Genomic DNA, 144,179 nt, shown 5'->3' on the forward strand with positions numbered 1-144,179 from the left:
CCCTGTCACCCATGGAGTGTAGATTAGTGACGGGCACAACAAGATTACCAGAATCAGAGGACCTTAGTGGGCGGGCAGGCACATAGTGATGGAGAAGGTCACTGATGTAGTTTGGCGCGAGGTTATTTAAAGCTTTGTAGGTTATTAGTAGGATTTTATATTCGATTCTGTAAGACACAGGGAGCCAGTGAAGACGGAGCAGGATGGGTGTGATGTGCTCGCTGCTGCTGGTTCGAGTAAGGACTCTTGCAGCTGAGTTTTGAATAAGCTGGAGCTGTGATATAAGATTAGAAGGGGCACCTGCCAGTAGGGAATTACAATAATCGATGCGGGATGTGATAAAAGCATGGACAAGTTTCTCAGCATTAGAGAAGGAGAGGAAGGAGCGAACACGGGATATGTTACGGAGGTGAAAGTAAGAAAGTTTCTTAATGTGATTTATGTGGGCGGAATAAGAGAGGGAGGAATCAAAAATGACACCAAGATTTTTTATAGTAGAGGCAGGTCTGATGAGATCACTGCCAAGATGGACTGGGAAGGAGCTCATTTTATTAAGTTGCATTTTAGTCCCAATTTGCAGGAGTTCAGTTTTATTGCAATTTAATTTTAAAGAGTTCTGCTCCATCCAGGTTTTAATTTCACTAAGGCAGGTTGTGAGCTGAGAAAGCTCTGATGAAGTTCCACTTTTAACATTGAAGTAGAGCTGAGTATCATCTGCATAAAAATGATAACCCAATCCATAACTACGGATAATATGGCCAAGGGGAAGCATATAAATACAGAAAAGTTAATTATGATCATCCAGTTGATTCTGACATCATTTAAACGAATTGGTGACCCAATAGGTTCACTCCATGAAGATGCACATCTCAATACTGTACACCACCATCCTGATAAGAAGTCGAGTGACTGAGTAAAGGGGTTCGGGTGTTATGTATCCAGAAGTTGCAAATGATGGTTAAACGTCACAACAGCTGTCTGGCACTTACCTCATCGCTCTGACACAGGGGCATCCTGGCTTGTTTGAAGCTCCATATACTGAGGAGCACGTTGCACGTTGTTTCATTCAGTTTGCTTTGTCTTAGCGAGAGATATTACAGAATATTTAGGGCCTCTTTCGAGTGAATCTCCCTGTATAAGCAAACTGAAAAAAGTTCACGTTAAAGTAAATTTTTAGGCACTGATATTTATTGATAAATCAAGATGGACTTTTCCTGTATAATTGGTCATGTTAGACATAACACAAGTCTAGATGGCTAAAGAAACAATACCAAGTTGTACCACTACCCCAGGAGTCGGACTAGCTGCAATACTTAATAGAAAGTTGTGCCCCATGCTTTTACAATGTCATATTTGAATTACTGCCTTTTCATTTTAAGCAATTTTCTCACACATCATATGAACATTTTATAAAAGGCCCAGAATGCAGCTGGCAGAGTCTCAACATAAACTACAAATTGCAACCACGCCATCTTCAGTTGTTTCATGTTCATTAGCTCACTGTCTGTCATGAAATCATCTCCAACACCAATCAACTAACTGGCATCTTGTTTGGCACAACATCTGACCACACTGCTTCTACAATTTAAACTGAGCTGCGATCCTTTAAAGCTGTCACGTTGCTCTCTGGAAATGCTCATTCAGCATGATATTCTGTAACCATATCTGTTTGTGAATCTTAATCTCTCTTAACAATCAAATCAAGCTTGAAAACCTGCCTGCTCCTATTTGAATATTAATTGCTGTTAACCTTTTTTAAGAAATGTGTTCACAATGACATATGTTCTTTATTGTGATAATATTTGCTGCTCAGATTGGTCACTTGCAAAGTTCTGAAGTTTCTGCTGTAAATAAAAGTTTATGTTATAAAAAAGTGGCTTCTCTCTTTATTATTTCTTTGTTTTTGTCAACTTTGTTATTTTAAAATTAATTCAGTTAAATATATTGCCATTGCACAATATAAAATAAAGTCTGAAAAGCTTGCTTATGTTATTACAAGGGGGCTCCGCCCCCTGCTCGCTTCGCTCGCCTACCCCCGGCGTTTTGAACCCGTGCCCGCTGGGCAGCTACGTGTCCGGATGACGCACGTTTAATACGGAGCGTTTGCCCGTGTCATTCTGGAGTCTCCCACTGGTAATACAGAGCTTCGTCCGTACTATTACGCGGTGCATTTTGGACTACTGCGGACCCCGTAGTTTTTCTCGTTTCAGTTTGTATCTTTGGTCAGTTGAGCTCATGTTTTTCAAGCTTTTGAATTCCGGTCTTCATTATCTGTAACCTGCTGTCCATGTGCGTGGCCCCCTTGTTCAACCTGTTTATGACGTTTTACTTTGCTTTCTACTCTGTCTTTAATTTCTGACCTAGCTTTATTCCGGTTTTGTTTCAATGACACTGGGTCCGTGGTGATTATATGTAAAGGAGGCAGTCTAATTTTACCCTTTTGACAACTACGTGTAAATTCATTATTTGTATTGCCAGTTGTTTCTTCTGGGAAGTTAAGTGAATGATAATGATTGCAAATGACATTCATTAATCCCAATGAATTTTCCTCAATAGTGGACTCATTATTGAAGGCGTTGTCAGCCAACTGGCGTAAGCATTTAGCAGGTGTCTGGCGTTGATGTCCGCGACGGGCATGTTTTGCTTGTGGCGTTTGACTGACGCGTTGTTGCATGTACATTATTTGTGACGCGCTATTTTGTAGTTTTAATTGATTTGCCACCGCTTTGCGAAATAAGGAGGATCGCACTCACTGTTAATATGTATCCTTTTCTGCAGTTGAACGGTTAATAGTGCTTTATTGTAAGGAGATACACCTATGCTCACACCTATGCTGCCTAGTGTGAAGGTGTTCAGATGACGTATGTTTAATATGGACGTTTACTTTAGAAATGTGGTTTTGGGTGTCACTTCTTATTGGGGGGGGGGGGGTTGAGGATTGTTGTTACGCGAGCGTCTTCTTTCTTTTTGTGTCCCATGGGCTTGACACCTACGCCGACACCCATGCTGCCTAGTGTGAAGGTGTCGACGTTCACTTTAGAATATGTGGCTTTGGGTGTCACTTCTTATGGATGTGTGGGGGGGATTGTTGTTGCGCGAGCGTCTTGTTTCTTTTTGTGTTCCTGTGTCTTGTTTGAATCCCCCTCTTTGTGTGTGTCCCGTCCCTTGCTTGTAGGGTCTGTGGGGTGGTTTTGTGTTCTTTTTTATTGTCTTCCATGGGCTTGTTGAATCCCCCTCTTGGTGTGTGTCCCGTCCTGTCCCGTGCCTGTAGGGAGGGGGGGGGGGGGGGTCGTGCCTTGCCGTTGTGCGCTCGTCTGTTCTTTTTTTTTGTTGTGTTTAGTTTCGTGTGCAATGTGTTTTGTGCTTTGCCCGCGGTTGAGTACTTTTTTATGTGCCTTTTCCTTTTTTCGGTGCTTGTGTGACTCCTTTTTGTATGTGCTCACTCCTTTTTTCTGTGGTCTTGTCCGCCACTCGCGGCCCCTCATCCGCCTTTGTCGCCCTCTTTTGTCCGCCTTTCTCCGACTCTCGCGGACTCTTTTTGCGCCTAGCACCAACTCTGTAATTGTGTTATGCTGAATTGATTTTTTTAAAATAATTCTTGAATTATTGTACCTTTATCATTTTATTTCTCACATTTCTAATATTTTGAAGCATATAAACCTCCAAGAATTTACTTGGAAGGATGCTACAATTTTTAAAGAAAAATTTATTTTACATTGTGTCAAACAATTTGAGGCCTGAAGGGAGAAATACTATTGAATCAAGATTAGTATTGTGATAAATATATATATATTTCTCTATGGTATAAAAAAAAATCCTGCGACGAGATGAGACTTTTTTGAAGATTTTTTCAAGTCCTGTGAGACTTTGGCCCTCTTCTCAACTATTTTCAACCATGCCCACGGTACTTACTCTCACCTCTCATTTGTGTGAACACAGTTCCTGTTCTCTCAGCTCTTATAAATTTTGTTTTCCTCACTTTAAGTTCTCAATTAAAGAAGACTTATTATGTCCAAATCTTAATGAAGAAATTCATCACGAAGGACTATCAACAGAAAAAAATGAGTACACGGGCAATCTTAGCACCGAGAAACGATGAAGTCATACGAATTAACACTAAAAATGTTGATCGTTTACATGGCAAATTGGTTAAAAGCAAATCAATAGACTATGCTGAAACAGTTGGTGGTGATTGTGCAGAACATGAAAACATCAACTTATAATATCCCAAAGAATATCTACAACCATTAACACTTCCACCGCATGAATTACTGTAGAAAGAAGTATGTATCCAAGAAAGGTAATGTAGTACATCTTTCACGGATAACATTACACACAAAAGGAGATCTTGCTATTCCATTCGTATTAAAATGTGTACCGTTTATACCGTTAGAGTAGCTTTTGCATAGATAATTAACAAATCTCAGAGCGAAACATTCGAAAAAGTCATATTATTTAATAGACAGAAAGAAATGAAATTCAATCACAGGCAGTTATACGTTGAGTTGTCACGATGAAAGTCCAAACACAGAATCAAAATTCAATGCGATATTGATGAAAATTTAATTCCAAATATTGTTTTTACTGAAGTTTTACAGTAAAAGTGTAAGTTTAAAAAGTATCTGCGTGTTAATTTCAACGAATAACTCTAACGTAACATGAAACATAATTTTCTTTCAAATTATTATGTTTTACTATTTTTTAATATGGTTAATTACGCGCTGTAATGTAAAATAGTTAGTTCTACTATGCATATGTAACAAATCCTATAAAAATAATAATCTGTTTAAATTGTACATCCGCATTCCCATATGCAAGCAGCAGAACCGCAAAGAGGTTAGTGCGTAGCAGGTTGGTGAGCAAAGCGAGCAGGGGGGCAAAGCCCCCTAGTATATATAAACCCTCAGTGATGTAGCTAGGGGTGGGCGGAGGGTGCGGCCTGCCCCGGGCGGCACATTTTTGGGGGACAGCATTATTGGCCAAAAGGCTCAGAACGCTTCACGTGTAAGCAGCAGGGTTCGGAAAAATATCACTCATGAATGAAAAAAGTAAAATTCTCTGATTTTCATCCACAAATGCTTCAAAAATCATTTTCAGACGGTCCTTCTGTGACGGCATCAGACACGGCAGTTGATATTTATGAGGCAATAACAAAAATAAACATTACACCAATAAAAATTTCAAGGAAGATAAACAACTAATTCCCAATGTATAATTTCGTTTCGTTAACAATCCGAATGCGTTCTTGCTCATCCCCACCTATCGCTTGTACACTATACCGGTTCTGGTTTTCGCAGCGTAATTATATTAAACTAATAATCAGAACACGACTTATCAATGCGTCTGTACTATATTCTTGTCTTGTTGATGCTTATAAATAATTATATGTGAAAAAATATTGTTATTTCTCTATATATAAATAAATATATGCAAAATGTATCTTAATTTTTCTCCATACGTCATTTTAATTTTCTATTTAAATAGGTTAACATATTCAGATACGTAGGAGGGCGGCAAATTGAAGCCTCGCCCGCCCCGAGTGGCGTGAACTCGAGCTATGCCACTGTAAACACTACCCATTGACTGGACAAAATGAATCCAGCTTTTGGATTGTGGCAAAATGAGTCATCAACGGTAATATGCACAATTTTGAAATAAACCGAGTCTGATGCGTTCATTTCTGCCAATGCTATTTCATATCACCAGGGTGAAGCTTTACTCCATGATTGTCTGAATGCTTTGTGAATTTGCACTTTTCTCCTGTATTAATGTGAAGTTTCTTCAGAGGCTCCAGTTCCCATACCTATTGAACTGTCCAGATAATTGTGAATTTTCTTCTTTAGTGTTGCCCATTCCTCTTTCTTTGACTCAATACTGCTGGGATTGTGATGTGGAGTGTCTCCAGTCCTGTCAGTTCTGCATATATGATGGATCACAATTCTCACAGTTCAGCTGTTTTAGGTTATCAGTTGTCAGCCTTACTTGAAAGATCCTGTGTAAAGTGACTGGTAAATATTCAATGACAAAAGGCTGATTATTCTCCCCTAATGCAGACAAACTGAAGCTCATCAGCCAAATAAAGTTGACTGTACAATAATGTTAAAGGACTCCCCAGTCCACAGAGACACACAACAATGGCAGCAAGCTGACCCAGTATTTTCCTTTTATTACAATGACTCAAGAGACATATTTCATTCAAAGTCTGTTACATTTCTGAATCTAAAAAATTAACCAAGATCTGCGCAATAAAGATATATTTGTATATTACAAAGGTTTTAATAACAAGATTAGTGTATTTTATATTCATGACAAATAAACCAAATCTGTGAACATTTGAAATAACTATCTGAACAAATGTTACATAAGCAAAAATCAGTGTCAGGCATTAACAGATTACCAGGTCATTTCAAATCTTTCATCTTTTCCCCCAATATCTCACATGATCATGTGCCATCTCGTGACTCCACCAGACTGATTTACAGTTAAGCTGAAAAAAATGAAAGGCATCAGCTCTCCGCTCCCCACTCATTTCTCCATGAATCACATACCCTAGCCCCCTGTTATTAGTTCCACAGATGTCTCATACATCATCAGCATTTTTGAGAAGGAGATGAAAAAGTCAGTCATTTCAAAGATGATTCCGCTTTCTGATTTTTAACATATTTTAATAATTTCTCCTTATTTTGCCTTCTCCAAAGGGAGAATAGAGACGGGATCTGTCTGCACCTCAGCATCAGACATCCTTTTTGATCCCTGTGAACAGAAAATATCATTTAAATTGCTGTTTCATTCGCAAAACTGACAGTGATATTATTAGTTATAATTTCCCAAGATTATACCCCACTTAAAGAACTGAAAGGCTAATTCATTCTATGATTAATAGTATGCAATTCCCAACTTGCTTTATCCATTGGAATGTTATGATGAACTGGGACCAATCTGGACAGCATTAGAAGTGAGGCAAAAGGAGATTTTGGCCAGGATGCCAGTCCATTTCAGGACACACACATCCACACCAGCCTGACCTAGTTAACCTAATATTTGCATCAATGAGATGTGTGAATGTTGTGAGATTACAGGAAGGAAATGAACAGTCAGCACAGACCTTGATGGAGCTGCAAATCAAAGTGAAATGCCTGGAGCTGTGAGGTTTGCACACTGTCTGTGTAAAGTCAACATGTTCTACCTGTGGGCTTTCTTCATGGCAAAGATAAGCATGCAACATTGAATGGAGATTCCAATCATTTCAGAGTAACCCTTAGACTGTGTCATTAATTCTAGCACCCAGCAAATCTAAATTTGGTTTAAGCAAGGAACAGTGATTCACGTCACATACATCTGATTTAATTTGTGCTTCCAAATTTAAAGTTTAGTGTAGCCCTTTGAAACACGTGGACATTACATTATTTTCCCCATGATATTTAGCGTTTCATTATTGGCATGTACCAATATTTCAGTCCCTTTATGTTCCCACAGTGTCATTGCTGCTAAAACAATGTAAAATATAAGACATATACAGTGTCTGAAAAAAGTGTTCACCTCATTGAACTTTCACATTTTATGGTCAAGCAACATTGAATCACAATGAAATTAATCCGGCTTTTTTGACATTGATCAACAGAAAAAGACTGTTTAATGTCAAAGTGAAAACAGGAGTCTGCCAAGAGGTCTAAATGAATTTTCACATATTAAATGCAAAATAATTGAGTGTGTAAGGATTCCCCCCTTCATATCAGTATATGCTGGATGCACCTTTGATGGCCATAGCAAGCCTGAGTTTTTTTACACAGGTCTCTCTCAGCTATCTGCGTAACTGTCAGGTTGCACGGGGATCATGAGTGAACAGTCTTTTTCAATTCCATCCACACATTCTCAATTGGATTGAGATTTGCACTCTGACTCGACCACTCCAGGACATTAACATTGTTTTGACGCTTTGTGCTTGGGGTTGTTGTCTTTCTGGAAAACAAACCTTCTCCCAAGGGGCAGTTTTTTTTGCAAACTCCATCAGTTTTTCTTCCCAGTGTTTTGCTGTATTCATTTAATCCTCCATCCCCACAAGCCTTCCAAGGTCTGCTGCAGAGGAGCATCCCCAACAGCACGATGCTTCCTCCACCATGATTCACAGTGTGTGTCTTTGATAATGTGCAGTGTTCCTACATGGTGTTTAGTTTAATTGCCAAAAAGCTCAATTTTGATTTCACCCGATCACAGCTGACTTTGGTCTCCCATGTGTCTTCTGGTAAACTCTGAGAAGTCATGTGTAGTTATATTTAACAGCGGCTTTCTCTTTGCCACTCTTCCATAAAGCTGTGACTAGTGAAGCACACAGACAATGTTTCTCACTGTAGCTTGTTGCTCCTTCAGAGCTCTTATAAGTCTCTTGGTGGCCCCTGTCACTAAGTCTTGTTCTTGCAAGATCACTCAGTTTTTGTGGACCACCTGCTCTAGGCAGATTCAAAGCTACACCATACTCTTTTCATGTCTTAATGACTGTTTTAACTGGACTCTAAAGGATATTTGCTGAGTTGAATGTTTTCATGTCTCCATCCTCTGACGTGTTCTTTTCACAGAGTTGCTTAGAATATTTTTTTGTCTTCATTGTGTAGGTTAGGCGACCATACTGACTTGTCACAAGTTGGATCTTCCAGGTAAGGTGCATTTATACCACAATCATCTGAGATCCCAGACAGATTATCTCAATTAAACTACTTCTGTAACTTCTAAAACCAACTGGTTGGACCAAGTGACAATTTAGGTGTGTTATATTAAAGGGACTGAAATACATATGCAATCAGTTATTTTATATTTCATATTTTCAGTTAATTTAGGCCAATTTCAGTCTCACACCTCCAGAGCCCTGAATTCAAATATTACAAACATTGCCTGTGTTTTTCCAGTCTCCGCCATCTAAGTGTGTTCTTCCCTGGATTTTCAGTTCCTTTGTAATTATTATGTATATTTAAGGTTGACTAGTGGTGCTAAACGTGCCTGATGTGAGTGAGTGTGGAGGTGTGCATGTGTGTGTTCAGTTCACAGCCCTCCTTCTCCCTAATGTTGATATAACTTCAGAAAGTTATAAGTTCAGAAAAATATTGATTAGATTCACCACCTCCTGACATTTTGTTTCAAACTCAGCCATACCGCACATATCACACAGTTTTTGTAATATTGCCATGTATTGCATATCATATAATTTTTGCTTTTGAAGGCACATACCAGGCCTTTGAAGAAGCCTCCAATCGAGGGTCTCTTCTCTAGTCTTTTTGGTGTTTCCTTCATGACTTCTTCAGTCGGTGAGGGAGCCTCAAGTACGTCCTCTTTTCTGCCATTCTTCTTCTTCATTTCTTGCAGAGACTTGTCCTCTTCTTTTACAGTAGACAGTGGAGCAGGCATTTCTTTTGCTTCACTTTTATTTTTGGGATCTAAGGTCTGCAGCATGATTTAAAGAGAAGTTAAAACCACTTCCACCCTTGTCCTTTGCACCAAAAGAACTCAAACACCTGTCTTTCTTACCCCTCCTTTCTATTCTGGGTGTGTATACACTTTTACAGCACTGTGTGTGCAGCTACAGAGCTTTTCTCTTCTAATTTCTACTGTCTCCAACAAGGCTGCTCCTTTAACTGATTCTCTTTAGTTTACCTGTCTGCAATGCTTGAGGTGTGACTTGGAGATGTTCTTTCTACTATTTATTGCCATTATGCTGACTGATGTTCACTTGTAGGCGCTTTCTCTGATACTTCATGGAGTTTAAACTATTTGGTCTGCTTAAGGTTCATTTGGGAGGTAATTCCATCTTCTTTTCCTCATTATACTCTATCACATTAGTCAGTTTGCCATACGACTGGAAAACTTTTCACGTTATTTGACCTTCACGGCATGCTTAAAGAATGATTTTGAGGTGCTCCTTCTCTTGTTTTTCAGTATGCTTGACCAGCCTGGCCTGATAATTTTCATTATTCTTCACATTCTTCATGGTATTTAGCCTTTTTGTTCTGCCTGAGCACAATTTTAGAGCTGTCTCTTTTGTGTGTTCTCTGCCTGCTTTACCTACAGTAGAGAGTTGACCCTTTTGTTCTTTCATACTGTCTGATTTAGCCAGTCAAGCTGAGATGTAGTAATGTAATTCTCTCTCATTTGCATCTTGAACAAACTTGTGGGCCTACACAGGCTAACTATATTGGTTGGGTTAACTTCAAATTCTACTGCCTCCATGGCTCTGCTGGCATGTATAGTTGATGTGTACCTGAGTTGCGATTACTCCTATTTTCCACCATTACTGAGGACACTGATTGCAGAAATTGATTCGCTAAAGATGATTGATCAAAACATCTTTCAGGTATGTTTAGCTCATTTTTCTTCTTCTTCTCTAACACTGTCCCTCTGTTAGTGGTTGGCTGCTTTGATGAATCTCCTCTATCTTTGCCTCTCCTATACTTCCCACTTCCTCATCCCTCTCTCCCTCGTATCTCTCCCCACACATCTCCCTGTCATCTGAGCCTCTGCCCCTCCTCATCATTTTCTACCTGTTACAGGCCTTCTCCAGATTCTCTCAGTTAACTCTCTGTTATTTCTCCAACCCTCTGCCCTCACCATCTAAATCTAGCTTCTCTAATTTTCTCGCTGGTTTTTACCACATTTACCCACCCTTTTAACCTCTTTATTAACCAATCTCTCCTTCAGAGAGATGCATAAAAACTGTGACCACTTCAGGATTCTCACTGCAGTTCTTTCAAGTTTCTCTTCTTCTCCTTCCTCTCTTTCTTAAATGACCTGCCTCCATACATCATCACTGCCCTTATAAATGCTAAATAGACCTTTACCAGCCTTTATAAATTTTCAGAGCTTTCCTCTTCTTAGACCCCAAAACACCACATCCCTTTGGACTCTGTCATATGCCTTTTCCAGATGTGCAAATACATAATACAGATTTTCCTTTCATCTAAACTCTTCACCTGTGGTTGTCACACAAAAAAATATCACATTTATAATTCAATGTCTTTTAATCCATGCTGTTTATCACCTATTCTTATGTGTTCTCTTAATCTGTCTGCCATTAAGTTTACCCCACGATAGTTACCACATCTGCTTTGTTTTGAAACAAATGGACCAATTCACTTATACTTCCATCATCTGGGATCTTTTCTTCATTCTACACCAGTTTCATCAATTCCAGCAGTCAGTTCTTCCTCACTACCCTGTGCTTTTGACATTTTGGTCTGTAACCATGAGGATCCAGGTGATTTTTCCTGCCTTCATGTTACTTAATTTACAATTTTTGTATTTTCACCAATGTTCCTTCAATCTCCCCCACTATTTCAAGATGCCCGTATCATTTTCTGCATTTAACAGTTGCCTCTAGAACTCCCTCTGTCTTCTTTTAATATCCCTCTCTATCTTATTTTATATGTAGGATATTTCCAATTTCGCTGACATTTTCCTTATCTTGTGTTTGTTGTTTTCTGCTATTTGTTATCTTACGCAGAAATTTTTCCCCTTCTTTTTCCAAATTCCAATACCTATGCTGCCCTTGCTAATTTCATCTGCTCACTTTGCGTTCTTGTTTAACTCCCTGTATCATTCATGTTTTGGAAATATGTAGCACTTTCTTATAAAGACATCTGATGTTTGTCAGTAGAGTTTGCGCCATTCAGCTTTCTTTGTGTCTATTTGCTTCAAACAGCTACATACTAGAAAAACTGCATACACACCACATTGCAGAAGTTATAATACATGTACAGTATATATCAGCCTTTGGCTCATAGCAGAGCTTTCTGAAGAATTCTTGCCATCTTTTCAGTACAAGCGTAAAGTTACATAAGAGAAGCTAAGAAAACCAAAGCTAAGAAAGCACCTGAAAGTCCCAGCCACTGGACCCAGAAACCAAGAGAAATTAAAGGAAGGTTTATATTAATAGCACCAGTGACAGATTCTTGAAATTCCACTGTAATAAAATGAAGGTGGGAACCAACACCTCTGCATTATCAGGAAAACACACTTACGGTCACGGGTGAATCTTTCTCATTTGCTTGCAAAGAATTTGCAACTGGCTCTTCCTCTTTGACAGTCTAATATATTAAAAAAAATATCAAGAACTCCTCATTCATTGGCTGTAACTGGTGACCCCTAGGTAAATCATGGAATGGCAAAACCTGCATACAATCAATCTAGGGCTGAACTATGTTGTAAACAGGGCCATTCCGGTGAACTTTGAGAAAACTAAATTAAGGGAGACACATTCATGAGTTTGTAGCAAATACTGGTAGAGTAACATATGTTTCTGTTCCCTCCCAATCTGGAATTCGCCAACATGGATAAAGATAAATGATCCAGACCTGGTCCTCCAGGTTCATTTTACCAGTATGATTGGATGGAAATGACTCCTCCATTTGACTTGTTGGAAAATTATCACTGGTGGCGTGCTCATGCATCATTCCAGACTTTCCACCTACACCTTCTATAATAAAAGGGGATAATCCCTTTTGTTTTTTTGCCGCAACTCTTTTTAGATACCTTTCCTTTCTGTTTACAGGCCTTACAAGTCTCCAGATAGCAGCAGTGGCCAAATCAGTGATGAAGTTACTAGGAATAAATACTCAGAAATCTTAGTCAGATGCATTCTTTTGAAATTGTTTTCTTTTTTTTTTGTTTAAGGCATTTCTGAAATAAATGATAACTCCAAACATATCAAATATGTAATATTTTTATATTGTATTAAAATTCAACTGATGGATTAAAAAAGAAATCCTGTTTCTGTTGACTAGGACAATGCCTCCTGGTCTCCTAAAGAGGACACAGAGAACTAACAAAGACATCAAGCCATGGAGGTTCATTTTCTTTGGACTGCGGTTTTAGTTTTAAATTATTCCCAGTGCTCCTCTTGGTTTATTCACAGTACAGTAAGATGTTTTTTACCATTTCATTCACAGGGAAGAGTTTGTACGTCTGATTTGAAAAGGACAACAGGACCTTAATGACAATGAAGTATCTGACAGTAACTCACCAGCTGTTTGAAGAAGGACACGAATGTTGACTTTGCAGGCTTTGTCTCTTCTGCTGGTTTTGCTTCCGGGGTTTTAGATTCTACAGGCTGGCTCAAAATAGACGGGATCTGTACCTCAACCTGGGAAGAATAAAAAAGTATATAAAAATAGACTAAAACTCTGAAGTGAGCAACAATTCCATCCTAAGGCTGTGACTGCTGTAACAGTGGGAAACACACAGAACTGAGCACACTGAATATCTGTACATAGAGGCATGCATAAATACAGATTTGTTCTTCAGTAGTGTAATAGAGAAACATCCTATGACCCAAGGAAAAGAAATAAATATTATTAACTAAAAACATGGTATTACTCTTTCCCCAAAGCATGTTAATGCAAGATTTTCTCCAAAGATCAACCTGTACTGGAGGTAAGGAACGTCAACACCAATAAACATACACCATTTGTCATTTAAAAAAACTTGTCAGAAACTTCAATCACAACATATGATGTAAACGGGAATACTGATGCAAGCTGCAAACACCACCGGGGGTTTTTGATGGTGCTGGATCACTTGTCAGTAGAGCACAGCTGTATATTGGCTAGTGAAAGCAAAATTAAGATTACCTTCTTCAAACTGTTCATGATTGTTTAAAGAAATTTCATCTACAATTTGATTTCTCCACAAAATATAGGTTTCCACCCTTTATCATTATAGTAGCACTTTAGATCATTCCGCACCAAAGATCTAAACCTGATGATGAGCAATTCCATTGTTGTTGCAAAAAGGTGTCTGATGATGCTACGCTGCTAACTTAGGAGTTATCTTCTCACACATGCAATAATGATGTAGTTACTTAACATTCCTTGGAGGAAAACTGTTAAAGTGTACCCAAATTTATGACTGGTACTCTCAGTAAATGCACATCATGCCCTGTTTCCCCCAAAAATCTCTAAAAACCACTTGTGCAGCACACCCATCATTGTCATTATAGGCATGACTACACTGAACACAGACCCCAGAAAAGTTTACACACAAAATCTCAAGAGAAACTCTTTAGAAATCTCACACCAGTGTGGACAGAATGAAAGAGGTCCCGCATTGAAAGTGATGAGCAGAAGTATGAAGAGGCAGTATTAACCTATTCCACCACCAGAGAGGTGAATATGAAATGGCAGGCTAGATAGAGCGCATGTCCATTTCAAGCCACAAGCACTAAATCTGTTTGAATTGTTCCTACCTGTGGACTGTCAACTTGGTCCTGTTGGAAAAGTAAAAAGAAACACATGGCATATGGAATCAGTGATAAAGGTGTGCTGTGGTATTTCTCACAAAGTACTAAAACTCCACACATAGGAAAATATTTTTGCTTTCATTTTTATTTAATCAATCAATATTTTCAGAGCATCTTTATTTTATAGGATATTTTTGTAACATTTTTCCAAGTATAATACAATTGAAAAGGAAACATAACATAACTTGACAGATGTCGGCTAGCCAAAGTCAAATCAATCAGTCAATCAAGCAATTGCAGTAGACATTGTAGTGTAGGGACTGAACATTAAACAACTAGGTCGCCAACTCAGTCACTGACATTGAGAAAGACATAATCTGCATGAGCTCCATTTTTTGAAAACTTGAGCAAAGGAATTTCTAAAATACAACTGTTCTATCTTCTTGAAGACAAAAGCTTTTTTTTCCACCAAATATTTTGTATGCTACAATTTGATAAACAGAGGCAGTCTCTCGATGTAACTGTACAAAGTGCTGATATGTATTTTGTGTAAGAATATGAGAGTATAGCAGTTGTTAATTTAAGATTATACCATCCCAAAATCCAAAGTGTAAACAGTATTTCACTGAAATTTTCAAATATTAATATTGCTCATTAGGACTATTCTTCATATTTACATTTAAACTGTTAGATAAAGAGTAGTAATGACAGAAACAGGCAGGTTTTGTGAAACTGACACTAAAACTCTATTTGCAGGTGATATTGTAATTGCAAAACAAAAGGCTCAATAAAGACTTTTTTGAAGTTTTAAAGTTTTGTATTTTTTCAGTAGAAACAGGGAATACTGCTCCCTAAAGCCTCATTCACACTCCCATGTTTATCTGTGTCCTTTTCTCCTGCCGAGAAAGCCATGTAATTTGTACCATGTTGGTAAAATCAATTCTACTTAGGCCTATCATTCACATAATAATAATAATAATAATAATAATAATAAATTTTCTTTATAGAGCACATTACTGTGCTTTCACCACACAGAAAGTTGCCAGTGTAAATCACCTTCCCCCATGCCATTATCTAGCAATTTCCCTAATCTAGCCCACTTCTGGTGATTGTTATTTCACTGGTTATCTTTATTTAAATACTAAATGACAGGCAGATGCATGAAGAATTAGTGCATGACATTTCCAAACGGCACTACTCATAAATGATTTTCTTTTTGTGTGAATGGAAGTGAAACACAACTTCTATCATAATTTATTTATGAAGCAAAATACTAGTTTTCACTGCAATTCAATTTTATGAAATAATTTTTGATCATCATGAATAAAGAGCTTGCACTGCTCAAATGTGGCTTAAAGTGTTACATTTCGGAGCCATATGCATTATATGAGCTTAAGATGTTTTGATCCCATCCTATTCCTTTTGCAGGGAATGGCATATTTAGTTTTTCAACCTGACAGTAGGTGGGTATAGAACCCTTGACATGCTAGGCAGTGCACATATTATGGATATATTACCAAAAAGTAGAAACCGGGGGTTGTAACAAACAACCCTTTTTCTACAGACAGGTTAAATGACTTGCTCAGGGTCATTAATGAGTTAATGTTAAAGAATGAACTGACATCCTTGTGGCTTACAGACCAGGGGCCTCATGCATAACACCGTGCGTAGAATTCACACTAAAACATGGCGTAGGGAGAAAAGCGGAAATGTTCGTACACACAAAAAAATCCATAAATCTGTGCGTTCGCCAACTTCCACGTTCTTCCGCTCCATAAATCCCAGTCAGCATGAAAAGTAACGCACGTGCATGCGCCTGCTGCCACTACCAAACTCCTTCTAGAATTATGCCTCCTTAAATATGCAAATCAATATAAATAGCCCTTAAGATCAGCGTTCTGTAAAAAGGCAATGGCAAAAGCACGGGGGGAAATAAAAGAATTTCAGCGAATATCAAGTGGAGGCAAGGAAAAACATACTATTTGTTGGTTTAAACAGTGTTTTAAACAAAAGGAAGTTGATTGAGTAACATAGAGTGTCGGAGAAACTTGAAAGCTGAAGTTCACAAAGTCGCACAGTGCTCAAAACAAAAAAGTTGTCAGACATCAAAGTCGCCGTGAAAAGGCGAGTCTTAGCCCACCGTCTGAATGTCATATGAAAGCTTATTAGGGTACAGAGAAAAGAAAAAAAAATAGGAACACAGTGGAGAACAAAGCTCTAAATGTCAACTTTAATCTCGAAATTTCCACATTAATCATGTAATTTATTTTGTCATTAAAGTAGAACATACTAAACTTCATCTTAAAATTATTTAATTTACTAGCTTCTCAAATCCCATTGTAACTAAAGTAGTATGTTAAATGCTTTGTTTTGTATTTGTTCTTCTATGTGCTCTATGTGTGTGAATTCTCTTCCTCTGACTGGATATAGAATCCATTACATTCGTGATATTACAACTCTCTGAATAATTAAAATACTGAGATGTATACTTGATATCATTTTCATGATGATAGGAGTTAAAGCACGTTATTAAACATGGAAACACGGTTGCGCAGTGAAAGTGATGAGCTGGCGCCCTGTTCAGAGATTGTTCCTGCCCCAACCTCCCCACCCTCGCAAAATGCTTGCTGTGCCATGCACGACCTTCAATGAAATAATTAATTGCAGCAGTACTGTCTCTTTCAAACATACTAACCCCCAATTCCTGTCCTTCCTGTTCTTTCTCCAAATATCCAATTGCCACACAATCAGCTCTGTAATAGATGTTAAGCCATCTGTAAGCTGAGAACGCAGATTCTTCAAAACTTTTAAGGAACATCGAAATATCTTCATAGTACATGTTTAATTATTCTATCCATCTATACTTCCAGTTTCACACCAGCCCCAGCAAGAATACAGCGCGAGGCAGGAACAATCCGTGAATGGAGCGCTAGCACCGTGTCCTCACATGTTTAATTATTAACAATATAGTTTATTTAAATGAAGTTAAAGTTTTATCTGTATAATATAATAAACATATTTTTCTGCATTTCATCTTAAAAATAATATTGTTATCATATGTAAATACGCACTTTATAAAGTGGCTCAGGTTGTGCAATATTATAACTGTATCGCAAGTTTACAGTGAGGTAATTGTACTTATAAGTACAAACAGTTCTACAAGGAGCATTTGATGGACTGAATAATGGCATTTATAGTTCTTGAGATGAAACTGTTTCTGAACCACGAGGTCCATACAGAAAAGACTCTGAAGCATTAGCCGTATGAGAGCAGTTCAAATAGGCAACATGGCTGAGGCAGCGTGTGCTTGAGGCTGTATACTGATAATTCTCTTTCTGATCAGCTGCTGTAGATGTGTGATTCCACACTCAGATACAGTGACATAAATATTCCTAGTGGTGCAGTGAGAGTAATATGGAAAAAGATGATCCGCTGTGGCAACCGCTAACTGGAGCAGCTAAAAGAAGAAGAAGGTGCAGCGACAGTAACAACGCTAAAGCAGCTATTGTTTTTGGATTAGTTTGGCTATTCCATGGACCATTATATTGTTAGAAGTTAATTACAATCAGTGTAAACTAATAAATAATGTTCGGTTAATTTCAGTGTATATGATAAAGCTGCGTCAGGGATGTGGATCTAAAAAAGAAAGGGAAACCACACTGGAACAAAAGCACTGCTTTGACTCTGGTTGCCGCCAGTTTGCAAAACCGAGTGGAGAACTTGTGTACGCCAGGGTTTGAGCTACCGTGGAAATGTGTGTGGCTTTACGGCAAGTTTATGTATTATATATCGCAATTTGAGCGTGAAAGCAGGAGTACGCAACATTTTTGTGCGTACGCACTGTTTATACATGAGGCCCCAGGTCTTCACTGCTAGGCTATACTACCTTATTTGTGTAAGGTGTTACAGTGATTGCAGTCCTTTCTCCTAACACTGAAAATATGTATTGATAATGCAGGAGACACACATATAACCATTTAAATGGTTACACAACACCCAGCACTGAATTTGCTTTTTCCAGTGATAAGCAGCCTTTCTGGTAAATGCATCAGTAACACAGAAACACGCAGATAAAAGCTGAGCTCACAATGATTACCAGCTGTTAGGAATAAGAGTTGCAAATATTGTCTTTGGATTTGTGAGCATGTAGAGTGCTATTTTGATCATTTGCCATGATGACTCCTGATTAGCTAATCAGTAGCAATGGGAAGTTAGGCATCACTACATTATTCAGTTACTTATTTAAATGCGTTTTAAATTATTGTTCACATATAATTCTGTGTACTAAGCCTGTCTTAAGCCTGGGAATGTGTGGCTCATAGCAATGCAAACATGAATTAAAATTTTTCAAGTACAAGAACACCTATATTCTGAAAACTACCCTTGGGATCAATAAAATAAACAAGTAAGTAAGTATGTATGTACTGTATGTATGTATGTACAGTATGCATGTACCTACTGTATCTATCCAAAGCTACAATGCATGAGCTGACCTGACGCAATTTAGTATTCCCTTGACTTTAATAAGTGGGCTTTCCAAAACTCACCATACTCTGATTCTTCCATTGGGATTAATAAAGTATCTATCTATCTATCTATCTATCTATCTATCTATCTATCTATCTATCTATCTATCTATCTATCTATCTATCTATCTATCTATCTATCTATCTATCTATCTATCTATCTATCTTCTCTTCAGTATATCAACTAGACTACTGTACTCTAACAGTTAAGGTGAGTGGTTGTGAGCAGATGATGTAGAAATTAGGATAAAACTTAATTTTGGAAAAAGTAATGGAGATCATTGTTACATTTTTGTCTGATGCGTTTATCAAAGGATTCAAGATTAGGATACATTTCAATTGCTTACCCCTGGGCCAGCACTACACACTAGCCTCCTTGCAGTCCTGCTGCTCGCGTATGGGGATGCAAATGTACAATTTAAACATATTTTAATATTTTCATTTGAAGAACACTTTGCATCAACATGCCATATAACTGCCCGTGACTGAATTTCATTTCTTTCTCTCTATTAAATTAAATTACTTTTTCGAATGTTTGGCTCTGAGATTTGTTAATTGTCTTTGCAAAAGCTATTCTAACAGGAAACTGTTAAATTTTGAATGCAAAATGGCATATCAAGATCTCCTTTGTTGTCTAATGTTATCCCCTGAAGATGTACTACATCTCAGATGTACTACACTCTCCACCTTGCACTTTTAAACTTGCACTGTGTTTTTATCACTCTTTAATTAATATTGTTTTTATCAGTATGCTGCTGCTGGAGTATGTGAATTTCCCCTTGGGGATTAATAAAATATCTATCTATCTATCTATCTATCTATCTATCTATCTATCTATCTATCTATCTATCTATCTATCTATCTATCTATCTATCTATCTATCTATCTATCTATCTATCTATCTATCTATCTATCTACATTACTTTCTTGGATACATCCTTCTTTCTACAGTAATTTGTGCGGTGGAAGACTGGACGGTGTTAATGGTTGGAGATATTCTTTGTGATATTGTAAGTTGTTGTTTTAATCTTCCACACCATCACCACCAACTGTTCCAGCATAGTCTGATGATACTCATTTAACCATTTTACCGTGTTACCGATTGAGATTTTTGGGGTAAATTCGTTTGACTTCCTCATTCCTAGGTGCTAGGATTGCCTGTGTACTCATTTTTTCTGTTGATAACCCTTCGTGATGAAATTCTTCAATAAGATTTAGACATAATACGTCTTCTTTAATTGGGAACTTAAAGTGAGGAAAACGATAAAACTTATAAGAGCTGAGAGTGCAGGAAGTGTGTCTGACAAAAGCATTTTAGAAGACTGAGATGTGAGAGTACCGTGGTCTTATTAGAAAATGGTTGATAGGAGGGTGTGACTTGAAAGAATTTCATGGCAATATTCTCGTCTCGCGGGACTTGAAAAAATCTTTTCCAAAAAGTCTTGTCTCCTAAAAAGTCAAGTCGTGTCGAAAGATTTTTTTATATAATAGAGAGATATTTTTTACACAAATGGAGTTCAGGCAGATTACATGAATTACTCAGGGTCAGAAAGTAATTAGCAGTTAGCTTCTGAGCTGGTAGCTTCTGTGCTTTCCAGTTCAGTGTCTTAGCCACTACACCTCCCCATTGTGCCATTCAGGATTGAATGAGTAGAATGAGTTGCAGGCACTTGAAACCTTTCAGTTTGATTTGCTTCAAAACAGGCAAACCTAGACTCTCCCAAAGCTCCATGAGACTAGCTAAACAACTTTTAAAATTCATCCTCCTGATCCCAAAATGCTTTGGCTACACCCAAGACTTGTCACCCATTCAGACATGTGTTTAATGAGTCACCCATGCAAAGCACACCATCCCCAAAGCAAGCTCAGAGATGTTCTCAACTTTCTTGTACCTTTGTATCTTGAGTCTCTGATACTTCCTGCATTGTCTGGAGAGAAGCAGACAACAAAAGCATTTGAATTGATTGCATTGCTTGAAAATCCAGTAAAGCCACATTACTTCTCTGTTACTTTCCCAATGGCATTTTGGTTCTGTGGGTTCTAATAATCATATGTATATATCATTCAGTGATTCAGAATCACCCAGGGTGTACCATCATGTCAGAAGAAACACATTATTAAGCAATACAACAAATGAGTAAAGCCAAGGATATTTATAAATGAATGTGTTTAAATTAAATGTGTTTAATAATTGTAGCCCAAAGGTTTTTTCATTCAATCTTTAATTTACTTAAATTTAATTTATTATAAAATTAGATTTTATTAACCATCATGCAACACTTAATACACCAGATATCAAACATAACCACACACACAGCATCCTTCTCTCCTGTTTACCCTCGTGGTTTGTAATCAATAATGTGGCAGTACTGTTCTCAGCTAAAAGTAATGAAAAATGTTAATCAGCAGCTCAGCAACAAATGAATATGAAAAACTGTCATCATTTTATAGCACTTTTATGAGCACAAAGCTTTTCTAATTCATGGTGAACCAGCAAAATGATTATTCTCATTTGTTTGTTCACCTTGGGAGAATTTAACTGGCAGTCATGAATAAGCCATCTTGTGTTCCTCTTTGGTGAGACAGGCTGTTCCTCTGTGATCATTTGCTGTGTACTTAATATAAAATGCTTGCACTTTACTAAGGATGAGACAAACCTTTTGTTTGAAGAGTTTACTGAAGGGATTTGGAGAGCTCTCTTTAGCTGGCTTCTGCTTCACCGGGCTTTCCAGCTCGTTGGGTGTCTCCTTCGGTGGGTCCACTAGGGTACCTTTCTGCTTGGGTAGGACTTCAACATTTTTGTTTTCCACCTTACTCGCTTCTTGTACAGAAGAGGGAGCTGCATCAACTTCTTGAGTCCCCTATTGGAAACTCCAGTGAATTTCACAGCAATATTGATTTGACAAAAACATTAAGGAGTATTACAGGTCAGGGCAGTTTTCTTGGTGAGCAATTGTATTCTTGACAAAAACATGTAAAGTCAATAAACACATTGTTATAGTTTCAAAATAAAGATGTTTATCTGGGGAATAAACATTTTTAGTCCAAAAAAGACACTGCAATTAATTTAAAGCGACCGAGCACTACAAATTTAAAGAAACATCATGGAGGAACTCAAACTCACACTTATACTTGACAGAAGGGAACAGAACTGAACTTTAAATTATGCTATTCTGACTTAGATTTATCATCCACGCCACACTAATTTGCAGTGTACACCAAAATGAGAGATAAATTACAGGAACAGCAAACAGTGGATGTCGCTGAAAATAGTAATACTGAAAATATTCTGTCTAATTTTTACCTCTACTAATATCTGTTATTTGCTCTACAAAGCTAATTCTTGTGAGGCCCATGACAAAACTAAATAGTTTAATTTTAAAACTGCCCACAGATCCAGGTTGCTGCCTAATCCCTGTCTGCATGAATTCTGTAGGTTCTCCTTGTGTTCATTTGATTTTTTTTTTTTTTACAAGTAATCAGGTAACTTCCACATTCTAAAAGATATATAAATTAAATTTATGATTCTGAATTGAGCTTGACTATGTGTATTGACAGTTTTTCAGCCTGTCTAGAGCCTTGTGTTTTGTGATTTGCTTGATGCTTCAAGGACAAAAATCGAAGGGTTTAGGAAGTGATGGACACATTTGAATTCTGTCACAGTCACTGTCTGTATGCTGTTTGCATGGCTGCATTATGTTTGTATAATATTTATTACCAGTAACGGCGCACTGCATGATAACATGCAGTGAATATACTTGACTTGAGCATTCCTAGTTTTCATACTCTTTCTTTCTCTGTACATTTAGCATTGGTTTTGCTCAGAGATTGATGCGCTTGCTGATTCCTGAGCAGCTCTTCTTTTCCACTCTAGTGGCCCTCTTCTTGTCTTTCGTTGGCATCTTTTCGCATTAAAACTGATTAAGTCAGTGTTTGTGGTGCAATTACTTAGTACATTTTCTTTAATTTTTCACTTAAGCTGGCACTTAAGTCTTCAATCTACCTCAAGAATGATTTAAGATATGAAGAGGTAGGGGACGTGCCGGCGAAGGTGGTAGGGATGAGAACGGCGCCCGCACTCATGTGGCGCACGGCCGCCCTGATGCCCGCTGCTGAGAGTTGATTTTACAATAAAATAAAATAAAAATAAAAAGAGGAATAACCTTGGAAGTCAATCATCACCCCGAAAGCGGATAGTAGACATCACGTAGTATATGTGTGCCAAAATTTAGGTCAGTAGTTCAAACGGTTTATGAGCTACAGGTGATTTAAAATCCTGGACAGATAAACGGACAGCCATGGTAGCATATTATATATAATGATGGGTCCTGTTTCTTTCCACCCACATCCCTAAGATGTGCATATTAGGTTGTGAAACCGCAAGAGGCAGTGTGACCATTACTGGACACTACAATAGACTGGTATTACATAGGCTCCAGTTCAATTAAATCCTGAAGAGAAGTCAGAAAATAGATCTATTGGTTAATATACCCATTCTTCCAAAAGAGTTTTTGCTCACCAAAGTAGTTTCCTGAAGCAGTGTACACAAAGCAAGAGCCTTAAAGGAGACAGAATCTCAGTAGAAAAGAAAAGGAAGCACTCCAGTCCAAGAGAATCACACAGTTTATCATATTAGATAATGTGAACTTTATCCTCACAGATGAGATTAGGATGAGATTGTTCTGATATACAGTAATCCCTCACTACTTCACGGTTCACTTTTCGTGGATTCACGACTTCGCGGGTTTTTAAATACAAGTGATTGCCCGCCTATCGCGGAAGTTATGTTCCAGACCCATCAGCAACAGGAGAAAATCCGCGATATAGAAAGACCATATAAATAAACATTTTTATAGTTTAAGCCTTAAAATACCCATCCCACATGCTTTAAACACATGTAAACTTATAAAACACACTTTGTTAACACATATGATATGTGGATGTCGGGCTAAGGATATGAGTAACATCTCACTATTATTAAACATTTTAACTTCACGCAAGACAAGACAGTGAGACAGGAAAATTGGTGATGTACAGGCTTAAAATTATTGACACGCAGAGCGACAAGCAGCACAAAGCCAGCACAAAGTCCACTTCTCCTTAGCGTTCATTCAGCTCCCCACCCCCTTGACAATGCGAAGTGGCAGGAGCATACTGCGCCTCCGGGGAGGGGGGTTTGAGCGAACGTGCGTTCAGCCCTCACACACCCACACTCCTCCTCCTCCTTCCGAACGCGCAGAGCGACAAGCAGGCATTTTGGCAGAAGCAGCACAAAGTCCATTTCTGCTCTGCTCAGAGTTCAGCCGCCCCCCTTCACAAAGTGAGTACAGACACATTGACGTCTGATCGCTGCATGCAGTGTGCAGTGTTGGTCTGCGGTGTTTAAGAATGCAGAAAGTGTTTAAGAGCATAGGAAGTGTTTATAAGAGTGTGGGAAAGGGTAACAAGAGAGTGAGAAAGGTTTATAAGAGTGTGGGAAGGGTTTATAAAGCCTTAAAATATATATAAATAATAAAATAAATATAGGTCGCTACTTCGCGGATTTTCACCTATCACGGGGGGCTCTGGAACGTAACCCCGCGATAGGTGAGGGATTACTGTATCTATTACATTTTCAACTTGATATGTTATTCCACACTTAATTATTAGTGAGAAATTGTGATGAATAACAAGTAGAACTACTCCAGGCTAGAGTGAAGTTTTGTATCAAGCATCCTAAGTTTGTGTTTTCTTTAAATCACACACTGTATGTGTACACTGTATTTTGAATCTTTTTAATACATATTAGTTCAGTTCTGTTTTGGAGCCATACACACACTCACAACCAGAAGATGGCTAATCTGAAAAACAATTTTACTTACATTTGATCTTGTATCATCGGTTTGTGACCCATCCTTTGATGACTGTAAAACATGATAGAAGACTGTCGTTATTTTTTAATTCTTGGTATCAGAAAATACAAAGATAAACTAGTTAAAGGCCTAGTATTCCAGCAAACATGTGCAGCGTCCGTCTTTAGAAATGACCCTTTTCATGGGATAAAATAGGCTATATGCACAACCTCTTCTAGAGACTGCATCGGTCAGCTTCATCACTTCAGGAGCTGATATCAAAATGGTCTAGCTGTAGCGTTTTTCACCCAATCGCTTCAGGACGTGCCAAGACTTAACAGTAAATGATGTTAGTCGCATTATTCCAACATTGTGCCAAACATCAGGAGCTAAAAAGGAGAAGGGCTTCAAGCTACATGCCTCAAGCTACATCCCCAATTACGAAGGTAAGATCTGGATGTATTAAAAGCTTGAACTGACATGGGACAGATATGTGATTACATTAAGCTTCTTAAAAAAAACAGAATTTCAGGTATTAGTTATTAAACTTTATTCAGTGACAGGTGAATATGTATGTAAGCTTAATACTGCAATGGCACAAGACATACTATATTAGCCAGGGATGAATCACTAAAAGAATGAGCTGGCATTACATCTTCAATTGCAGGAGCACCAATAAAAACGGCAATTCTGCACAATCACACATGCTTTTCCAAGTAGTGCAGCAAAAGGTAACTAGTCTTTTTAAGGATAGCGAGTCACCTCAAAGAGCCATGTAAAGAGCAGAGAATCTATCAATTGGGGTGTCGATGCTACAGTACATATTAATATGAATGTGCTGGACATCTTTCCTCATAAAAAAGCAAATGAGAAAACAAAACGATGATTTCTAAACCACTGCTTCTTTCTAAGGGTCTCGATTTGTTTACTCAGCTGGAGGATCTCCTCTCTGAGAGACATATTTTCATCAAGCATTAGGTGGACAACTGCAGGAGCCAAAGCATAGTCATGGACCTCGTGGATTTTATCATCCTCCTCCTCGCCTAGTGTGTCATCCTCTTTCGGTCGCTTTCTACTGTCCTAAACCCCTGGGGTTGAAAGTGAAATGGAGCAATTCTTCCACAAAAACAATGCAGGACCTTCTCCCTTTTTCAACAGTTGCTGCCCCATCTCAGACCCTGGCTAACGAAAATCAATTTTTTTAAAATGCCGGCCACAAACTTGAATATGGGGACTAAAATGTAAAGCTCTCTCTGTGGATAGCAACAATACATCGCTTTGGATGGATGTATGAAAACTAAGTACCTTGTTGTCCTTACTGAAAGCTGAAAAGGTACACAAAAATGTTCATCTGTAGAACTATCTGTATACTGTAACTTAAACTTCTTTTTCTTTGACATTTTCACCACTGAACAAAAATCACAACTGCAATATGGACAATGAAAGTGAGTGAGCTGGCTGAGATTTCACTGGAAGTACGTCAGCAGTACGGTGTGCATATAGCCTATATAACCTATTGGTACCTGGCATGGCAAGTATACATCGTTAACTGACTGGTATCTGCACAATTGCCTGATAGGCATTAGTGTGGGAGCGTATGCATGAGTGAACAGTGTGATGACACGATATCCCACACAAGTTTGGTCTTGATGTCGCCTGGCTGGTTTCTTTTCTACCCATGACCTTTTATTGGCCTACAATATTTTGGGAAAAGAACATAGGAATGAAATTATTGAAAATATACAGAATAGGGAGAAATACTTACAAATAGACACACAGAGTCAGAAATTAATAAATGAAAGATTTTTTTAAAATGTTTTATATTGTGTTTCTATCTTGTAATGTGCATTATGATGGCAGAGTGTGCTGTACTGGAATGTAACCTGTTGTCACGTGTGAGCACATAAGCTTTTCCAAACTCATTAGTGGTAAACAATTCCACACTGGGACACAAGGGTACGCTGTCGCTGACAGGATCATCTCTTCTTTCTCTCACAGTACTGAGACACTACCCAAGGAGGGCAACTGACTAACTACCTAACTAACTGGCAAGTGACTCTGCCTCCTCCAACATTAAGTCGAGGAATTCCCGGCAGGAGTCGTCTTATTCCAGAGAGAGCAGACAACAGAATGAAGCTCCCAAACGAATTACGACCGTTCTACAGAACATTGCACCATCCTGAGTTTTGCCTTATTTTGACCTGCTTTTTATATCTTGTTGTACTTTTACACTCCATCGAGCACCTGTTTATTTTGGCATTTTGAAAATATTTAAAGGGGTGACCCAGTTGGTATCCCATCATTTCTTTGTGGACAGTGTGTTCCCATAGTTGACGACACCATTTAAGTTCAAGTTTAAATTCAGGTTTGCACCCAGTACTGACACTACTGACTTTGATCTACTTTGACTCACTTCTTGAATAAGCAAGCTTAGTAAACAGATGAATGAATAATTGAATGTAATACAAGCCCCTCAGTAGCAAGAATAGGGGCTTTGTTTCAAGTTACAGTGACTAATGTATATGGAAGAAGAATGCTATTGTGATAGTGATGCTTATCTTTTCAATCAGCCATACACATGCAGAAGGAAGGAGAATTTTCCTGCTTATCTATGTAGTGAATGCTCCCTCCTGCTAGACCAAGTAATATAATAAACATGATATACAGTATCTACTAGCCCCATGAGGGCACAGTGATGCAGGGTTCACTCTGATCTTGATGTAGTGTACTAAATGAGAATCTTTGAAAACTGGGCTAAAAACTCGCATGCATTGGTTCCACTCAATAAGCTGTCTGTAAAGTACTTGATTAGGGAAGGTATATCATGAAAGTACAGACAGAGACAAATGTACCCCAATGCAGTAGGTAACAGAAGGGAAACCCATTATGTTACTTTTTGGCAGCTTAATGCCAGTAAAATTGGACAAGTGACATATAATCCAAAGACTATAACCAAGAATTACAGGTTTTAATTAAGCCATGTGGAGGAGTCCTAAAAGCATAGCCTTGGGAGATTTTTATGCCTCTCCTGACCCCAGAAGTGATTCCTGGAGTTTCTCATGCAAGTACTTCCTGGCTGAGCTTAAAAGTAACTTCTGGCCATTAGGTCATTGAGTGCGGAGTAAGAAGGAAGGATTTGATGAGAGAAAGTGAGAAAAAAATAGTAGTGGAGGCTAAATCAATAAATAGTTATAAAATAAAAATCTATACTCCTGCAGTATATAAGCAATAAATCACAATTTAAACATCAGGAAATAAATATATATTTCAAAAAATGTTTTTCAATTAAATATATGAATAAATGGAACACCTAAGGCAGAAGTGAAAACAAGACATGACATTCAGACATTATGGCTCTGTTCACACTACCATGACATTTTTAACCCCCAGAAATGGAGACTTTTCAAAACACACTCCAGAGCCATATACTTCTGAAAATGCCAGCTTAACGTTGCAATGTAGACTAGTGAAAATGTAGACTTTTGAAAATGCACACTCTTATCACACTTATTATTTAGTCCTTCCATGATTGGATCCTGCTCATGACAACGTCCCATTCCTTGATTAGTCACCCTTTATGGAAGAAAAACATGTTTCGTTATAGCAGACAGAAGTGTTACATTCCATGGTACTTTCATGGTTGTGTTGCTTATCTGTATGCATCAAAATGATGTTTTGTCCAGCTTGAATGCTGCATACATGCTGCATACATGCACAAAAGGTAAATCATTTACTGGTCGCTGCAGTTTTTCAATAATCCCCTGGATGGCAGTGTTGTCATCCCTTTCAAGGAATTTTCTACTGGTGCACACAGTACATGTGACCTTCTACATCATATGTGTTTTCAGCTGTTTTAGAATATATGAAGGTACTTCAAAAGCGATTTGAAATTGCCATTTTAATTTAAAAACTAAAAAAAATTAAAACATAGTAATATGGACGGAGTCTAAGTGCACTGAAGACAAGCAAAATCATAGGCTTCTTTAGATTTTATCTTTGAGATGAGATAAATAAAAAGAAAAAGAAAGCTACAATATCCTAGCAATTGCAGAGCAATAAGCCTAATGTCAAATATGTCAAATAGGTTCAGTGGTTATTGTTACTTTTAGTTTTTTAGAGTTAAGTCCTGTACCCAGTCAATGTCTGTATGGGCTTATTCTCAGGGTATTTGGGTTTTGCTTGGGAAAATTAATAAGTATACACTGGCATTGTGCAAGTGTGGGTACAAGTGTGAGTATGTCCTGTGTTAGATTGCCTTCCATTCTAGGCCAATTCCTCCCTTTTATCCAATGTTGCTGTAGCTGGTGTGGTTCTGGCCCCCCTACAATCCTAAACTGGATTAAGTGTATTTGAGAATGTTATATCAAAAAGAAAATATAACAACTTTCTGATCAACTTCATCCTGTATAAGATTATGCAAATTATCACACGTAACAATATTATAATTTAGGAAAATATTGCCTAGACACTTTTGAACAATCAACTAGTGTGCTAGACAAAAGAAAGTCATATGACTTTGAATGCAGTATTTCAAGCTTGCGGTCAGTGTGTAGAAGCGAATAAAGGGCAAGTAAAATGTTCAGTTATATTTCTAAAAATTCTGAATATTAATCATGTGACATTATGCTCATAGTATACAATGGGCTTGTTAGACCACATCAGAAAGGAAGTATTATGTGCAGTTCTGGATACAACAGACTTGGCAGAACTAGACATTGAACAGATAAGAGCAATCAGGAGAATCTCTACATTAATAACACTACACAACAAAGTTTTTGCTTCTTGAACACTGTTGAGTGTTTCTTATAGATTTTTAGGTGCTGATCACGAATATCACATCAAAATTTACCCATCACGTACCGTTTCAGTTTTGTCATGATTTTTTTCTTATATTTGTATCACTCCCATAAGTGACTTATCAACAACGGTTTGTGCAGCTCGGGCATGTCCAGGCATGGAATCAGGTCAGGTTGGAAGCTGTTCTGTGGAAGTTGACATCCTGGGCAGGTCTGAACGAGCTTGACGCTGTCTCAGAATGCTATAAAGGTGGCTTGCATACACCAATCCTGCTCATTTGGTTAATATAGATAGTCAGTGTGTATGTATAGTATCAGTATAGTAAAGTATAGTATCTGTAGCAATATAACAGTAAGTAAGCTTGATGCTATAGACGTTTTGGTGTCGGGCGATATGTCTCGCCAATGTCGTAACAGCCGCGATACATTCTGATATATCTGTGGCGAATATACACGTGCGCCTCAGAGATGTTGGGTGACTGCTCTTGTGAAGAAAGCTTATCATCTGTATTTTGGCTGCAAAATTGGTGATCAAGACAAGGAATGGGCACCTCATATTAGCTGTGCGACATGTGCTGTCAGTCTGAGAGCCTGGCTCAGAGGCACTCGAAAGACGATGTCGTTTGCTGTTCCGATGATATGGCGAGAACAGAAAGACCACGTGACGGACTGTTACTTCAGTCCAAATTGAATGATATGGTCAGAGATTTGGGTCTGTCAAAAGGAAAAGCCTAGCTGCTGGGTTTGAGACTACAGGAATGGTGTTTGCTGTCACCAGGTACGAAAATTTCTGTGTTTCGAGGCCAATATCATGATATAACCAAATTTTTTGCACAAGTTGACAGTCTCTGTTTCTGTTGTGACATTGAAGGATTGTTCTCGGCCTTGGGTTGTGATCACAACTCGGAAGAGTGGCATCTTTTCATTGATTCATCAATGTTAAGCCTGAAAGCTGTTCTGCTACACAAAGGCAACATTTATCCTTCAGTACCTGTTGGCTGTGCAGCACACATGAAAGAAACATATGAGAATATGGAACTGTTACTGAAGTACATCCAGTATAGCAGGTACAACTGGAATATCTGTGGAGAGTCGTTGCTCTGTTACTAGGACTGCAGCTTGGCTATACAAAGTACTGTTGTTTCATCTGTGAATGAGACAGCCGTGCCAAAGAGTCGCACTATTCTCGACAGAACTGGCCAATCCGTAAAAAGTTAGTTCCAGGACTGAAAAATGTGGCACATGAATCACTTGTCGACCCGCCAAAAATATTTTTGCCTCCTCTTCACATAAAACTGGGACTCATGAAGAATTCCGTGAAAGCACTGAACAAGGAAGATGAAGATTTTCATTATTTAAGACAGATGTTCCCAAGAATAACTGATGCCAAGATCAAAGAGGGCATTTTTGTTGGCCCCCAGATCAGACATGTTATGAGTGACAAGCGGTTTGAAGATCTTTTAGTTGGGCTGGAAAAAATTGCCTGGAAAGCCTTCAGAGACATTGTTGACAATTTTCTGGGCAATTACAGAGCCCCAAACTACATTCAGCTGGTAGACAAACTTCTCAAAGCATACAAGACAATGAAGTGCAACATGTCAGTTAAGATTCATTTCCTCCACTCACACTTGGACTTCTTCCCCGCAAATCTCGGTACTGTCAGTGACGAACACGGTGAAAGGTTTCAGCAGGACATTGCTACGATGGAGAAACGATACCAGGGCAACTGGAATCCATCAATGCTTGCTGACTACTGTTGGACACTGCAACATGATGCACCAGATATTGAATACAAAAGAAAATCAGGAGCAAAACACTTTTAATTCTGTTGAATTTAATAGCTTATGCGAAACATAAACGTGACTAAATAAGTTATTTTCAGTAAACATATAAATGTCTATTTCTCAGAGTTCCTACGTGATGCAGTAAAACCAAAACTATATTTATGCATACCTAGTACCTAGCTCTATCCTGGGTCCGCTGCTCTTCTCAATCTACATGCTTCCATTAGGTCAGATTATCTCAGGACATAACATGAGCTACCACAGCTATGCTGATGACACACAGCTGTATTTATCAATAACACCTGATGACCCCAAATCTCTTGATTTGCTAACACAATGTCTAACCTGTATCTCAGAATGGATGAATAGTAACTTTCTCAAATTAAATAAAGAAAAAACCGAAATCTTAGTGATTGGCAATAATGGATACAATGAGGCTATTAGAAATAAACTGGATGCATTAGGATTAAAAGTCAAATCGGAGGTAAAAAGCTTAGGGGTAACCGTTGATTGTAATCTGAATTTTAAATCGCATATTAATAAGATCACTAGGACAGCATTTTTTCACCTAAGGAACATAGCAAAAGTTAGACCTCTTATATCATCGAAAGATGCAGAGAAATTAGTTCATGCGTTTGTCTTTAGTCGGCTAGATTACTGTAATGCACTCCTCTCAGGACTACCCAAAAAAGACATCAATCGTTTGCAATTAGTGCAGAATGCAGCTGCTAGAATCCTTACCAGGAAAAGAAAATCCGAACACATTTCTCCAGTTTTGATGTCATTACACTGGTTACCTGTGTCATTCAGAATTGACTTTAAAATTCTGCTTATGGTTTATAAAGCTTTAAATAATCTCGCCCCGTCTTATATATCGGAATGTCTGACACCTTATATTCCAAATCGCAACCTCAGATCCTCAACTGAGTGTCTCCTTAGAATTCCAAGAGCAAAACTTAAAAGAAGTGGTGAGGCGGCCTTCTGCTGTTATGCACCTAAAATCTGGAATAGCCTGCCAGTAGGAATTCGCCAGGCTAATACAGTGGAGCACTTTAAAAAACTACTGAAAACACATTACTTTAACATGGCCTTCTCATAACTTCACTGTAATTTAATCCTGACACTCTGTATATCCAATTCATTATAATAACTATTCATTCAAAATTTGTACTAACCCCTACTCTCTCTTCTGTTTCCTTTTCCGGTGTCCTATTGGTGGTGGCTTGTGCCACCACCATCTACCCAAAGCACCATGATGTTCCAACAATGATGGATGGATTAAAAGCCAGAAGTCTGTATAACCATCAGCATCAAGTGACTCCGTGAGAACCCTAACTACAAAGAGGACTATTTCATTTATGTTAGGTAGAATGCCCAAAGGGGACTGGGCGGTCTCGTGGCCTGGAACCCCTACAGATTTTATTTTTTTTCTCCAGCCTTCTGGAGTTTTTTTTTTTTGTTTTTTCTGTCCACCCTGGCCATCGGACCTTACTCCTTTTTATGTTAACTAAGGTTGTCTTATTTTAATTTCTTATTTGTCTTTTATTCTTCTTTTCTTCATTATGTAAAGCACTTTGAGCTACTTTTTGTATGAAAATGTGCTATATAAATAAATGTTGTTGTTGTTGTTGCTAGTAGGTACCTGTCACAATCAGCAAAAACCTTTTGGGAATCAAAATTTTTCAAAAAAATTGTTATATAGTGTAATATATTAATCTGTCTAGTTTTGAACAGAGAAGAGGGAATTAGAACTTGATCTAGGTCTTCAATATTATTATTTGAGTATCTTTTAGAGATATCGATACAGATCAGAAAGATTTCTTGTTGTTAGTGAATCTAAAGGACACCAGAGGAAATTAAAGAGAAGTGCATTAAAGGTAGAAACCAGGAATCAAGTCTTTACATAAAGGGTAATGGGAATCTGGATCAAACTAATGAGTCATATATTAAAATGGAGACCATGAGAGCTTTTAAAAAAGTAGTTGGGTGGGATATTAGAAGATATTAGGATAACCTATTAGCCAAGGCCTTCTCCCTTTTGCAAAGCATGTTCATATTCTTATGATTCCTAGGTAACAATCTAGTCTTATGTATAATTTTGTATGAATTTTCAAATAAATTTTAATTCAGTAACTTTTAAAGAAAATTAAAAGTGTCAGAATTTTTTTCTGTACAATGGGTAATGTAAATATTAAATGTAAAAATCAGTAGATGAAAGGGCAATAGGCACCCATTATTGGGACTGGGGTGAATAATCCTGTTACTGATTATTCTGACTGTGGTGGGTTGGCACCCTGCCCAGGATTGATTCCTGCCTTGTGCCCTGTGTTGGCTGGGTTTGGCTCCAGCAGACCCCCGTGACCCTGTGTTCGGATTCAGCGGGTTGGAAAATGGATGGATGGATGGATAATTATTCTGATGGTTGTCTACAGGATATAGGTATTTGCTGTCTTACAAAAGAGTCACCCGCTTTGAAGTTTGAACTGCTTAAACATACAAACGATACAAACTTGTAATAACAGATCTTACCTCCAGGGGGAAGAGACAGTTCCATAAGAAGACTCAGGTTGTGGGTCCAGTAAGACATGGAAACCACATAGAAGGACCGTTCAAAGCTGCCGCACAAGAAGCGAGGTGTGCTTAGGTCAACAAAAGGAACTCAGAGTCGGAAAAAGAGAACGATGAAGAGACGCTGACATGGATTCAACGATTTGACAAAATGTCTGTTGGGAAATAAGCATCTGATGAACAGAGTGCATCTGTGGACAGTTGGACGATTAATTGTTGGGGTAACACAGTGCGCAAACTGGACTCTGTACCATTAAAGGCTGTATCCTACACTTTATGTTTTTAACAGACTTCTAGAGTGTGGACTGTGTGCTTTGCTATTTGAAAAAGGGTTTTCATCCCTGATATTGTTAGATTTTTATGTTTGTTTATCTTTGTAATGTACATTATATTGTCTTGTGTAATAGAAGTTACTGTTTCTTTTCCTGAAATTGCTGTTGTGTCTTTCATTGTTTGTTCACTCACCACACAATTTAAAGAAACCTGTGTGCTATTATCAGTAAATCTCAAGAGTTCCCAGTCTCTTAATAAAACTGGGTGGTGTAGTTGGATATTTTACCGGTGTCTGCGTTAGATTACCTGTAAGTGTGACCAGACACCTGTCACATAAGTAACAGGATTCTTGATGATATTACAAAGTGGTTCTGTAACTGGGTGAATAAAACTGAACTGCTGTGTTACAGCTAGGGATTTTTCCCATGTCTTATTTTGTTTTATATGATTGTTTTTATTAATTTTTGATTATTTTTCATATTTTAATGTCATTTCTGTTAGATTTGTTTGTTATTTGTTATTTATGTTCTGCATCTTTAAATGTGTGCCATTTCATGTGATTTGTGGGTGGAGCCACAATAGGTGGGACCATCCTGATGTCACTACTATTGGGTTCTTCCTTTGCCTTTATATGCAGAAGAGAGGTCCGGCAGTGGAGTACTGGCTTTGTGTTTAGAATTTAAAGTAATTATTGTTGTTTCTTGATTTTGTTTACATGGACTTTTTGTGCCTGTTTTTAGTGGAAAGTATATTAGGACTTCTTCTACAAACTGCATTTAAGGCACATCCATTTTTGCCTTATGTTTTCCCTGTTTTCTAATCTTTTTTTATATAAATCCATCCTTAATAAAGATCCCAATATGAACTTGCATACAAGCCTGAATTTTTACATTTTCTCTCCTTTGTAAGGCATTTTTGTTAAGTTTGGGACTTTATTACATATTATGAACTTACAAAGGCACTTCCACATTTTCTAGGCCTGTGTAGGCCACAGACTTCAGGTATCAGCTGTAGGTCTTGTTGACGTGAGGTGAGCCACTTCTGGACAAGACTATGAAGGTCTTTTGACTGCCTCACACCCTCTTTTCTCCATTTTCCTGTCTCCTGATCAATATGAGTAACCTTGGTACAAGCTAATCTTCACCGAACTTAGAACATTTTAGAATATGCTAAAAATGGCTATCAAGTACATCTGTACTGGTATTTTTACATAGAACTTTGCAGACTTCTGCAACATTAGACCCTGCAATTTCGCTTTAAAATGTGAAAGTATAGGAGGAGCCAAAAACAGTGATCAATATAAGGTTTTTGAGTTTAATCAATGTTGTAGGACAAAATGACAAGGCAGCTGGGCAACTCAAAATGACAACCTGGTGTGCTTTGCAATTTTTGGTAAGTATGGAGATTTAAGTTAAGTTCAGTTAATCTTCTCAAATATTTCTTTAAACTGCACACTACAAGATGCAAGTATTATGAAATACCAATAAAGTACATGTGACACAATGTTTTTTAAATTTTACAGTCTTCATCATGCTTTTGTTTAAGTTACCATATGACTTTAGAAGTTAGAAGAGAGACAGATGATGTAGAGACAATGGAAGAGATAATGAAAGCATATGGATATTAATTTTCTTTCTTTCTTTCTTTCTTTCTTTCTTTCTTTCTTTCTTTCTTTCTTTCTTTTGAAATTCTCATGTCCTGTCAGGAGCTTCATTGCCTGGGCTCCCCATGATGGATAAGTTTTGTGCTGGGCCAGGCTCTATAGAATTTTTTTGTCCAAGTCATGTAGAGTTAATTGATGTCACTGTTGTACTTCCTACTTTGCAAATATTTTGAAGAAGATAAAGCACCTTGTTTTTTTTTTCTTTATTTTAGTTAGGTTCAGTATAGGTTTACTTTATTTTTGTTTGCCAAAAAATACAACATTAATTTACTATATATTTTAGCTTTCTAAAACAACTATCACCCAAAGGAATCTTACAGTACAAAAACAGCTTTAATTGTTTATATGCAGTATCGTTCTACCAATGGAGCAGAGAAAAGTTAATCAATTTGGTAGATTTCATAAAGTGAGTCAGAGCGGTTGAACCTGCACACTTTGCTGCACAGTCTGAGCTCACGTCGATAGTTTGGTTGTACATGCACACATCTATACATGTACACATCTAATACCTCTTTTTTATTTTTAATATTCATTATTTTATTAGTAATGTAGCACATTTTCCATAATAAGGTGATTAGGATAATTGAGCAATCTATGATGCGTAAGATGCAAAGTACAGAACTTATAAAGATGAAATACAAGATCACTGCAAAACACTAACAAATACAGGTGTGTGTGTAATCCCAGAGATCAATCAACCAAAGAGCCATCCATTTTCTTAATTTGTTTATCATCATCATTGTTGTTATTACTATTACTTTATTCTAATAAATCATAATACTAATTATAAAGTATTTTAATACCTTCATTATTATCAAGGCACCAGAATGTAGCAACGTGTTTCATGTTGGTAAGACATGTAAGAGTTTCTCTGTATTTTGTACATGTGACAATACTACTACTTCTAATAAAATAATAATTATAATAATAACAATAGGCTCCAGCTGCCTCATGACCCTGCCCTAAAAAAAAGTTTTAATAAATGGATGGACAAATTGATGGATGAATAAACCAAGTTAAATGTGGATCGATACTAAAGGAGAGGATAGATAGATAGATAGATAGATAGATAGATAGATAGATAGATAGATAGATAGATAGATAGATAGATAGATAGATAGATAGATAGATAGATAGATAGATAGATAGATAGATAGATAGATAGATAGATAGATTTGAATACCTTTTGTCTGAAGAGCTTGATGAATGGACTGGGGGTGGGCTCCTTGTCCCCTTTCTGCTTTGCTGGTACATCGGGTTCCTTTACTGCAGCACTTTCAGACATGGCTTCAGGTTTACCTGATCTCTGCGTATTTGACTGGATTCCTTGAGCTTTTTCAATTTTTGTAGGCTTTTGCTCCTTCTCAGGTTTGGTTGTTGCCTCAGCTGATACCTCCACTCGTTTCTGAAGAAAAAGGAAGACGTTCCAGATAAGTCACTTTTACTGAGATAGCAAGGAATGAGAGAATGCAAAGCTGAACTCTACCTGAGACGCTCAATGTGCAGACTGCTTTTGGGAGTGGATTTTGACACACAAAGTGACTAAGACTTTGTAGACCAAATAAAGTAAATATTCTTACAAAGGAAGCATCCTGCAGGATATGCAAATATAACAAATCTTTTCTATTTGTTTTAGCTGATGTTCTTCTTTAAGCAGTTTCTGTTCACCTAATATTTTTCCACAATTTAGCTCTGCACGTGACAACATGTCAGGCATTTCATAAGGGGACACTTTTAAGTGCCTTGAGCTTGGGAAAGGCGCTATATAAATAAAATGTATTATTATTTCATAAGGGGACACTGTAAATTTGAAGGTGTGTTGAAAATCCATGTTTTATTTTTATTGACTGGTTTTAGTGAACACACTCTGTAATTATTTATTTTTTGATAATAATTTTCTTATTCTTTTCATCCATGATTTATGAAGTCTTTCTCTTTAAGTATCACACATCTAAGGATGCATTGAATGAATGAATGAATAAATGAATGAATGAATATCTTTATTGTAATTGGACAAGTACAACAAAATTGGATGCCATCATATTAGTGCAAAACAACAAGAAATGATAAAACTACAGAAACATTAAAATGAAGATTTATATAAGTGATTCAAAAAGTGGAAAAGCAAAACAAACATCATGCTACACAAAAATACATTGTTCACATTCTAGACATTCACATTCATTGGCTAATGATGGATCTTTAATTATGCTCCAGGCCTAATTTAGATTTATCTATTTATAAATGAATTAATTAGGACTTATAATTTATACATTTTTCACATTCAAGACATTCACATTCATTGCCTAATGAGGATAGCTATAATTATGCTCTGGGCCTTTTTCAGGCAGCAGGAACTGTAATGATCTTCCAAGGATGGGAGAGAGCATCCAAAGATCTTTTGGGCAACCCTCTGTGGTGACGACCCTCTGGAGCACTTTCCTCTCTGATGCTGAGCACTTTCCTCTCTGACCACACACAGATGCAATAAGTCATTATTCTCTCTTTGGAGCAAGGGCTTCTCTCTATAGAAGGACTTGCACAGTTTTTAGGTAAAATGGTTCTTCCTGAGGATCCTCAGGAAATAAAGTCTTTGCTGTCATTTCTTTACCAGATATGTGGTGTTAGTGCTCCAGTTCAAGTCCTCCTCTATGTGCACACGCAGGTTCGAGACCCTCACAACACAATGTCTGCCATTGAAAAGGGGCTGAATATTTGTTTTCTTCCTCCTAAAGTTGATGATCAGCTCCTTGGTTTTGATGGTGTTGAGAACCAGATTGTTGTCGCTGTACCACCAAGACAATCGTTCCATTTTGTCCCAATAAGCAGACTTACTACCCCGAGAGATGAGAAACACCATGGTGGTATCATCCACGAATCTGAGATGCTGCTGCAATGCCAGGTTGGTATTGCACATGTGTCAGAATCTTAAAAAGTAAATAAATGTAAGACAGATAATTGAAGCCCTTACAAATTTTAGATTCCTTCATAGTGGGTTCTATAATGTGGCTTTTTATTTTGGAATCTGTTAATTTAATTTTCTTCCCCAAGTTATGACTATGCAGTGCTAGGACCTATTCCAACAGGATTGGCGGAAGTTACGAGTCAACATTAAATGGTGGGCTAAAACATCCCTGTACAATCCACACCAACAGAACACTTTAGAGTCATCAATTGTCCTCACCAGAAGATCTCCCAGACACTGGAGAACCTTCAAACTCTACATAGACAGCGAGCAGGCTGATCTTTGAAACTACAAATGCTACTTGCCAGTGATGATATTAGACTGACAATGCTACTATTATTTAATAAATAAGGTCCTGTTTTTTTTGTTCTGAGCACTTTGTGGTGTGTTCTTTTTAGATTTCAAAATGTTATCCAAAAAATAAGGCATTTTGGTTACCTTTAAATTTAATCAATTTGTGGAAGACCAGAAATATAAAAATTGCAGTCCATTTCAATCCAGGAACAAGTGGCTGCCCTGCCTGAGATGCTGTCTTCTTTACTACTGTGAAATGTAATGGAGGATGACTATGTTGACCACACCATTCCCTTACTTGTCTTGATAGGCAAAAAGAGAAAATTGTGCTGTATGAATGTTTAGTTAAGCATTGTCTTTAATCCTGCAGTGATTAAGCTATATTACATTATTTTGCTTCCTGACATTGGGAATTGTGTTCCATACATGCCATATCTACCAATACAGAAATAAATTCCCTTGGAGATTTTTAAAGGTGACAAACAAGACAGAGTGACATTACAAGCCACTTCAGACTTCATTAATGTTTTATTTATCCGGTTGTAATAATGAACACAGTAAAAAGAGAGAACTGATCTGCAATGGAAGATTGTGGGTTCGCTTCCCGGTTCCTCCCTGTGTGGATAGCGCTTTGAGTACTGAGAAAAGCGCTATATAAATGTAATGAATTATTATTATTATAGCATTGCTAAAGTTGTGGAAGTGTGCTGTCTCCCCAGTATAAATTGATGGATTCCACTGGTAAGATTTACAAAAAACCTCTTCAATAACAAATGTTAAATATGTTTTACCTAAACTATAAAGGTAAGATAAAACATAAACAATTACTCAACATGGAAAGGATAGCTATAGAACAAAAACACAAAACACAGACGCTGAAAAAAATGGAAGAAAGGTACAATGTATTCTTTGTGACAAAGAATAAGCAATGTGGCCAGCCTGAATAAGAATCAACATGGCTATCTATTCAGTTAATTAGATTATCTGGCATGCTACATTCACAGCAACCACTAACTGTCATATTTACAATTAAATGGCTATAATCAGACAGGAGCAGGTTATGGAGTCCTCTTGACATTTTTACACCTGTTACAGCACACCACTTTCCCAGTAGCACCTTAAGCTTGTGTTTGTTAGATGAGGTTTGATTACAGATAAGAGGTCAAGCTAATGCAGTTCATGAAATGGTTAATGACGTCACATATTGGTGAAAAGTATTTTAAAATGCTAATTCTGACATACATTTCAACATACCTATGCGATAATTTATAATTACCTTTAAGGTATGGTGTACTAGTAAGGAAAGTGTTAGTAGTTTTGTTTTATTTGATGTGTTGTTAGTTCATACTACATGTTGTTTTTATTTTTTTTTTACCATTTCTAGACAGATGAGTGTGAGTAAGGCGTGTAATATTTAGGATAGTCACCTTATAAAATAAAGAGCCAGAATCATGTCTCAATCGAACAAAACTGGGTGTCACTGTGAATATCCGTCTCTCTTGAATTTGATATTTTGACACTGATTGACAGAACAGAACTCTAAACCAGATTTCTGCTAATTGGTCTAAATTCATTACTAACACCAAGCACCAACTGATTGATCACTTAAGTATTCACCCCCTTCAAGTCAGTATTTAGTAGATGCTCCTTTGACAGCCATGACAATCTTGAGTCTTTGTATACAGGTCACCATAAACTTTGCACATCTGCACATATCCTTTTTTTCCTTATTCTTCTTTGCAAAACTGCTCAAGCTCTGTCAGGTTGCACAGGAACCATGAGAGAACACCTTTCTTCAAGTCTGCGCACAATTTTCAGTTGAACTCCAAGACATTAACATGACAGGCACTCAGTCCTGTGTAGCTTTGCCTATTTGCTTGGGCTCATGGCCTTGCTGTAAAACAAATATTCTTCCAAGGCATAGGTTTCTTGCAAACTACATTAGGTGTTCCTCCAGTGTTTCCCTATATCTTGTTGCATCCATTTTACCCTCTAACCTCACAAGCCTTACAGAGTCTGCAGCATAATGCTGCCACCTCCATAATTCAATGATGGGGACGGTATGTCTTTGATAATCTGCAGTGTTCAAACATGGTATTTAGTCTGATGGCCAAAAATCTCAATTTTATTCTCATCAGACCATAGAATCTTCTTCCAGCTGATGTTGGAGTCCCCCATTTGCCTCTGACAAATATAGCTGAGATGTCTTGGGCATTTTTTTCCCATAAAACTGTGACTGGTGAAGTACATGGTCAGGTGAACAGTTTCTCCAGTAATATGTACTAGATATTGTAACTCCTTCTCAGCGGTCTTTTGGTGTCCTCCCTAACTAGCTTTCTTCTTGCACTATCATTCAGTTTTTGAGGCTGGCCTGATGTAGCAGACATACTGCTGTGCCCTACCCTTTACATTTCTTAAATAACTGATTTATCTGGACCCTAAGGGATATTTACTGACTTGAACATTTTCATGTCTCCATCCCCTGATGTGTTCTTTTCAATTACCTATTCACAGAGTTGCTCTGAGTGTTCTTCTGTCTTTATTGTGTAGGTTATGCCACCATACTGTCTCACCACAAACGTGACCTTCCACATAGAGGTACACTTAGACTCCAGTCAATTGAAACCCCTTTGACTACAGACTGATGATCTCCATTGAACTAATTCTGTAACTTCCAAAACCAATTGGCTGCCTCAGTGATGATTTAGGTGTGTCATATTAAAGATGGAAAACACTTACGCAGTGTTTATATTTTACATTTATAAATATTTTACTTCACTTTGGAGAGATCTATTTTCATTTTGACATTAAAGTGTCTTTTTCAGTTGGTCAATGTGGAAAAAAACAAGTTAAATCCAAAGTGGATTAAATATTGTATAACAATAAAATGTGAAAACTTCCAAGAGGTGAATACTTTTTATAGGCATTGCACATTAAGTCAGAACCTATTGTAGTGGTTGCTTTTACCAAGACGGGCGAAAAAGAGTAATCTGGTTCTGTTTAACCTCCTTAGCGTTATACTCGAGCATCACTCGGGTTGTAAAAACAGGTCAGTGGTATAGACACATCTTGCGTAAGACCTGAGGTTTACTTGAGCTGTAAAGTGCCAACAGCATTAGTGCCAAGCATTACTCAGGCAATGATACAGGCATATCTTGTGTAAGTGTCAGGCCTAAATGTTACGTGGGCAATGGTGTAGACGCATCTTCTCCTAGCCTCATAATGGCATCTCATAAGAAATGCCTCTCACCAGCAGCGATGACAAAGTGAATCTCTTCTCAGGCAGTGAATTTGAAGCGGTCAGAGAAACCCAATGTGATTCTGGGAATCCAAAAGTACACTTGCCTCACTCGCAACATGTGCAGTGTGTTGTTCTTCCCTTACTCATCATTATTACTATTATTTGTATCATTGTTATACTTTCTACACTTCTGACTTTGTACTTTTAGTGTTTTACAAGTTTTACAGTACAAAGATGAGATTTAATAAAACTGTAATTTTTCAAGCCAAAAAACGCAATGCATACATTATGTTTTTTGAGAAAAAATGTAACACTAAGGAGGCTACATCAACTATTTTGAGTAATGATTTTTAAGTAAGGACAAATAAAATAAAAATGTGGTTATCTTATTTGAGTTATATATAAGAACATTCAAAATCCACTTAACCAAACTACTTTCACTATGTGTACAATTATCCACCTTAATAAAAGGATAAGTGTCTGTGTCTGAGTGCCTGTCATGCCAATAGATGGTTCATCAACAACACAACACTGCTTTTACGATTCCCATAACAAATGGCATATAACAGAAACATATGCATTGAATGGTGCACTGCAAATGTTAACACTGAGGTCTATGTTGATTACTTAGATTTCAACCTGTTTAATGCCTGGAGCTGACATTCTGGAAATTAACAATTAAAGTAAATAGAATTGTATTGACCCTGAAGATATGCTTGTGACAAGTGCAGTTTGTGTATAATGATGAATATCTGATTAGCATTTGATTTTAGTCTATGCCTGGGGTGGAAGTACCTCAGAAATAATTACTCTATCAGCATGGAAGTAAAACATTAGGGCACCGTTTCTCAAACTTTAAGTATTTGCGACCCGAGTTTTCATGACAGTTTTAATCGCACCCCCCTAAGGTTTTTTTGAAAGGAGTCCACTAATACCAAGTTGTTCTTTTTTAATTAATGATATATCATAGATGCATTTTATTATACCTACTTAACTTTTATCGACATTTATTTAACTCTATATTTATTTTTGTAGTATCAGAATGTAGCTTAAGTTAATTTGTTTTGGTTTCAATAGATGTATTTTTCATATTTTCAATTCTTGTTTTTTTTTCACATCTTCACACCCCCTTTTTGTTACTTCACACCCCCCTAGGGGGGCCCGCCCCATAGATTGAGAACCACTGCATTAGGGAATGGAAGGCATTTTAACAGAAGACCCCCCAGGTAGCCTGGTGACAGAGGGCAGTTGCTATAAAGTATATTTGGACCACATTGCATAAGTGGAAGCAGTCTTGGGGTTGAAGAGAAACCCATTACCATGAAAGGTAGCTCTGGGAAAAGGACTTCAGAAATTCCAGAGGATGTTCTTGAACCCAGAAAAGAGAAGACCCAGAGAGGCCGTGCTTTATGTTTACATCTCCCTTTTGCTTATTTGTCAAATGGCACACAATTATTGTATGCTTTAGTTCCCTTTCCATTACTCTGTTGACATACTAAAATATGAGCATAGGGAGCAAAGAAGTGCAACAAGACATAATTACATAGAAACCATGACATATGATAACAGAATCTTTTAAGTCACTTTAATTTACCAATGAAGAACTTCTTCAAAATGTCCTGGCAATAATGCTCCAGGATTAAAACCAAAAAAAAAACTAACCTTTTCCTTTGAAGTTTCCAGGGCTTCATTGTCTGATTTAGATGTTTTACTTGGAGAAACCTAGAATACAGAGAAGACAAACTTAGCCTGTTTGCTGTTGTATTTACAAAGCGATTCATTCATTTTGCAAGGTAACACAAACACGTTTTATAATCAATTGATCAGTCTTCAAAAACTAACAAATTCCAATGGTAAAATTAAAAAATATATTTCTGTTTAATTGCATTAAGCACCACAATGCTTGCTGACAGAACTAACAAAAAAACATAATAGAACGATTGTGGCCAAAATATGGATGGCCAGGGCCAGGCAGTGCATCAAAACAAAATGGATATGACAGATTAGCTATGATGGACAGTGTTGTGCGCAAAAAATTGTGTTAAGCTGCTTTATATGTGGACAAAGAAAGCTCTGTACAATTCTCTATCTACAAAGGTCACTCTGTTAAAATGAGTGAAATTTGGCAGGACAATTAAGCAGGTTCTGATTTTTTCTTTAAATTAACACCATTAACCATCCATTAACATAATCTCAGTGAGTTGGAGGAGATCAGTCGCCTGCTGTAATGTTGCCAGTGACTCACTCCAATTAGTCCATGACTCCGTTAAAAAAAATCAGTTTTATTTTGTCTTTATTTGAAGGGGCGCACAAGTTGAGATACAATGAATGCTCATCCAGAAGTACAATTAATTGAAAACAGTGACGAGGAATAAGGAATTCAACAAAAGAGAGGCTCATCTGGGAACAGAAAAAAGGGCTCAGTCTGTGGTTGAATTTGCCATACTGTTGTCTCTGTCAGGCAGCACATTATTGACTGTTAAAACAAGAGGTGAGGAAGACTTCTCCAGAAGGTTGACATTGAGCTAGTAAATTAATCATACCCAGCAATTTTCAGTCATTTAAACTGACATGGTCCTGCAACAAGATCAGCAACTGCTGTCAGCAAATCTGACATACCCTATGAGAAGAAGTTGCGTAATGTGATGTGGCCGTTAGTTGTTTCTTGTTTGTAAGCATCTCTAAATGTCACTTTGTGTCTGTAGATGTTTCCGTATAAAGACCAATTCATACTTTCTGAGTACATCAGTCCAGATGAATGCCATTATCCGGAGAGCTTTTCATGTTTCTCCAAATGTCTGTGCATACATACAAACATGGATGTATTTTAGGAGCAGTCGTGAAAGTAAGTTTTTTGCTATTGGCATCTTCACAGTTCTTTTTGTAAAGATTATAAAGATTATAATCTTTACAAAATATGTAAAGATTATATGTAAAGATTGTAAAGATTATAAAGATGCTTACATGTCGAATAATTTGTTGAAGAAAATAAAGTGCAGAAACATTGTAGAGAGGAATCTGAGCGACAAAGCAAATTAAAATATTTGTGAAACAGATTCACAATCCACTTATACAGAAGCAAACATGTGCAAACAATGCTGTCAACCCAGGTTTGAAAACAGAGAAAGAAAGGTCAACCATCGACTTTACATGTATGTGTAGGTGTGTACACATTATGTCTGTTGAAGTAGCTCACAGCCTTAAATACTTACAATGTTGTATTTTTGCAGTGCCTTCAACAACTTGTTACCGGTAAACATGGGGACAGAAATATCATCACATATAGTATATTAAATATAAAGCAAAATGGCCTAATTAGCTACTCTTGAAAAGCTTCACTAGTACCAGACCTTTAAGGATTTTTTGTGGGAGTGCCAAGGAGTTAATTGACAGAGATATTATAAAATGACTATACAGCACTTCTAATGAAGAATTCATGCATTTTTTATGGTAGTAAAGGTTAATTTGGTCTGTGGTTTTGGAAATGCTTGCAGGCAGATTTCTAAAAGAGAAAAGGCAAAATTGCTTAGCTAAATGTTTATGAGATTTGTGTAACTTTACCACCAAGGGAAGATACAACAAATCAAAAATTCAAATCAAATCCGTGATTAATAAAGTATCTATCTATCTATCTATCTATCTATCTATCTATCTATCTATCTATCTATCTATCTATCTATCTATCTATCTATCTATCTATCTATCTATCTATCTATCTATCTATCTATCTATCTTGTATCATTATTTGGCTTGGAAATCCTCCCAGAGCAGGTTACCTCAAGTGGATGCCTCCGAGTCTGCTGTTTCGGGTTTATTGCAACTATTGTTTCTACATGTGGAGTGTCTGTCATTGGCAATTCAAAGGATGTGGAACTTGAGGGCTGCTTGCCATCTATCTGTATTAGTGCTGGGGTTGAGGCAGCATAGCAATCAAGCTTCCTTGTGTCCCCTGCCAAGAATTCATAGCTGTTGAACTATCACAATCACTGCAGCCATTTTACAACAACCACAGAGAAAGAGAGAGAGAGAGAGGTTGGGAGCTTGCGCTGATAGCACCACCTGGATTGGGAGCCGAGTGCCACTGGTAACACCCCAGCACCACACTGGAACATTGTGAGGTGTTTTTGTGGTGTGGTGTTTGCAGTTTAATTGACTGGTCCCTTTGGAATGGAGGTATCTTGGCGAACCAGTCGTTATATGTTTCTCTTGTTCTCTCTAGATTTTGTCAACTTTGCATGGATCTCTAATATGACCATGTTAAAGAATGTTTTGTACAGTTTGTGTGAAATATATGGGCTTAGTGAGACCCTTAAGGGGAACAATTAATGGGAGAATTTAGATAGAGAATTGATGCTGCCCAGTTACTGATCACTTCCACCTGCCAAGTAAAAGAAAACATCGCAGAAGAACATTCTTTGCCTCCTCTGAAACTTTTACTCTTTCTCTTAATATTTGGAAGGACAGGAAGCGGTATTCATTTGAAGAACTAACACATTGAGAAAACACTGATGTCATCCAGAATTTTTCCATTTCCATCTTACCCAACAGTAATTAAATAATGTTTTCCGATTTTAGAGCTTTTTTTGTTTTTTTATTACACCTGAGGGCAGGCACCTGGCCAAGGATGGTTATTCATCTCTTGGGTTGAATAGAACTGCCTGTACATCTATGCTGTTTCATACACATTTTTCCAATAGGTGTTTAGCTGAACGCACAATCTGTTTGATTCTGGATAGTTAGGACTGAATGTTGTGTTGTGGAATGTCCCAGGTGTGAAGTTACAAAATTCTCTACAGGTGAATGATATTTCATTATCAATCATTACATGCAGAGGAACACTATGATTGGCAAAGTGACATCTAAGCTTTGTAATTACTGTATTGCTTGTCATGGCAGGGAGAGAGTCGGTATCATACCAGTCAGAACATGAGTCACTCAGGACCAGTTATTCTATTCTGTACGCCACTCTGATGCAGTGGAAGACTAGGGCAAGACTAAAATGTCTTGAAGGCAGACAGATTCTTTAGTTTAGTATTGTTTAAGTGAAAGAAATAATGTATATCTAGAGAACTCATTTTCAGTATCAGAGTAAAGAGCTGATCAGTGCATGGTTTATCTGTCTCTTCAGTTGGTGTACTCAGTGTTATGGAGGTCTTAATAAAATTATGTTATATAGTGAGTGTGCACTGATGACCCATTGAACTCTAAGCAATAGACCATCATCAGTGATGAGCTCTTTCATGGTGTATTATTGTGACATAGCTGTTTTGTTGAAGATCACCTCTCCTAATAAGGACTTCATGATCTCTTGCATGTGGGTTCTGAAGTTGTCTCCTTTCTCACCTCTTCAGTCTTTGAGATGAGAACAACTCTCCTCTCATCATATCATATCCATCAGTGGTGTCTTGCTATTAATTGGCAGGCAGGTGTGCACTAGAGAGGGAGAATTTCTGTAATACAAAGATTTCTGCCTTACTTATAGACCACATTCAAGCTCTGACCAGGAAGTATGATCATCATTTTCTTCAGATATGATGAAATGGATGGTAGTTATTGTGACCAAAGGAAGCTGCTCATAGAAGACCTTACAGATTGCTTTTAAGGAAAGTGAACGAGATTCTATTTATTTTTCATGACATATCATGGTATAATTGGAGAAACAGTTTTTAATAAAATAAGCTGTGGCTGCCAACAAAAGATAAAAAAAAAAACTAAATTCAAAGTAATAAAACACCAGATTCTGAACTAAATAAGTTTACTCAAGCATTAAGTCTCTCAGAAAGTCTTCCCTGTGCTGCAGAGTGATGTTTCTGCCAAATCCATTTCTCATCCTAGTATATAAGTTGGCACAGAGATGCTGTGATGTCACCATAACCGGCCATGAATTTAGATAAATAGTTTGTCATTCCAGGGAACTGCTGTCATTTAATCTAATCTAATTTAATCTAATCTATGTTTGTCTTCTGGTAGTGGCATCTGACAGACTGCTCCTGACTTTAATTTGACACCATGATCTATGAGTAGCTGGCATATATATGACATGATCTGATACTTTGAAGCAATATTAAGTGTACTATACAGTATATAACATTTCTAAAAATTGGTGACCCTGATTCTGTTCATATTTTGGCATAAGCACAGATCATGTGTTTTGTCCATATTCAGTATCATCTGCAATAATTTTACTGAGCTGTCCTACAAAAAGCTGCTCCAAATATATATCGATCAGGAATGTTAAAAAAGGCATATCTTCCAACTGTAGTGATGAAAGTATTCTTCATCAAGTGGGTTTTGCCAGAATTCATGGTTTGGATCTAAAATTGCATGACAGCAGTTATTTGCCCAATTGTTTAAAAATGATGGTGGGGCATATGGAGTGCATTTTTAAGATTTATCATGTTATTTATTATTTTTTACTGTTTGGCCATTACCTTTATCCAAAGTGACTTGCAACATTTGAAATACAATTGATTACATTTCTTTTATTTTTTCCAATTTGCGCACAGGCAGATGGAGTGACTTGCTCATGGTCACACAGTGCCAGTAGTGGAATATGAACCCCAAACCACAGGGTTTGAAGTTAACCACTACATGACAATATCTGGCACTTGTATCTTTCTTTTGTGCAACAACTATTGCTTACACCCACTTTGTGTTTTCTTCAATGGGTCATTCAGCTCAGTTCTTTGATAATTGCTTGTTCTTCTCATATTCTTCTTCTTCTTCATCTTCTTTCACTTTTGTGTGAGCTCAATGTGCTTAATGCAGACAGACTTCTTTTTGGGTGCATACACCGACACCATAACACTGCCAGATCTAAACAGCAGCGTGGCAAATTGCTTGGGTACTGAAGTGACTTTAGCTGCAGGAGGTCCCATTTTACTTTATGGTGCCAAGCAGAGTGCAGCAGTCTATTAGCCAGCGAAAGTGCTGTGAAGAAGCTGTGTGTTGCTACGGTCCTGCCTTTGTCCAGTCAGAAAGCGGTCACGGGACCTCTTATCTTTGATTGCTGGTACAACAAATAGTTCTGAGCAGGCATCAGCCACAGCACTGCTCTTGTGAAACGAATGGAGATAAACGGCATCAACTCAGAGAGGGAGAGACAACTTTGTTGTACCATGTGAACGTCACTGAGAGAATAACAATGAATAATAAAAAAACAAGTGCTAACTTTTACAAGTAGCCAAAATTTACACCAGATATTACAAACTCAAATCAAATGTGTTTTGATTATATTATAGTAATAATAACAGCTCACTACTCAAAATGTGGAGCACCTCATCATGAACCCAGTACCTCCGGGTTATAAGTCAGCGGTTCTTACCTCTACACCATTCAAGAACACATATAAAGTTCCTGTCGATTGACATTTGAGCTTGGGTTTTTAACTCATTGACAGCAACATGAAAATCAAATGCCTTGTTTTTTCTTTCGTTATATTCTTGAATAAAAGTGCATGTGTTTATCTGATATTTGGACTAAAGTCTTCACACATTATACACTTCACAACATTATTACTATAACATGGAAAAAGTTTCTGCTTTAGGTATGTGTTCAGCATTTCTTGCCTCACATTACCTTTCATCCTACACTTACACAGATCTGTGTAGACACAGAACACACGTGAAATGTATGTATTCCAAATAACGATATACTGTATTATTTATCCTGTACAACTCCAGGCACTTCACATGCAGATAAGGCGCCTTGGCTTGAGCTGGGAGAACATTTTGCCCACAAGTTGAACTCTGTCAAGGCTGGGGATGGGATAGCAGGCTGCTTGCTGCTTGTGCTGATCAACCCTTTTACAAAACAAAAGACACTGATGGAGAGGTGCGAAGGGAGTTAAGGTTGGCTGGGATTGCGAGTTTTTTCGTAGGCTTCAGGAATTCTAGTGTTAATCAACCTTGTCCATATAGCTTGGTCCTGCACCATTTTCCTAAGCAGACCATTTTTCTTCAAATGTAGGAAGCCTAATTCATTGAAGTAATTTGCTAATCTTAACTAACCCCAACTACTGCTAAAATAAATTGAATTGTAAGCGTAATTCTTCTTGCATTCAGATTTATTCTTCTTCATCATTTCCTACTTCTATCTGGGGTCAATGTGCTTGATCTCCCTTTTCCATACAGCTCGATCCTGCACCTTCTCCTCAGTGAAGCCCTTTTTCTTCAGATCTTTTTTACTTTATCCATCTGCGTCCGCGTTTTCCTCCCTCACCTTCTTTTCTCCTATACTTCCATTCCCATCACTTTTTTGCCCAGATATTCATTGTCTGTTCTCATCACATGTCCATACTAATTCAAGCTACTTTCCTGTACTTTTTTAGATATCTCTCATACTTGTGTTGTACCTCTGATTGTCTCATTTCTTATTCTGTCCTTTTTTGTAACTCCACACATCCATCTCAACATTCTCATTTCTTCTACACCTTCTTCTCCTGCACTCCCTTTACTACCCATGTCTCGGTTTCATATATCATTGCTGGTCTTACCACTGTCTTAAAAACCTTATGTTTAACCTTACCTTAATCTACCCACCAGGGTGTCAAACCAGCCCAACTTGGTGCAGGTCCCAAGGCCAAAAATATAAACACTGTTAGTGTCAGGAAGGCATCCAGCTGCAAAACTTAGCTAAAACCTGAATGATGGAATCAATCCAATCAGCTTTAGAAAATGCTTGTGCTTCTCATAGGGGTGTGCATATTGTAAGTGGGATGCAATTGTGGTATACTACAGGCAGTGGGTTGAAGTCAATGAAGTCTTTGTGATCACAGAGCTATGATCTCCTTCAGGAATGACATGAAATTCAGATCCAAGGTAAACCAGGGATGATCTAATACCTTAAGGAAAGACCAACTGTGGCTTCACAAAAGGTTGACCATATCAAAGTGGTCAGTTATAGTATTGGGGTCCACCTGACCTAACGACCATATGCCAGTACATTACACATGACCCCAGAATACATTTTAAATATTAGATGCTTCTGGTGTTAATTATCCATTGCAACAGAGTATTCTGCCCAGTTTCATTTAGGCTGTAGATTAATCCATCCTTGCATAAACTGGAGTTATGGGCCAATGTTTTGTTTGTTTGAAATGGGTGATTTTAGTCTGCAGCACTTGGAGATGTGATTCCACTCTCCACATACAATATAATGCAATGTTAATTCAAAGCCAGCCAGTTACTTCATTACAATGGAAATGCAGTTGTTAAAATACACAGAATACTGTAATGCACAGACCTCTGCCTCCTCTTTTAGTTCTTTGTTGCACCCCTTCAAATTTCTCTTGCAACATATAAATAGGTAAGCTGATTCCAGTGTCAAGTCATTCTCTCTGTACAAGCATGTACACACATCTCATTATGTTGAAGGGCACATACCACCAGATCTCTGATCTGCTTGTCAGTCAAAAGTTTGAATTGATGTTATTTTTTGCCAATAGATTTTAAGCTGACACATAGGATGAATATTTTAATCAATTCTCTAGTTTGTTGTGTGTGCAAGTGTATCTTTCTAAAATCACATTTCTTACTAGTAAACAAATCCAATCAGAAAATGTTCTTTTGTTAATATAGTTTAAATTTTATATAGATCAATAATTTACTGAGTTTGTATTATAGTTGTAAATAAGCTCAAGTACTGTGAGACTGTATTAAATAAGGGGTGATGTAAAAGTATAAACCAAACTGAATTGAATTATCATATCGGGCTTGTCAACGGTAAGCACTACCACCCCGGGACACCAGGGAGGTGATTACTAATGAGGATTACTGACTCTGCCCCTCCATGCATGAGCTATAAAAAACAGTGGGATCCTGGGAAAAGGTGTCTCATTTCAGTAGCAACCAAGAAGATGGAGCTCTGAACCACAATCCTGACTTCTATATACAAGCATCCTTGATTTGAGCCAATGGCTAGATAAGACTAGGTATGTTTTGATACCATTGAGGGTTTGTTCTTTTCATTAAAACCCTTTTTGAGTAAACAGTATGGTCAGGTTAGCAACACAACATTTAATCTGAGTTCCTGTCTATTCTACAAATTGACAAGTGTTTCATGGAATTTGACCTAAATGTCTAAATGATTCATATTTTTCCAGTTTAATTTACTTTTACTCATTAATTGATCTTAAAATCTCTAATGAAACAATTTTGGCCCACTGTTAAAATATCATAGGAAAATACTTTCTTCTTATTATTTTTTTATAATAATGTGTAATGTGAAGTTTCACAATAATATATTCACATTGCTTTTGTAAAATGATAGAACATTCTGAGCTCCTGATAATGTACATTATTAACAAAACTCTTAAATCATTTTAAACAAATATAACCTGTGACGTTAATGAATAAAAAAGTAAGGAGACTGAGGGAGACACTGAGAGAGAAAAAAGTAAGACTTTTTCTTTCTTTGTTAACAAGGTCAGATTCTTTATAAAACTGACAATGAAACAAAACACAAATCCAATCACAAGTTGTTAAAGAGGAAATGCTATTGGGAGACAGCTGAAGGGCCTTAATGATAGTAATTCCACACCAGAGCAGGTGGTGGTGGGGAGCACTGACTGTATCTCTCAATCTCTTGCTGACCGTTCACAGGAAATCCCACAGGGTTCCTACACCACCAATGACGTCATTTCCTTTACTGGCCTTTAAAGCTGCCATCTTACCTCCATACTGGCAGTTCTGTTTTGGACTCGGATCTGTGAACATCTCTGTTAAAATTCTAACCTATTTTGCAGCCATAAAACCTTCATACCTACATGATGTCTTTGACTCATAATTGTGACAATATATATACATATATATTGTGGCAGATGGCCAGGGCCCTTGCTGGCTGGGTGCCTCCACACTGGAAGGACCAGGGGAGGAAACATGGCCAGAGCTTTGCCTCTCCCAGAGTGCTAAGTGGTAGTCCCCCTGTGTTACAGCAGAGCCTTGGACTCCCGCAGGGCTCCATTGGAATTAGAGTTGGATATAGCCCTGTGGGGATCCGTGGGCGCTGCCAGGGAGTGCTGCTGGAAATAGGTTAACAAGCACCTGGAACACTTCCGGGTGGCTTATAAAAGGAGCCAGCAGACACTACTTGGAATTCCAGAGTCGGGAGGTGGGAGACAAAGCTTGCCTGGAGGAGTGAAGGAGAAAAAAGAGAGAAAAGGAAAAGAATTGTATATTGTGCTGTGCTTGAGACTGTGCTATACTTATGGGGAACGGGGAAGGCGTTTTCCACAAGGGAAAGAGAAAATAAAAAGCCCTGTGTGCTTTAGAGTTGTGCCTCTGCATCTGTCTGTGCCAGGTTGGAGCAGCGGTGATGCACATATATCTACTATACTCTATATACTATTTATTTACCATATAATTAAATGCACAAACTTGAGGTCAGAACATACATAAATATAATATATACAGTATAATCTATATATATGTGCTATATAATAAAACACTAACATCTCTGTGTGTTTCTGGCCCCTCGGAGCAATCTGATTGGTCAGTATGCCTTTAGAGATGTGATCAAAAGATAAAGTGTGTATGTGAGATATGTTTCGCCCTTACTGGATGCTGATGTCCGAGGTTTGATCACAGTGCATGCACCTGCTGAGCCCCAATAAAGGTGAAACACGTGTCATGTACTCCTTGTATTATTTGGCAGATACTGTATCATATATATACAGTATATATATTTTGCACATATATCTACTATACTGTATATACTATATATCTACTACTTAATAAAATGCACAAACTTGAGGTTGGAACATACATACGTAAATATAATATATATAATGTATATATATCTGCTATGTAATAAAATGCTAACATTTCTCTGTGTGTCTGGTCCCTCGGAGTAATCTGATTGGTCAGTATGCCATTGGGGACACGATGAAAAGATGAGTGTGAGTGTGAGACACATGAGGTGCAGTAAAGGCATAGGAGCCACGATGAGACCAGACGCAACAAAAGTGCTTTGAAATCATGGAGTCTGTAAAGCGGGCTTTATGGGAACACACTCAAGAGAGGGAACACCAGTCAAAAGAAGGTCACATATATGGATACTGAGGAAAGGCACTGAAGGGACATGTGGGGGGCAAGAGATACCAATTATTTTTTAATGTGTTGTACTGTATTACCTAACCTGGATGGTATATATATCCAGGTACATATATGCCCGGCTGGGACGCCCCTTCAGTATATGTTCAGGGGGAGCAGCCATGGACTCTGAAATACCCCTTCCTGGACGCTAGAGTGGTGCCTCAGTTTCCTGCAGGGGTCCATGGGAATTGGAGTTGGGTGCATCCCTGTTGGGTCCCGCAGGTGCTGCCAGGAGGCGCTGCAGCTGGGACTCCTAAGCCCTTATGGGCAGTGTATTCGCCACTCCCGGAAATGTAGCCGGAACTCGGCAGTCAACCACCTGGAGCACTTCCGGGTGGACTATAAAAAGGGCCAGCAGCCACCACTCAAGGAGCCTGAAGGAGGAGGACTACACTTGCCGGGAGGAGTGGTGGTGCAAAGGAGTGTGTTGTGGTGACTTTCTTTTGGGTTTTTTGTGTACTTGGGACTGTGTTGTGCCTGTGGGAGTCACCGGGAAGACATGCCTCACAGGTGAAAAAAATAAAAGTTCTTGGTTGTATACGTGCCTTCTGTGTGAGTCTGTGAGTCTATATATATATATATATATATATATATATATATATATATATATATATATATATATATATATCCCTATTCTCATCCATGGCCAAAAACTTTCTGTAATGCTGAAAAGAATGAGATTTCACAAACAAACTGAAAAAACTTGGATCATCAGCAGAACTGAGAAGGTCACTCTTCATTATAGGTTGAGAAGCTCAGCGATTCCATAGACTCTTATAATAAAATTACTGATATTCCAGATCAAATTAATCTAATTGAGATGCATTTTGGCCTCCAGTGACATGACAGTCATTAGTTGCTACTGTGATGAATGTTTTATACTGAAAAACACATTTTTTTAGCATTTCAATAGCCTTCCTTTGACTAACTAGCAAGTTTCATGGTCATGAGAAAAAGATCAGAATACAATTTAAAAATAACAAGAAAAAAATTATTTAATAAATAAAATCTACATAAAAATCCATTACAGAAATGACCAATGTGTTCATAGACTTTTCAGATAAGGAAGACAGAAGTTTCATGGTAAGGTAGTTGTACTCAGTAATCATGGCACCAGAACCTTACAACATGCATGCTAATTCGAACATGTAGCAAGAATTTCACTGTACTCTGAAATTACCTTGTAAACCTGTGTGAACATCAGACTACAAAGAGCCTTTTCTAATTAAATTTATTATGCCTCACTAGCACTAACATTGTGTTTAAATTGTTCTTTAATCCACAAAGGGATACTGGAAGTGGACAAGAAGCGAATGGTTCTTGGTAGCCAAAACAACATGGCGACTTCCCTTAAACACAACATGTTAGGCAGATATAATGTGAAATGTTAGGAACATTACAAAATTAGAAAAAAAAAGAATGTAAAAATCAACCAAAACAGTTGCCACAATGATTAATGTATAAGAACCTTCACAACTTTTACCTACATTTCATTTTGTAGAATTAATCTCAGTGCTTTTAACAGTGAAAATGCTTCATGTGAAGATAATGGAATTTTTCAGATTCTTTTAAAGCTTATTTCACTGCGTCCCAATTATATGCCTTTACTAAAAAGAATTTCCCCGAATTAAAAAAGCATCATAAGCCATTCTTCAAAGAGAATGCAGTCAGATTGACTGGTGCACGTGGGAGCAAATGAGATTTAGAAAGTGCAAATGCATAGTTATAGTATTAACTGTTCTGTTCACACTCTTGAAATCACAGTGAAGGTTAAAAAGCTGTCTAAATGTGCACTTGGAATCTATGTGTTTGTATTTATAATTGTACACTCAATTATTATAGACATTAAACCAAATTTGTTCATGGATCATTCTATACCACATCCAAAATGAATCAGTAAGGTGTAGCAAATCATGCATATGTGGTGCTATTGCAAGATGCAAAAGAATACTGCTTTGCTTATTATTTTCTATTATGCATTTTGATATCTTGAGTGCTTTACTCATTCTTGCTGTGTCAAGATACATAGCCTCCACACAAGGTTTATTTTCCATTATCATTTCACTATTTTTTTAATAAAAGAATTTTGTCAAAAAGCAGTCAAAAAGAACAAATACTTACAAAGGTTTTAAAGAAGTTCATGACTGAACTGTCCTCGGCTGGAGCTTCCTCTTTGATGCTTCCCTCGGCACCACTCCTTAATTCAGCATTGATTGGAGGCACTGCGGCACTCCCGGCAGCTTTGTTCGTTGAGTTCCCCAGTTTTACGGAAAGGTTGTTGTTGTCTGCAGAACTCTACAAGGTAGCAGGAGAAAAACAACAAAATAGCTAAGTAGCTGGAAAGGCAGGCATCCAGCTACTCGTCTGAGACTTCAAGAGTAGAATTCAATGCTCAGAAACTGCATTCATACTGCAGCCTACACAAATGTCCCAACAATCGTCCATTTATAGCTACTTGGGTCAGGCTCTGTCAATTGGGTATTCAGCAGAGGTCAATATAGTTCTTATCTTGTGTTTCATTTGTGTACATCCAAGACTTCAAATCAAATGCAATCAATTTCTTTCTGTGCACATTTAATTTCTTTACTGCACTCCTCCATATTAATCTGGGGTCATTCAATTACCATGGGTCCACTGAAAGATATACCCCGTTAATTTGCGGGTTTACATTGAATATGAAACTCACTGGCCTGGCATGCGTGGTATGCCAGCTATTTGTTTCATTATGCAGTACATTTCATTAAAGAAAGGGAGGTATTGGGAAAGGCAAAATTCTGGTGAAAGCTTTGGCCCCTTATTTTCATACAAATTGTTCAAGCCTGGGAGACAGCAAATTATTATAAGAAGTAATATACAGCATGCTCACATGAATTGATTTAAAAGCTCAGTTTTCCTTAGTTACTCTTCTTAGAGATTTGTCACATTTAGTTAGAAAGCAAAGAGAAGGCAATAATGCTAGGGGGATAAACCAACTTGAGTTTTCAGCGATCAGTAAATACTAAGTAAAATGCATAAAAAACAAAATAGGTCTTGTGATTAGCTTGTTCAGTTGGATATGTTTCAATTGGCAAAGCTCGGCTCATGCGTCCAAGAGCCTTCATGCTCTTATTAGAGACACATTTACCAGCTCGCTTAATAAAATAAGCATTTATAGCAATAAACACAGTTTGCTGCCTTTCTTCTGTGGGTATGTGTGCAAACAAACATGTCATTATCACAGTCCATATAATGTTCTCTTTTCTTTGGCAGCTTTCTGTTAATGTGCTGGAATAATTATTTTATTAACTGAATAATTGACTTGGGACTGTTAAAGGGCCTTCTGTTCTGTTATACTGGATAGTCTCCTTTTCACCCTCACATTTATTATCATTCAAGTTGCTTTCAGCTAAGAGACTCCTTTGTAACTTCGATGTATTTAAAATAACTTTTATGATTCTGCATATAAATCAGCTTTCTGATTTTTTCTGATTGACACTGGCCCACCTGTGGTAGGTGAACCATTTGGCTCACAAAGAAGGTCTGTAAATGCATTACATCCCTACTATAACTCTGCATTTTACAGACCTTATTTTTTCTAAAGCTGTTTTGTGTTTTTGAATGACCATAATTATGTTTATTAGAATTTTTAAAATTTCTACCCCTTTCTCAGGAATATACGTGTTTTTTCTTTATTACCTACAGATCGCTGGTGAAAATGCTAGAACAGACCTCTCTCTCGTCTCATCATCAAAGAAAATACAATACATTCAGAAGCTTAGTCCACTTGAACACCTCTTACACAGACCCACTATTAAACTTGCCTAATCCAAATCAGAGTCTTGAAAGCCGAGGCTGGCCCCAGTAAAATATGGCACAAGACAGGAATCAGGAATAGATACTGTAGGACAGCAATGCATCCCTGTGCACACTCACACACAAGCCAATACTCACTCTCAGATCGGCCATTTTAGAGTTGTCAACTATTTTGAACCCCACGCAGCTGAAATAGACACCAGCATCCTATGACCCTGACCTGGATAAATAGACTAGAAGTCAGGTGAATGGAAGGCATACTGGCATACTGTCTCCACAATAAACCTAATCCACGTGTCCTTTGGGAACAGGGTTGTGGACTTATCTCTGCAACACTTGCAGAATATGTTAACTGCATTTGCTACTTATGAAATTTCTCAGTAGTTTTGAAAAATTATGTGAATTTTTTGTGAAATACATTTGTATACATGCCATGTTGATTTTTGGCTCACCAGAGCCCTAGTCCAGCAACAACATTGGCAAGGCAGAAAAAAAGCCCTGGAAAGGACATCTGACTATCACAGTTCCCACTCTTGGGCCAATTCACCTGACTTTCATATCTTTGAGGATGTCAGGGAGAAAACCAGAACACCCAGAGGAAAACCCAAACACATTTGCACAGAAAATGTGCAGACGTAGAGTTCAAGTTCAGCTGTGCTTGCCAATGTACTGCCATATTTGGAGAGAGGGTCAATTAAAGTAAAAAGGTTTCAGATTTGACAACCTCCATATAATGAGGAATGTCTGATTGTTTTTAAATAAGTTGAAGGAATTGTTACATCTGAGTCATGGCCAGTTCAGGTGTTGTCGCATTTAAGGTACTACAGAGAATCAGTTTAAACTTCTTATTTCAGGAGACATTTTAATGCTGGACTGAGTTTATCTGATGCAATCAGACAGATTAGAAAAGGCAGGAGGGGGACTGGACATCTATGTGAATGAGTTATGCTAAAAAGTGAACCCATTGCAATTAGAACTAAAATGTGTAATCCAGACATTGAAATATTGACTGAATTCATGTTACTGCCTAGGGAGATAAGTTATATCATCCTTGTTAATGTTTATTAACCTTAGCCTCAGAAATCATTTACTCTGTAACCAACAATCTAATGATGAATCATTCTGACCCTCGAAATCTGGTGACTTCAACCAGGAGAACTTTGAAAGGAGCAAACATCTATCAGCATGTTGCAATTGTGGACTCAACAAGCTGGACCTGCCTTTAAATGTAAACCTGTGGCATAACTGGCCAGATCTGATCATATATTCCTGTCACCTTACAAGCCTGTACTCTCTTGTGGTCATAAACAGGAGTTCTTGTGTTTGTTAGAAGAGATGTGGTTTTTCACAATATTTCTATTTTTCTTGAGCTTCTGTGAAGGTTTAATTCCCCTTTGGGGACAAATATCTATCTATCTATCTATCTATCTATCTATCTATCTATCTATCTATCTATCTATCTATCTATCTATCTATCTATCTATCTATCTGATTTTGCATAGTAGCTTACGCATTGGAGCTCTGAACTGTTGGGCATCTTATTTAATGTCAGCTGTTTCATTCCTCTGTCTCTCCCTCCATAGTCTGTTTTCTGTCTTTTCTCCATGTTGTGGGGTTTTGCACTTTCAGATTCCCTGAAGTAATTTAGTTTTAGCAGCTGGTGTCCTGCACCCAAAGGCTACTTTTTACTTTTGTCTGAATGCTGAATGGTTAAACTTTTTGCTTAAATTCCCTTATTAAAAAGTGATTACATCTAATTGCACACATTAATTAATATGAAAATACTGGCGAAGTAGCTGGCTGGTAGAAATGGAGGTAACGCAATTAACCTGTGACCCCAACGATCCAATCAGGAGGCCACAACTCAATATACTTAGCATGCAGACAGACCCAGAAGTTTTAGTTGTTGTTCTGCTATAAATTAGAATGGACAATACAGGTTATCTAAGTAACTTAAAGAGTTAACAATTCTGTAACAGAAAACACCTTTTTAATACAAGTTAGAGGGCAATAGCTAGACTCATTCAAGTGAAAAGATAGGCAAGGAATAGTTAAATTATTGCCCATTACAGCAGTGTGTGTGTGTGTGCGTGCAATGAAAGGCATCTATGAATACACATTGTCTTTGAAATTAAAGCAGGAGGGCTACAGTGGCAAAATACCATGTTGAGATCCGCTAAACTGAACATCCTGAAGAACTGAAAAATGTTGCCTTGTGTAACAAATCTTAATTTATGCTTCAGATTTTAACTGGGAATATCAGAGTTGGGTATAAACAGGATAAAACCATGGACCCACACTTTTGTCAACAGTGTAGGCTGGTTATGGTAGTGTAACGATGTTAGAAATGTTGTATTGGCTCACAGTTAAGGCTCTTATTACCAGATGATCCTTTTTTCAAGTATATGGTACACCTAAACATCATCACTTTATTAAATGACCCAGGTAATCCATTTATTTTATTCCAGTAGATAACTTTTGGAGGAGGTGTTAGACAGGTTTTGCAGCATCATTGTCTCCACAAGTTCACAGAGATATGAGTGTCAATTCAGTGGGAAAAAATTACCTTGCTAATAAGAAAAAGGGCAGAGGTAAATAGCCAGACTCATTCAAGCTGACAGAAAAGTCACAAATACTCCTTTCTGTAATGAATATTTCCAGGAAGGTAATGTGTCATGTCACAAAGCATCAGTCATCACATTCTCATTCCATAAGCATAGGCATAACTTCATTTTACTATAATGGTCTCTGTCAAAGGCACTATGTAAATAAAATGCATTATTATTATTATTATTATTATTATTATTATTATTATTATTATTATTATTTTTAACTACAGCACATTTGAATGAGGTAAAATATAAGGTTCACAGCATGAATGTGTGGCCAAAAAAATTTTCTGCAACAATGTGATGTTATTGAGGCAGCATGAGCAAACTATTTTCAGGAACTTTTTAGAAGCCCTGTTTTAAAGAGGACCGGCTATTCTGGAGACAACATGGCTCCTACACTGTTCTAGATTGGCATCCCTATTGATTTGTTGATTCGTTTCGAACCTACTTTTGTTAAACTTGACTTTTTGTATGGATTGTTTTTTGGTTCCAATAAATATAAAAAATAATAGATAGCCGTTCCTAATGATATGGCCACTGAATATATTTTCAGTTATCACATATGTGTGCTTTATATCTTGTGATATCCTCATAGTAGCTGACTAGTTAGTTAACTGCAATATTACCCCCTGGTTCTATTCTTCTGGGCTTTATAAGTCCTTATTTAATTCAGCCCGATGAAGCCTCTGTCATGTCAAGTCAAAGACAGCACTTTAAGCACCGTCTTCATGTGTTGAAGAAATGTATGATCTTAGTTAGAGTGGGGTGAGAATAAATGTGGTCCTTTTTTAAGGTCAGTGTTTAACCGAAGTTAAATGCAACATTTTGCTATTGGTATGTTCATTATAATAATGCAAATTAGTACATTAGGCAACCATCCTTACTATAATAATTGTGCTTCCTCCCAGATTGTATCAGAAAAGTGCCAAAGTATGCCCTGCAATTAATCAGTGGGAACCTCAGGTACTTATTAAATGCCCTTCAGTTAACTTACATTATAAGGTACTTTCCAGAAATGTCAGAGTCACAAGAAATTGTCAAAGCAGTCACGGGTTTCATTGCAAAGTCAGCCTATGATTGCAGCCATACAGCCACTGTCTCTGTTAATTACTTAATGTTAAAATGGGCAAATTCCTTTTTGTAATGTTTACTATTTTCAGTTTAGTAAGTTTATTTCTTTACTATTCTTTTTTTTCACAGTTATTGCATTGTTTTAAAAAAGTTTGCAAAGGTGAATATCGGCAGAGTTTCTTTGCAGCCTGTATTAATTTTCGTAAAGCGTTCGACTCAGTTGATCTGAGGTTTCGTGGGATGCCATCAAAGTTGCTGGATATCATGGCCGGCCTGTACACTGGTATTGTGAGTGCTGTGCAGAGTGGAGGCAGAACCTCTGTGTTTTTCCCAGTTGATTCTGGGGTTTGTCAGGAGTGTGTTCTTGCTCCTACATTGTTCAATGCTTTGCATGGACTGGGTGTTAGGCAGAGTTGTGGGGTCCAGTGGCTGTGGGGCATCTGTTGGTGAAGAGGCATTGTCAGATCTTGACTTTGCCTATGATGCTGTGATCTTCACAGAGTCAATGGAGGCTCGGATCGGGGCGCTCGAGAGACTGAGCGAGGAGTCTGAGCGTCTGGGCTTGCGAATGTCCTGGATAAAAATCAAGATGACCTTGTTTAATGAGCTCTTAGGCACAGCCATCAGCAGAGTGTCTGTCTGTGGAAAGAGTGTCGATCTTGTTGAGATGTTTACTTACAGTACCTCGGCAGCAACATTCATGTCTCTGGTGACTCTTCTTATGAAGTCAGCAGACAAATTTGGAGAGCATGGGGGGTCATAAGGTCACTGGGAAGGAGTGAGTTGCGCTCCCAATAACTTTGCAAAAGGACAAAGGTCCAAGTCTTTAGAGTCCCAGTGCTTTCTGTTTTGCTATATAGTTGTGAGACATAGACACTATCCAGTGACCTGAGACGAAGTCTGGACTCCTTTGGTAGTGTGTCTCTTTGGAGAATCCTTGGGTACAGCTGGTTTGACTTTGTGTTGAACGAGCGGTTGCTCAAGGAGTCCCAAATGAGGCACATTACCCGCAGTGTGAGGGAGCGTCAGTTACGGCACTATGGCCATGTGACACGATTACCCTACGGTGATCCGCCTTGCACGATCCTCACTGTTGAGGACCCGAACGGCTGGAGGAGGCCAAGTGGACGCCCGCTTAAACACCTGGCTGCGGCAAATCCTGTAGATGGTCTTTTCTGGAGAGTGAGAATGGACCACATGTCTTCCAGGAGGGTTGTCAACCAGGATCCCGAGCTGTTTCAACGTGTGGTGGGTGCGTCAACGCGCTGTACCAGTGCTTGCTCCCCAACCTGACCTCACCTTTGCAAAAGTGTTGTGTAATTTTACAAAGATATTGTCTGTTGTCGGTGGAACAACATGCAAGGACATGATTGGATTGTCTCAGGACAGTTAGGGAGAAAGGGGTTAAGCATGTGCATACTGTGCAATTAAGTGATAAGAACTGAATACATGATTGAGGAGTACATTTAATGTGCATATGCTGAGCAGTATGTTTAATATACCCAGTTTAGGGGTAAAGACAGTCAGTGATTATCAGACCAGGATTGGTGTAAGGCAAGAAGCAAGAGTGGTGGACACTCTGCTGGTCCTTTTCAAGGCACGGTTACACAGCCAATCAGAAAAGAGTGAGCAATTCATTAACAGAAATAAAGTATCTTTTTAGCTTAACAATTATTTACCATTGATATTTTGAAACAGTGTGATCTGGTGGCAGAACCATTGTTTATAACTCGAATCTTCTTTTGCTTTTTTTGGGGATGGAAAAAGAAGATAAATTTACTTGACAGGACATGAAGGACTAGCCATATTTTGTTATTTGAGAAGTATTATTGACACATTTTCAGTAATCACTGTTAACACAGGCAATCGTCAGTTGTTGATGTCACTCACTAATACCATTCAATCCACAAATGCATGGAGATAACATGGAAAAGCCATGCAAGCCCTGGCACTGTGAAATGGGAATGCTAGCTCTGCACTACCTGTTTTAAAATGCCTGTACTAAACTTTCTAAACATCAATGTGATTAAAACTAAATGTATGCCCATAACATTTGTTCAGTTCTTATCACTTGATTGCAGGCTACATGTTCCCTCAATAGCTATCACTTGCATGATGTCACCAGCAACAGCAGCAGGCAATATATTTGCGAAATACTGCAACACTTTTGCAAAATAATGCAATAATTATTGTAAAATAGCATAATCAGTTTGCAAAATAACACAATTTTTGTTCTAAATATCTGCACTGCTGCAATAATCACTGTCTCTCTGTGCCCCTAAATTGAGTGGATTTAAATATACCCTTTAGCACATGTACAGTTTAAGTATGTACCTGTAATGTCTGTTCAGCTCCTGTCCCCTAATTGCAGACTACGCACATGCTTAACCTTTTTCTCACTAGCTGTGACTAGATGACTGAAGCATGTGTGCGCACAATGCTACAAACTACAGTAGGCAATATCATTGTGAAATTATACTTTTGAGAAGTAACAGTAATTATAGGAAAATAATACAATTCTTTCGTGAAACAATACAATAATTTTGCAAAGCAACACTGTACTTTTGAGAAATAATAGAGGAAAAATATTTTTAAGCTTCCGTATGTTTCTTTGAGGGTTAATGACTGTATTCTAATGTATTGTGCTGACATCACCACACTTATTGTAAGAAGTGACTAATCCTAATTGCATTGACATGGCTACAATGAAGGCTAGTCTAATGCCTGTTAAACCCTGCATTTCACCTTCACTTCATCTAATAAGACACTCTGAGAATGCGCTGAATTACAGAAATGACCAATAGGGTGGACAATTGCTTTCTGGTTAAAAAAGATCTGAAAACAGAGATGTCAAATAGGTGAAATGTCATAGCAAATGACAGCATCGAAATTAATCATAACATTAAGATCAGGGACAAGTAGCACAAAAATGCCAGACTGACTGAAAAATAAGGAGCAGATAAGAAAGTTAAAAATGAAGGGATACGTAAAAGTGGGATTACATTTATAATAAGTTTAATGGACCTTTCATGAGTATAACATGCATGGTTATCACCAGGCATTGGAAGACTGCACCTGACATGGGCGTACTAGAAAAGAAACAACAATTTGGATTTCAGTTTATAAGAACAGATTATAGTTGCTCTTTCAATTGATTTGTACTAAATTAATTTGAAGATTTCCACTAGAAATCAGAAATCATTAGATGAGGCACCACTTTAAAACTTAAGCTGCCCTGCTGAAACTTCCTATCAATGTATATTCTATCCAACCAATCCATTTTCCAATCAGCTAATATAATTCAAGATTGTAGAGACCAGAGCCTGTTCCAGCAGCATCAGGAGCAAGCATGAGCCATCTCTGCACAGGATATCAGTACATAGCATTACACACATGCAAAATCACATAATCACAGTGCCCATAGGGAATAATTTCTAAAATAAAAAGGCAAAAAGGCCAGCAGGTAGGTAGCAATAGCAGACTTGACAGTGAAAACCTTGCACACTTACCGCATGCTGCACATTGCTCACTTGGGCCACGAGCTCTTCCTGGGCAGGCAAACAAGTATGGTTGACTGGACTCTGCTCTAAATTAATCTTATCATCAGGTTTACCAGTTTCTGTTTCTGAAACTGAAGATTTAAAAAAATTATCAAAAAAGCTTTTTTCCTTTTGACTGGCTTTGGGTTCCACACGTGGGCCTGTCTGAGGTGCTTCTGATCTTTCTTCACTCTGTGTGGCTTCACCGGCACGTCGCTCCTCCTTCGGCACTGATTGCTGTCCAGGGTTGGATGTCTGAAAAGTAACAGTCTTTTCAGCTGTGTAACGGTTTGCTGTGCGGTTTTCTGGGCTGCTTATTGAGGCGACTGATGATGAATCAACAACAGATGAGGGCTCGGTACGGGATGGCACTGACCGGGAAAAGGACATGGAAAAAAGGGACTTGGCAGCTGGAGGGGCATTATTGGCATCCTTCCCTGCTTTGTCCTCCTGCAGCCCAGTGCTGGTGCTGATCTCCATTGTCTGGCGAGATGAGGGAGCCTCAGTGTTTAGCTGAACATCTGCTTTGCTTTGAACTGCAACAGAGAAGAGGTTCATCATGACTGGAAGAAAATACTGAGGCCCTGTTTGGTACCTCATTAAACTTCTTCATAGTAATTTTACTGTATGGGTGGTATCAATGGATCACTGCTTTGTTAGGCCACAATAAAATACAAGAGTTTGCTGAAAGACAAAGCAAAGGCAAGCAAAAAAGGATCATTTTATAAACTTCAGTTGTGAGTGTGAATGAGCATCAATAGAACTCTAATGAATGCATATTATATTCTGGATTGCTTTTTAAGCACCTTGTATTTGTGCTTGCTATGAAAAGACTGACAGAATGAGACAAATTCTTATCCAATTCTGCTGTTTTGTAATCCACCAGTCTAAATAATTAATTAAAGGTGTCCTTTGACCCCAAGTGAGCAAAGGCATGTGACATGTGTGGTGCCGCAGGTGCTCAGTCCTAACTTTAAAAATCTGGTGTGAGTCATTCGACATTCTGTGATGGGGTGTGTCGACAAGGCAGTGCTGTTTTGGCGTCTGAATGCAGGATGCAGCTTATGTGGTGATTAAGCTGCATTTGCTCCCAACTCTTTGTAAATAAAAGTAAAACAATTCTTCCTTATGTTGCTGTTGCTCTGCAGGAATTTTCGAGAACCTGTCAGAGGCGTGGAAGAGCCGACGTGACAGAACAATAAATTGCGGGTGCACAGCTTTTTAAAAATATTAATCACGTTTAGCTGTAAATCAACAGACACTGTGCCAAGGAGTAACTTTCTAAACAGGTTTTACAAGGAGAACAACAAAACATTTTGTTTAATCATTTAGCCAAAATTCCAAACTTATCTTTGTTTACTTATTAGTGTACTTTCACATTTTCTAAAGCACCAGGTGAAGAACAGATGAAACAGAGCAGACTGTACTATTATATCCCCATAAGGATAGTTTTGCAAGAATACAGTATATGGTCATTTTTTTTGTTAAAAAAAATTTCAAGTATTACTATTAAAAAGTATTTAACAAAAACGTTGTGCCTGTTCTGGCTTGACCCCCACCTTGCATTGAACCCTGGCACTCATGTTTACAGCTCAACTACAGAACTAGACAAGCATTTCTATTACGTTATGGGACAGTGGTGGGCCTGCATTGTTCCAGACTTGTACCGTGAAAAATTCATTGGCTCTGAGAAACGAATCCCACTAATCTCACTCTTGTAATGAAGACTGGGTTCACCCTTAACTAGGGTTCAGCATGCAAGCTGGAAACATGAACTAATAAGCTTTAGGAGAGCTTTTCAATTATTTAGACCAGGAGTTCAAAAAAGTAAGTAAAAAGGTAAAGAATGTATGTGAAAGTCTGTTTATAAAATACCTATTATAGACAGAAGTCTCAAAGCACCTAACAATATAACACAAAATAAAAAGAAATATCAAAACAACATAATATACAACAACAACCCACAGACAGCAAAGCTACCCAAATGCTTGCCTGAACAGATGCGTCTAAAGTTGCCACTCAAACAGTTTAATCATTTGTGCTGATCTCAACGTCAGAGGAAAACTGTTCCATAATCTTGGAGGAATGGACAGGAATGTTCAATTCCAACGTGTCTTTAGTTCAGTATGAGGAACCAAAAGGAGATCTATCTGAGCAGATTTCAGAGCACGGCCCGAGGTGTGGTGCTGAAGGATGTTCGTGATATATTCGGGAGTTTGACTTGACCGTAAGTGAATACCAGAATTTTGAACTACATCTAAAATTCCATTGGGATCCAGTTTAGAGAGAATAAAACTGAGGAGATGTGGGTTCATCTGTGTGATAGTAGCTGCATTTTGAACAGCCTGAAGATGAGACAAACCAGCTTTACTCAGACAGGTAAAAAGGGAATTGCAATAATCTATACGTGATGAGATGAAAACATGGATAAGCATTTCCATTTCAGCCCTGGTAACAACAGATATAACTTGGATAGGTTTATTAAATGAAAAAGTCAACAGCAACTGAGACAACAGTACATGTTCCCTTTCTCAGGTCAGGTAGCTGACAAGTGTGGTTCAACATTAGCACAATGTTTTCATCATTTCATTTGAAATGTTCATCTTGCCTATTCAAGCATAGGGTCAAGAGACTGGAGCTTCCACTGTCAGTATTAAGAGCACAGCATCAGCCCATTGCAGGGGTCTACTTACACAAGCCCCCGCACTGACTCAAGATATATCAAAATAGAATTATCAGTTGATCTAACATGTTTATTTACGGCATGAGAAATGAACAATGGACTACTCAGAAAAAAATCCATACAAACAGCACACAGATACTGAGATAGCCAGTACTCTGGAGCTGTTAGGCGACAGCAGTGGTAACCACTGCACCACTATACCTCCCCTCAGAAATCTTGATCTTGAACAGGATGCTAAGCAATTTGCTTATCTCAGAAAAGAAATTGTTAAAATACCAGGACTGAAAAGGGCGGAGCTGGTTTTACTCATTTGGTGGCACCTCAAACAGAATACTTTCCAGAGAAATTACTTGAATAGTATTATTTTATTTGCCTTTTGTCCCCTTTCAAGGAGAGGATTATGTTTGGAATTCATGCCTAAGGCTCTTTGTTGAAAATGTAAAATGTGCTCAAAAGTAGAGATTTGTCTTCCAACAGATTGGTCTTAAAGAAGCAATCATAGTAGAAACCAGTAGTGACTGATAATTAAAAGGTTAGAAAGACAAACAAAAACTACATCAGTACCTGGATAATAAAAAATAAAAGTGTTTATATAGACAAACACCTGAGCTTGGTGAGTGCCTTACGGTAACCAATATAAGGGAAGAACTCTAACACATCGGGGGTTTATGCTCCTAATGAGACGACGGATGGTGTCCTGGTGAATCTCCCCCCAGATCTGGACCAGGGCATCACTGAGCTCCTGGACAGTCTGAGGTGCAAACTGGAGGCATTGGATGGACCAAAACATAATGTCCCAGAGGTGTTCTATTGGACTGAGGTCAGGCAAGCATGGAGGCCAGTCAATGGTATCAATTCCTTCATCCTCCAGAAACTGCCTGCATACACATTCGCCACATGAGGCCAGGCATTGTCGTGCACCAGGAGGAACCTAGGATCCACTGCACCAGCACAGGGTCTGACAATGGGTCCAAGGATTTCATTCCAATACCTAATGGCAGTCAAGGTGCTGTTGTCTAGCCTGTAGAGGCCTGTGCATCCCTCCATGGATATGCCTCCCGCAGACCATCACTGACCCACCACCAAAGCGGTCATGCTGAACGATGTTACAGTCAGCGTAATGTTCTCCACGGCTTCTCCTGACCCTTTCACATCTGTCACATGTGCTCAGGATGAACCTCTCATCTGTGAAAAGCACAGGGGGCCAGTGGTGGACCTGCCAATTCTGGTATTCTTTGGCCAACCAAGCTCCACGGTGCTGGGCAGTGAGCACAGGGCCAACTAGAGAATGTCAGACCCTCAGGCTACCCTCATGAAGTCTGTTTCTGATTGTTTGGTCAGAGACATTCACACCAGTGGCCTGCTGGAGGTCATTTTGTGGGGCTCTGGCAGTGCTCATCCTGTTCCTCCTTGCCTAAAGGAGCAAATACTGGTCCTGCTGAAGGGTTAAGGACCTTCTACGGCCCTGTCCAGCTCTCCTAGAGTAACTGCCTATTTCCTGGAATCTCCTCCATGCCCTTGAGACTGTGCTGGGAGACACAGCAAACCTTCTAGCAATGGCACGTATTGATGTGCCATCCTGGAGAAGTTGGACTACCTGTGCATCCTCTGTAGGGTCCAGGTATCGTCTCATGCTACCAGTAGTGACACTGACCATAGCCAAATGCAAAACTAGTGAAAAAAACAGTCAGAAAAGATGAGGAGGGGAAAATGTCAGTGACCTCCACCTGCTAATCGATTCCTGTTTTGGGGGTCATCTCATTGTTGCCCCTCTAGTGTACCTGTTGTTAATTTCATTAACACCAAAGCAGCTGAAACTGATTAATAAACCCCTCTGCTACTTAACTGACCAGATCAATAGCCCAGACATTTCATTGACTTGATGCTATATTCGGATTAAAAAGTGTTCCTTTAATTTTTTGAGCAGTATATTTGTGTATATATATGTGTGTGCATGTGTGTGTTAATCATTAATTTTTAACTTTATACTGGTGGGGCTGTACATACAGTATAAAGCAAACATTACTACATCCTGCCTGAGGAAGCTCTTTTTCTAGCTTTTAATTCACTACAGACACTACAGACACCAGCACCAGCTTATTTACATAATGAAAACATGGTACGTTTAATTTTTAATTTGTATGTTTAACCTTTGTCCTGAGGTGGGTTGGCACCCTGCCCGGAATTGGTTCCTGCCTTGTGCCCTGTGTTGGCTGGGATTGGCTCCAGCAGACCCCCGTGACCCTGTGTTTGGATTCAGCATGTTGGAAAATGGATGGATGGATGGATGTTTAACCTTTATGTGGTTTGTGCTTGAGTGGAATATGTAGAGGAGAGGTTGATAGTAGAGTCTCTGACGATTTACTTATGTTTAAGGCCATCTCACAATTTGCTAATTGCATAGTTACATTTGAGCAAGCTCTGAACTTAGGTAAAGCTGCAGGAGACTGTCTCCAAATCTTGGCCTGGTCACTGTCTGTTTGAAGAATGTCGGTTTAGATGCCCCAGCCATCTGGTTTTCCTCATATCCCAATCACTTCAGTGTTAGCTTAACTGGCATAGCATGAGCTTGTGTGCAGGGTGATGGTCTGGTAACTCATCCTGGGGTAATTCCTACCTTGTGCTCTATGAGGCCCAGCATAGGTTTGTGTCTCTCTAGGATGGCAAAAATGGTTCAAATGGATTCAATCTTCAATAGAAGATTGGAGCTATGGTAGGGATGACGTTTCTCCTGCTTCAAGACTATGTGGACAAATGGCTAGTGACTCAGTTAAGAGCGTTGAGATAGTTGTAACGGGCGGTCCAAGTTCCTTCAGCGGTCCAAGTTCCTTCAGTGCAGAGTCAGTTTCTTGTACCTATCTATCCATCCATCCATTTTCCAACCCGCTGAATCCGAACACAGGGTCACGGGGGTCTGCTGGAGCCAATCCCAGCCAACACAAGGCACAAGGCAGGAACCAATCCCGGGCAGGGTGCCAACCCACCGCAGGACACACACAAACACACCCACACACCAAGCACACACTAGGGCCAATTTAGAATCGCCAATCCACCTAACCGGCATGTCTTTGCACCGTGGGAGGAAACCGGAGCGCCCCAGAGGAAACCCACGCAGACACGGGGAGAACATACAAACTCCACGCAGGGAGGACCCGGGAAGTGAACCCGGGTCTCCTAACTGCGAGGCAGCAGCGCTACCACTACGCCACTGTGCCGCCCTGTACCTATCTAAAACTGTTTTATTTTTTTAGCCAAAACTTTGAAAGTATAATCTTTTCTCTTAGACATACTTGAAGAGAACATGTCATTGACTGAAAGCAGCTTAAATAAGACCCATCTAACCACATTTTTACTGTTCAGTAAGCCGCTGATGCTCTTGTTTTCTCAGATATTGAATTAACACTGTGGTTAACATTATGTCTATTAAAAAAAGAACATTCTACAGGATTTATGTACAATATCAATTGTTTTTCTATATAAAAAAATCATACACTTATGAAGGTATCTATGAAGCACTTTTGGCAATGAAATTGTGTTTACAGACCTCAACATTACTGCAAAGGCCATATTTTAGCTCAATAGCATTCCATGCTCTTAGTTCCTTTATAGATAAAAAAACTTCATAAAAAATGTTTTATTCCCCAGAGAGTTTTAAATAGGGTACTATGCTAATATTATTAGACAGTAGTAAAATACCTCTGTGAGAAATAGCCAGTAATCCTCAACAGTAAACAGTTCCAGCTTTATGTCCCAACTGTCTTAACACTCATTCATAGATATGGCTGGCTATATTTACCTTTCTTTCCGCTGCCCAAGATGGAGTGCAAACAGTACAAATGATGGTGGATATACACTCTAAAGCAAACACTTCCATGGTTAGTAAACAGGCAATATTTGACTAGATAGTCAGTCATTATCCAACCCGCTATATCCTAACACAGGGTCACGGGGGTCTGCTGGAGCCAATCCCAGCCAGCACAGGGCGCAAGGCTGGAACAAATCCCTAGGCAGGGCGCCAGCCCACCACAGGGCACACACACCCACACACCAAGCACACACTAAGGACAATTTAGGATTTCCAATTCACCTAACCTGCATGTCTTTGGACTGTGGGAGGAAATGCACACAGACACGGGGAGAACATGCAAACTCCACGCAGGGAGGACCCGGGAAGTGAACCCAAATGGACCTCCTTACTGTGAGGCAGCAGTGCTACCACTGCGCCACCGTGCCGCCCTTGACTAGAAAGCTTATGGGTATCCATTCCACAAGTAAGTTACAAAATAAGGGCAGCACCTACATACATACATTTTCTTAGAATAAAAATCTGAATTTATTTAATTAAACCAAGTACACTAATGTGTAGTAGAAATCTGTATTATGTTGCATTTGTATTGATGCAACAAAAATTAACAGCACAGGATACAAAAAAACTAAGTATAAAAAGGTAAAATACAATAAAAGACGATGCATCATACAAGGGCAACACAAATTTATAAGATAAAATATTATGACCTTGGGCTACCACAAGCCACCATAACCAATATAGTTAGCCTTAGCATGGATTCAATAAGTATCAAGAACTTTCCTTAAAGGATACAGTCTAAGTCTGATTATTTTGAGAAAAATGGGGGAAAACACTGTCCAAGGCACAGCGCAAACACTCCTGCTCAACTATGCTGAGTTCTTATAACTGGAGCAGCCATGTCACATTATTTTAATACTCCTCCAGTCATTCATGACCACTTGTGCTCTTTGATTAGGAGTGTGATACCCCAGGCCTGGGGCTAATTAAGGTTATTCAGCTGCACCTATTTCACTAGGGCTAGTTAGTGCACAACCTTGTGTGTCTGAGCAATTGATGTAGCGGTAAGTGCTAATTAGCTGTAAGGTTTAAATGTCATTAGGCTGAGTACTCACAGAGGGGAGGAACGGGTTGAGCGGTAAGCATTAGGAGAGCACAGAGGGTGGAAGGTGAAGTGTGAGCACAAGGGACAGAGCTGGTGTCCTGAAGTAGCGGAGCAATGGATACAGCAAAGACTTGTTTCTGAGAAGCAGTGAAGGATGGATAGCGGGAAAGAAAGACTTTGTTGGGAAGGAATGTGATATGAAGGTAATGCTGTACAACAGATCTGTGTGCAGAGGTTGCTGGGATATTTGCACAGGGCCGAATAGAATGCAGAAACAGTGTGTGTGGGTGTTATTGGTATACCATTACCATTGTCTGGTATAACCCTTTATGGTGCACTGATTTTTAAATGAAAAGACCCCTGGTGGTGACTCTTGATGAAACTGTTCTTATGATTGTTATCTAATGAAAATTTAAATATTTATGATTTCAGAATAAGCTGAGTATTTATTACACTACACTTTAATAAAATATTAAGTCTGGACTGTAAGCAGTTGTTCATGTCTCGTCACTTGCTACTGGTCCATCTCAGTTCATAAGCTACAAGATGCTCCAAAAGTGAATGTATCACAAGTAGCACTGTTGCCCTGGAAGAGTCCCCTAACATTATGACAAAAATGTTTGACCATAAAAATCACAAACTTTTAAAAATGCTTTTTGTTTATCAGCATGTGCCTTGTCCTGGTGGGATATTGGTGGACCAAAACTATAAAAGAAAAATACCTCCTGGACTACAGGTAAAATATTGAATGTGTGGGAAACTGGACTTATTCAGGACAATTCCCACACACACACACACACACACGCACACACACACACACACACACACACACACACACACTAAAGGGCAATTTTGAATTTCCAGATGGCCTATCCCACACATCTTTGGGGATGCAGGTGGAAAAACAAATTATCTGGACAAACATCCACTTATGAAGTCTGCTCCAGCAATGACTGGGCTTGGGTTTCAAAATGTACGTGCTAGATCTATTAGGCATCCACACTAACCACTGTCCCTGCCATGCTACTTTATTAATAATGATGATAACAACAAATTGGAAAAAAAATAAATTTTAAAAGTTAGATTTGGCAAAGCTAAAACATTGAGAGGCTCCTTTACTGCTTCATTGCCTGTTCTTACGTACCACAGTTGCCATCAGTGACATGGACAGGCTGGACATCTGGACCATCATTCTGAAAATCTTCCGGCATCAGCTAAAACATAAAGAGACAGAGAGATTTTACTTAATAACTGAGCTTGAGACTTTTTATATTTCCTGCGATGTGATTACAAGTTCAGCTCTTAAGGTGCTAAAACCAGTTCACGATTTTCTGTTTTTTTACTAGATGAGGAACATTCCAGTTTAAAGATAAAGTCCTCTTTTTTGACATGCAAGGTTTTTATAATACTTAATGGTGTCAGCACACCAAACCATTTTTGTGTCTGGACTTTTCATAATTTACGTTTTTCATTCAAACTGATTATTTTTGATTTGACCTAAATGCTTTCTTTATTCATGCTACAAGCAATGTATGTAAAGTCAATAATACATTTTTTTAAGTATCTGCCATATGTGCAGGTAAACATGTATTTATGAGATACATCATATGGGAATATAAACTGATTTGTTTTTATCCGCACACAATTTATTATATTCAAAAGTATGCCACTTTGAAAAAGCAATGGGTTATAATATGAACTTGGAAATTAACTCAATATTAGCTCAAATAAGCAGTTTCCCCTTTAAACTTCAATTCTGCAAAAATTGAACACTGAATATAAAGCATGTTTTGATTCAAATTATTAAAAGTGCAAAGACCACAGTCATGTGCTGAGCATTATATGATAAACCCTTTTAACAGACAGAATTGTTCTGAGCTATTAATTTACATATCACATAATTAACCTCCTATATCATTATGAATGGCAAGCCACAAACTAGTAGATTAACAAGAGAGTTCAACTCAGCACATGGCAACTTTTTATTCTAAGCACTTGTGCAGTCTGGGCCAGTTTTCTGTTAGTATGTGGTTTTGCTCAGCCCTGGACCTATCCCAGCTCCCACGAAAATAGCCTGTGCGGCCACAATCACTAATCAAAGACAGCCTTGTCTGTCCCTTCCTTTTAAATTCTCCTTATGGCCTGCTTTATTGTTTTCTTTTGAATGCCAAGAGTAACCTGCTAAATAATCAACACAACAGAATGGCACTGCACAGCTTGCCTAAGGTGGAATCTAAAGTCCTCTCTTATTTATGAAAGGTCTTACATTCTAATGTAGAAGTGATAAGAACTTGTGTATAATTTTGTTTTGTAATTGTTATACTTTTTACAACTTTTTTCACGTTTCAAATGTTATCTTTCTAGAGATTTTGAAATAATGACTTAAATTTGAATAATTTCCATGCAAAAATTATACTTCAGATTTCTGAGTTTTAAATTGATCTGTCTGTAAGCCCACTAACTATGTTTGTCTCTTTTCCCTTTTAAATTAAGAATGATATGACTATGTAAAGGGTGGTGGTTATTCCTGTTGCCTCAAAGCTTTAGGTTCTACATGTAGAAATATGTTTGCTTTTATAGACTAATCATTTATTTAAAGTTGGACGTGAACCCATTTAACTAATGTCAAAACTCAGCTGGCACATGCATTGTTATCATCACCATCTAAACCATGGGTGTTTAACAGACATTTTCTATTTTAGTTGGTTGCCCTCAAGAATTTTTTTTTACACTGTCTATGGTTTCACGTACCCTTCAGAGGGTGAGAGCCATTCTTTTCATACTGGCAAACACTGCTTTAAAACCACATCTTCTTTGGGCCTCATTTACTCCATCCCCATACTGTTGCACTGATTCCCCTGATCAATTTGGCCACATCTCATTCCCGTACAATATACCACTCCTCACACAGCTTTGTTAAGCATTTTCCTATGATGTCAGTCAATAGGAACAGCTTACAGAACTCTCCTTTACATGTCTTACCTTTAGTATCATTCCTGTGCCTATATCTTAGTCTACATGTCACCTATTGTAGAAAACAGAATTTCCTTATTTCTATTATGTCTGTGAACTAACAAGGTTTGAGAGTGAGTTAGGACATGATCAACAGCTTAAAACTGAGTAATGCCCACTTAAGCCAAAATGTAAGAAAAACTTAAGACAAAATTCATGGTTAAGTCAAAGTAACAGAGAAACAATGTTAGAAGAATTAGTATAGCACTTTGAGTTTTGGGTATTGATTTTACAGCTTGGATAAAGATGTGTTTTCATGAATAACCTTTTATCCCATGGTGTTGCATTCAGTGGTCTTGACTTCAATGTGTTAGTCCTAACAATGGTTTGGGAAACACAGAATAGTATACAAAACACTACAACTATTTCATGATGATAATGAAAAGGAATAGAAGGAAATTAACTTCAGTGACATAAAAAAATAAGAGTAAGATTGCAAGATTTGGTACAAGAAAACCTAAAAAAATAGGAGCAAACTTCTAACAAACCAATAAAAAATAGGAACAAAGGAACAAACTTCTAACAACTTTCTCCAAAACACATCTGTTGCTAATATCTAAACTGACACATACTACATCAGCAGTCAGCATCCCTCTCACACACATTCTACATAAAAAAGCTTGTACTCAACACTTGCAAATTACTCTTTACACCACACTAAATCTGGGTGGCACGGTGGTGCAGTGGTAGCGCTGCTGCCTAACTAGGAGACCCGGGTTTGCTTCCAGGGTCCTGCTGCGTGGAGTTTGCATGATCTCCCATGTCTGCGTGGGTTTCCTGCAAATCCAGTTTCCTCCCACAGTCCAAAGAAATGTAGGTTAGGTGCATTGGCGATCCTAAATTGTCCCTGGTGTGTGTGTGTGTGTGCCCTGTGGTGGGTTGGTGCCCTGCCCGGGGATTTGTTCCTGCGTTGTGCCCTGTGTTGGCTGGGATTGGTTCCAGCAGACCCCCGTGACCCTGTGTTAGGATATAACAGGTTGGATAATGACTGACTGCCTGACCACTAAATCTTTTATACTCCCACCACTTCTGACAACCTTCAATTGACTATCTCCCAACAAATGTACCACAAGGCAGAAAGTTAGTACATAAAATAATATATATATATATATATATTGTGGATGCACAAATAATGCTACATACGTATTGCCAGCACAAATGAGACTAACTCAGAGTTATCTTGAGATTGTAATTAATGCGTACAGGCCCAAACACTTGCTTGAGGGAGAAGCAAGAAACAATGTTACAAGAGAGCTCACAACAGCTTGTTTCACCTGCCTGCCTGACTTTGTATAGTCAAATATTAGTGTCAACTGTCAACTATAAAAATTAAGAATTTTCAAGGGGCACTCATGTGGCACTAAGTTGCCTTGGTTGGTGTAATGATTGTAACACTTAAAAACAAACAAGCATGTAGTACAGAAGTTCAATAATAGACTTACATTTCATATAAAAGTTGTATTTGTATAGAGGCCTTTTTAGTTAGTACACAAGGAGTTGCCTTAGTCATCTGGTTCTACAAAGCTAACAGACATCCATATTACTAACCGAAGGTTGTAAACCGGATATGGACGCAGGGCGAAGGGTGCATCGAAGCGCACGCGCACTGCCGCACTGCAACGAGCCCGCCCATAGCTAACGACACAGCCACAGAAAACACAGAAACGAGAAGGTTGTAAACCGGATGTCACGCGCTCTGCCGCACTGCAACGAGCCCGCCACCTGTAAACTACACTTGCTCTAATCCACTGTGCCAGTAATGTACATCACATAACGGTCACAGACTCTAACCCAGCGGCTTCCCAGACTCAGTGGCTGGCACACGAACACCACAACCTGTAAACTGAACTTGCTGTGCTCCACTCTGCCAGCAGTCGGTGTCAGCAAAGGCAACGGAATCACGTCTCCACAAAACGAGACCGCTTTACTACAGATATGCTTATGTATTTAAATGACATTTCCCCAGACGCACCCACCCTCCATGATATGTCATCCATCCAGATATCGGACGGAACAGAAACTGATTGCCATTCTTGGATTTCCGATTCGTTAGCGAATCGCGGGCTTACTTGTAACTGCCTAAATAAACTAGCTCCAAAAGAGCACAAAGGACACTAACACACATTACCATATAAACAACATTTTTCAGATGTTATCATGCCAGTGGATAATGACACAAATGAAGTACATTTAAGCTACCTCAAAATGTCAAAAAAATGTCAAACTGATTAAACCCTGTTTTTCAGAAATGACATACTTTGAGGTCTGTTTCTGAGAGAAAACAGCCACTGTGACTTTATAAGCTGACCACTATGACAGTGTTCATTACACTGTCTTGTCACATTTCAGTGACATTATGATCTCCATCTGGGACCCCCAAAATAGGGGAGATTGACAAAAAATAAAACAAAAGAACAATGGAGAAAAATGGCAATAATAATGCAATAATGTTGTCAATTGACCGTAAGTTTGCACTGTGTGCTGGAAAAAAAATGCAAAAAGAGATCAAGAATAATCTGCAAAATGCATTGTAAAGGTGTTTGAGGTCAGGGCCTGTATCACCAAGTACTGGAATGCATTCCAATTGGAGGCCAATAGTAACCTGTCCCAGGAGGGAAGCCAGATGGAGACATAGTTAAAGCGTATCTTGAATTATTCAATGAATGTAAAAGTAGTGGAAGGATAGTAGGAATGTACAAGAAAAGTGCACATTTCCCAGTCGTGTTACTGCTGCCATTGGGAGGCTGCTATTGAGGCCCCGGCAGTTTTGACTGGCCCTTTTGTTAAAATATGAGCCAGCAGTCTGGCACGAATACTTGGGCCGATAACCAGAGTTTTGTAAGGCTGTGTCTGAGGAGACCAGGTAAATTCTCCTACTAACTTTTAAGGCTCTCCACAACCTTGCCCCTCCACATCTGTCTGATCTCCTCCATGTTGCTATTCCCTCCCGCACCCTCAGATCCCCTTCCTCCATCTACTTGACTGTCCCCTTCGTCTGTCATACCACTATGGGGAGCAGAGCATTCAGTTGTTCTGCTCCCCAGCTCTGGAACTGACTACCATCTGAGCTCAGAAATATTGAATCATTTTCACTTTTCAAATCTAAACTTAAAACTCGTTTGTTTAAGACTGATTTTTCCCTTTGATTACAATTGCTCTGTCTGTTTTTAACTTTTGTTTTTTTACTTTTGTTTATAATCTGTGTTTTTGTCTATTGTTCGGTGTCCTTGAGTGTCTAGAAAGGTGCCTTCAAATAAATAAAATGTATTATTATTAAAGAAAAGAGGCTAGTGGTCATGGCTGCTGTGGACTGAGCATCAGGTTGCAAGTGAATGACAGTTCACTGCGTAGGGGAAAGGAGAAGAGAGGTTCAAGAAGGCAGAAAGAGGGGGATGTGTAGACAGAGGGAGGTGTTCTGCTTTAGAGCCTCATTTGTTGCGTTTTTGCTTCCAAAATCCTGTTGCCTTCTTTATTGCCTTCAACTTTCTTTTTGTTTCTTCAATATTTTTGCCGTTGGAGGACCAGAACTGTGCCCCCCAAGGCTACAGTATAAGAAAGCATTACTAGTAATAAATATAAAGGAAAAAAGAAAGTCAAAATGAGTACTGCTTTCACACAGTAATTTCACAGGTAAGTTGGGTTACTGAAGGACAATGAAGGCTTTGCAGGAGTGAAAATATATGGACCCTGTATATGACAAAAAGCAGGAAACAGGCGTTCAGTCTGCTCCTATACTTTACAATGTCAGGGCCCAGGTTTTAAACTCAAGACATGAGATCCATCTTAAGAAAAAGGAAAAACTGTTTAATGCTTTTAGCATTAGGAAAGTAATGGGTTTCAGTAGGTTTTTTAAAACAATTAACTAATCAGATTTTTTTCTAATGCAGCAGTACACATCAATAATTTAGCCATAAGCACACAGATATAAGCACATCTCCGTATCCACTTTTTTGAGTGTAATGTCATAAGAACCACTTTAAATGTAAAATGGTGTTAAACAGAACTTCTAATCTGCCTATCAGTCAAAAAACTAAAGGACTAAATTAAAAAAAAAATTATTCCATTTAGGAAATTCCTCTCTGAAACAAAAAATAGTCCAGAGTTTTGAAAAGAAGGAAAATCAAGTGTTTTAAAGAAAGAAGGAGAAAAAGAAAGGTTATGCAGTGTCTGCAAAAATTCATAATAAATCTAACTAGTGGAAAAACTAAAGAAAGCCTTAGTGATCAATTCAAAAAATCACCAATATAGTTTTGACCTCTTGGTTTACAACCTCACATTCTTTCATTCCCTTAAATGTATGATTAAGAAACTTGCTACTGACTATCTTAAGGCGTAACGACATACATTTTTAAGTCATTAAGAGGATTCGATATAATGTATAATTTGTGATTTGTTAAACTGTATTTTATCATGCAGGGTTTACTTTTCTTTCATCACAATTTTTCTGTTCTGAAGATTTCATGCAGAATTACTCTTTTGGGGGACAGTTTATTTCAGGATTCCTTATCCAAAACTGTTTTGTATTGTTTAACCTGCTTAGAAAAAAATCTTGTGCTATACATGACGTGACGACACCTTGGTCAACATTTCAACCCAAAAAAGTGAAAACATGAAGTTTTTAATTTCAACCTGGTGAAATAAAAATAAAAGTAAAGTAGTACCTTGCCATCGTAAGTATTATCTTCAGCATCGCTAGCTTCTGAGGTTTCTGGAGATGATGCTTCATTACCCATCGTCAAGATGATTCTGCAGTAACATAGGAAAGTTTTTATTTGCATTGCATGACACCAGGGAATCTCAGAGAAGTCCACCCATTGACCCAAGTAAGTAAAGGAAAGCTGTTCTGAACTGGGCTGCAGCAAGTGAAATTGATTTTGGCAGCATAAAGGTGTTCAGATCTAAGAACCTGTCATTGATCCCAATCCACCATAGTGAGGTTTTATCTTCACATAATTGAAGAGTGAAGACTATAGCAATGAAGTGTATGATTTTTGAACTGACTCATGCACAAAAAAATGAGAAATAGAAATAAAAGTTAATTTAAGTCTGTGTAGTAAAATTAGATATTGGAAAAATATATTAAAATTGGGCTTCAAATAATATGAAGTCGAAACTGTCATGTAGCTTTTGAGAACCATGCAAGATCCAGTAGCAATAAAGCAAAAAGAAAAAAAAAATGTGTGTGATGGAGTGAGTCTAAGCCCTCAGATGTCTTCAGCCTTGACTACCTCAACCTAGGGGTTGTCATGAACTCTATCAACCTAGGAGCCCAGGAAGTTAATAGCCTGATAAATTTAAGTAAGCAAACACCATTAATTTTCTTTAATAGTTAACCCAATAGTGTGCCAGTTTCCTGAAAACCTTGAGAAAAAAATGTAACTATTAATCCCTATTAATACTATTATTAACTATTATTAATATTACTTTAGTTCTGCAGTATTGTTTGTAGTTGTCTGATGTGTTAAGTTCTGCCTTTAAATTTTGTCAGGCAATCCTCTAAGATTGGGTTTGTCAGTGAGGCATTTTCATTTTCATTCCATTTTTTGATCAGTCATGTCTTTGATACCATGATAGTGTTTTCAACCTGGAGCTTCAGTGACCCTGGTGCTACAGGCACCATAAACATCAACAGGACCACATTGATTTGTTGACTGGTGGAAGGGCAGATCTTGTACTCTTTAAATCACATTGTGATGGTGCTTTAATGGTCAAGTCAAGTCAAGTCAAGTTGGAGAGCATGCACTGGTACAGTGCATTGCCGCACCCACTACACAACGAAACAGCTTGAGATCCCAGTTGGCAACTCCCCCAGACAAACACGCGGTCCTGTCCCACCCTCCGGCAATGACCCTCTATCTGCCGCAGCCAGGTGTTATGTGGGCGACACCTTGGCCTGGTCCAGCCACTTGGGTCCCCAGCAATGAGGATCTTATGAGCCGGATCACCCTCGGGGAAATGCACCACATGGCAGTAACTGACGCTCCCTCACAATGCAGGTAATGTGCCTCATTCGGGACTCCGTGAGCAACCGCTCATTCGACACAAAGTCAAATCGATGGTACCCAAGGATTTTCCAGAGAGACACAGTAGCAAAGAAGTGAAGTCTTCGTCTCAGGTCACTGGATAGCGTCCATGTCTCGCAACCATATGGCAAGACTGGAAGCACCGAGACTCTAAAGACTTGGACCTTCGAACTTTTGCATAGATATAAGGAGCGCCACACACCCCTTTCCAGTGACCTCATGACCCCCCATGCTCTCCCAATCCGTCTACTGAATTCATAGGAAGAGTCACCAGAGACATGAATGTCACTACCAAGGTAAGTAAACCTCTCGAACAAGGTTGACACTATCTCTGTAGACAGACACACTGCTGATGGTTGTGCCTAAGAGGTCATTAAAGGCCTGGATCTTGGTTTTTATCCAGGACACTCGCAAGCCCAGACAGTAAGACTTCTTGCTCAGTCTCTCAAGCTCCCCGATCAGATCCTCCATTGACCCCGCAAAGATCATAGCATCGTCAGTAAAGTCAAGATCCGTGAATCTTTCTTCACCAACAGATGCCCCACAGCCGCTGGACCCCACGACCCTGCCCAACACCCTGTCCATACAAGCATTGAACAGAGTAGGATGCAGAAACACACCCCTGACGAACCCCAGAATCAACTGGGAAAAACACAGAGGTTCTGCCTCCACTCTGCACAGCACTCACAGTACCAGTGTACAGGCCGGCCATGATATCCAGCAACCTCGAGGGGATCCCGCAAACCCTTAGTATGTCCCACAGGGCAGCTCAATCAACTGAGTCAATAATGGTGCTGAATCAAATAAATACTGATGGATTAATTTATGACTATATGGCAGAAAGTGCATGTATAAAATAAATGATAAACAACATAACACACAATGAATCACAGAAATATAGGTAGGGTTTTTACTCAGAAAAACACCTCTATCTGAACTAATTGTAAACGACAAAATAAACATGTTGTCATAGCTTGCTAGTGTCCTCTCCTCTACTCCCACCAGTTTCCCTTTCTTGTTTGCCCTTTATTCAATTCTTTAATTGTTTCCCATATTTGGTTTAATTATTAACCTCTTTAGTGTTACACCCGAGCATCACTTGGGCTGTAAAAAAAGTGCTAAAAGCTTTACTGCCATGTGTCACTCAGCCAGCGGAATAGAAACATCTCACGTAAGAGGATTACTCTGGCTGTGAAAGGGCCAACAATGCTAGTGCCCTGTATTACTTGTGCAACGGTATTGGTGTGTCTTGCTTGAGCGTCAGGCCCGAGCATTACCTGGGCAATGGCGTAGGCATATCTTCTCCTAGCCTCATAATGGCATCTAAGAAATGCCTCTCATCAACAATGAAGACAAAATGAATTTGTCTTCAGGCAGTGAAATTGAAATGGCCAGTGAAGCCGAAAGTCATTCCGAAATCTGAAAGCGACACTCATGTCACTCAGATATGCGCAATGTGCTGTTCATATTATTATTCATCATCATCATTATTATTATTTTTATCATTATTATACTTTCTACACTTCTGACTTTGTACTTTTAGCATTTGTACATTTTACAGTAGAAAGATGAAATTTAATAAAAATATAAAAAAAGCAACACTTGCTAATGCTAAGGAGGTTAAGGGGATGGGCCATTTAGTTAAAGAAAAACCCCACCCAAAATTATGTTTCTTTTAATTATTGCTTAAATCTTGTGACAAAGCTTCAGACATAAACGGGACTATGGTGACCAACACTGGATAACAGCAAACAATATCAAAAAATACATGGAAAAAAATATCACGTTACTTGTGTTGCATAACACATGTCAAGTCATTCTGTCATATGCTCTCAATATCCAAACAAATGTATTTTTACTGAAATATTTTTAAATATACCATCCATCCATCCATTTTCCATCCATCCATCCATTTTCCAACCTACTGAATCTGAACACAGGGTCACGGGGGTCTGCTGGAGCCAATCCCAGCCAACACAGGGCACAAGGCAGGAACCAATCCCGGGCAGGGTGCCAACCCACCGCAGGACACACACAAACACACCCACACACCAAGCACACACGAGGGCCAATTTAGAATCGCCAATCCACCTAACCTGCATGTCTTTGGACTGTGGGAGGAAACCGGAGCGCCCGGAGGAAACCCATGCAGACACGGGGAGAACATGCAAACTCCACGCAGGGAGGACCTGGGAAGCAAATGCGGGTCTCCTAACTGCAAGGCAGCAGCGCTACCACTGTGCCACCGTGCCGCCCTTAAATAAACCACCTCTGTAAAATTATGCTCCCATGACCTAGAGCAGAACATCTCAGAAATGCACAAGACAAGGGCATATTCTCTACCTGATAGTGTTTTTACTTGCTTTATTGAATTTTTAATATTTAGTTTTATTTATCTCTCAGTGCATGCTTTCTCTTTATATCACATGAAGCAAAATGTTAGCCAATAAATTATCTGTTACTGGGCTGGACACCTCATCGATGAATGAGGGGGGAGACTGGTCTCCAATTCAAGTGCTCATTTGTGGCTTGAGTACATTCCATTTTCATTCCCAAGAGTATTTTCCATAAGTAGATTATTTAACAACATTTTATTAAAAATACATGTGTTTGGGACATTGTGAGTATATGACTGGACGACTTGGCATGTGGATTATGTGACATGAGTAATGCAAGATTATTTCATTGTCAATTTTTAATATTGTTTGCTGTTGCCCAATGGTGGGCAGCATAGATGCTTATTCTATCAGAAACTATGTTATCTCTGTTCTGTATGAGAATATGAGATTCAATTTATTTCTTGGCTATAATTACAAACTACATGTCGTAAGTAACACATTTTAAAGAAATATTAAATTTTGGGTGGAGTATCTCTTTAAGCTGTTTTCCTAAAATAAAGAAACAAAACCCGGAAAGGCCGGCTCAAATTGGGACCCGAGTGCTGCTGTGCAGTGAATGACACCTAAGCACTACACCAGTTCCAATCCCTAACAGGCCTTGACACCATTTACTCTCAAGGGGTTTCATCTCTCCCAGGTTGAGGCTCTGAAGAGCTTTCCCCAATCCCCTTCATAATATGAGCAACTTTCTTATGGGCGGCTGAAGCAGAGCTACTCCCGCAGAGAGCAAAAAGAAGTCCTGCCTGTCATTTTGGAGCTGCGTGAAGTTTTTACCGTGGCTGGAGTGCCAGTCCTTGCACCAACCCTCATTTTTCCCTGCAAGTTGGAGGATGCTTGCAGAGCCAGATGCAGGGGTGTTTCCTTGCTCCTACTCTGTTCAGTGCTTGCAAGGACAAGGTATTGGGCTCAGTCATGGGGTCCAACTGTGATTCATCTGTTGGTGAAGAAAGATCCACTGATCTTGACTTTGTAAAAGATGCGGTGATCTTTAATGGAGTCAATGGAGGCTCTGATTGTGGCTCTCAAGAGACTGAGCCAGGAGTCTGAGTGTCTGAGCTTGTGAGTGTCTGCATTAAAACCAATATCCAGGCCTTTAATAACCTCTTGGGCACAGCCATCAGCAGAGTGTCTCTCTGAGGAGAGAGTGTTGACCTTGTCGAGAGGTTTACTTACCTTGGCAATGACATACATGTCTCTGGTGACTCTTCCTGTGAAGTAAGTAGATAGATTGGGAGAGCATGGGGGGTCATGAAGTCGCTGGAAAGGGGTGTGTGGCACTCCTGATATTATTGCAAAAGGACGACGGTCTAAGTCTTTCAAGTCCTGGTGTTTTCTGTTTTACTTTGCGAAACTGGACTCCTTCAGTAATTCAGATAATCCTTGGGTACTGCTGGTTTGATGCTCACGGAATCTCAAATGCGGCACATTGCCTGCATTGTGAGGGGCGTCAGTTACAGCACTATTGCCATCTGGCGCAATTCCCCAAGGGTCAGAGGGTCATTGTTGAGGACCCGGCCAAGAAGATGCCCATGTAACACCTGGCTGTGGTAGATAGATGGTCATTCTGGGTAGTGGGACTGGACCCCATGTCTGTCTGGGAGGGTTGCCAACAGGGATCCTGGGCTGTTTCATTGTGTGGTGGGTGCAGCAACGCACTGTACCAGTGCATACTTCCCAAGCTGACCTGACCTGTTTCCCTCCAAGTGCTGTAGAAATTAGGAAGTCAATTGACTAAGGGTGATACAAAGCCTTACACACTCTTTGCGATGGCATTTGTGACTAACATGGTTAGGTAGTTGCATTAAATCATTCTTAGTTCTACTGTAGTTTTTGGTTTACGTTAATTCTTGTTAAATAATCTTCTACATTAAAGTCAGGTATAGTAATAATAATGCACTGTTTTAAAATCTTTTGACTTGTGCTTCAAGAAAGAATTTGGATTGGAGATATTTTGTCATGGATGTTTTGATATTGTTTGCTGTTGTCCTGCATAGGTTTGTTTGAATCATAAAGTGTCTTACCTCCTTTCTATATGCAAACATAAGATTAAAAATGTTTCTTGGTCGTCACTATGAATCACATGGAAGAAGTAGCACTTAAAAAAATATCATTTTTGGGTGGAGTATTCCTTTAATGATGGTCTTCACAGTTTTCCATGACATATATAAAGCACTGACTTTTTTTGCATTCCTTTCTGGTCTGCACCTTTCGACAATAAATACTAATCATCTTTTGGTAGCACTTTGTAGACCATGGTTCTCTGTACACTGTGGAACTTAGACAACTTCAAGTAGTACTAGGGTACTGTACCATGTTAGCCATTGTGAATGTAGTAAGAACTCAAGCAAAATGACATCTTTTATTGGCTAATTAAAAATATTACAATATTCAAGCATTCGAGGCAACTCAGGCCCCTTCTTCAGGTAAGATGTAAGCACAACTTCAAGGAAATCCAATAGCCTATATGATGTAGAGTCGATCAAGTCATCTGAACAATGAGGTCTCCTTAATGAAGATAACACCTATGCAAGATGTGGAATGTAGTTGGTTAAATCTGAGCACAATCATGGCCTCTTATATGAAAGATGTGTGCACTTAATGAGTCAGACCTGTCGTTGTGGGAAGGCATCAATGGGCTATGCCCACCCAATCACACTGCTAGGTCTGTCCATTAATAATTTTTCAAATACACAAAATCCTGTTTTGGATGAAAGTACTTATTAATTCACAAATAATTATATAGGTGGTTTTTGATTCACTTGTTAAATTAGGTGTGGAGGTGTGTGTATGTCCAACGTTGTTAATGTAGGAACAGACAGAAAATGGTTAGATACCTGAAAATCAGATGAGACTGGAATAGACTCTGCCCATTTTTCTGATATTAAAATGAAAAAACACCATAAGAAGTTATGGATGGGTGATTTTAAAGTTCATCTTACAAAATGTTTTATTCAGCTTTACTGAGGGTGCTCCATGTAAGGTGAGTTATTATGTTTGCATCTTTCCCATTGTGCTTTGCTCTTTGTGTGTATGTCCTGCACCTGCCATGGTGCTCATATTGTCATACTGTACATGTAGTGTTTATGTGGTGATAATCTAACATTTGTCATTAATATAATCTGCAGCATTTAGTTAATAAGAAATGGCCTTATAATATGCCTGCCACATCCTCCATGGTGATTTTGTTTTGCTGGCCTAGGCTTAATGTTGTACTTTGGTTAAATTTAGCATCAGATCAAGAGGTCTATCCTTGTGATGTCAGTTCATCTTCATGGGTGTAGGATGTCAAACCATCTCTTCTTTCTAGCACTTGTTTGACTTCCATTCTTTTAAATTAATTCTTTGGACATTAATATTTTACTAAAATAGTTCTTAGAACCAAGAATGAGATTAATTTCATTTTCACAATATAAAAATTATATTGGATTTCTATAGAAATCCAAATGCTGAAATTAAGGTTTTGTAAAGTTGGTGTCTAGAGGTACTGACTGTTTTTTCTTATTCTTGTTTCCCCAAAATTATAATTTTTTCACTTAAATATTCTTGGCTACAATCTCTTATTAAACATGAAAATCTGACACTAATTAAAGGTGAAGATCTGACATGAATTCTATTAATTTCAGCCTCAGCATCCATAAAATCTGAAAGTTCAGTCAAAAGTATGTAGACATTTGGCATCCACTTTAAAGTCATAAGTAATTTGACAAAGTCAGAAAGGAACAAGTTACAAATAATTGTGGAATTCAGATGCAGTTTTCAAAGTTCAAGGGTTAATAGTCTTGTTTAGCTTCAGGTCAAAGTCATGCTACTTTAGAAAGAGATGAAATATTGGAGGGAGTCCTCAGAAAAGATTTTAAAGACACATATCTCATGAACAAGCATGTAACATGATGGGAAATATGAGTAAATACATAATTCTGAAAATACTAAATAAGTCCTCATTGTGTTCAATAATATTTTATAACCTAGAAGCTTCAAAATCATTTAAAATGTTTTAAAATAATAGATTTCTGACTTTAATTTGCTTAACTTAAAGGATCTGCACTAAAATAATACCTAGATAATCAATTATAGCTTAAAGAAATAAAAGCATGACATAAGATCACTACAAAATATTTCAATCATATCAAAAAAACCAGCATATTCTCTTACTATGTCACATATTATCAAAGCCACTTCATTATATTGAAATACAAGAAAGCAAATTTAAAAGGAAAATGCCATAGTTATTTAAAGATATTAAAAGTCTAATTCCTCCATTTTCTGAACCTGGTAATTCCAGTTTGGGGCTGAGGAGCCAAGCTCTTCTGGAATGCTAGGTTTTTGCTGGACACACACCACCAATTCTAAAGTAAATGCTTCATTGTCATAACAATATCAACTGCATGAAATTTAAGTGGGTGAAGCTTATACAATAAAATTAGCGATACATACATGTAACAAAATGGCAGTCGTTATTCCCAGCAGCCTCCAACAACCAATTTAAAAACTGTAACTGTAGATGTATTTATCTAATTACTGCTGAAGACTCTCAAAATCAACACATTAAGTTAATGCATCTCACATCTGGTAGATCAGTTGAAATCTGGTAGTCAGTTTTTTGAGTGCCCTTACAGAGAGGAGGAGAGTAAATGGAGTGTAGGCAGGGTATGATGGGCTGGAAAAGATATTAACAGGTTTATGTTTCAGTTTGCTCACTCAAAGTGGGGTAGTGTTAGTCACCCATTAACTCTTATATGTATGTTGAGTTGGGAGGAAGACTGGTGTACTTGGATAAACACAACACACAGTAAGAAAACATGCAAAATCCCCACAGACAATGACTGTGCTAAGGATTGAACCCATTGTCACGAAGGTGTGAGGCAGCAATACTAAATATTGCCCACTAAATATTAAGACCAAGTAAACATTTTTCTGTTGCTTTGTTTAACTGTTAATGATAGAGTAGTTCATGAACGACTATTAAAGTTTTTCATAAATTTTGCAGAGAACAGAAAATATTATAGAATAAACACAGTAGAGAACAATTCTTATTAAAGAGTGAAATGTTTACTTTTCTACAATTGCACCTTCAATAGTGCCACTTGTTATTTCACTATGCAGATTTTCCTATGAGGAAGACATTTGTTAATTGGTGCCCCATTTGGCTGAGTATAATAAGGGTGTGTGTGTGTGTCTGTGACAGATTGTGCTGTTCAGTAGGTTGGCACCCCATTCAGAGTGTCCTAATGCTGTCAAGAAATGCTCCCATCCCCACTAGATGGAACTGGGTAGAGCAGGCTTGCAAATGAACAAATGTAAAAACATAGATATTTTAGTGTCAAAGCAAAAATAGCCACTTAGACAAACATCACATTATTAAGGATATCAACAAACAAATTGGACCACCATGAAAAAGACATCCTATAACCAAAAAGTTAATGACCAACATCTATGGGAAGTATTTTCTGCAAAAATGAAAATTAAAATGAAATCACCCCATTTGCGATTTCATTTTCAAAGTCTACACACAAAAATGCTGCAAAAATTAAAATGAAAAATGGTCTGTGTAATTTTTGGTGTTTGAAATTTTGTTTCAGAAAATATCATTTAAAAAAGAAAAAGAGACATTTATTTATTTGACTTTCAACTTAAAAGGGAAAAATGAAAAATGCAAAACAATTACTTTTTTCCTTTTGTTCTTTCGCACATCAGAAAAGAAAAATGCTATAAACGAGAATGAGAAAACACCCTTTATTTATTTTGTCTGGTCAACAACCTGATCAGGTAATGAGCCACTTGCAGCAAAAACTGGTTACTGGTGTGTAGACTGGACCACCATCATGACATTGGAACAATACTCAGATGTGATTTTAGTGGTGGCAAAACAAGGCCTGTCACCGAAAATTATATCTGAGCGTCTGTCATATAAACACGGAGAAGCGAGAGGGTTTTCTGCGAGAAATATTAGAAAGATTTGTGCTGAGAAAATCTCGGGCTGTCGACTCTCTGACATACATTTGGAGATAGATGTGACAAAAGCTATAAATGTGTCTGTTTTGTTGTTTTTGAGCTATTACACTTTCATTATTTGAATCACAAATAAATCCTGAAAAGTATGTGTAATTTTAAGTTTATGACTGCTTTTTGTTACCATAGAATTAAAAAAATATCTTATTTTCCCTCATTTTATTCTTTCATCAAAAATCTAAATCTGAAAATTCCTTTCATTTTCGTTTTTTTTTCGTTTTCTTCTAAAATGAAATATCAAATACCAAAAAGTACACGGACCCCGCATTTCCACTTTGCATTTTCATTTTCAAGTTCTCAAAATGCAAATAGTGCGGGTCAATGGGCGGGGCTTTGTACCTCGATTTCCCACAATTCTTTGTCTTTCATAGCTGTAGAGCCCGCAGTGGTGTAAAACCTTTGGAAAGCCCAACAATTAGGTGGAGCAGAGTACAGAGTAAGTACAGTGTGCAGTCTGAAAATAATCTCAGTTGTTGTTATTCTCCATATAATTAATTGTTCCTTTTTTATGAATCTCTGTGATACAAATGAAATATTATAACATGATTTTCATGCATAAGTTTCAGCATCACAAAATTAATTAGATTTTAAAAGTCTGTTCAATCAGAAATTCTATATATCAAGAAATAATTAAGAATGGAAATTTTAAGCCATACTAAATCCCCAATCCTCACCCAGAATAGTTAGCTAGTTAGTAATAAAAAAGATCCCCAATGTGTTACACAGACTCTTATTAATGAAAACAATAAGAGCTTGGTAGAGACACATGCAGGAAATCTGTAAATTTATTTTACAATAATGTTAATGAAGCATGCTAAAATCCTAAAAAAAAACTCTGCACAGTTCCATTTACAAGAAATTTAGATTTTTACCAAGTACCAGATAATATAAAATATTGTGTTTCCACAATATTGTGTTGGCTTATAGGGAGTGATGTGTTAACGATGTAGTGTGTAAGAAGTAATGATCATTTTATAAGTAGCTGCATTTCTGTGAAGTGTAAGTGTTGTTGACCAGAACTCTGTTCTTGCAAGGGGCCTCAAGTATAAAGCCTTGCTTAGATTCCATACTAAAATTTGCTTGAAAGGCAAAATGGCGTACATAAAGAAAAAAATGGACTTTATAAATCCTAAATCAACTATGTGGTCGAGCATGTACTTTTAACCACTCCCTATCACCTCCTACCAGTAACCAAGTATGGCTTAAAACAATGCCTTTTTGAATATTCATAACCTAATCACCATGTACATTTGGCCATGTTCTTGAGTGATGGCATTACGACAAACCATGGAAGAACACAGAAAACAAAACTAATGAATGTGAACTTGAGGCATTACTGACAGAAACCACAAAAAGAGTCTTATTCTGTGCAGAAAAAAAAAATGAAGAGTATGAGTAAGTGACAGCAGCAGGTGAGAGGAAAAATTAATAAACAAATAAAACAATTTTCCCAAGTAGAATTCAGTGTTGCACTACACACAAGTCTCTTTACGTTCAACGTGTAGAACTGAAACTGCGTTGATGTCCTGAGGCATAGCATCTGGGTCCTCTTATGCGCTCATCTTAGCTTGTTTCAGGTGGCAGAGGCAGTCCATGTTTCTGTACTGTGGTGTGCAGGACTGTACAAGCCACCATAATATAGCAAACCTCCATGGGGCTGTACAGCTGTATGGCAGACTATGCAAAGAGTGAGCTTACGGGGATCGCAATAATTTTTTGGCTCATGATGATGACTGGCTAATACGCCAATTTACACTTCCTAGAGACTATCACACAGAAATCACTTGATCCCTGTTCCATTACAGGCTGACCATTCAGGAATCTTGTAGTCATCCCTGTGCCATGTCATGCCAACTGGTAGTGGAACTTATTGTATATAACTGCTGGTGTACTTCTATTTTGTGTCTGCTCCTTCTCCTACTTTTTATGATGCATAACCCTCCTTGGAGTTTCGAGCGCACTTCTTCTTCTTCTTCTTTTGGCTGCTCTTGTTAGGGGTTGCCACAGCGGATCATCTTCTTCCATATCTTTCTGTCCTCTGCATCTTGTTCTGTTACACCCATCACCTGCATGTCCTCTCTCACCACATCCATAAACCTTTGCTTAGGTCTTTCTCTTTTCCTTTTTCCTGGCAGCTCTATCCTTAACAACCTTCTCCCAATATACTCACCATCTCTCCTCTGCACATGTCCAAACCAACGCAATCTCACCTCTCTGACTTTGTCTCCCAACCGTCCCACTTGAGCTGACACTCTAATGTACTCATTTCTAATCCTGTCCATCCTCATCATACCCAATGCAAATCTTAGCATCTTTAACTCTGCCACCTCCAGCTCTGTCTCCTGCTTTCTGGTCAGAGCCACCGTCTCCAACCCATATAACATAGCTGGTCTCACTACTGTCCTGTAGACCTTCCCTTTCACTCTAGCTGATAACCGCCTGTCACAAATTATTCCTGACACTCTTCTCCACCCATTCCACCCTGCCTGCACTCTCTTTTTCACCTCTCTTCCACAATCCCCATTACTCTGTACTGTTGATCCCAAGTATTTAAACTCATCCACCTTTGCCAACTCTACTCCCTGCATCCTCACCATTCCATTGACCTCCCTCTCAGTTACACACATGTATTCTGTCTTGTTCCTCTCCACTGTAGAGCAGATCTCCGCCTCTCCAGGGTCTCCTCATCCTGCTCCCTACTATCGCTACAGATCACAATGTCATCAGCAAACATCATAGTCCACAGGGACTCCTGTCCTTGAACAGCAAGGGTGGACTTGGGCTGGGTGATGGAAACTGTTTCCCTTGGGTGGTTCAATTTTGCTTAAATACATGCAAGGTTTGGGTGTAATGTGTCGGTACACACAAAACTAGTGAAATGTCAGTAGGGTGTTCTAGCCCACTTCAGGCTCTCAGTATAATTAAGATGTTACCCAGATACATCCGTTTTCCATATGGTCAGGGTGAGCAAGATAAGATCAAAAGACAATTTTCATCAATTAGCTGATGTTCCTAAAGTCATTGGTGTGATTGACTGCACACATGTTGTAATTCAGGCTCCATCACAGAATAAATGTACTTTTGTAAACAGAAAGCACTTTCATTCAGTTTGTGTAATCTATGATGCTCAAATGTGTCTAAGTGAGATGTACACTTTATTCATACTGTATATTCATCAAATTCAGAATTCTAGGAAATTTTTTTTGGTTTAAAAAAAGGATTGGCAGAGATCAGTAAACTGAAAAAGAAAGGTAAATATTAATGCAAAGTTCATACTGCGAATTGATGGGTGGTGTAATTAATCTCGGCAATAAAACAATGCTGACTTGTCAGATTCTGCTCTCCATTATAAAGATGAAGACCTCTGCACTCAGCAACCCAGCTTTTACTTCACTAATCCTGTTGCTTTAGGAAACCAGCGGCAGTTAAAGCAGCCATAAAAAGCTTCTTCAATTCAGCGTAACTGTGATCACCAGCAGCAAAGCAAAATAAATGCACAGATCACTTATTTTTATCAGCATTTCTTGGTCTTTATAACATTCAGCTGATACAGAGTAAATAGACTCTCCTTTTATTTAAACAGCACACATGAAAGTAAGGCTTTAGCACCAGAACGGATACCAGCGTGATCAAGAACCTAACGTGTTTTTATAGTGCTGACAATTTTCTTAATGATTTTTTTTTTTTGCAGTGGGTGGTACAGTGGTTAGTGCTTCTGACTTACAGGTCTACAGGCCTGAGACTGATTCCTAGCTTGGACTCTGGATGTTTGGTATTTGCACATTCTTCCCATATTTATGATGGCTTTATTTGGGTGCTACTGTTTTCTCTGACATCCACATGATGTGAATGTTCATTGTTGTTTCTGTGCATGAACAGGCCTAAGTTGAGTAGCACACCATCTAAGTATGATTCCAGCCTTTCAAGCAATGTTGCAAGGATAGATTCCCACTTCCTAAGACCTTGAAATGAATTACAGTAAGCAGATAAAGCTTATACATCTTGTGTCCATGTTCTGTGCAGCTTTGTTTTCCTTTTATAGTGCCGAATCATGGTTTACACCCACTGAGGGCACAGTGCTTATCATTTTGAAGCATGAAAAGTCATCTTTAAGCCTAGCATAAGGCTGGAGCTCTGGTGCCATCAACCATTAAAAAATTGGTCATGTTCTGGAATGAACTGCAGCAGGATATTAAAGGCATAGAGGGATATATGTAGCAAATGACAGCTAGATCCTGAGAAGCACAATCAAAATTGTAAGCGCTTGGTAGACAATGTACAAAGTTATGGAGTTAACAGTAAAACTGAATACATACTGTATGTGACTTTTTTCAAGCTTAGATACAATGCAGAGTCTCTGACTCTCCAACTAAAAACTTCTGATCAGTTGGACGTATTGCACGAAAAGTAAATGTCTTTTCTCCATCAGCTCGTAAAAACTTCACAGGTAGAAATGGTCCAAAACATAGAAACTAGTCAGTAGCTCTTTGACTTTGCAGAAGTCCAAATCCAAAATTTCTCTTCTTTAAGAGGATAACAAAAGAAACATTTGCAAGGATGCTTGCAAAAGTCTCTGTGTAGAGCCGTATCCTAACAGCATCCTTATATATAAGGAAACATGAGCATGTGTTATAAATGAAATTAGATTTCTGTTGTCTGTGCATACAGAGGGAAACTCTGTGATCTTTGAGAAAATTCTTAAGTGGACAGTTACTTCTACAATCATTCCTTTTCTCTGATTCACAGATTACCCAAATTAATCCAGTTTTAGCACTAACCATGTCTAACATCACTGGAGATGGATCCACTGTCTTGATTATAGCTACAGACAACAATTGCTATATAGTGCTCTGGAATAGTGGCATGTGGGACAGATACTAAATGATGAGATGGCGGATTGATGCTTGCATGGCATCAGGTTACCTGAGCTATTAAATGGATCGGCTCATTTTCAATGCCATTATGAAGTAACATTCATGGTGAGAAAGCAACTGTTGGCAAGGATTTGTGAAGACAAATTTGGTGTACAGGTCATTGGTATTCCACCAGCTTGGTCACAGCACTCAGGGCTTGACATGTCACATCATGGATACTATTAGCAATTTTTTCCTGAAGGAGTTCTGAGAGGTGAAGGATAATGGAAATTTTACTCCTGAGAATAGAATTAGCACCATAAAAAAGATATTAGGATACAAGTAAAAGAAACTCAAAGATGCTTATTTTTGTTTTTGAAAATGCTTAGAATGTTCATGGTTGTCTTTGGTTTTATTTCTGTTTCGCTGGATATCCAAGGAATAAGGACTTCATCTTGTGTGTCCCTTCAGTCAACACTTCAGTATTGTGTCACAGTTTGTATTTAATCACTGGCTTGGGTTTATATTCCTGTTTATTGCTCTGTTTAAAGTAGTTTTATGCTTTTATGTATCTTTGTCAATATGTTGATTGTTTAGTATTTACTGCATGTCCTGTTTTCTTTAAGTGCTCCTTGTGTTTTGTGAGTGGAACCCTAGGAGGCGGGGCCAACCTTTTTTGTAATCAGTTTTTTTATATAAGGGGCTACCATGATGTCATTGCTACTGCCTCCTCCCACTGCCATTTTGCTCAGGTCAGACAGAGGGTCCCAGAAGTGGACCATTGAGTATTGTGGGGAGATTTTTTAAACATTTGATTTTCTTTGCATTTTATGGAATTTTGTCTCTGCTTTTGGACTCCAATTTCTTGATTGTGCCTTGCTCTGGATTGACTTTTTAGGCAAATCCTTTTCATCTTTTAATCTTTGCATTTTGTCTAATTTTGTTCTTTTTCTGAATGTATTGTTCATTTATAAAGATAATTTATGTAGGTTGCCCCAATAAACCAGAGGTTCACAGTTACCTTTTGAAATTCTTGCTGGGAAGTATTTTCAACTTGTAAGCAAACATGCCTGTTATTGGGATTAACTCTAATTTGGTGTGTGTAACTCGGTCTTTCCGTCTTGGTGTTTGCAACAGTATTATTCTTGATGTGTTTTTGTGAAGTGGCAAGAATTACGTGCAATATCCTAGCTTATTATGTTTTTCTGCTTCCTCTTGTTCTTCTCCTCCTACTGCTCTGAATATTATTATCAGAAAAATAGAAAGCAGTATCATGATTTCCAAGAAAAGTAAAAAACACATTCATAAGTACAATTTTACAATCCGATGTGATATGAAATCATGAGGTCATTCTTCTCAAACATAAACTCATACTCCTAGCCAGGAGCGGGTGCTTTGTAGTGTGGCACGTGGCTGGGGGTGGCACCCAGCCGGGACGCCCAGGAAGACAGGAGGAGGGCTCATTCCTCCTCCAGACTGTGAGGGGGCGTCCACCCTGGTTGTATTGGGGGCCACGGGTACAGGGCTTGGAAGCCCAACCCTTTAGGGCCACCGCCAGGGGGCGTCCCCCTGCCTGAAGGACCACTTCCACCACACCAGGATGTGCTGGGGGGAAGAAGACAGGGAACACCCAGAGGTCTTCCGGGAGCACAGCCGACACTTCCGCCACACAGGGGAGTGTCTGCAGAGAAGTGTCGGGAAAGCACCTGGAGCCCATCTGGGCATGTATAAAAGGGGCCGCCTCCCTACAAACGATGACTGGAGTTGAGCGAGGAGTGGACAAGGTTTTGAGTGAAGGAGAGTGGAGGTGGCCTGAAGGAAGCAGGCACTGGAAGAGAGGCCTGGACTTTGGGGAGATTGGTACTGGAGGCACTGGGGTTGTGCACTTATGGACATTGTAAATATGGAAAATAAATGTGTGGTGGACTTTAAAATGGTGTCTGTCTGTCTGTGTCCAGGCTGCTTCTCACAGTAGATACATCTTATGTCTTATGTCTAATCTGGGGTTGGGCAGATTCTGATCCTAATCAGACTTTTGGTACAATTCCTGGGAGTAATTTTGAGAAGCTTGATAAATACAGTGGACTATGACTCATCCACTCCAGGTCATCAACATTGTTGTTTTTAGGCCATTCCTCTGTAGTTTTGCCTATTTGATTGGGCTAATTGTCTTTCTGGAAAACAAATCTTCTCCCAAGGTCCAGGTGTCTTTCAGTCTACATCAGGTATCCCTCCCAGTATTTTGCTGAATTCATTTTAACCTTTACACTCACAAAACTTGCAGGGCCTGCTGCAGAGAAGCATCTGCACAGCATAATGCTGCAATCATCATGTCATGGTGGGGATGGTGTGTTTTTGATTAAGTGAGGTGTTTTGGCTTACACCAAACAAGCCAATTAGTCTGATGTCCAAAAAGCTCAATTTTGGTCTCATTAGACCATAGAACATTCTTCTTTCTTACCTCAGAGTCTCCCATGTGCCTTCTGGCAAAGTCTTGCTGAGATGTCATGTGTGTTTTTAACAGTGGCTTTCTCTTTGCCTGTCTCCCATAAATCTGCCACTGGTGAAGCACCCAGGTAACAGTTGTATGCACAGTGATCTCAATCTCATCCAGTGTAGCTTCAAAGTTCTTGTATGTCTCTTGGTCTCCTATGTTGCTAGTCTTGTGCCATATATTTTCCATTTTTTTAATGACCGATTTAACAGAATTGTAAAGGATTTTGCAGTGACTTGAATGTGTTTGTGTATCCTTCCCCTAACATGTACTTCCAATAGTCTTCTCAAAGAGTTGCTCTAAGTTTTCTTTTTGTCTTCATTGCATGGGATAGGCTACCATATTAATTCTTACATCATTCAAGTGAAACCCCCTGACTACATGAAGGTGATCTTAACCTAACTAATTCTATGACTTTTAAAACCAATTGTCTGCACCTGTGTTGATTTAGGTGAGTCAAATTAAAGGGGGCAAATATTTATGAGATCGATTACTTTGTGCTATATATCTGTAATTAACTTAGTGCTCTGTTTTCAGTTAGACATTAAAGAGTCATTTTCTGCAAGTCAGTGTTAAAAAAGTCAAATTAAAACCACTGTGATTGAATATTAGATAACAGTAAAATGTGTAAACTTACAAGTGATGAATACTTTTTAAAAGCGCTGTATCATTATTTTGGGAAACATAAGAAGTATATTGCTATTTTGATGATGTTAAAGCAATAAACTGGCAATAAAAACTGTTGGCAAAGTATAATAGAAATTTTCATTAAAGCATTCCAGAATCTTCACTAATATTTTATGGAATTACTACAAACTCAAGGTTTGAACAGGATTGGGTGACTCATCTTTCTTCTAATCTTACCAGTTTGATTTACACTTTTGGTAAGACAAGCCTCCTCAGATTTGTTAATGCAACACATTCCAGTACTTTCTTTGAAATTGTGTGCCCTCTGTCCTTTCGCATTTTCTTCAGGTTCCCCTTGAAATTATGCACTTACTTGAGGGACTTTCAGCATGTTGAACCTTTTCTACCCACCCTAACCACGTATCTGGTAAAACCTGAATACAGTGGGTTCAGTGGTCAATCCCTTAGCAAGCTATGTAGAACAATTTCAGTAATGTTCCCAAGAAATAGCTTTTAGACAGGTTTTGAAGGTTGTTAACCTCTCAAGGTGATGGCCTTTGCCACCATCCTTGATTTAGTTCTCATGCTTTAGGGTAGAGAAGTGACATTGTAAACAATGAGAAATGTTGGTTTGGTCCTGTAACTCTGTGAGAAGTGCTTTCTCAGAATGGGGGTGGTGACAAGGAGACCCAGGGCGTGCTTTTCTGAACCTCGCATTAAAGAGGCGTGCTCTTCAAGAATCAAACTATGGAGACATGGTGCAGGGACACACTAAATAAAGGTTTTTCTTGTCTTGCAAAGTACTGTATTTTCTAGTCTTCAGAATTTGTTAATGATAACTATCCACGGTTTATAAAAACAGAGATTTGAGAGGTACGAACACATTGTATGTGAGTAAAAAGAAAAAGAAAAATTTGGAACTGAAAGAAGAGTTCTGTCATGCTATTTCGGTAAGTATGAAACATGACAGCAATATACATTATGCAATATGGTGCATACTAGGGGGGAAGCCCCCCTGGTGCCTTCAGCACCCAATTCCCAGTTGTAGCCAGAATATTAGTAAAATCTGTAAATGTACAAAAATAAAACAAAAATTATTATTTATTGAAGTCAAAATCACAAAATTCTATAAATATGTAAAATAAAAATGTATTATTATTTAACGGAGTAAAAATCATGAAATAAGAATAAAATATAAATATAAAATACCGATTGGAATATTCCTGTTAAACAGAGGTCCACTATGTTTGATGAGTATTTATAAGACTGAATAAACAATCTGCGGTGGGTTGGCACCCTGCCCGGGATTGGTTCCTGCCTTGTGCCCTGTGTTGGCTGGGATCAGCTCCAGCAGACACCCGTGACCCTGTGTTCGGATTCAGCGGGTTGGAAAATGGATGGATGGATGGATGAATAAACAATCCATTTGTTTTAACTGACAAAAACAACAACTTTCTTGATATTGTAGTTTTTTAAAATGGAATAAGAATCTGAAAATCTAACAACATCACATTAAAGTTCAATACACTCTGAAAAGAATGATACCAAACATATATATGTAGGTTTTAAAATAAGCCGATTTAAAGCGTGACAAAAAATGTGACACAAAATCGTTGCACTTTTAGGCTTAGGATTTTATATATGGAGAGTAGATAATATAGTGCATATAAATCAAGAGAAATGCTAAGAACTTTAATTATGCACTGAGTGAAAATTTTTAATTCCCAGATATTATATCTGTTCTAAACTGTGTTTTATGTAGGTGTTTTGAAGCCTTGTTGAGTTTATTTCCCAAAGATACTGTAAATGAGTTTTCAGGTAAGTGAGACAAAAGTTTTAAGGTAATGTTGTTATATTCTGCAATCAGGTCATTGGAGACTCTGTATTCAGTAATGACCCTATAAACCTACTCCTTTGCTGAACCCACTTTATTGAGACACGTTCAATGGGAGCCAGAGCAGGTCCTAACTGTGGCATACAGGATGAGCAGATGTCAGTCTATATGCAAGCAAACTCACTCATTAAAGCCACCAAAAACCCAAGCATGCATCTGTTTGGGATAATGAAGGAAATGGAGTACCCAGGAAAGCCTACTCACAACCAAAGGAAATGTGCAAACCCTAACACACAACAGAGATCTAGCCCATGTTTCTAAGGCTAAGATGGCATGTTTAGTAAATAATAAGCCAAATTTGATCAGTTTAAATACCTAGGGGTCAACATCACAAGTAAACATAAAGCTCTTTATCAACAAAATTTTTCCGTCTGTATGGAAAAAATTAAGCAAGACTTGCATAGATGGTGTACCCTTCATCTCACTTTAGCTGGAAGAATTAACACTATCAAGACGAATATCCTTTGAAGCTTCTTTTTCTATTTCAGAACATTCCAATATACATCAATAAATCATCTTTTAAGAATTAGATTCAACCCTAACCTAATTTTTTGGAATTCAAAACATCCACATATCCAAAGGGCGACCCTACAAAGACCTAAGGCAGAAGATGGCATGGCTCTACCTAACTTTCAATTTTATTACTGTTTGGCAAACATACAAACTATAAAAACCTGGACATTGACACAAACAGATGAACATACACAGGCTTGGTCTGCAACAGAAATAAAATCCTGCAGTACTTCTTTATATTCCTTGCCTTTTACCCCAATAACTACAAGTTATCGCCAATATACTAACAACCCAATTGTGCTTCACTCACTCAGAATATGAAACCAATGTAGGAATAATTTTAAGATAGAGAATCTTTTATCTGTGGCACCTCTGCACAAGAACCACCTTTTTCCACCCTCTCAAACGTACGCAGTTTTTAATGTCTGGAAAACATTTGGGATTAAATCATTTAGAGATCTGTACATAGACAACAGCTTCACATCCTGCAAACAATTACACTCCAAATTTAACTTTCCAGCAAGACATTTCTTTCACTATCTTCAAATTAGAAACTTTGTTAAACAAAACTTGCCCAAGTTTCACTCACCTCCCGCCTACCTCTATGTCGGAAAAAATATTGATCAATCTTAACCACTCAGACAGCATTTCCATAATATATAAAACTATTTTACAGGCCCTCCCTTTTAAAGATCCAAGAGTACAGTGGGAAAAGGATCTCTCAACATCTTAGAAAAGGAGTGGAAAGTAGCAATGCACAGAATTCACTCGAGGCCCGTATGCGAAAGCATACAATTATTCAACATAAAATTAGTTTAAAATTGTCCAAAATGTTTCCAGGGCAAGATCAAACCTGTGAACGTTGCAATCAAGTTCCAGCCTCACTGGGCCACATGTTTTGGATGTGTATCAAACTAACATCTTTCTGGACAAAAAGTTTTAAATGCCTTTCAGACAGCCTTGGTGTCACAATCCGTCCTAATCCACTAACAGCTGTGTTTGGTGTACTTCCAGATGGGCTTAAACTGGAGAAGGACAAACAAACTGTAACTGCCTTTACTTCACCATTAGCATGTAGACTTATCGTGCTCAACTGGAAGAATTCTAACCAACCTCTTTTAAGTCAGTAGGTAACTGATGTTATATCTCTCTTTTATATAAAAAAATCTTGGGTCGAGACATGATTTTCTCGGAGGCCCTTTAACGTCCCACAAGACAAGGAGGACAGCTGCTGTACAGGCTTTTAAATGTTCGAAGCACAGCGCGACATGCAGATCACGCAGCACCGCAGAAGCAGCAGCTTGCAGCTGATCGAGCATAGAGGTGGTAAAAAAATTGTATTTGTTTCCCATTGCATCACCATTTAAGAGGGGGTTTTGTAGGAGCGACTGCATCTCCTTAGCATGCGAACAACCCCCTGTTCACAATGTGAGGGGCAGAGACGCAAAGAGGCTGGCACGTATTATTTAAAATTGGAAAAAATCAAATTCTCACAAAATATTTTCAAAACCTGGATCTAATCAATAATATTTTAGAATAAGCATTTTAATTGAGGAAGCAGATTCTCTCCCCTCTTTTTATTTTTTACTCAATTTATTTTTATTCATTTATTACTTTACCTATTTACTTAGTTTTACTAGCTTAAAGATTTACTCTGCTGGCCTAGCTCTTTTCTTATGGGTGGCGGTTGATTTGTTTTGAACAAAGTCTTGTAAAATTTGACTTATTTGTATGGAATGTTATTTGATTTTAATAAAATCAATAAAATAAAAAAGCCAAATTACAATAATAAATGATTTCTGATCATATTACTGTTCGGCTTTTGACATCTTCTTAGCAACCTCTGAAAGAATGTTGTACTCAGGCACAGAGACCTATAAGAATTAAGTGCAGAACAGTTATACTGCACATGAGAGAAAGGCCACCTGCTTTCTGCAGGCCTATTCTACATAGGAGTGCCAAAGGCAAAACATTAAATACAAGCATCTGAAAGAATGTTGACTTGGTCTCTTGTCTGGCATTTCACTTTCTTAATTGCTTCATTAGGCAAAGTGCTTAGGCTCAACTTGTCTGTGTGGTCTTGCACAATTCCTTTGTCCTTGCACTTGTTGTGTGTGTGCTGCCAGCCTGTTCAAATTTATATCCCAACCTGCATAACTCACCAACACATTGTATCATGTGTGAAGATAATGAAAAAATAAAACGTTCTACTCAGTCAAATTAATGTAATATGCCAAAATCTGCTACTGTATATCCAAGTGAGGGGCCTAGGAAGACTCACGTGTGTCCCATCAGTATCAGGTATCACACACCCACACTCGTAACACATACAGGGCCAATTTAGAAATGGCAATTAATCTGAAACATATTGTATGTCTTTGGGATATCCAAGGAATCCCATGCAGATACTCAAATAATTATATTTAATTGTAACATGTGTTTAATTGAAAAGAATACCAAGAAACTGCAGGGGCTGTTCTGCAAAGAACAGGACAGAAAAATACAGCAGTAAAGTGGAGACTGGTAAAAAAATCTACCCTTACCTTTATCTATATACTGTAAGTGTTGGACGCTATGCAGTTCCACTGACTGTAAACTGAAGAGAGATCAGAGAAGATAAGTGCAAATGGCAGTGGAGACGAATGGGAGGTCTGCAAAGACTGAGGGGGTGAATGGGAAACCAGTAGGAGAACTGGCTAGCTGCTATTAATGGGAGTTTAGAGTAGTTGTTAAAATTAATTAGCAATATTTTAGAATAATGACGGCTTTGTTAAGAAATTATCATTCCATCATGAAAGCTGGTCAGTTCATTGCAAAGAAATGGAGGACAGAGTTGGTCCAGATGACATCCCTGCACAAACAATGAATGTGAGAGCTCATAGAAACAAATAATCTCACCCTCAAAGCCAGTTTAAACTCACATACCATAATATATTTTTGTTGAGGGAGGAAAACTGGAGAACACAGCAAAAAAACACACAAAGAAAAAGGCAGAACGGCCCATTAGTAAAGTGGGTCTTGAGGTTCTAAAACACTTTGTACTGACCTTAGATTATCTGATACACTCCATGGCTTTATTTTAGCTTCCACAGGTATAATCAAACTTTGGCAACTTCAGCTATTGCAAATAAAATATAACGACAGAGCAAAAGTCAAAGAAGTCCATTCATTCTAACATTCCATCAGGTTAGGTGAAGACCATTGAATTTAGCTCTGCCACTTACATATTGACCCATCCATCCATCCATTATCCAACCCGCTATATCCTAACTACAGGGTCACGGGGGTCTGCTGGAGCCAATCCCAGCCAACACAGGGCGCAAGGCAGGAACCAATCCCGGGCAGGGCGCCAGCCCACCACAGGACACATACACACACATCAAGCGCACACTAGGGACAATTGAGGATCACCAATCCACCTAACCTGTATGTCTTTGGACTGTGGGAGGAAACCGGAGTACCCGGAGGAAACCCACACAGACACTGGGAGAACATGCAAACTCCGCGCAGGGAGGACCCGGGAAGTGAATCCAGTAACTACGAGGCAGCAGTGCTACCCACTGAGCCACTGTGCCACCCTGGATGGATAATAATAATGGAAATTGCAGGTTTGGGCAATTTCTAGATCATTATTATCCTGTTGTTTTCCTATGGCTCTCAGCTATATGAAATGCCTTAACTCAGTCATATGTAAATCAGTGCATGATTGTACTTATCTCTGAGTTATTACCAAGTTTATTAATGCTTAAAAGTGATATTCTTTTTGGAAGGTGATTTAGTAGTCCTTCTAGGTATTTTCATAACTTGATTTTTACAGTGCAAAGTGGAAGTCAAAGACTAGCTGGGATCAACCGGACAATTTAAAAATCAGTGCTTAATGATTCACCATTAAATCACAGACTAGGTTCTTTTAGACACCCATGCTGCCTCACAGTGGTCTCATTTACAGTCACTAGTTAGTCTAAAAGCATGTTTTCTGACTGTAGGAAAACACAAATGTCAATACAATACAGAAAAAACATTGCACAGATTGCAAGATGGCAACATAGTCACATACTTTCCAATATTTAATATTATTTTACATAATATCTGTTACAGCACATACATAAATATTATCACAAATGTTACTCTTACTATAGTATTGTATTGGAGTTGCACTGCTCATTGGCTACGCTGTTATGCCCATTATGTTAGTCATGACTTTCAGCAAGTAAACTGATGTTGTTTCTGTTAGGTGAGGTTGTACAGATCTTTCCAGATCTTTCGCCTTTACAAGATTGATTTAGATCTACACGCTTGTGTGTTATGAGTTAAAGAGCATGCAGACCTGCCAAGGCCTACAGGCAGTCAGGCATTGCGTGTGTCCATCAGACAGAAAGTGAGTAGCACAATGAAACAGCTGAGATTGTTTGGCACTGTGTGGGAGGCAAGGCTGTGGGTTTATTCATTAATGTATTTCAAATGAGCAGAAGTTCAGCTTTTAGATCTCCATTTCAGCTTATATGTGTGAGTGTATACGTACAGTAGGTATGTTCATTGATTCTGTGTCATGTACAGTATCCCACCCGGTCAATGTCTGTGTTGTGCTGAACAATCTCCCTGCGTTTGAGTGGTTTTATAATATGCACAATACGCTAATCATTGACTCTAAACTGGCACAGACTGATGCAGCATTCTGTGAGGGACAATGCGTCCTAATGATCTTGTGACCCATCCAGGTTTGCTGCCCGAAAACTGAATCTGACTTTTCTGAACTTTGTTATGGGTTTGGCAGTCATGTTCTGGTTTTTAGGAAAACCACATGATGTTTAAAATGATACAGAAACATTTAAGTCTCAAACTGGAGATCCACATTCCTGTAATTAGGCTGAAGAACCTTGCAATAAATTCACCTTCCACTAATACTATGAGAACCCTGGAGGTAGACAGAAGGGACAGCCTTGTCAGAGCACTCTAGAGCTGTTTGAGGGAGTTCTGGGGTTGTGGCTTCATAACCTTCATCCATCTTATCTGAAAGTACTTCTGAGGTTCACTTTTGATGTTCTGGAAGTCCCCCTGGGTCCAGCTTTAAACAAAGTCTCAACATTTCAGTCAGGAGATTTGAAGCCAGCAGCAAAGTAAGGACAAATCTCAACTGACAATCTAACATGCCTTTAGTGAGTGTAAAGAAACCTAGGCATTTATAAGATGTCTTTTCTTCTTCCCTGATTTATCCATAAATTTTACCCTAGTGTGAAGGAGAATGGGGAATAACAATAATGTGAAAGAAAAAGGCCCTTTTCAAGTAGACAATTGGACTAACAAAGTTGCATTGGAACCTTAGCAGTCTCAACAGTTGTTTTCAGGGGGGTATGGGGTGCAGGACATTCTCTATCATATCACAATGTTTAAAGTAAAATTGGGCCCACGCAGTGTATGTGGTTAGCATGTTTTCTTTCTGTCTCTCCAGGCATTTATCTGTGTCCTGCAGTGTTCCTCTAAAATGTTTGAGAGGCATGCGTGTTAGACTACCTGGGGACTGATATGAGTGAATGTTTGAACCCTACGATGGCATGCCACCCAATTAATGGATTTTCAATCCTTGCTCTCAGACCTGGTGAGGTAGGCATGGGCTCACTCTAACCCTAACTGAAAGCATATTGTGCAAGTCCCACCTTGTGCCACAAAAACAGCTCTGAGTCTTCAAGGCATGAACTGCACAAGACCAATAAAGGTGTCCTGTGGTATTTGGCTCCAGGACATTAGCAGCAGGTCCTTTAAGTCCTGCAAGTTGCGAGGGGGGACCTCAATGGATCAGACTTGTTTTTCCAGCACATTCCACAGATGCTAGATGAGATTGAGGGGAACCGGAAAAGTTGCCCCCCACATTTCGTCCCTCATACATTTTCGCTCCCCACATTTTGCACCTCACACTTCGCCCCAGATATTTTTCCTATCACCTACCTGGTCATTTAAACTTTGTTTAAAATTATTATTACCTGTATTTTATTGTTTTTTTTTTTTATTTTGATTTTATTTTAAATGTCAAAATAGTATTCCATAGAACTAGAGTTACTGGATTTCGCAGTTTTTTCATCAGCACTGTTACACAATTCAATACATCCTAACACACTACGGCCATTACGCAGTGCATGTTTGCAGTTTTTGCCACATGACTATCTGCAGTGCATCATGGTGCTGAAGAACAAGTAGCACAGACAGTGCAATATCAATATATATGCACCACGCCGTATAATATTATAAAAATATACTATGGCAAAGAGAGTTACGTCAATAAGAGGCAAAAGAAAATTGGTAGATGATGACAACCACATTTATGTGTTTTCAAAGAGAACGGTAAATGAACAACATGGAATCTGGGTTCGTGAAAAACGTTCCACTTGCAAAGGGCATGTTTCATTTTTTGGCAATTTTAACATGTGCATTTATTAAACCAAAATATATGACAAGTTATAAAAAAATGAGGTGCTGTGACAGATGTCCAGGGACCTTGCCCCACCAGGATGCCGGAAGTACGGAAATACTGGAAGGAAGACAGTGTTTTCCCTGGGCCACAAGGGGGCAGCGCCCCAGGGTTGTATGGGGTTCCACTGAGATGGGGGATCCAACCTTATGCTCCACCGTGGCCACCGCCAGGGGGCATCTGAATAGCCCCTGGACTTGAATATGCAGCACTTCTGCCACACTTGGGAGTGCTGCCAGAAGGAGGACTGAATTCCCTTGCAGCACTTCCAACACACCTGGAAGTGCTGCCGGATGTTAATCAGGGGCCACCTGCGACACATTCGGGGATTGATTAAAAGGGGCCGCCTCACTCCAATCAGAAAGCCGGAGTCAGGTGGGAGAAGGACGGAGCTTGCCAGTGAGGAGTTGGAGGCGGCCGAAGAAGCAGAGAGGAGTCCTAAGAGACTGTGTTTAGGTGATTGTGCACTGTATGTTGACTCTGGGGGTGCGGGTTATAATAAACATGTGTTATTGAATACTTTCTGTGTCAGCCTGTCGGTGTCCGGGTCCAACATGTCCACAGTGCATTATTTACATTTCTGTAACCTACTCATTATCTACAGGGGTTAAATTGTGGAAGGCGAATTGTTGGAGGTGAAAGGTGAGGGACGACTTTTCCGTAAACCCGGATTGAGATCTGGGGAAGTTGGAGGCCAAGTCAACACATTGAAGTTTTTGCCATGTTCCTAAAACCTTTCCTGAATAATTTTTGAGGTGTTTAGGGTGTGTTATCCAGCTGGAAGAGGCCACTGTCATCAGGGAATAACCATTGCCATTAAGGGGTGAATGTGGCCTGTAAAAATTTTTAGTTAGGTGTATACAGTACATGTCAAACTAACATCTGTATGAAAGCCATTACTCAAAATTTCCAAAAGAACATTTCGAAAAGCATCACACTGCCTTGGCCAGCTTGCCATCTCGTCATAGTGCATTCTGCTGTCATCTCTTCCCCAGGTAAACAATCCATACACGCTGGCCATCTAAAAGATAACATAAGTCATCAGACCAGGCCACCTTTCTCCATTGCTCCATCATCCAGTAATGACACAGCCCATTGTAGGCGCTTATTCCATTGGAAAAGCTCCACATGGGCACTCTGACTGGTCTGTGGCCTCATATACAGCAAGCTGCAATGCACTGTGTGTTTTGACACCTTTCTCTCACGTTCAGTATAACGTTTTTCAGAAATTTGTGCTACAGTAGCTCTTTTGTGGAATCGTATCAGTCAGGTTAGCCTCTGGTCCCTGTGCCCATCAATCAGCATTAGGCACCCATGAACCTGTCTCCAGTTTACCAGCTGTCCTTCCTTGGACCACTTCTGGTAGGTACTAACCACTGCATACCAGGAACACTTCACAACGCCTGCCGTTGTGGAGATGATCTGACCTGGTCGTCTAGCCATCATAATTTGGCCACAATCAAAGCCACTCATATCCTTACACTTGTCCGTTTTTAACATATCACCTTCAATAACTGACTATTCACTCGCTGTCGAATATGTTCCACCCCTTGAACGGTGTCATTGTAACAAGATAATCATGTTACTGTCATGGGTTTTAATATTGTGGCTAATTGGTGTATATACGTATATATTGGACATATGTGACACCTAAACTTTTTTTTTCTCATAATCAAGTAATGAAGAAATGCCTGATAGTCTACTCTCTTAGTATTGTTGTTTATTGCTATCTGCTTTTTGAATTTTCTGCCTGTCTTTTAAGATTTGAATACCCAAGAAAAAACAAAATAACATTAGGAGACGTACTAATGTGCTTTAAACCTGCTGGCAGTACAGTAGCTGGGCACCTCCTCTCCTTTCCATTATTTTATTTAATTAAAGTCTGCCCATTCTCATTCAGTCCCCTAGGAGGCATTTGTTCTGTCGGTGAGGACTGGTCGATTTCAGTGTGAAGACAAACTCCTTATCTATGTCACTTCAAGCACAGTTATCTTATCACGAAAAGGTGAAAGTCAGTAATTCTCATTAGACAACATTTTAACCAAAGGCCAGAAACGTGATTGTTCTGAGTGTTTCTCCTTATACTTTTTGATCTATACAGAAAATGAAACACCCCATCTCAAGCATTTACATTAATTCTAGTTTTGGTGCTAGGAATCTTTTCCAAATGTCTTGGCAATCCAATCTTTTCTTACACGCCTCACCCAACTGTCTGACAAAACCTGTACAGACTGAGCTGCCCCACCTGCTAACAAGCAGTCTGTAACAATCTGATGCACATTATTAGACTCCTTATCGGTTAAAACATCAGAGACTTCCAACTCTTCAAAGTCAAATGCTTGAATAGGTGTTGGGTGGCATAGTGCTTGGCACTGCTTCCTGCCTCACAAATCCAGCATACTTGTTCACACCGTGTGTGTGGTCATTTCCTGTGTGGAATCTTCATGTTCTCACTGGGTCAGTGAATGTTTTTCTAGGGGTACTCCAGTACCCCATAAAGATGGGCATATTCAGTTGGTTGGTGACTATACCTTGTGATGGACGGCCGGGGGAGCAGCCATGGGATGCACACTACGTCCCCTGGAACACTTGGTGGCAGTCCCCCTGGGTTGCATCGGGGCCACTATTGTGGAACACTGGAACTCATCCCTGTTGGGCTCCGTGGCCACCGCCGGGGGGAGCTGCACGACTTCCTGAGCCCATATGTGGAAGTGCAGCCTAATTAGGTCAATTATCACCTGAAGCACTTCCGGGTGGGCTATAAATGGAGCCTGTGGCCACTACTCAGGGTGCCAGAGTTGGGAGGAGAACGACAAAGCTGCCTGGGAGAAGCGGAGGAAGAAGAGCATGTTGGTGTTTTCGTTTTGTGTGTTTTTGGGACTGGGAAGGGCCTGTGGTACACGGGGAAGATGTGCCCCATGGTTGAAGAAGATAAAATCTCTTTACTTTCATTATCACCTGTGTTTCCAGTGTCAGTCATTGTCGGGTTAGCGCCAAACAAGCACATCTGCTAGAACCTGCATAATGCCTCACTGTGACTGAGACTGCTAAATCAAAGGTTTTCTTTTGTTTTCAAATTCTTCCATTTTAGTCATTCTGGTGTTTATTCACACCATAGAGTTTGTGTTACATAAATATATTGATCTAATCAATCATGTATTTGTTTATTTAAAGAGCTTCTGTATAAAGCAAAATTTACACCTGAGGGCAAATAAAGTTCTGTTTGTCTATCTAAACTGTGCTGAAATCTATTTATGTTGCTTATACTAGGACTAGAAATGAGAACATTAGAAGGTCAGTTCAGGTTGTACGGTTGGGAGATAAAGTCAGAGAGGCGAGATTGCGTTAGTTTGGAGATGTGCAGAGGAGAGATGCTGGGTATATTGGGAGAAGGATGCTAAGGATAGAACTGCCATGGAAGAGGAAAAGAGGAAGGCCTAAGCGAAGATTTATGGATGTGGTTAGAGAGGACATGCAGGTGATGGGTGTGACAGAGCATGATGTAGAGGACAGAAAGATATGAAAGAAGATGATCCGCTGTGGCAACCCCTAACGGGAGCAGCCGAAACAAGAAAAAGAAGAGTAGCTCTGGTCCTCTGTGCCCCTCAAAAAATGTAGGTGTCATTCATGTAACTGCCTTTTCATTTCTCTACAGAGGCAATACCAAAAAGTAAACATCACATTTTAATTTAGTCATACAATGTTGATAGCGGGGCAGCACGGTGGCACAGTGGGTAGCGCTGCTGCCTCGCAGTTAGGAGACCCGGGTTCACTTCCTGGGTCCTCCCTGCATGGAGTTTGCATGTTCTCCTCGTGTCTACGTGGGTTTCCTCCCACAGTCCAAAGACATGCAGGTTAGGTGCATTGGCGATTCTAAATTGTACCTGGTGTGTGTGTGTGTGTGTGCACCCTGCGATGGGCTGGCGCCCTGCCCGGGGTTTGTTTCCTGCCTTGCGCCCTGTTTTGGCTGGGATTGGCTCCAGCAGACCTCCGTGACCCTGTAGTTAGGATATAGCGGGTTGGTTAATGGATGGATGGATGTTGACAGCTGTTTGTATTTTCTAAATATTTCATTAATTACACAATTTTCAATAAATAAAAAAAATATTAAAATTAGAAAGACTCCTGAAAATCTTTTTTTTTGGGTATCATGTTGAAAAGATGGGGAGTACAGTGGCCCAGTGGTAGTGCTGCTGCCTTGCAATAAGGAGACCGGGGTTTGCGTCCCGGATTGTCCAAGCATAGAGTTTGAATTTAAACACTTTCTCTTATAGTTCAATAGCATCATGGTGGGGAGGGTGTATTCTTCTCCCTGCAGTATTAAGCATGAGGTGGAAACCAAGCAGTCTATTACAGAGCACACTGATGAATATGATTATCCATAAAATAAAATTAGAGGCAATAGTAAGTGAAATCTGCATAACGTTGGAAAGCCACAAGGTGAATGGGAGAACAGGCAAACTCCAAACTGACAGCGTAGCTCCCTGGACCTGCAAGGCAGTAACACTTACCATGTGTCACACCCGTTTTTTAAAAATAAACTCATTCTAGAGATTGTAAAAATGAAAACAAAACAAAAAAAATAGGAAACCTTATTGTTTTTTCTTAAATGTAAATGCGGATGATTTGTGCAGAATTGTAAGCTGCTGCTCCCCATCTGAAATCTTTGCAGTGGTCCACTGAGACCAAAACTCTTCTTAGATCCTGGAGCACATCTTCTGCTCGCATTATTATCCCTTTCTGCAGTCTGAACTTTGGAACACGATAGGTCTCCATCCTTCAGGTCACCTGTAGCTCTTCTTTATTTCTGAACTCTGCCAAACAGTTGGTCAGCTCTTTTTTATGCCTTGCTGGTTTACTATTCAGTCTGATGAGAAATTCAACTGATTTTTAAAATGAAATCCTGCCTTTGCCATTCCCAATGCACACACCCTTTTGTAAATATGGGAATGTCTCAATGACTCTCATTTTTTTCCTATTGTTTGTCAAAGCTCTGCAAGAAATAATAATTGACAAAAGTAAAATACTGCGGCAACCTGAAAAAAAGTAACCACATCTGGCAGCAAAAAGTGCTCCGAGGAAGAAATGTTTTAAATATTCCAGAGATTGCCAGCCCTCAAATCTGGTAATGTGTCTCCCAGCATTGAAGCTAAGAGCCAACTGAGCACTGCACACATCCACACACTATCCGCCTTTAAAGTTAAAGCATAAGAAAACTGACACACCAAGAATTTAAGGAAAAGAATCTGCAAGATATAGCAGTGCAAGGTTCTCTCCATCAAAGGTCCACCTGGTGGGCAGCCTAAAGATTCTGCACACCTGTTATCAAGTCCACCAACAAGCACAGGGGGGCTGCGTGACTTTGAAGGTAGAAACATTAAAGATTCGGTTTATTACCTTATGAACGCTCCTTCTCCTCAGCCGTCCAGCATATCTCAGAGTGATGACAGATTGGGGCGGGTGCCTTGCCTTTTCTGTGTCCTTGCACACTTGGAGCTCAGGTTACTCTGTCGAAGACTAAGGCAGATGTGCACTGCTTGGCTCTTCTGGGGTGGAGCTCAGCTGCTGCCTGCCACACTTCCTGTGAAGCAGCTTTCAGCGTTTGGACATCTTGTGCTGTGTTAGAAGGCCACAGGCCCAAAACCAGGAGTAACTGTCAGACTGGCATGATATCACAGGGATCTGCAGTAAGAAGATAGTAGTGCAGTAACCTCTAATGGACTTGAGTGTTGTTCTCATTTACTGTGGTGAGCCCACTTGTTCAAGGAAGACAGTCATGATTGCACTCCACGCACAAGCTTTGGAAAGGCAGAATGTAGGTGCTACATGAAGACACCAAGATCAAACAGAGTGGCCCAAGACTGTGGGTTTTTGAAAAGTGCTAGGATACTAATAAAGATTTAAAAAGAGTATTGATAGTAATGGATCAGTTTGTGAAGTGATATCAGTGAGCACATGTAAATCATGAAATACAATTTCTTACTGGCTTTTTAATGTCTTTGACTGTCTAGTCTCTCACTGTGTGTTCAGCTCTTTACTTGTTCTCATCATGGTTCCTCCATGTACTATCAAATCATTTTTTTCTCTCTAAAGACCTTTTTCTTGTCATTCTTCATGTACTAAATGACCGTGTGCTGTGTACCCGAGTGTTTGGTTATGAATTGTAATCCTATTCCAGGGGTGGTTTTTGTGCCTGATGTTTCAGGGATAATCTCCAGCTCCACATGGTTGAAAAACTAGATTAGGCACACTTAGAAATAGCTGTAGGGATGATCAGGAATGCATTCTGGTCTGTTTTGTAAATCATCTTATGATGATGAGGATGTTGTACACAAATAAAATATGATTGACTGGCACCCCATTCATCCATCCATTATCCAACCCGCTATATCCTAACTACATGGTCACGGGAGTCTGCTGGAGCCAATCCCAGGGCGCAAGGCAGGAAACAAACCCCAGGCATGGCACGCGCACACACAGCACACATTAGGGACAATTTAGGATCGCCGATGCCAGTGTCTTTGGGAGGACACCAGAGCACTCGAAGGAAACCCACGCAGACATGGGGAGAACATGCAAACTCCATGCAGGGAGGACCCAAGAAGAAAACCTGGGTCTCCTAACTGTGAGGCAGCAGCGCTACCCACTGCGCCACCGTGCCGCCCAGCACCCCATCCATTAAAAAATATATATATATATAAATAACATAAGCGTGTCTATCAAGAGGGAAGTCATCTTTTTTTTGCAAACATTTAATTACCAAAATACAGTATTCAATCCCTTGGAAGTTTTGTTTTATATCACTGAATGACAGGATATAATTAGGTATTTTTTTAGACTGACCAACAAAAACAGACCATTTAATGTGAAAACAGGTCACTGCAAAGCAAGCTAAAATAATTACAAATGTAGAGCACAACATAATTGATTGCATAAGTATTCATCCCCTTTAAGTCAGTGTTTAGTAGATGCACCTTTGGCAGCCATGACAGCCTTGTGTCTATGTGGACAGGTCTCTATTAGCTCTGCACATCTGGATGCTGATACTTTTCCCTATTCTTCTTTGCAAAACTGTTCCAGCTCTGTCAGGCTGCATGAAGATCATCATTAAAAAGCCTTTTTCAGGTCCAGTCACATATTCTCAATTGGACTGAGATCAGGCCACTAGCATTGTTGTTTTAAAGTCACTCTCCAAAGTCGAACACTTCATCAGCATGCATTTCGGCATTTAATTTACCCTCACATGCTTTCCAGGGCCTGCTGCAGAAAAGGATCCCTACAGCATTAGCCTACCACCACCATGCTTCCACAGTGGAGATGGGTGTGCTTTGTGCTTGGACTGCTAGTAGTCTCATCAGATCATAGAAGTTTCTTCCAGCTGTCTTCGGAGTCTCCCAGGTGTGTGCCTTCTGGGAATCTCTAGCTGAGATGTCATGCGTGTTTTTTTTTAACAGTAGCTTTCTCTTTGCTGCTCTCCCATAAAGCTGGGACTGATGATGCACATGGGCAACAGTTGTTGTCCGAACAGTCTCTCCGTTGTTAATCACTGTAGCTTGTAACTCCTTCAGAGCTTTTATAGGTGTCCTGGTGGCCTCCTTCACTACTCTTCTTCTTGCAAGATCACTCAGTTTTTGTGGAGGGCTTGCTCCAGGCAGATTTACAGCACTTCTATTCTCTTTCCATTTTTGACTGGTTGATTTAAACGAACTCTAAAGGATACTCAGTCTCTTGGATATTTTCTTGTCTCCATCTCCTGACTTTGTTTTTTTTGTTCACCTTTGCATCTCTTGTTGTTTGTAGTGTACTTTTGTCTTTGTTCTGTTGGTTAGGCCAACATACTGACTCAGCACAAGTTGCACAACAATAAAATGTGAATTCTTCCATAGGATTGAATACCTTTTATAGACACTATATGCTGACAGACATTACCCCTAAAGTTAATGTGTCCTGCAACACTCAGGCGTCAGGATTGGCCATAGATTTTATGACCGGTAGGGAGCATGCAACACCACAAACTACCAAAGACATCTCCACAACACAATCCTGGATTCAAACAGAAGATAATTCTTCTGTTTCTTTATATTACAGTACCTCCAAATCTTTTCAACAATAGTACAATACACAATCTTTGTATCTCCACTAATATAAATCATCTTGTCTCCTTCCACACCTTTCACATATTTACATCTGCTTTCCTCCCGACTCTTACCACACATACAGGAAACTCTGCTTCTTTTATGCCAGACCCGGGAACAAGGAAACGCTTCCAGGTCAGGCAGATAGATAGATAGATAGATAGATAGATAGATAGATAGATAGATAGATAGATAGATAGATAGAGATAGATAGATAGATAGATAGATAGATAGATAGATAGATAGATAGATAGATAGATAGATAGATAGATTAGATAGATAGATAGATAGTAGATAGATACTTTATTTAATCCCAAGGGGAAATTTACAAAGTGGGGAAAGTCTGTTCTTGCAGCTCCACTTTGCAGCACCCAACAGGTCTGTCTCATGGGGACTCACAATTCCCATCCTGCCCTGTGGGTATCCATACAAGCACCATAGTCCAGGAAGACTGACACCTATTGTATCGGGGGAGCAAATACTCCATGCAATTAGTCTCCCCCTGTCCTTACATTAAACTGGACTCCTGGCCGGGTAAGAAACTTTGAGCCATCCCGGTTGGAATGTCAGCCCATGTCTGCTGTCCATGATGCCATCTATCACACTCAATTGGATCGAGCAGGTTTCGCAAAATGGTTTCATTACAGACCCCTTAAATACATTATGATTATATGTCCAGAAACTCAAATGTGGATTAAATTGAACTGAGAATAGATGAATGATAATAATTCATAAATTATCACATTAATGTATTAAGTATGGTATGGGACCCACAAATAAGACAAACATATTAATTGTTGATCTCTTTCTTGGCTCTTCAAACTCATTAAAATCAGCAGGCACATGAAGACCCTATATTGTGTCTACTTACCAGCACCCTATTGTGATGGAGAGCTGAGGGTAAAGGGGGCATGACCACTAATAGAAAGTTTTTTCTTAGTCTTGACACCAAACTGAACTTAACACCAACCACACTGGTGCTGTTCTCTTCTTCAGTGGCAGCCTGTGTTTTTGTGGTGTTTCCCCTGGGGTCTCTGGTTTCTTTCCACAAACTAAAGCCATACCCTTTGAGTGGCTTTGCAGATAATGTGGCAAAGTGGGTATTCAATCCTGATTTTTGAATTGCTCTTTGACCCTAAAGAAGTCATAAAACTTGACTGTGCTCTAATATGTAGTTTCTTAATACACAGTGAAAGTTGCATGGCATAAAAGCATCCTCAATTCTTTTCTATTTTTTTAACCCCATGTATCCATCCATCCATTTGCTTAACTAATGCTTATGAATGTATTGACTGTGGAAAAAGGAATTGGTTGGCAGGGTGCCATTCAGGGCAGTTGGTTCTGATTATGAGGGATTATGAATTAATTTTCTGCCACAGTGAAGATGATGGAATTGAAAAGTTGATCCTCTCAGAAGATATGAAAATTCTTCCAGAGGCACTTTCAGGAGTGCCTAGGTGGCAAATGGAGGTAACCCTAACCTTGCTATGCTATCAATGAGTCGCAATGCCAGCTGCCTCCTATACACTCAGTTTGGTTTAATTTTTCAGTTCTCAAAGTCCCAATGACATTGTTTCCTGTGGAGGCTAATGCTCCATTTCCAATGCTGACCAGAATATGAGGGAGTCACAGATCACTCTGCGTGCTTGTGTGAGGTGTTTCTTACTAACAGAAGGGTTAAAACTCGGAAAGCCTCACAACCCATTCTGTTATTTTATCAGGAACGGACCTGTAGTGTGATACCCGACACAACCCAGATGGAAGTTCGGATACGTCTAGGAGTCACATCAGCCCAAAAATGTCAAGAAATACATATATGAGGAGTGTCTTCTTGTCGAATGACCATGACAAAATACAGTTGCTGCCACACAGAGTAGAACACGAACTTAAAGAAAACTCCAGACATTATATTAAGAGGACAAAAAGGAGCCTCCACCTCAACTGGGGACACTCAATGAACGTTTAAATTATCTGCCAGGCAGGCATTTCATGGACACCTTACCTCTCGTCTATAGAGAGAATGATTGAAATATTCAAAGAATAAACAAAATAAAACATGTCTGAATTTAAATGCAGTACTTATTATATGGCTATGGGGTTTAGTTTGCTGTGTGCCTCTTATTGGGCACATGCATTTAAAAGTTTAAAATTGAAGCTTTACAATGTTAAGGCACCAACCTGGCTGTCTCTGTTTAATTCTCATTGGCTTTATATAAATTCAAAGCAAACTGGTGTTCTGTTGCATAGGATGACTCTTTGACCTTAAAGGAGCGTTCTTCAAACAAAGGTCATGAGGATTGAGCTGTGCCCTGCAGGATGCTCTAATCACAGAATGACCCCTCATTCAGGCAGCCTCAAGACTTTTTAATTGGCGGACTCACTGGGCGTCTTCTCAGTACTGTACTGTGGAGGGAAGGGATGAGGACATGATTAGCGCTAGCACCCCCCTGTCATCTTGGAGTGGTATGACGTGCATGACAAGTATAATAGACTGGAAGCTGATGCAAGAATGAAGTTAAACAGGTCTAACAATGGACAGAGAAGTGGGCAGTGTAGGGTAGCACAGTGGTGTAGTTCCAAGAGGCTGGCTTTTGTTTCCTGGGCTGGTACGTCTCATGTCCTCCTGAGTTTAGTGTGGTTTCTGCTTCCAGGTACTTCAGAGTTCTCCCACATCGCAAAATCAGATGTCTTAGTTACCGTATATACTCAGATATATGTTGGGTCTTGAAACCTGAAAAATCGATCATAAAATCAGACCCGACTTATACGCCCGTTCAAAAATCCATCCATTTTCCAACGCCGCTGAATCCAAACACAGGGCCACGGGGTTCTGCTGGAGCCAATGCCAGCCAACACAGGGCACAAGGCAGGAACCAATCCCGGGCACGGTGCCAACCCACCGCAGGACACACACACAAACACACCCACTAGGGCCAATTTAGAATCGCAAATCCACCTAACCTGCATGTCTTTGGACTGTGAGAGGAAACCAGAGATCTCGGAGGAAACCCATGCAGACACGGGCGGAACATGCAAACTCCATGCAGGGAGGACCCGGGAAGCGAACCCAGGTCCCCAGGTCTCCCAACTGCGAAGGCAGCAGCGCTACCCACTGCGCCGCCCGAGTGTGAGATACAAAACACACAAATCAATGCAAATGTTGCTTTGGAAAAGTTTGGGTATTACCGTGTGGTCATGTAGGCACATAGTACAAAAAATGCTGTGTGCTCCATGGTTACTCTCTCAGGAGGGCATTAGCATGTCATAATCTCTTGGACCAATAGAGTGAGTTTTCCACATTCGACTTATTCGACCAACATTATAAAATACCAGAAATTATACTGTAAAATCAAGTCCCGACTTATCTGCGGAAGAGAACTTATCTGCGGAGAGTATACGGAAAGTTGGTGCCTGTGTGTGATTGGACCCTTCATTGAACAGCAACCCTGGCCAGGATTAGCTCATGCCTTGCTCTCAACCCCTTGTGTTTCAGAATCAGTGAATACTTGGAAAAGTAAAACAGTAGCTGGTAGGGCATGAGAGCATGAAAGTTACATTATAAAGTATACTCTGTCATATTGTCAGATATCTAAACAGTGCTGCAGTTTTGACAGTCACTTTATCCTATAATCCTGTTAGACAGGCGATGCAGGACAGTTCATCAATGTCTTTGTGTTTTTTTAACCAGTAACTTTGTCAGCCATATGAAACATTACTGTTAAAAATAACCTGTCAGTTCTTGTTAAATTACTCAGAAAGAAAAAAACATGTGGTTTGAGCCTGTGCAGGAACAGTATCTGCTCTCTCTTTTGTGATATAATAGCCGCACCTAACCAGATCAGTTTTACAAGGGAGTATCCTGCCGGACTGCCTTCAGTCCGATGTTATCAGCCCTTTTAAAGACTGTCTTTGCCAATCTGTATGAATTGTTTTTCGGTAATGAAGGAAAATGGAAAGGCCTTCGAAAGACTTCTTTAATTTTGTCGCATAATGAATAAGACCAATGTTTTACCTTTGTGCATACACACCGTAGTTGCTGGGGAGGGACTGGTGAATGTTGGTTCACATTTGTGTCCACTATCTGCATACTCACTCTTTCAAAGGTAATATGTTAACATCAACCTAGACAGCAAGCTCTGTCTTACCTCCATTACAAAACTGTCATAGATGTTAATTGAGTTTAACTTGTATTAATGTAAAGTGCTGTGCATGTCTTGCACTACCATTGTGTCAAGTGGACCTACTTTGTACTTTTGAATTATTTTTATGATTCTGACCCTAGTAACAAAAGCTTTCAAATTAACTGCCATGTATACTACTTAGTGTTGTTATAACCCCTGCTCCCGAGTGTCATGGCTTTCAATACAAAAGAGCAATCAGGACAGGAGAAGTGTGTGGTGGAGATCGTAAGGGCAAACTGAAGACAATATAGTCAGATAGAATTGAACTTCAAAATGCTAAACGCAGGAAACTGGCAAAAAAGCAAACAAGATTGATTATATGTTATGTTATGATTTTGTTTTCATTTCTATATTTTTTTTGCCTTTTTTGTGGTACTTGGGTGGAACTTTTTTCATATACTTTAGGTTTTGAAACAAGGGGATTCCAATTCTGATATGGGTTTCGTAATTGGAGTTTATTAAATTTCACTGCATTATTATTGTGTCTTTTTCAACGACATTTTAGTCTTTGTGTGTATCACCATTTTGTGAAGCGGTTGTGTCAGAGTTGCTAGGTAAATAAATTAGAAGTGAAGAGCTATGAGATCATAACGTTCTGAGATTTATTGTTTATTAATTTTGAGCATGTTTATTTCTATAAATTTAATAATTTTGAATGAATAATTCATGGCTTTTGGGGTCAAGGAATTCATGTTTAATGTTAGGTTTATGAATTAATGTGTAGATATTTTTTTATGAATCAATCTGGCTCTTTTTTTGAACACCTTCGTTTTATTATGAACGCCACTATTTTGCTTCACCTGTTGGTAGCATACTATCTCCAGTTGTTAGACGCTTGTCCTCAGATGTCATGAACTCGTTGTCATGACACAAGTTGTTAAAAGGTCATCCTTAATCTGTTTCTTAAACTGAAATTGATGGATTCGAATGCCCTTTTTCATGTCATTCCTCTTGCTGATCAATAAGTCTCTTTTGGTTTTGATTCACTCTTTGTTTTCTGGACTACAATTCTTGGTTTTGCTATGAACTTCATGACAAATCTCTTGATCTTTCAGTTTTGGCTCTCCATTTCTGTATGTCTCTTTCCTACTCTTCTCTGCTTCTACTTCTTATAGCATATGGGAATAAAGGTCAACACCAACACTTCCATATTCAACCAAGTTTACAAAATTAAAGCTAATTGATTAGTGCATTGTATAGTCATTGTGTTCTTGGCGAATAAAATATTGACTATGATTTAGAATTCTGATTGTTGATTTGAAAATTGTGTGTTTAACTCCATGGTTATGAATGTTTGCCTGTTTTTTTGTTTATTACCTTCATGTCTTATCTTCTGGTCTCATCCTAAGTGTTTATCTGCTTGACTCTTTCTGGAAGAACATTACATCTCAAAGTCACTAAACAGTTAATGTGTCAAAACCTTAAATTATTTGTTTAAATTAAATTGCTTAAGAAACTAATTTACATTTGCTGTGTGTTCCCTTTCCTTATAAAAATGTTTAAGAAATATGCTGGAGATATCGATGAGCAAGACACAGCACAATGGCAGCAAGGTAAGGCGGTGAAGAACTTTGCTGCAACAGAGCAGAGGTGACAGTGGCCACTGGGGATATCTTAGGGTCTATGTGAGTTTTATGCAGGGCCAATTAGCACAGTTAAGGGCGTTTACCTTTCATAACGATGGATGAATTGGTTACTAGCGATGATCGTTATGGGTTGCCGTGTCTGGTGTTGGTGTATCTGGAGTGTGTGGTGTTTTTACACTCCTAGAATTGTTTAGTTCATTTTTAAAAAAGCTTAGTTTAAAGAAGATTGTTTTAAGGATGAATTGCATTTTTTCTGCTTTCCTGGATTTTACCCATTTTACTCTTTGGAGTGTTTATTAATTTGTTTACATTTATTGACCTGTGCAATTTGCACAGTGAACTTTGTAACCTTTTTATACTTTTTTTTTCAAAGACCTATGTTGTGCATCTGATCTTCTGCTGTGTCCATCTCAGTTTACAAACTATTAGGGAGTCAACTTAATATCTGAGTGTCGTCATGCCTCGGCATGGTGACCACTGACAATGTCGTCAACTAGACTCAGTATGATAGAAGTAAACAAAATTAATACTAACAACAAAACAATGCAATTTTCTTTTAAACGCTGGCACCTGGAGATTCTTAACACTGCTTTCATATGCTATGGGTAATACAAAATTTTTTGTATTTGTGAGTTCCCTACACGGAATAGATCTTTGTGGGAGAATTCAGAGGTAATGACTTTACCTAGGTTTGATGGTTAAAATGTGAGTTTCAGCAGGAAAAGGTTTTATTTTTGGGATATAAAATTTCACTGACTGGTTTAGCCATGGATAATACCAAGATCACCGCTATCCTGGATTGGAAACCATCACAGAGTGTTCAACAAGTCCAGAGATGTTTCGCTTTTGTAAAGTACTATAGACAATTTATTAAAGACTTTAGTTATATTATAGCTCCAATAACCTCATTAACCCAGAAAACTCCTAAAAAATTTCAATGGACAAAGGAAGCTAACAAAGTTTTTGAATATATAAAAAATTTACAGTTAACTACTGTCGCCATTTTACATCACCCAAATACTGAATTGCTGGTTATTGTAGACGTAAATACCTTCAGTATCAGAAGTGGAGCAATACTATCTCAAAGATGATTAAATTAAATTCTGCTGAGAGGAACTACAATATGAAACCATCAGCTATTGGCTTTGGATGAATGGCGTCATTATTTAGAGGGAGCCACATTTTCTTTTGTTACCTGTACTAATCTTAAAGACTTAATGTATTTAAAATCTGCAAAGAGAATGAATGATCGCCAGGTGTGATGTGCTTTACTTTTCAGCCGATTCCATTTCATTTTAACGTATCGCCCAGGCAGACGTTCTTTCTTGTATTCACAAGTCCAATTGTTTCTGTTAGGACCCCTCACTTATTACTGCTACAGAAAAAAAATATTTCCATGCTCAATACACCAAATGTGGAAAATACTTTGAATCAGGTTAGTAGTGTTCAAGGTCAGTCAAATACGGCTGTAGATATACCAGTAGGAAAACTTTTAGTGCCTACTAATTTGAGAGATTGGGAACTAGATCTGTACAGTCATCCGCCTATTGGCCTATGTTCAGACACCCGGGGCTGACCAAAACAATGAACTTGTTAAAAAACAGTATTTTGTCAGAGGTGATCGAAGGCAAATGTCAAGAACCTATTTAATCCCATTTCTAATCATCCTCGCTTCACCCCTGACTCCCCTACCAACAACACCTGCCTGGGAAGAGTGAACTGAGCATAATTACAAAAGGGAAAAACTGCCAGAGAAGGTTCAGGGAGATTGAAGGGTACATGATTAGAAACAGGATAAAAAGTCACCCAAGGCTGTGTCAGATCCCTTTGATGGTATTGCTGGGAAAAAGTTTGGGGAGGTGGGGGCAGATTATGCTGTGAACAAGTCTTGTATAGTTGTAAGCCAGCAACGACTTCCTGCAACTCAAAAGCAGCTGACAAATATTGGTTTTGGTGCAGGCATTTGTATGACTAGCTTGGTGCTCAGGGCTGCCAGTAAAGGCACTGGAAGAAGCTGGTATGTAAATGTATGTACTTAGATTACTCCAGATGGAAAATTCAAGTATAAAGCAACAACAAGAAGATACATACATACATACATACATACATACATACATACATACATACATACATACATACATACATACATACATACATACATACATACATACATAAATAAATAAATAATACGTTGAACTTACAGAGAAACTACAACAGAAGGCAGGAGAAGATTGCTGAAGTGCAACACATAAACCCTAATCTAGTGTACAAAATGTAAGATTTTACTGTGTTTTTATGTAAACAGAAATTGTTTCAAAAATGTACATGCAAACTAAGTATTTGTTTGAATAAGTATTTAATTATACAGTATCTACAGTATATAGTTACAAATTGTTTACTTGTTGCTTTAGAGTTATATAAAGTATGTGTATATGTACAGTATATTATTTCTACATAACTAGGGGGCTTCGCCTTCTGCTCACTTCGCTCGCTAACCCACATTCCTGTGCTACGTGCCAGCAACTTCGCGTCTCTGCCACTCGCGTATGTGGATTTCACTTTCACCAAACAACAAAACTGTTATTTCTCCCGGATAGGCCTCTTCATTGGGAAGAAACACTACTTATGAATTAGACAATCTACAAGTCTTTGACTTAAAGTTTTAAGCCAAGCAATATCTACATACTTCTGTCATATCACCTATGTCCATATATCTCTTTTCACTTTTTACGAACTGTGTCTGACAATAGCATTCACACAAATGAGAAATGATTGAGTCGTGTGCGTGGTTGTAAATGTTTTAGATGTGGGCAGGACTTTTCCCAAATCTCTTTGCATAAAGTCTTGTCTCGCGGGACTTAAAACTTTCTCTCACTGGATTTCACTTTCAGCAAACAGATAATCTTTTAATTCTCGTGGATATCCCTCTTCATTGGGAAGAAACACTACTTTCCCCCTGATGGCAACACAAATTAGACGATCTACAAGTCTACTTAAAGTTTAAATCCGAACAATATATTCAATCTCTTTTTCACTGTTACGTTATTTCACCGAGTAATAAATTCCATTTGTTTGCACTAATGCGATCTTTACTATCATTTTTCGAGAGTTTGAATTTTCGTACTTCCATTATCTCTAACCTGCTCTGCTGTGTATATCGCCAACGTTTTTGAATTCTTTACGACGTTCTACTTTGCTATCTACTCTTTGTCTTTTATTTCCGACCCCAGGCATGGTTAAATCTCTTGGCATAAGGTCTCATCTCACAGGACGTGAAAGTGTCTGTCTGAGAAAATCACGTCTCGTCTCTCTTCCCAAGATTTTTTTATTATAATAGAGAGATATATAATTGCAATACTTATTTTGAGAGATTGTTTAGTTGTAAGAGACTAAATGTTTCCAAAAGGAGGACACTTTGTGTGAAACAGTTTAACTTTGTAGTGCTATGAGTATGATATCTAAACTTGGCACAATGATAGCTGACATTTTGGGGCACACAAGAAAATTAATTCCAGGGTTGTCCATAATAAAATATCTTGGTTATGTACTGTAACACCCTGTCTTTTGTAGAGAAATATCTAAAGCACCAATTTATTTTTTGTGTGTTTTATTTTGTTGATATTGGTGTAAACTAAGGTTTTTAATTATATAAATATTTTCTTTTAAAACTTTGAAATTCTGTACTCACTATTCTTCAGCCAGTAGCTGCTCTTTTATTTTAATAAAGGAGTAATAGCTTTTTTATTTTTGGGTATGTAATTTATATGCAATAATGTCAAAAAAAAACCCCTTAGTGCATAAGGGGTTAGTAAAGTGTTTAACTTTATCACTTTTAGTTTTACATTCAAGGGAATGGCCTATAAGTTTAACTTGGGCTTTTTCAGCTGTTTTATGATCTGCTTTGGAACTGTGATGCCCAGGATAATGTTAGACAAAATGTGAGCCACACCTGTGACAAAGTACACCAAAGTACACCTCACTGCAGTCTGCAGATCAGCCCTGCCTCAATTGGCAGGATGCCGTGAGGCCAGTGTCTGAACACAGTGGCATCACTCATATAAATAGCTGAGACTGGAATGGTGAATCATCAACATTCAGCCCCGCCCCAATCATTCAGCCCTGCCCCATTCTGCAGGAAGGGGTGCTTGGCATCACTGCATAGATAAGCAAGTGTTAGCATCAGTTACACACAATTAAGGCAAATTTCCTGAAGCAGTTATTCTTAAAGCAGGGGAAGTCTGTATTTTAGATGACTGACTGAGCAAAGCATAGTGCATATTTGATTAGCCTATTTGTTTTCTGAATTAGTGTTTCAGTAATGAAGGTGTGTACCAAATATATACAGTATTGGAGCAAAAGTAGTCATTTGCATTTGAAAATGTAATGAAGTTAAAGTGAAAGTACATAAGTAAAGTAGAAATATTCTCAAAACATGCTGATTGTACTTTACATATAACATTGCTTTTTACGTTTTGAAACCTGCTTAAGCCAGTTTAGAGTTGTGGAGGCCAGAGGCTATTCTTGAAGCATCAGCTGGAAGGCAATCACCAACACTGGAAGGGGCACCAGCCTAATGAAGGGCACAGCCATGCACACACACACACACACTTACTCATAGCAAGGCAATCTAGAGTGGCAAAGTCAGCCTTACAGGATGTTGGAGGAAACCTTCAGAACATAAGAAGAACATACAGTATCATCCTCATACAGAGAGTAAGTACAGTTAAGATGCCAACTCAGTCTCCCGGAGATTTGAGGCAGCAGCACTAGATAGATAGATAGATAGATAGATAGATAGATAGATAGATAGATAGATAGATAGATAGATAGATAGATAGATAGATAGATAGATAGATAGATAGATAGATAGATACTTTATTAATCCCAAGGGGAAATTCACATTATTATTATTATTATTATTATTATTATTATTAGTTAGTGCACATTGCACTAACTGCAGTGCCGTTATGCAGCCCTTAACTCTGGCAGTTTAGTGAATTTTGTATCTGTTTCCTATTGATTTAGTTAGTATTGCATTCTGTTTTCCTCCCATATTCTCAAAAAGGATTGATGATTGCCAATTACAAAGATTATTTCCTGTCTTTTGGAAAGGTCTTCAAGGACAGTCTCCAGTCATCCCATGACCCTGAACTGAATCAAGTGGTCTGAAAATAAGTACAGCTTTTTATAATAAATGGATTGTTTTGCCAGCAGAAGCCTAAGAAAAGAAAGTAACTGAGAGTTGCGGGTTCTCAGTATGATGACCTGTTCTTCTTCTCCCCATCTGTGTGTGCAGTTATACAAGCATTTTGAGTTTCTGGGTGTGCTACTTCCACTCTGCTGATCTTGACCAAGATGAACATTTTCTCCATTTTGAATAAAGGTAAAATATTTATTTTTGAAGATAGTCAAATCTTTTGTCTGTCACCTCAATAAAAATGATACTGACCATAACAAGATGGCCTGATAGAATCAAACCTGAACCTGGATTACATCCTCCACAGTATCTTTTCTAGCTGACTTTTCTACTTATAAAAGTTGTCATAACTGAACTGTTCTCATTTACCTTTCATGTTTAACTCATAATCCACTATTATTCCTACAACATACTGAAAGGTTTGATCACAAATTCTGATTACTGCTCCTTTTCAAGCTGTTCAAAAATGTAGTTTTAATAAATAAGATGTACCCCTTTGCTTTAATCCCATGTTAAAGCTGTATTATAGTAACTACAGCTCTTTGGAAACAGTTCATTCAAACAATCCTGGTAGGATGAGTGAGGGGAAGTGGTTTGTAAAGTGCAAAAACCAAAACTGAACACTAAAAACCACATCACTTTGAGTCATGTAGCCAGCCCGGTTGGATGCATGAATTTATATAAATTTTCTTGTGCTTATGCACATGTGAATATATATATGTATTTATGTCAGCACATAATATTTAAGTAACATGATCCACGTACATCATGTTGTACTTTTATTAATTCACTTGATAGGTGTCTATGGAGCTCAAGTGACTTGTTCAGGGTCAATCTGAGTCGCAGCCACTAGTGAAATTGAAACCTACAGCTTTGTGGTTGAAGACCCAGTCCTCAGTTAGAATGTTGCGAAAATTAGTATTGTAGTAGAACTGCAAAAATTAGCCCCAGTGATCTGTTTCTTTTTTGTCCTATTCCTGTCTCCTCTGTTTATACAACAGAGTCTAACGCATAAATATCACCATCTTTGACCAAAACTATAGATCACAATGATGATACAGTTGTTGCATTGGACCTTGATGCCCTCTAATTATTACATCACAGTTCAATATTTTTCTCTGTTGGTTTCTTAGATTTGTGTTCTTTTCATAGTAGATTGTATAACATTTCTAGCTTTTTGGTTTATCTTATTGTATCTCTGGAATAATGCTTCAAGCAGATGTATCTTCTTATATAATACCCTACCGTGGCTGTCCGTTTATCTGTCCAGGATTTTAAACCACTTGTAGCTCGCAAACCGTTTGAACTAATTACCTGAAATTTGGTACACATATACTATGTGACGTCTACTATTCTCTTTCCCCAAGGTTATTCCTCTTTTTATTTTTATTTTATTTTATTGTAGAATCAATTCTCGGCAGCGGCCAGCAGGATGGCCATGTGGCGCATGTGTACGGGTGTCGTTCTCATCCCTACCACCTTCACCATCACTTCCCCTACCTCTTCATATCTTAAATCATTCTTGAGTGAAAAACTAAAGAAAACGTAGTAAGTCATTATAACATAAACACTGACTTAATTAGTTTTAATGCAAAAAGATGCCTGCGAAAGAAGAGAAGAAGCGGGCCGCTAGGGTGAAGAAAAGAATAGCTGCTCAGGAATCAGCAAGCGCATCAACCTCTGAGCAAATGAATGCTAAACGTATAGAGAAAGAGTGAAAACTAAGAATGCTCAAGTCAAGTGTATGTGTGCCGTCGCTGTTTTTTGATATAATACACATCCTCTAACCCTTAAATAATTGAATGAACAGCAATGATAACTGAGTAATTATTTATATTAATAAACACACATAGATTATTGCCAAATAGGTAGCAGAGGATTGAAATACATGCAAGAAAACATAAAGAGCTTGCTATGTGATGTTTCCCTTAATTGGTGAATATTTCTAATTCCTGTTCGCCTGTACTACTCACCTCACTGTGTCAGCCACTCTTACAATTTGTTCTACAGTACTTCAACTGATGTATTAATTTTGGACGTATTAATTTAAAGGATTAAAAGCCATCTCCAGAAATGAAAAACATTATTAGACCTGTGCTTTATGAAGAGGGCAAAAAGTTGTCTGCAATACTATTTGTTGAAGATGTTTAGAGCAGTACATTTTAAAAGGTGTCTGGACAAATTAAGCTACTGTCATCAATATGAGCACAAAGCCGTTGCAAAAATATGAGGATTGTATTGTAAGTTTTAAGGTGTTCATTGTTTAATTTCTCTTTAGTTAAGAGTAAGGCTGAACAGGCACTTGAGATCTTCCATGGCCTACCCTGATCTGCATTAAAAGCAGACATTTCATTTACCTTTCCACAACAGGTGGGTTTCCAAGCATCCATTTGAAAGCAGTATTGGAGCTAAAATCCAAAATGCTAACAGAGACTTTATAGACAACATCTGAACAAGACGAAATGTTCTTTGGGATATAATAAGACAATCTGTTTTAATTTAAAAAAAAAGATATGAGCTTCAGCACAGAGTGCAAAGGAAGCAAAGCTGTATGTGGAGATTTGCATAGAGATCAGTCATTGCAGCATAACAGCAGTAATGGCCTGCAAATATCTACCATGCATCTTGCCTTTAACAAATGGCTAACAGCTTATTATGCCACATTGTTTTCTGATTTTTCTTAACACAGTGTATTTAACACCAAGCTGACACCTTCCCTTTTTGTCATCCAAGGATGCAGAATGTTAATGTATGTTTTTAGGAGGTCCACATAGCTTACTATCATTCAAATGGCATCTATTATCTAATTTCACCCTTACACCTGGTCTTAACGTACAGTCATGCCACCTAGTGGCTCCATCACTAAATTCCACCTTTCAAACTCATTTGAAGATTGTCAGTGTCAGGCTGTTGGAAGAGCTTGACAAGGACCTAGGAAATCACTTTTACAGGAGATTTAGAAACAACATTTGACAGTTCCAGAATATCTGGTAAGAGACTGAGTTCTGTAGTTAGAACTCAGAAAAAAGAAAAAGACTTTCTGAAGGAACAAGCAAGTGTTGTTGGATAACTTTCATGTATTTGATGATTTTTTTTATTTTAACCATCTTAATAAAATGATGTGTCTGTATGTCTGTCTGGTTTCTATGTCTCTGTCATACCAAAAAAAAACCAATCACAACCATTTTTAGTAATGACATTCATTGCATCTATCATTCCAACAGAGGGCACATCATCAACGGCATATAACATAGAGGTCTTCGTTGATTATTTAGATTTCCACCCAGCACCCTAGCTCTGCATAACCTGATACTTAACCTTTATGACGCTTGAAGGAAGAGTAAAGTACTAATCTATAGCTTTTTAAGAATTTCTCTTTAAGAATGTAGTTTTAATGTCTTATTCATGATTTGACTCATTACACTGTAGAGGTAGTGTTATGTTTACCCCAAGAAAAATGTTATTATGTGTAACAGAAACATGTAAACAACAAGTAAAAAAGGCATGCCTAGTTTCCACTGCTGCACTGGTGCAGACATAGTACATGGCCTTGTGATGGTGCGGGTTAGCTCCATACTCCCACTCCCTTCTAGGAGCCTCTTGAACCCGTCACTGTCGATAGTCATAACCGGATGAGCCAGTAGATAAGGATAAAACACAACAACTTTTTGCAATTTCCAGGTGCAAACATGAACTGGTCTTTTATTAAAAGCAATCAAATGAACAGTGTCCCAAAGTGCAGTGCATCCAAATGTTCAATAAATAAATAATCCAAAACTAAAAGGTGCTGGTGGAGGTTAAAAACAGTAAATAATCCATTAAAAATGACGAGGTTAAAAACCAGAGATAGTCCATAAACAACATTGATCCCCAATGCTTCCCTTTAAACCTGGCGTCTCCTCCCCTTATCCTATCCGGACTTTGCAGAAGGAGGTGATGCCTGTAGACAGGTGAAGTCATCCTTCATATCAGGGGTGTTTTCCCTGATGCCCTTCAAGCCCCACACGCCTCTCCCACTGCTCACCTTCGGCTCTTGCGGGGAGACGCTGTCAATCTTATCCGCTCCTACACCCAAAAAAGCGCTCAGTAGGAGCGCCCCTTTCACAGCCTCTGGCTCCCTTGGCCCTGAGGCTCACTCCCAACCACCTGCCTCACTCCATTCAGCTTAAGAACTCTTGCTCTCCATCTCTGCCTTTCTGTCTTCCATTTCATTTTAACCTCCTATGTGTCTACCTCTCTCGGTCACTGGCCAGTCTGTTTTCCTCTCGACCCATCCTCTCCTCTTGCTCTCTTGCTTCCCTTTTAAAACAGGGACATGGCACAGCTGGAGCAAACAGCAGTTCCTGATGCCAATTAGGGTTGCAGCCGATCCTCCACTTATGCACTAAGTGCAGGGCCGTCCACTCCCACCTCGCACAGGGCAACCTTTCTTGCCACGCTACCATGCCCCAACAAAAAAATGCCAGTTTAGCAATTAAAACTATTTATTTATTATTGCCACCTTTCTCGGCCGTGGACCCTGCTTTATCACAGTCCTTTGTGAGATATGTTTTGAAACAGTTACCAATGTACAGCCAGCTGTTGCACTTGTTGCGCTGTTTGCGCATGAGAGGATAGTTGCCAGTGCCTGTCCCACATGATCAAAGCACCCCTTGTGTTATTGCAGGCTACCACAGTGCAAGGCTTAGTGATTTCCACATTTCCTTTGACACAAACATTAACATTTGCTGAACTATAAACAGCTCTAAAGGGGATTAACTTCTTGCATGTCTTTGCACTTACTGCAATTTTTTGCTTTTTGTCATGCAGCTACTGTCGCACCATGGTGAAGCTTCATGTGACCGAGTTCAATGGACATATAATGGTGGTTCAGTCGTACAGTGCCGTAAGCATCAGTTTCACTTTCAATATCAATGCCTGATGACCAACTCACATCACCATGACTACCTCTCGATTCAAGCAACAGTTCGGTGTGAACACCAGGGGTCACTGTTACCCCTTTAACCCCAACAGACAGACGCTCAGGACACAAGGTAAAAGCAACAAGAAGTATTTAAAAAAAAATTTTCTCAATAATCGTGCCCAAAGCACCTCTACCATTAATACACAATCAATTAACACAATAATACAATAATCTTCTCCTCAACTCCTCATAGCAAGCTCTGTCCTACTCCTCCCGACTCCGGCTCGCCTGCTGGGTCTTCAGCAGTCCTTTATATAGTGCCTGACCAGGAAGTGCTTCTTTTCTTCCTTCCACGTGACTCTCCAGCTGTTCCGGGTCAGATGGAGAACTCCAATTCTTTAGTCAGCCCGTACGTACTTTGGGACTCCTGTCCACGTGATCCATTAGTACTTCCGGGATATAGGGAAAGTATGACTTCCCCGGTCCTTCAACAGTTCCCCCTGGTGGCACCCACAGCACCCAACATTGCTGTGGAACCACACTTCAAGTCCCAGGATGCGCTATACTCCAGGGGAGCTGCCATCTACCGTCTTGGGGGAGGCAGTGTCCAAAAGTTACTGCCTTCCCCCATCTTTTCCTTCTCAGGGCGTCCCGGCTGGGTTGAGCTGCTGGCAGTCCATCACATCAGTTTCAGTTCATTCTAAAGCTGCCCTTACGGCTTTCGTTTGCCAATGTGTTTTTCATTGGAGTTCTGCCCCACTCATAAGTATTGATGCGTTATCTCAAAGTTGCCATACAGTGGCAGAAACCATAGAAATATTAATGTTTTTTTTCTGAAACATAATGTTATTTCATCTACTAGATGGCAGCAGAATGCTGCCCCAAATGGTATTCTGGTTCAACACTATAAAGCGTATCATTACACGTCACCCTGTGCCCGACTCAGGTTTAACTGTAATTGCAAAGAATTCTGAGACTGAGTCCTGCTCGTGGTTAATGCCAAGGAGGTTAAAATAAATTGTATTTGAGTTATATATCATAATTTATTTTTTAATCAAGAAGTGTGAAAAGGCACTATATAGGCATCTGACCCGACACAGACTGGACACGAAGGCACATGTAAACTATTTATTTTTCTTTGCCTGTGGGTGCACATCTTCCCCGTGTCCCACTGGCAGTACACAGTCCCAAGCACAACACACCAATTAAAACACTCTTTTCTTCCTCCGCCACTCCTCCCAGGCAACCTCGTCCTCCTCCTCCCGATTCTGGCTCCTCGAGTGGTGGCTACTGGCCCCTTTTATAGTTCACCTGGAAGTGCTCCAGATACTTGATTGCCGAGTTCCAGCTGCAATTCTGTGTGTGGTGAAAACACTGCCCATAAGGGATCAGGAGTTCCAGCTGCAGGACCCAACAGGGCTGCCCCCAACTCCAATTCCCATGGATCCCAGAGGGAAACTGAGGCACCGCTCGAACTCAGGAGGGCGTCAATGGCTGCTCCCCCCCGAGCATATCACGAAGGGGCGTCCCGGCTGGTCATGGACCCCAGCTGTCCGCCACAGAAGATACTTATTTTATCAGGCCATTAGAGGATTAGGGGGTCATTATAGTACTGTAACATTTTTTTAACATAGGCATTTGACGTTGAATTGTTATGGTTGCATTCATGGTTCGTGGCTGCATAGGTCTAGAGCCTATCTGGCTCCCGGGGGCCGATGAATCATCAAAAATAACTTCATTTTCTAGATTCTCAACTGCACTGCTATGCTTGACTCACATGTCAAATAAAGGTAAATTATTTGTAATATAACTTTACAGTATTAAGTAAGTTTAACTTAAATTAACACATTTAAAGTTTCAAAAGTATGAAAAAGTACACAAATAACTGGCGCAGTGGTAGTGCTGCTGCTTTGCAGTAAGGAGACTGTGGAAGATTGTGGGTTCGCTTCCCGGTTCCTCCCTGTGTGGATAGCGCTTTGAGTACTGAGAAAAGCACTATATAAATGTAATGAATTATTATTATTATTTAATGATGTGACTTTTTTTAAAGCTTGTTTGTCTTTGAAATTTAATTGTAACCAAATAACCCTTTCCTTATTTTTACAAGTTAGAAAATATTTACATAGCGTAACATTCGGGTGTGACTTTGTTAACTGCTTTGGAGCATTTTCTGATATGCATTTCCTTCATCAAAGAGACTGATACAACATTGGTATTTTTTCAGTATTCTGTCATGTGTGACGTGTGATACAAATTTGCTCAGAGAGCCACAGGCATAAGTGTTGGGCATGCGCACTTCCATTTCAGTTGCTTTTGCTGACTACTGAGGATCTGTGTTGCTGACAGGAGTGGCTATGAGATGTGTAAAAGAGGAAAATATTGTAAACAAAATATACAAGTTGAAAAAACCTCTCTCAAGCCAAACATATCTGTAATTCAAATTGTACTCAGTAATCTCTCTCTGTTTCAAGGATAGTTGACATGCAAGACAGAGTTGCTTTAAGCAAGATGGATCCATCCATTCCCTAAACCTGCTTATACATGGCAGTGGGCAGCTGGAGCTATCCTGACAAGCTATGGGTGCAGGAAGGAAGAACTCCTTTACAGGGAGCCCAGCCCATCACAATGTGACTACACACACAAGATAATGATTTATCATCACTAATTTGTTCAACCTACTTGTCTTTGGACTGTGGAAAGAAACTGGAACAAAGCAATGTAGCTCCAAATGCAAACTCCATGCACGAAGCACTCAGATTGTGACCCCCGGGCTCCTTACTACAGCACTACTGCTGCATCACAGTGAGCCTGATTTGCTGATTAACATATTTACATTAAATGTGGCCTAAAAAAATTGAGGGAAAAAAAAAACCTCAATTTGGGCTTCGGTTCATCACAGAGACCTCTTTTGCGCACACCCAGTCTAACTAACATGCATTTATTTTAGGTAATAAGAAGAAAACCAGAGTACCCAGAGAAAAAAACCCTCACAGAAATGGGGAGAAAGTGCAAAATTGAGCTCGACAATGTATGGATTTGCGATTTGACCCTAAGATGATGGATCCATGAGGTAGCAATATTTCCCATTGTGCTACTCTGTTTTGACTTGCAATAAACCAAATAAAAAGGTAACACTTTAAAATGTAGGCACCCTTTCAAATGCTTAATTTTATCTATAAATTGTAAGCCACTAGGAGGCGTACTGCCGCCCTAACCCCTGACACAGACAGGCAGGACCCAGGTTCAACTCAACACCCGTGTTTATTTACAGTTTGTGCACCATTCACCAACACTGCATTACACAGTCCATTCCCTTCCTTGCCACCAGTCCTTCCGCCTCCACTCTTCCTCAGGCTTTGTCCACTCCTTCCTCCCAACTCTGGCCCCTGAATGGTAGGACTGGCACCTTTGTTATAGGGCACCCGGAATGACTCCAGGTGCCTAACAAGCTTCTTCCGGCCACACTTCCAGGTGTGGCGAAGAAAGTGTAGCCAAATAAGGCTACTGAAAAGGTGCATGTGCCCCCAGCAGTGGCCACGGGTTCCAACAGGGTTGAGTCCCCATGCTCATAACCTGTGGCCCCACTGGAAACCAAGGGCCAAACCAAGGAGAAAGTGTCCCACAAATACTCTCTCCCCCAGTCTTTCCACACTCTGGGCATCCTGGCCGGGTAAGGATTCTGGCCACCTGCCACAAAATGCACAACTGATACTTTACAATGTAGGCCTCTTAGGGTTAACTGTTAATTACTTACTGCTATGCAGGGAGAGTGTTAAGGCTCTGTATTACAAGAAATAAGTGACTAATATGTGCACTATAGCAAGGCCTTAAATCTCCTATTCTTAAGTGAAAATATTAAATACTGTATTGTCAACACTGACTCACAGCTGTTATTGCTGCCCCCTCACAGTATGTATATGAAACCATTGAATTCCTAGAATATGTGCCATTTCCATGTTCTCTAAAGCTGGCTCTTTGTGACTCAGCGTGGGTGTATACATTTTAGAATTTGTTATGAACTGCTGTCCCAACCAGGGTGTCTCCTATCTCTGTCCTGGAAAAAAAGCAGATTCAGTAAATGGATAAATGCATTGTTTAATGTTACACAAAGCCAATGGAGAACTGAACACATTACTCAATATGACAGCTTTATTTTTAAAGTTAAAAGTGTAAATGTTTGTTTTTCATACAATTTTAAAGTTCCCTTGAGCCTGGGAAGTAGACGTGACAGGGACAATAAAGACATGAGTTACATTTTGAACTGTGTACATACAGATGGCTGTTCCTAGCCACTGGTTGTTAGGAATGATGCTGAGGCATAGCCCAGAAGGCAATGCTGGGTTTGTCCCTCATATTTGTTCGTAATTACACTTTACTGAAGCTGTCAGTGGCTCGTGTGAACAGACCTCTGAGTCTCCGTTTAGTTCCATCCTGTTGTCCAGCCTGTCAGGTCCTTGTTAAAATACTTTTCTATGGTAACATTGAACTACAGTTATCATCAGTGCCAGACTGGCTGCATCCAGATGTTGTCTTTGTGGCTGTCTCTATCAATATGAATTCTGGGCTTATAACCTGGTGCAAATTTAAAAAACAGTTAGAGGTACTTTATCTTCATGTTTTCTCACAAATCACTTTGCAAAGCTCTCTGCCTTTACAGATTTTGCTCCCCAAATCCTATTAGAACGGTACAGAAATGAAATTTATTTTCTTGTTGACTTGACTCACACATTACCAAGGAAAAGGTAGAAGGACTTCAATATTTTGAGATATGAAGTTCCTGATGTTTCAAAATGGTGTAGGTACTAACCAGATTAATGCAATGAACTGAATGTTCTAATGTCACTTGTGAAGTTCCTTATACTTATACTAGCCATGTGCACCCAACTACGTTGCACGTGTTAAAGTTGTCTGTGAAGGCCTCCCTGTTTAAACGCGGCTGCCAGTCGTGAACTGGGCCCTTCGTTGCACAGCATTACGATTTTTTATAAGGGAAACAAAATTACAAAACAAAACCCTTGGACATTGATTCGATAGGAATGGCCTACTCTGAATCACTGTCCGAATAGTAATTATGTGGTGGTGGAGGAGCATTTCTGCTTCTCTCCGTTCACAGTCCGTCTCGTTTTCATGACGCTGTCGTTTCCTGTCACGATCTCTTCTCAACCTTTCTCCAATCTCGCAGGTTGCTTTGTGGCAATCCAAAGAGTAAGGAAGAACCAATGCTTTTTTCTTGAACTCCAATCGTCGACTGATGGAAAATCACAGAAGTGTGTCCGACTTATATACTCTGACTGCCGACTCCAAGAAGTGGGTGAACATTCAATTTGGGCGAACTGCTGCCAACGACGGTCGATAGAAACACAAAAAAACACAGTCTCGACAACGAAGCAGGTGTCGACGCCAGATCTAAACACAAAGCACGGTGTCGACGCCAGATCTAAACACAAAGAGTGGTATTGACAGTGTTTGTAAACAAAAGTAACAACCAAGGTGTTGTGTATTCAGCCAGTACAAACAGCACATAGTCTCCATTAGTTCAATCCTCTTTAATCACCACACTCCAACCTCATCCAACGATCCTCCCCCTCACTTCCTCTCCTCCTCCATCACTACTGCCCTCTACTGAACACAGCAGGAACACCACACAAGGCAGTGAATTTGCGGACAAGCAAAGATCAAGATCCAAATGAAGATTATATAGAAGGATCATCTGGAATAACATTCCAAAAGAACAAAGTCAAAGCCATAATGAAATGAAACCCAGAACCAGACTCTTTCCCAATGTAGTTGTCCCTCATGTTGTTCAAAGGTTCTGATTTCTGGTGTATCGATTTAAAACCTCTGCCACTTGATAAGCCAATAACAAGTTTATTTTAAGGAAACATGCTTGTTAGAGGGAGACTGCCTTTCAACATTTTTTGGAAGAAGGCTGCTGTCTTTGGGATGTTTTGACTTGATATCTACATTGTGTCATGTTTCAGCCAGTTTTTTTTTACTGGCTTATGTGCATTTTCTGTTTTGCTGCTATTCAGGTTAATTTTGAATTATTTCTTCTTATGTTTTATGTAATTTAAGTTAGTGTTGTTTGTTTGGTTTCTTGTATTGTATCTTTGTACATTCTACCATTCTTTGTATTTTGTGGGTGGACCACTTTGACTTCACTGATGCTGAGTCCTTCCTCTCCCTTTATACTGAACCCAGAGAGAAGGATGAATCTGTGTAGGCTGAAACCTGCAGGTGGTAGCTGATGGCTGACTGCCTACTTTTAAACTTTATCTGTGTAGGTTGATTCTAGAGATTTTTGGAGACCTCACACTCCTTTCAACACAATTATAATGCCAAAATACAAAAAATGATATATAAAAACTTTTAGGAAAGGATGACTTTGAGTCCATAATACACATCATCGATGCTTTTGCTGGAAAGAAATCACTTACATCCTATGTCAATACATGCAAACATAGGGTGTGCTTTAAAGGTGTGGGACTGACTAAAACTACAGAAGAGAGTGTAAAAACGCTAGGGGTCGCTGTCACCCCGTTAAACCCAACAGACAGATGCAGACACAGGTTAAAGGCACTTAATTCTTCCTCTTTGTAAGCAGTGCCTCCAAAGCACCCCAGCTCCAATAAACAGGCAATGAACAATAATAATCATATATGAACACAAATTTCTCCTCCACACCTCCCAGCAGGTTCTATCACACTCCTCCTGACTCTAGCTTGCTTGCTGGGTTTCCATCAGACCTTTAAATAGTCCTTGACCCAGAAGTGCTTCTGTCCTTCCATCCACGTGACTCATCAGCACTTCCGAGTAAGATGAAGAACTTGTAATTTCTTCAGCTCAGAAGTACTTCTGTGCTTCCGTCCCTGTGACTTTGGAGTCCTTCTGGGCTATATAAACAGGAGGGACTGTCCAGTCTCCCTGCAGCGTCTCCTGGCGGTACCCACGGTACCCAGCAGGGCTGTGAAGCCAAACTCCAGATGCCATGGTGCCCTGCGGGAATCTGGGGTACTGTTTTGCTGCAGGGAAGCTGCCAACTAGCGTCCTGGGGGAGGCAGTTTCCCAAAGCAGCTGCCTTCTCTCACCCTTCCACTTCAGGGGTGTCCTAGCAGGGTTGAGCTGCCGGCCGTTTCCTTTAATAGTTTGAGTGCAACATCTGTAACTAACAGAGTTTCCATTTGCCTTAGAGTGGTGGAGGAATTATCTGTGGAAAAATTATGTCACTTCCGCAGAAACCAGCGGTCATCCCTCCTCCTCCAAATCTGCCTCTATAAGAACCACCTAACCCTAGGTGTTGGCATTAGTATTGACCAGGAACTTGGTGAAGACAGAAGTGCCTGAGAACAAGGATCCTATTTCATGTCATGTATGATGTGAAAAACACTTTTTTCTTGCTTTTCTTTATTTTGGCAAAAAATAAAAAAAATAAACATGGGCATTAAATAGGGGAACACCAGCCTATTGCTCCAACTCCGTTTTTGTCTTACAGTGTCTGATTTACAGCTGGTATGCAATGAGACCTCAAGAAACTCAAATGATTCTGTCTTGGCAGCATATAATGGCTTCACAAATGGTTCACAAATCGGACCAAAAACTTTAATTTTCTTCTGAACTTTGTTCCATTTTAGTTTTTTGTTTTTTTCTTATTTGAGGAAAATAACATTGCATACAATCAACAAATTACTTCATACTCAAATTAGAAAAAAACAAGGAAAGAAAAAAAAATCATCAGAAAGTTGAAAAAAGCAGGAACAAAAAGAGACGAAACCTAACAAAACAGAATTCAAACCCCACCCAAACGAAAGAAAGGAGATACAAGAGCATGGTCAAAAAATGTTGAAAAATAAAGGGAAAATGTCTTTCTCTTTCGATATGAATGCCTATTTTAAAGTTTTGTTAATTAAATCTTGCCATATTAAAAAAAAGGTTTTGAACAGATCATCTGAACAAGAATTAGATTTTTTCCAGTTTCAAATAATATTGAACATCAGTTACTCACTGATTTATAAAAGGTGGGTTGGAGTTGCTTCAGTTTAGCAGGATAAGTCTATGTGCTAGTAGTGTGGTGTAAGAAATTACAATCAATTTATCCTTTATCACTGTAAGCCCATCTGGGAGTCCACCAAACACAGCTGTTAATGGGTTAGGAGTGATTGTGACACCAGGGCTGTCTGATAAGCAAGCAAAGATTTCTTTCCAAAATTATATTAATTTGTTTCACTCCCAATACATGTGGCCCAGTGAGGCTGGAGCTCGATTGCAACGTTCGCAGGTTGGCTCTTGCCCTGGATATATTGTGGACAATTTTAAGCAAGAGAAATGTTATCAATAAAGTATTTTAAGTGGGATTGTTGAATGCCTTGCACATATGGAGCTAGAGTGTATTGTATGCACAGCTGCCTTCAACTCTTTTTCTGAGATATTGAAAGACCCTTTTCCCACTATAGCCTAGGATCTCTGAAAGGAAAAGACTTTAGATGTTTTATATATTGTTGAGATGCTCTCTGAACCTTCAAGACTCATCAGAATTTCTTCTGGAATAGAAATGGGTGGGAGGTGTAGAAAATTGGATAGGTTCTTTTTAGCAATATTTCTAATTTGAAAGTAGTGGGAAAATTGTATTGCTGGGAAATGAAAATATCATCTATATGCATTTCTTTAAGTGCTTAAATCCTGAGTGTTTTCCAGAGATTACATACTATGCAGGTTTTAGAGGGTTGAAAAAGGTGATTATCGTGTAGAGGTGCCACAGATAAAAGCCTCTCTACCTTGAATTGCATCTGGCATTGGTTCCATATTTTGAGTGATTGATGGACAATTGGATTATAGGTATATTGACAATAATTAATATTTACCAGGGCACAAAGCAAGGCATATAAAAAAGAAGCATAAGATTGTATTTCAGTTGCAGAATAGTCTTGTGTAAATTCGTCAATTTGGGTCAATTTACACATATTTATAGCTTGTACATTTGCCACCCAGTAATAAAATTGAAAGTTAGTACCATGCCACCTTCTGTTTTAGGTCTTTGTCGAGTAGCCTTTTGAGTGTGTGGATGTCTTGAACATCATATAAATGAGGCCATAATTGAGTTTAATTTCCTAAAGAATTACTTGTTAATGTATATAGGGATGCTCTGAAAATAAAAAGAAGCTTGGGACGGTTGCTCATTTTGACAGTACTGATTCTCACTGCTACTGTGACATAGATGGACCACCTAGTCATCGTGTTTGATTTTTTCAATGCTTATAGCAAAATTGTGTTGAAAAAGATCTTTTTATTTATTTGTGGTGTTTACCCCTAGATATAATGAATAGATTGATATCCAGTCTAATATGGTGACATCCCTGTTTGGTTGGTTCTTCTGCTGGTCTGCAGAGGGACAAAAGAAGGGATGGCTAGATGACAGTGCCAACCCTTGGTGTGGCCAAGAAACAACATTATTTGAGCCTATCAACCTTCTCCCAACCACACGTGTGTGACACCAGATATCTTTTGAAATTCTGCTTGTGGGTCTGATATACACAGTGCCATATCATTTGCACATAGTGATATTTTCTGTTCAAATCCTTCTCTCATAATCCCCTCTGATTTATCTCTAATGCATTTTGAAAATGAATGCCCAATGGCTCAATGGTGATTGCAAAAATGAAAGGTGATAGAGGGCACACTTGATGAGTACCACATTCTATTTTGAAGTAGTTTCAGATCATGTTGTAGTTTTATCCAGCTGCATACATGTAGGAAAAAAAAAACAAACTAATTTGTGCAATGTGATGAACAGGACTTTGTCAAAGCCTGTTTCTGTGTCCAAAGCTAATGAGATCTCTGGTATTTTAGACTTTATTTGTGAGAATATTACAAAAAACAGACAACATAGGTTTGAAGCTAAGTGTCTGCTTTTAATAAATCTGGTTTGGTCTTGAGATATTACAGAAGGAAGAACTTTCTCAATCTTTAAAAACTTCAAAAATGAAATTAGTCTGTATGATGCACATTACAGTGAGTTCTTATTTTTCTTTGGAAAAACAGTTAATTAGTACTTGGCGAAAAGTTTGAGGTAGAATTTTGTTGTCCCCAGCTTCTGTAAATGTTGCTAATAATTTTGGAGCTAGCAATTGAAAATTTTATATTTTAGTATTAATAGTGTAAGATCTGTCATTAACCATTAGCTGCTTGATTAATCACTTGGTCACCTTTGCTAACAATGATGACAGTTTCATTTCTGACATATTAGTAGACTCACTAAAGGCAAAAGAAGGTAGCAATATCGGTTTAAATCCTATTGTTTGAAAATTGAAATGTTTACTTATCTATCAGTCCAACCCACTTAATCATTATTATTATTTATTGTTATTGTTTATTATTTGGCTGACACCTTTATCCAAGGCAGCTTACAACTTTTCAGATGCAGTATATTTGTTAAATTTCTTTAGTTTTTTTCCAATTGGTGCACAGGTAAGTGAAGTGACCTGCTCAGGGTCACATAAAAAACCTAGTTAAAGAGTATGGCAATTCTGGAATTGTTGGGTACAATTCATGATCTAATCTTAGATATTAGGTACCGGTGTGTTGCCAGTCACCCACACCCACATTCCCAGCACATCAATTGACAATCATCTATTAACTTTTGTGTGCATCTTTAGGATCTGTGAGGAAAACTGGAAGACCCAAAGAAAAAACATGCAAACACAGACTGTGTGTACAAATGGTTAGTTGATGTTAACATGCAGTTTTGCTGTAGGCTAAAATTAAAGACTTACTTACATTTTATTTTTGTCACATTATCAAAGAATGAGCTAGGAAGACAGTACAGCAGAAAAAAGCAATTTGAAGCACAAAAACATTGTTGTGAGCACTTCTCCAGTCATTCAAAGTCACACCGATGACATATAATCAAAGAGATAAAATGTCATGTATAAAGGGAACACACAGGGGTTGCTGTAACTTAGCTATCCAAAAATGTAGGCCTATAATGTCAGAATCAGGAACACTGGCACTTTCTAGCTCAATGTCTTTCTCCTTAATATGGAACTGCTTTTACAGCACATATCTATTTCTGCATGCCCAAGTGATTGACCAGTAGCCATTGTGAAAAAGGGGGGTCTACACTGATGAACCTTATGCAGTTAGATAAATGGTCTTTGCCGCAAGCAGGTTCTGTGTGTGTGCTCCATTTTCCTAGTGGCACGTCCAAAGCAATTGCCTACATCATTTATGCCAAGAACCAGGCAGGGCACGTTCTGTAAAAGATATAACTAAAATTTTTAGAGTCATGCCTTAAGGGTGGCATAGTAATTAACATTATTGCTGTACATTTCCAATGTCAGTCTCCTGCGATCAAATCCTGGCCAATCCACAGGTGAAGAGGCAGTGTATTTTCTCCATGATCTCATGTCAGTTTTTTTTCTAGGTAGTATTATTTTCAACCCAAAAATATACAGAGTGGGTTGATTAGTGTGTGTGAAGTTAAATGTGTCAGGCACAGTTCTTGCTTTCTAACTTGTAACCAGTGTAGCTGGAGTAGACTAAAACAGGTTCAGATCACGTATCAGTAGTACACATAACATCTGTTCTTTCATTTTGTCATTGTCTTGTGTAACAGAAGCCTGGACCACAGACAGACACCACGACTTTGCCACACAACACACCTTTATTTTCCTTCTTCTTTTCAGCACACACAGTGCACCAATCACCACAGTACTCAGTCCCTTCTTCCTCTTTCCTAGCTGCCTCCACTCCTTTCCCAGCAAGCTCAGTCTTCCTTCCTCCCGACTCTGGCCACCTGAGTGGTGGCAGCTGTCTCCTTTTATAGAGGACCCGGAAGTGCTGAGTTGTGGCAGCTGTTCCATGATCACCTTCTAGCTGCACTTCCGGGTGTGACGGCAGCCCTGCGCAGGAGGGCTCAGCTGTTCTCCATACACCCCCTGGCGGTGTCCATGGGACACAGCAGGGTTGAGCTTCCCTGCTCCGCGGCAGTATAGCAAGACAGGAGGGCTGCCCTCTGTCATCCTGGGGGAAGTATTGCCCCGTGCAGCTCCTTCCCCCAGTCCTTCCCTTATGGAGGTGTCCCGGCCGGGTAAGCATCCTGGCTGCCCATTACACTTGATTGAAAGGCAATCTCCATTCTTTTAAAAGGCATTGAAAACATTTTCTGTAATGTGTTTTGTTGAAAACCTATACTACAACAGCTTTACCGTCTTCCATATTCTATTTGCCACATAAAATGTACGTACTACCCTGGACATCACAATTTTTATGATCTCCCAATGGTTTTGCTTTTGTCTTCTAATCATACCAATGAGACAATGTCTCTGCCCTTTATGGTCCCTTTGAGTTGTCTTTCTAGGGTTATTGCAAACACACAAACATATATTGGCTACAGTAAAGTCTGATTTATTATCTCTACACTGGCCAGTAGGGAGTTGTGACCATGGGCATATGCTGGAGCTGCTGCCTAGAGCAAAGCAGCATCACAGGCTAAACTGCCGTATCTCACAAATACACCTGTGACACCACTATCTGATGACCATAACATATAACTGCAAAGGACCACAGAGTCCATATCCCATTGTAAAACTACACATTTGTTCTTTGTGCAGACCCCATGACCTCATCTCATGATGCTGAAATGAACAGTTCCATGCCCCTTAGCATCACTAATATCATTACCACAACCTGACTGCAATTCAGTTAGAAAAACTTTTTGTCTGCAACCTACCAGAACTTTTGTGAAAATAATGTGAAACTTTTATTTCTAATTTGTTTGTTTTAGTCTCTAGTGTGTGCAGCTTAACATTAATAAAACCAAAGTACATAGAGTTAGACTGTAGGAAAACAAGTGTTCTCTAGCCAAGGTTTACGGGTCAAGGTGATACAGGCATACGAGTTCCCGTTGGAGAGAGATATGGACTGAGCTGCCAAAGCTGTCATACTTGGCTGTAATTGTTTTTAAGCCTCGGGTCTAGTATGGATGGAATTTGTCTTCATGTTTTCAATCAGTTTAAGGTTTTGGTTGTACTATCTATC

The 144,179-nt window shown here is 39.0% G+C and overlaps 1 protein-coding gene across 4 annotated transcripts; it reads right to left on the reverse strand.

Moving 5' to 3' along the window:
• Positions 1-6,146: 6,146 nt before the first annotated feature.
• On the reverse strand, positions 6,147-112,676 carry bcas1 (brain enriched myelin associated protein 1). Of its 4 annotated transcripts, XM_028811918.2 has the most exons (15): positions 112,543-112,675; positions 80,532-80,616; positions 74,003-74,072; positions 65,236-65,801; positions 56,373-56,546; positions 43,822-43,881; positions 36,843-37,064; positions 24,606-24,647; positions 21,402-21,605; positions 20,637-20,672; positions 14,225-14,245; positions 13,004-13,123; positions 12,003-12,068; positions 9,220-9,432; positions 6,147-6,753 (listed from the first exon to the last, which is right to left on the reverse strand). In XM_028811918.2, the coding sequence occupies exons 2-15, from the start codon at positions 80,601-80,603 to the stop codon at positions 6,679-6,681; spliced, it is 1,941 nt and encodes a 646-aa protein (XP_028667751.1). In that variant the 5' UTR covers positions 80,604-80,616; positions 112,543-112,675; the 3' UTR covers positions 6,147-6,678. The 4 variants fall into 4 exon arrangements, with proteins under 4 accessions (XP_028667751.1, XP_051789066.1, XP_051789067.1 ...); XM_051933106.1 differs by lacking the exon at positions 20,637-20,672 and having other exon boundaries at positions 112,543-112,676; XM_051933107.1 differs by lacking the exon at positions 12,003-12,068 and having other exon boundaries at positions 112,543-112,676.
• Between the last annotated feature and the right edge of the window lie 31,503 nt (positions 112,677-144,179).

This window comes from Erpetoichthys calabaricus, chromosome 10, assembly GCF_900747795.2.
Source record: "Erpetoichthys calabaricus chromosome 10, fErpCal1.3, whole genome shotgun sequence".
Classification (NCBI taxonomy): Eukaryota; Metazoa; Chordata; class Cladistia; order Polypteriformes; family Polypteridae; genus Erpetoichthys; species Erpetoichthys calabaricus.

Excerpts from the sequence above, each read along its gene's own strand:
- bcas1 (XM_028811918.2), bottom strand. The coding sequence starts at position 80,603 with ATGGGTAATGAAGCATCATCTCCAGAAACCTCAGAAGCTAGCGATGCT. Across the intron at positions 37,065-43,821 it reads TGGAAACTTCAAAGGAAAAG|AAACGAGTGGAGGTATCAGC; the intron begins GTTAGTTTTTTT and ends CTTTTTCTTCAG. Across the intron at positions 14,246-20,636 it reads CAGAGACTCAAGATACAAAG|GACCAAGTTGACAGTCCACA; the intron begins GTACAAGAAAGT and ends CTTTTCCAACAG.